This window comes from Carassius carassius, chromosome 22 (genome assembly GCF_963082965.1).
Source record: "Carassius carassius chromosome 22, fCarCar2.1, whole genome shotgun sequence".
In the NCBI taxonomy this organism is placed as follows: domain Eukaryota; kingdom Metazoa; phylum Chordata; class Actinopteri; order Cypriniformes; family Cyprinidae; genus Carassius; species Carassius carassius.
The window spans coordinates 4,454,774-4,576,134 of NC_081776.1; the positions used below are offsets into that span (position 1 = coordinate 4,454,774).

At 37.2% G+C, this 121,361-nt stretch overlaps 5 protein-coding genes across 5 annotated transcripts; 3 read left to right on the top strand and 2 right to left on the bottom strand.

Annotated features, from left to right (window-relative positions):
- Positions 1-2,395: 2,395 nt before the first annotated feature.
- LOC132098743 (leukotriene A-4 hydrolase-like) lies at positions 2,396-15,212 on the bottom strand. The gene is made up of 19 exons (XM_059504899.1): positions 15,025-15,212; positions 14,101-14,231; positions 13,118-13,238; positions 11,928-11,996; positions 11,692-11,796; positions 11,548-11,600; positions 10,744-10,816; positions 10,434-10,574; positions 9,661-9,684; positions 9,458-9,528; positions 9,243-9,354; positions 8,098-8,242; positions 6,206-6,309; positions 5,883-5,953; positions 5,748-5,802; positions 5,557-5,652; positions 3,122-3,204; positions 2,933-3,037; positions 2,396-2,701 (listed from the first exon to the last, which is right to left on the bottom strand). The coding sequence occupies exons 1-19, from the start codon at positions 15,196-15,198 to the stop codon at positions 2,581-2,583; spliced, it is 1,854 nt and encodes a 617-aa protein (XP_059360882.1). The 5' UTR covers positions 15,199-15,212; the 3' UTR covers positions 2,396-2,580.
- Positions 15,213-16,658: 1,446 nt separating this feature from the next.
- LOC132098753 (ETS domain-containing protein Elk-3-like) lies at positions 16,659-31,780 on the top strand. Its single transcript, XM_059504918.1, has 5 exons — positions 16,659-17,031; positions 24,939-25,147; positions 25,393-26,163; positions 28,444-28,566; positions 30,722-31,780. Exons 2-5 carry the CDS (start codon positions 24,941-24,943, stop codon positions 30,833-30,835), a joined length of 1,215 nt encoding a protein of 404 aa, XP_059360901.1. The 5' UTR covers positions 16,659-17,031; positions 24,939-24,940; the 3' UTR covers positions 30,836-31,780.
- Positions 31,781-31,867: 87 nt separating this feature from the next.
- Positions 31,868-97,693, bottom strand: LOC132098749 (cyclin-dependent kinase 17-like). The gene is made up of 17 exons (XM_059504911.1): positions 97,370-97,693; positions 64,738-64,886; positions 53,863-54,027; positions 46,343-46,476; positions 44,008-44,133; positions 41,857-41,913; positions 40,907-41,021; positions 40,696-40,790; positions 40,561-40,623; positions 40,308-40,431; positions 36,062-36,182; positions 35,885-35,982; positions 35,173-35,278; positions 34,810-34,852; positions 34,537-34,627; positions 34,372-34,449; positions 31,868-33,478 (listed from the first exon to the last, which is right to left on the bottom strand). Exons 2-17 carry the CDS (start codon positions 64,862-64,864, stop codon positions 33,441-33,443), a joined length of 1,581 nt encoding a protein of 526 aa, XP_059360894.1. The 5' UTR covers positions 64,865-64,886; positions 97,370-97,693; the 3' UTR covers positions 31,868-33,440.
- An 11,711-nt stretch (positions 97,694-109,404) lies between these two features.
- Positions 109,405-110,709, top strand: LOC132098337 (uncharacterized). The gene is made up of 3 exons (XM_059504479.1): positions 109,405-109,561; positions 109,721-110,015; positions 110,092-110,709. The coding sequence occupies exons 1-3, from the start codon at positions 109,518-109,520 to the stop codon at positions 110,413-110,415; spliced, it is 663 nt and encodes a 220-aa protein (XP_059360462.1). The 5' UTR covers positions 109,405-109,517; the 3' UTR covers positions 110,416-110,709.
- A 4,098-nt stretch (positions 110,710-114,807) lies between these two features.
- Positions 114,808-116,927, top strand: LOC132098338 (uncharacterized). Its single transcript, XM_059504480.1, has 3 exons — positions 114,808-115,007; positions 115,275-115,602; positions 116,495-116,927. Exons 1-3 carry the CDS (start codon positions 114,964-114,966, stop codon positions 116,816-116,818), a joined length of 696 nt encoding a protein of 231 aa, XP_059360463.1. The 5' UTR covers positions 114,808-114,963; the 3' UTR covers positions 116,819-116,927.
- Positions 116,928-121,361: the final 4,434 nt, after the last annotated feature.

The following is a 121,361-nucleotide window of genomic DNA, read 5'->3' on the forward strand; positions in this document are numbered from 1 at the left end:
TTCTCATGATCTCGAAATAACGAGTTGTTTTCTCGTTAAAACGACTTAATTTTCTCGTTATCTTGAGATAACAGTTGTTTTATCGTTATAACGACTTAATTTTCACGTTATCTAGACATAATGAAAGGTTTTTTTAATACAATGATTGTTTGATCTACTGTTGCTATAGTAACGAACTCAACTTTGACACACATCAGATTGACAACCGGCGCTCTTACTGTAGCCTATATCTTTTGCTTCGCCTAGTCATACGTCTACAATGCAGAAATAAAGGCTGATCAATCACTGTTGATATTTCCAGAGACAGTACACTAAACTTTTTGTTTATTTAATTAACATGTTTAAATGGTCAAAGCAACACCGCAAACACAGGCTTGGGGCACCTTCAGAAGGATGCAGAACTATTAGAGCTGCTTGGATTAAACTCACTTTTACTTTTCCCTTTATTTGAAATAAAATTATATACAATTTGTTATATACTCTTACAGATATCGTGCATTACAAGCGTTTTCGTTTTGAAAATTAAATGTCTGTGTCTGTCTTGATATGTAAAGTGTATAGGCTAATTTTATTCAGTTTTGATATAGTGTTGTAATCTTTTTTCTACACACACATACACTACATGAATGCTCTTTTCAGACAGAAGCTTGTAACGCACATGATATCTGTCACAGCATATAGTGACTACTAAAAATGACAAAATAAATATTATTTTATTTCACATAAAGGGAAAATTAAAAGTTTAATCCAAGCAGCTCTAAAAGATCTGCATCCTTCTGAAGGTGCTTTATCTGTGTTTGCGGTGTTGCTTTGAGCATTTAAACATGTTAATTACAAAAACAAAGTTTGTACTATCTCTGGAAATATCAACAGTGATTGATCAGCCTTTATTTATGTATTGTAGACGTTATTAACTTGGCGAAGCAAAATTTGCTGAACTATAGGCTACAGTACCAGCCCCTGGTTGTCCATCAGATGCCTGTCAAGGTTGAGTTCTTTACTATAGCAATAGTAAAACTGTCATTAAGTTGTGATAATGAGAAAACAACTTTTGTGATGTCGAGATAACGACAAAATTAAGTCGTTATAACGAGAAAACAACTTTTGTTATGTCAAGATAACGAGAAAACAACTTTCGTTATGTTGAGATAACGAGATTATTAAGTCGTTATAACGAGATAACAACTCTGGTTATGTCGAGATAACGAGTAAAATAAGTCGTTATAATGAGAAAACAACTCGTTATGTCGAGATAACGAGAAAAGTCGTTATAACGAGAAAACAAGAAGAAAAATTAATAAAATAATGCATGGCCGCTCAAATAGTTCCATGAAGTTCGTAGCGCATTGAGTTAGAGCGACAGAACTGCAGACAATAAAATCATTTACTTACATCATTTATAAAATAATGTATACATATGTAGTTGTATTGTATCAGTGTTGTTTTTAAAAGATTAAATCCGCTAATATTTGAGGATTAAAGTGGTCAGCTTTCCTTATCTGCCTTGTTAAAAGGGGTCATGCTTTTTTAAAGATCATTATTTTGTGTATTTGGTGTAATAGAATATGTTGTCATGCTTTAATGTTCTAAAAAACACATTATTTTTCAAATATTGTACATTATTATAGGTCCTCAAACTGGCCCTGTGCATTGTGATTGGCCGACCACTGGAAGCATTTGTTGGAAATGTAATGCCCCTTTTATAATCGTGAGCTTAATCTTTCAAAATAAATGTAAAGACAGTTAATAATGTCCTTAGTTTTACCATCAGTTCAAGCCTGAAAGGGAAACTGAGTGGTGTGACATACGAGCTTCATCACTGTGTCTGTGTTTGCAGTACACAAGCCACAGACAGTTAAGACAACTGACTGTTTGACCGTCTGTCTCCCTCTCTCTCTCTCTCTCTCTCTCTCTCTCTCTCTCTCTCTCTCACACACACACACGCATATCACTTTTACTATATTTACTGTGCACTGTATCAGTGCATAATATTTTACCAGTTTTACTGGATCCATAAATGCTTACCCAACGATGGTATTATTAGTGTTTAAAGATGTATTATTTAGATTTTTTTCGTATCGCACGAACGGCTCAAAGCAGCCAATGAGGCATCTAGGTATTAATGTCTGATTAAAAAGGCATGAATATGATGAAGTGTCAGTGTTGTCAAGGATCAATATGTGAGCGTGAGGATAACTGCACTTTATTTCTTTACTAATTTTTTTTCTTTTTCCAGATGAAATGCTTCAAGTTGGGCCACTTTAAAAAATATGAAAATTACATTTAATGCATATGTTTATGTGCTATCCAACTTTATTGTGTATCATGTTACATTTGGTTTTGCAATAAAAGAGTAGAAACCTCTTGCACAGATGAGTTTATAAAGAACATCAGACCTTCATTCAAAAGCTAATTTGACTGAAAATGTTTATTATTTGTTCTAAGCCAGGAGACTGAGACATTAAAAAAGCAAGCTTTGGCCAATGAAGAAAAAACATCTGTTCAAGGTGTGATATGCAGTTTTGTATAGCTGAAGCATAAAAACACTGCTTGTGTATAGGAAGGACAAAAAGCAGCAATTTAACCATTGATTTTCAGATCTTTGGCCACCAGCATGGCTGTGACGGGGTGCAGCAATCCACGGTTCTCTTTAAAAGTCTTTAGTGCCTCCTCGCTGTACTTGGAGAAGTTGTACACTTCCCTAAAAGAGAAAAAAGGAGGGAAAAGGAAGTCAGCAAATGCAGTTTGAAAGGGCCTTGATGAGCTTTGGATGCTTGAAAACAGAAGTGTGTACGGTTGCTCGCTGTAGCAAGGAAATTGCAAAACTCTTTGTAACATCCTGTTCCTTGTGGTCCATTTTTAACATGTCACCCCATTTTTGTTGTTGTTTTGTTCAAACTATGGACTTCTCAAAACAAATGAATGAATTTACTTGAAGAGGGGGCGAGTGAATTTCATTCTGCCCTGTTCAGTAGCCATCTTCAGTGCCAGGGGAACGGCTTCCTCCCAATGTGCCCTCACACAGATGCGCAACCACCTGCATAAACAAACAGTGTGACACCATCAAATACTGAAATATGTAATGATCAGACAACTCAAAAAAAAAAAAAAGGGTGCTTACCTGAAGCGGACCTCTGCGTTTTTAACACTGTTTAGCTGGTAGACCTCCTGCATCTTCTTCACATGAGACAGAGGAAGGGGTTCCTGCTACAAGCCAGTGTGCGAAGGAAACAGACAATAATATTTCAAGACTACTTCGGCTTTCAGTTCCTCTGTCTTTTGATCTGCACTGCTAAATGTGTTTGACTTAAATAGCTTTGCAACAACATACTGAGGTATTACAGACCAAACTAGATTTCTACATGAAATAGAAAATGTTAAATATAAAAATGTGATAGAATAATTACAACCCGAATTCCGGAAAAGTTGGGACGTTTTTTAAATTTTAATAAAATGAAAACTAAAATATTGGCTCATGTGATTTGAAAGTCTTTTATTCACAATAGAACATAGATAACATAGCAAATGTTTAAACTGAGAAAGTTTACAATTGTATGCACAAAATGAGCTCATTTCAATTTTGATTTCTGCTACAGGTCTCAAAATAGTTGGGACGGGGCATGTTTACCATGGTGTAGCATCTCCTTTTCTTTTCAAAACAGTTTGAAGACGTCTGGGCATTGAAGCTATGAGATGCTGGAGTTTTGCTGTTGGAATTTGGTCCCATTCTTGCCTTATACAGATTTCCAGCTGCTGAAGAGTTCGTGGTCGTCTTTGACGTATTTTTCGTTTAATGATGCGCCAAATGTTCTCTAAAGGTGAAAGATCTGGACTGCAGGCAGGCCAGGTTAGCACCCGGACTCTTCTACGACGAAGCTAGCTGTTGTTATAGCTGCAGTATGTGGTTTTGCATTGTCCTGCTGAAATAAACAAGGCCTTCCCTGAAATAGACGTTGTTTGGAGGGAAGCATATGTTGCTCTAAAACCTTTATATACCTTTCAGCATTCACAGAGCCTTCCAAAACATGCAAGCTGCCCATACCGTATGCACTTATGCACCCCCATACCATCAGAGATGCTGGCTTTTGAACTGAACGCTGATAACATGCTGGAAGGTCTCCCTCCTCTTTAGCACAGAGGACACGGCGTCCGTGATTTCCAACAAGAATGTCAAATTTGGACTCGTCTGACCATAAAACACTATTCCACTTTGAAATAGTCCATTTTAAATGAGCCTTGGCCCACAGGACACGACGGCGCTTCTGGACCATGTTCACATATGGCTTCCTTTTTGCATGATAGAGCTTTAGTTGGCATCTGCTGATGGCACGGCGGATTGTGTTTACCGACAGTGGTTTCTGAAAGTATTCCTGGGCCCATTTAGTAATGTCATTGACACAATCATGCCGATGAGTGATGCAGTGTCGTCTGAGAGCCCGAAGACCACGGGCATCCAATAAAGGTCTCCGGCCTTGTCCCTTACGCACAGAGATTTCTCCAGTTTCTCTGAATCTTTTGATGATGTTATGCACTGTAGATGATGAGATTTGCAAAGCCTTTGCAATTTGACGTTGAGGAACATAGTTTTTAAAGTTTTCCACAATTTTTTTTATGCAGTTTTTCACAGATTGGAGAGCCTCTGCCCATCTTTACTTCTGAGAGACTCTGCTTCTCTAAGACAAAGCTTTTATAGCTAATCATGTTACAGACCTGATATCAATTAACTTAATTAATCACTAGATGTTCTCCCAGCTGAATCTTTTCAAAACTGCTTGCTTTTTTAGCCATTTGTTGCCCCTGTGCCAACTTTTTTGAGACCTGTAGCAGGCATTACATTTTAAATGAGCTAATTAAGTGGATAAAAGTGTAAAATTTCTCAGTTTAAAGATTTGCTACGTTATCTATGTTCTATTGTGAATAAAATATTGGCTCATGTGATTTGAAATTCCTTTTTTCCCGTTTTCATTTTATTAAAATTTAAAAAACGTCCCAACTTTTCCGGAATTCGGGTTGTAAAAATACATGATGTTTAAAAATAAAAATCACATTTACATTAAACATTTTTGACAAGTGCTATGCAGTCTGTTTAATTATAAAAATAGAAAAATATTAGATATTTAAATAAAATATCACATTTATTTAAAAAAAATGTACCGTAAACAGTTCATGCATAAGTGCTATGCGCTGAAAGAATTTTACAATAAAAAAATATAAATATACAAAATAAGAAATGTAATTATAAAAATTTTTTGAATATTTAAATAAAATATAAATTAAAATATTTGTAAAAATACCACATTTATATAAAAATGTGTACCGTTCTCGCTAATGCAAAATTAGATATCAATAAAAAAATACATATATCATACTTACAATACAAAATGTGAACAGTTCTTGCTTTACTCAATAAGTGCTATGAAATGACTAGGTCATTGCTAGGATGTCCATGGTGGTTGCTTACAGACCGCAAGACAAAACCCAAACAAGATATTTCGGTGTCTAGACATGACTTCGGTCTCTCCTTCAATTTTTCACCTGTTTTAACTTATTTAGTACCTCTTGGAGCAATAAGGCCATGAACTCAATGAGCTGAGGAGACTTGAGTTTCTTCACGTCTGCCTCAGTGAAACTTGCAAGGTCCTCTTCTTTTGCCTTAATACAAAAAAAGGAAGCTTAAACGTATATTATTTCGAAAATCTTTAAAACTGTGAAAGGCTTTGTTGAGGTTTAACAGGAAGAAGACGCACTTTCACCCATCTTTGGCACAGAGCAGTGCAGGCGTCTGCCATTGTGGTGTCATACCTGTGCACAAAGAGGACAAGTTCAAATCAAATCACACAAACACACACACAAAAAATCCAAATGCGTGCTCCAGTGCTCACTTTGGTTTGACCGGGGCCATTCCAGGAGTGTGCATCCATGCGTTCCAGTCCACTTTATTCAAGATGTCCACCTGAGAAATACACAAACAGGGACAATAAGAAAGTAAATAGAATAGAATTGTCTTTAGAGTTCTATCAGGATATTTCTTTGATCCCATCATGAATGGTTCCAAATCATGAGACACATTCCACTAGCATCCTTTTTTTTTTGGCGACAAAAGCCTGAGCTATGTGTATTCCTATATTACTGGGCTTTATTTGGCATTTTGCATCCAAAAATGATTCATGTATATATACAAAGTACATAGTGCATTAGTTCTCACCTTGTCTTTGAAGTAAGAGAACAGATAGTTCTTCCATTCCTCCGTGGTTACAGTGCCATAGGCAAACAGCTGAATGTAAGACTTCACGAATCCCATGAAGACCTCTATAATTAAAGGCAGAGAAACACACTTTTTCCTTTTATTGGTTTAGATATTTGTTCTATAATTGTTTTTATTTATTTAATTATGATATTTTAATGATAATAATACTATTATTAACATACAGTCATGGCCAAAAATATCGGCACCCTTGGTAAATATAATTAAAGGCGGCTGTGAAAATTCATCTGCATTGTTAATCCTTTCGATCTTTTATTTTAAAAATTCACAAAAATGTATCCTTTCATTGGATAATAAGAATTTTAAATGGGGAGAAATATCATTATGAAATAAAGGTTTTTCTCTAATACACATTGGCAACCATTAACGGCACCCTTTTTATCAATACTTTTTGAAACCTCCATTTGCCAGTTTAACAGCTCTAAATGTTCTCCTATAATGCCTGATGAGGTTAGAGAACACCTGACAAGAGATCAGAGACCATTCCTTCATCCAGAATCACTCCAGACCCTTTAGATTCCCAGCTCCAGTTCCATGATGCCATGTGTCTAAACAAGATGTCCAGGACCTCCAGCAGAAATATAGGCCCACAACATCAAAAATAGAGCTGTATATTTCATTGTACACATGGGGTACTTTTTATCCCGGTTTTCACCAAACCCATCTTGAGTGTTTGCTGCTAAAAAGCTCATTTTTAGTTTCATCTGACCATAGAAGCCAGTCCCATTTGAAGTTCCAGTCATGTATGTTAAATGAATATGCTTTAGTTTGCTTTTTTTTTTGGATGAGCTAGGAGACATTTTCTTGAAACCCTCCCAAACAACATGTGGTGATGTAGGTTCTGTTTGACCATTTTTTAAAAGGTTTTCTGAACCCGAGACTCAACTATTTTCTGCAATTCTCCAGCTGTGACCCTTGAGAGCAACTCAAACTCTCCTTCTCACCGTGCATTAGGACGATATAGACACACGGCCTCTTCCAGGCAGTTTTGTAACATTTTCTGTTGATTGGAAATTCTTAATTATTGTCCTGATGCTGGAAATGGGAATTTTCACTGCTCAATTATGTGCTCAATTGTGAAGCTCAATTATCTTTTGCTGCACATCAGAAATATTTTTTTTTTTCATTGTGATGGATGATTAAGGGAATTTGGGCTTTGTTTTCCATCCTCTATATTTCTGTGAAACAGGAAGCCATGGCTGGACAATTTCATGTTTATAATCACGCTGGAGTGCTCAAAATTGTGAATATGCATGGGAATATACTTTTAATTTTTTTACTTTTAATATATTTTACTCATAAGAATTTCTAGGGGTGCCAATAATTGTGCCCAATGAGTTTTTGAGAAAAACCTTTATTTCATAATGATAATTCCCCCCATTTTAAATTCTTACTATCCAATGAAAGCATAATTTTAGTAATTTTTTTAAATAAAAGATCAAAAGGCTTAACAATGCAGATTAATTTTCACAGCCTTCTTTGATCATACTAAGGGTGCTGATATTTTTGGCCATGACTGTATATACGCTATTTTGTGCATAATTTATTGTTGTTAATATTGTATATTTATATTGTGTCATTCGAATTCTGTCATCATAGAAAAAATTCTATGACAGTCAATGGGTACTGTTCATTGTTTGGTTACCCACTTTCTTCTAATAATCTTCTTTTGTGCTTAACAGAAGAAAGAAACTGGTTTGGAGGTTTGGAATGTCATGAGGGTGAGTAAATGATGACAACATTTTCATTTTTCACTATAAATCTTGACCTTTTACCTCAAGATCTACTTTTAGCAGTTTAAACTGGGAGAGGAGAAAGTATTTTGTGTGTACCTGGACCTCCCAACAGTTCCTCCAGATGATACAGAAGAGCAAATCCTTTCTCATAGGGCACAGAGGAGAATGCTTCATCCGTGTTCACCTCGTGCAGATTTGGGACCAGGTTTGTGAGCACATTATTCGCTCCAAACTGATTCACCTACAAAACAATACAATAGTGACTTGTTTTACCAGTAAATTGTATCAGGAAAAACAAAAAATAGTTTGCATGATTTATCTGATTTTCAGAATAATCTGTTGTAATCATGCCCAGAGCCAGCTATGAGGTCACCAAGGTTCGGGCCTGGGAACATTATATGAGAAGCTCCTCATATGAGTGTCTGCATGTATAATTAAGCTTAGACAGCTTGCAAGAATGTGGTATGAAAATGAACACCGCGAGACACTGACGGAGTGAACGAGGGCTGAGGAAGAAGTGAGTGAGGGCACAGGTGCAGTCGTGTTGCCAGATCTACTTATTATAAGTATTTTCTACTTAATTTGACACTTTAGGAAGTTAATATAGCGGGAAGTTGCAGTTTAGGGTTAACGATATCTTAATCTTATTTTAAATTCAAAAGTTTTTTTAATTAAATTTTCGGTTTTTATTTGTTTTGATTTTCTTTGCAATTTTACAATATCTGGCAACATTGCAAAACCTTAAAATGATAATCAAAAGGACACATAGACAAGCTGACAGGATACCACATTTGGTAAGGCAAACGAAAAAAAAACACAAATCGTGATGATATCTGTCTGAAACGCTGTCAAACTAGTAGCATAACACTAATGCAGAGATCTTTAAAACAAGTATGTTACACAAAGTCATGCCAACAACATTCATAAGGGCACTAGACAAAGTTATCACCTATATACCAATGGTTATTACTGAAAACTATAACAGTAATAGGGCTATGTATTGTTGAATGAATAATAAATAATTGATAAAATTATATAACCCTAACCTAGATTAATGGTGCAATGTGATATAATTTAACTATGCTCATTCATATCATCTACATGTCTGTCTCTTTTAAAGTGTTTAGTGTATATGATAAGTTGTATGTGGGGTTATTATAGCACAATTCCTGACAATTTTTTAAACCCGGCCATGGTTGTAGTTTCCTGTGAGAATCAGATAACAGTTATGTGTGACTTACAGACTCTTGAAGTTCTTTCCACCCTCCGATGCCTTTAAACTGCCTGAGCTGTTCGCTCTCCATACACCTGGCAATCATTCTCTCAATGTACACCGTATGACCCTCATTCAACCTGCACTTGATAAAAAAATCATGTCATAGAAAACAACCAAAAGATGCCTCTTTTGCATATTTAGATCGGCATATTCATGAATGATTGGCATATTCGGACTGACCAGAAATGCTCCCAGGTCCTATTGGTCACCAGGTTCCCCGTCCAGCTGTGGGAGATTTCATGAGCAATGACCTGCAGCAAAACCAACAGCACAGAGAGCATTCACATTAGCAGAAGATATGCATGTGATTTACAACAAATTAACCTCTTAATCTATAAATGAACCACATTATACTAAAATGTTTCAATGCACAGATGACTTACGCCAGCGAGTGATTTGTCTCCAGCCTGAAAAAAATGACGAAAGAAAATGAGCGTCAACAAACAGAAGTTATCACTTTTATTTCGTTTTAATTACATTATTTATCTCTGCTTTTTTTACACTCTAGTTCCATGTGGTTGTGGTATGTTTCTGTTTATTATATAACAATAAAGAAAAAACAAGTATATTTCATCAACACTGACAAAAAAGAGAAATATTTAGCCAATGAAATATTTTATAATATACTGTACAATATATTGTATAATATAATATAAATGCTCACCAAAGTTGCTTTTTTTTTTTTTAAATGCAGTAAAAATTTTAATATTGTAAAATATATTTAACAAAAATCATTCAATCAGTCTTCAGTGTCACATGAAATTATTTAAATTTGCTGCTCAAGAAACATTTCTTATTATTATAAATGTTGAAAACACCCTTTCATACATTTGTGGAAACCATGCTACATTTTTTCAGAACAGTGAATAGAAAGTTTAAATGAGCATCATTTATTACTTATCATTTCTTAAAGCATCACTGTCACTTTTGATCAATTTTGATCAAAGCACTCATTTATTTAAAAATAATTACTACATTTAAGTAATAGTGTATATAATGTTTTATCACATGTATCTATGTTTGTGCAGAACCTTCAAAGACAGCGATTGAAAACTTGTTACTTTCAGTCTGTAAATCTGACTTTGCTTGTCTGTGTGAATGCATCTACTAGTTGCAAAAGTCTGCATATATATCTATGAAGAGGAATTATACGGACCAGTACAGTGGGAGTGACAAATGTAAGGCAGGGGTTCTCCATGCCCGCGTAAGGAAACGACGGAGGCAGCACCAGGAGATCATATTGGCCCCACACATACGGCCCTGCCAGACTCTCAGCAGTCTTCAACATGGTCTCAGTCTGATGAAAAGATAGAAGAAAACGGTTATCTGTCAGTCATATCAGATGACTAACAAATTCAAGTAAAGTGAGGTTACTGGTGTAAGACGTGATATTTATCACGCACTATCTCTAACATTCACAAGTGCTAAAAAAAACACAGCTGATTGCAAAAAAAACGATGACTAACCTCTGAAAACTCAAACGCTGCCTCATCTACAACCTCTTTCTCAGACCAAACTCTGGTTCGGGGGCTGATTTCCCTGTAAACCACAAACAATGATTATTCACACTTCATCTGGGAGGCATGCACATAAATCTCTAATGTTTGGAATTATTAAGATTACTTTCTTATGCTCATCTAAGCTGCATTTATTTAATTAAACGTGCAGTGAAAATAGTAATATTGTCACATGATTGCCTATATGATGTTCAGTAATCATTTCCTATTATTATAAATGCCGAAAACAGTTGAGCTGCTTAATATTTTAGTTATTTTCGCTGTTTCATATAAAGTGATACACTACAATACTAAGTTCTGTGCAAGATTTTTTTTTTGAGAAATTAATACTTTAAGCAAGGACACATTAACTTGATCAAAAGCTTGACTTCCTTAAAAACATTACAAGTCTTACTGAACCCAAACTTTTGACTGGTCGTGTATATAAAATAATAATAATAATTAAACATTAATAATAACTTGACTCTAACGCTAGCTCTATCCAATCTATTTCTGTTCTATCTACTTTTTATCTATTAACAAAAAAAAGGAAAGAAGCATCTGCTAAATTATTAAATCTAAATGCTTCAATAAAAATCTTCTATATTTCAAACTTTTGACCAGCAGTGTACAATACCACTTTCCACACTTTTAGGCCCTTTGAATTAGAACAAGCTACCGTATGTTAGCTATGTACCTTTCTATTTATAAAGACCTCTTATGATTGGCTAACCTTTATGAATGTGTAATAAAGACAAGAGAAAGAAAACTCACTTGCTTTCCAAAGCACCAACAACAATAGCAATGAGGTAAGATGGTATTGGGACCTGCAAGAAAGAAAAATTATTTCTTTCAATTTTGATATACATTTTCATTTTGAAACCAACTCTCTATTAAAGAAGAGGATGTGACACGGACCGGCTGTCTGAAGCGATAGATGACTCGGCTGCTGTCGCTCGGATCTTGCTCCTGACCATCATGCAATGCACTCATTAATGCCACCAGCTCTCTGGGGACAGACACCTGAGACACAGAAAATGTGGAATTTAATTAGTAATATTTTTCTATCCGTTTAGATAGTTTATCTTGGCATGCACTTTACTGCTGCTTTGTTGAGTATATAATTAGTGCTTTGAGCTGCTCGTGCATGTCACCTGCGCGTAGTAAGTGTGCTTCACTGATGGACTGTCCTGGCAAGGAATCATGGTCCTACAGTGAGTGGCCTGTTGTAAGCAGAAACAGTCAGAGTAAATGAAAAAAATTAAAAAAACATACAATAGTTTTAAATGCAATTTTATTTTCTCATAAATTGAAAACCACTAATGTAAAAACCCAGGCTGGAAAGTTTTCAGCCACAAGCTGGTGTGATGTTCTTTCTAACAAGTCAAACGTGAGAAGCATTTGTTTGCCAACATTTCAAATGCATAAAAGATACCTCACGCTTTTCCTCTTGTTATGCAAGTCAAGGTTTATTACACCAAAACATGTCAGTTTTCCAATAGTAATGCTGTTTTACTACTGTACCTTAAATACTTCTATATGTAACCACTTATGATTGGCTAACCTCTTTGGACGGGACCAAAATGCACATTTAAGATCAAAATGCCATAGGAAAGGGTGGAAAGTTTTAGTACTAAAAACTTGCAACATTCAAGCTCTAAATGATCTCTCCGTGGTAAACAAGGGAAGCATAAGGACTTTGAAACACTGTGGTTAGTAATGCAAGACATCACAAATGATAAAATTTCAAGGAAACTGCACTCTAACCATGCGTCTTCACATGCATGCATGCTGTGTGGTTGTAGAAAGATGAGAAATGGAGACAAGCAGAGGTTGGGGATAAACTTATACACAATAAGCTGATAAGAAGTTGAGGTCTTGTATGATTGTGATCTTGTAGTGTCGTCACAAACGTTTAGAATTTGCATTTATTTTTAAGCCTTGAGGTTTAAAACCATGGGATTTTAAAAAATAAAATTTCTCTTCTTGCACTTGAAAAATCAAATGCATAAATTTTTGTGTCAAAATGCCATCTTGGTGGGTATTCACATAAACAAAGTTGGTTATGTCTTTGGTGATCAAACAGCTGGAAGAAAATCTGATGTGTGTCAGTATAAATATCCAAAATCAAACATCCAAAAGACAAATAAAAGCACACGCTGTTCTTAATTGAATCACTTGTGTAACTTTAAAAAGCATACATTTTTATACCTCTGTTTGTTTGTTTTTTTTCTTTGTTTTTTTTTACATTTGATGCTTTATTCAATTTGCGTACTATTTCTTATTTGTGAAATATACAATAAAATTGTAATATAAGATTTTGTTCATATCACCCATAATGTACCTGGCACTGGCTGAAAAGGAATGGATGTTTTTTCCCAACAGTCTGTGTGGGGGTCAACCACTGCAGCGCTGTAGCACTAGGAGACGTTTCGTATTCAATCTCCACAATCACATGCTGCCCACTAAAACTCACACAGACAAATGCAATACAAGTAGCCAAAGATTAAAAACTTTGCATTGAAATTAAAGGCTGTCAGAGTTGATAAGAGATTATTTATATACGTTTAAGTCGATTACAAAGCTGCAGCAGGGTTTCTGCTGACAATTTGCAAAAAATAAAAAATTATAATAAAATTATATGTACGTGTGTGTTATTTTATTTTGATTGAAGGGGAATTAAATTAAGTTTAATAAAAAGAAAGCATTTTAGACAGAAACAGCAGGTCTGAAGTTAGAAACAGCTTGATGATGGATTAGTTTTTTAACAAACACACATCTTTTCACTTCATAAGGCATTAATTGATGGACGGGAGTGGTGTGGATTATTGTGATGTTTTTATCAGCTGTTTGAACTCTGATTCTGACGGCACCCATTCACTGCAGAGGGTTCATTTGTGAACAAGTGATGTAATGCTAAATTTCTCCAAATTAGTTCTAATGAAGAAACAAACTCTTTTACATCTTGGATGTTCTGAGGGTGAGTACATTTTCAGCTAATTTAAAATTTTGTGTGAACTATCCCTTTAAATCGAATGCATTTAATTATTGCATGTTTGTATCAGTATGATATGATTTACATAATGAAGATTTAAATATTAATTCTTAATTTAATAAAAAAATTAATTAAACAACTTTTTCCTTTGAGAACTTTTGTCAGATTTGGCTCACTACTGATAACTTTGCTTGCAAAACATAGCATAGCAACATTTGTATGCATGTTGCAAGATGCAATTATCTTGGCAGCGAATTACATACCATAAATAATGGTGTTGGAAGCAAAAAAAAACTGCTATATATTAGCACAGAAAAAGTTTGTGGCAGTACCGTTTGAGTTCAAAAGGCAGGGTGATCTCCAGAGGAGAGCCCATAAATTTATGCTTAGTCCCCAATACAAACTGCGCAGCCTGGCCATTTGCAGAAACCTTAAAGATCGTCAAGTTACTTGAGTCCAGAGTCTAGAAAAAATGGATCGAGAGAAAGAGAGAAGGTCACATCACACCGTTCATATCACATCTTGTTAAAACTTTCCATTGAAGTTTTTGGCATATTTGTTTTCACTGCACACCTCTGAAATGCTAAATCTATTGCAGTTATGCACATTTAGATTTATCTGCAGTCTTCTGACAAGCTCAGATATATATAAGTATGATCTGGCAGCTCTTGAAATCAAAGTCAAGTGCAGTAAAACAAGTACACAGTATGTGACTAATGAACCTCATTAATGATGAGATACATTTCAAATAATCCACAATATGACAAGAAAAGCATATGCAAATACATTTGCAAAAAGATGATTACTGAATAAATGCATCAAATTTATATGTAACACACTTTGAAATTAATGCACTTACACTCACCAGGTTCCGTTGCGGATATAATTACTGTATCAAGTTCAAGTAAATATGTAACCAAGTCCTACTGAAACTACTGTTTCTGTACAGTTTGACAAGCCTATTTTACAAGTATCGCTAAAAAACTAATATCTATATTTAAATTATTAGTACTAGCTATTAATTCAGTAGAGATTTTTTCTATAAACAATCTATTAGAATATAGCACTTAATTAAAATGAATTAAAGCAATAATAGCAAAGGGAAAGCATACAGCACACTGCATCTTACTCACACATAGGTGTGTGTGTGTCTGTGTGTGTGTGTGTGTGTGTGTGTGTGTGTGTGTGTGTGTGTGAGGTGAAGTGAAGTCAAGCAAACACAATGACAGCTTTGATGAAGCAGATGAAAACTGTACCAGAGAAGAGAATTTATCCTCCAGAACTTCCAAAGTCAGGCCGACTTTCCCTTTGAGCACGCGCTTCTCAAAGTCAACGTGGTAAATGAGATTTAAGTGCTTGGTAGCGCACTTGGAGATAGAAGAGAAAGAGCAGGGGTCGGACGCAGGAGTCATGATTGAGGCAGAGTACATTCCGCTCGCGCTGCGAATGCAATTTAAACAACACTTAGTCACGTGACACCGGCATTGTGAACGGCATCATGGGAGTTGTAGTTTTTCTTTCTTCTCTGTGCGAACGATGAATTACTGTCCTCTAGTTGCTTAGGGTGTTCGTACAACCTAATAAAGGGAGAAAAAATTCATACCTGTCTTCAGCTGGGCCGTTCCCGTTGAATACAAGTATGGTTTATAAATTACGGAAAGTAAATATTTTTAATCGTTAAATAAGACATGAAAATACATACAATTAAGCTAAGAAAAAAAATTAAGAAACAAAACATTGAGAGTTTGCATTGTGGCATTGTTGTTATGCACATATTCTCATAATTGAAATGTAATACAGTAATGCTAAAATTAAATCATATAATATTTAAACTGCAACGCATTTATACGATTGTGATTTTTTTTTCTAGGCTTTATTTTAACGCTGAATTAATTTGATTTAATTTAATTTTAAATTATATTTTAGAAAGAAATGGAAAAGAAAGAAAAGAAAAAATTTTTACATTTTCAACAAAAAGGTATTACTGCAATATTATATTAATGTCACAATGAAAAAAATCTTACAACAAGTTTAAACTTTATAATGAAAAATATTATTTCTATAATCATAATCCAATTCTATAATGAATTATTATTATTATTTCAAGATCAATTTTAACTGTTAAAGAGTCACGGGCGCATGTTGCAATGTCTTCTTTATCCACTAGATGGCAGAGAATGAACAGACATGTTAAAAACAGGGTCATTCCTGAGATCATGATTTTTGTAAAAAAGTTTTCTGCGAGGGGTAGGTTTAGATGTAGGGCGATAGAAAATACAGTTTGTACAGTATAAAAACCATTACACCTAAGGGGAGCCCTACAAGGATCCAGACTCTGTGTGTGTGTGTGTGTGTGTTTGAAGGATCCAGCTTCCTGTCAGTGCATATCCCTCCAGGAAATCGGAAGATGGTTCCACCCCCTGTGGAACCCCATGGCACTCATTTACTAAAATATAGATTTATTTGTAGTACAGATATATATAAATATACTTTTTGTTTTATATATATATATATATATATATAAAGCACTTTGAACAAGGCAGGCAAAAGTTAGGGAGTTAATTTAGCTTGCAATTTCACAACTTTTTTACACATTACAGCAGTATTTGTCTATCAGACTATTTAAAATCTTTTAAAATGCAAAAAAAAAAATCACAATTTCAAATGGAGAAACCGCCCATTTCACAGAATGGCCTATTTATTCTCTTTAAGATTTTTTTTCCACTTTAGTAAACTTATGAGGGCATTTTCAAGCAACCTAATCTCCAAACGTCGGAATCAGACACACACACACACACACACACACACACACACACACGAAATGTGTGTAGAGGAAGAAACACGGACTCCTCCCGGCGGGTCCCGGGCAGGAAGAGGGTGACGTCAGTGTGCAGCACTCACAGCAGATTCAGGTTTCAGTATAGTGCGTGCGCGCGCGTGTGTGCCAGTGTTCTTGATGGTCGGATGGTGGCTGGAGGAGGAAAAGCGTGTTTACACAGACGGGCCGAGCACCTGGGGAATAGAGCACGGCGAGAGGAAGTGAGCCGGCTCGCTGTCTGCCTGCACCAACTTCCTGCTCAGAGAGAGAGAGCGAGAGTGAAAGAGAGAGAGAGAGAGAGAGAGAGAGAAAACAGTCGGGATCCCATTACAGTCCGACTGAGAGCTGCCGAGACGGCCGACAGCATGGAAAAACAGCGCATTATACGGAATTCCTTTTAATAACGTGAAAAGGGACCCCAAAAAGCCTGACCATTACGCACAAGGTATGTGAATAATCCATCCGTACTATCTGAACGCTTTATACATGGTTTTAAATGTGTAATTACTTCATAATAACATAAAAAGGAAGAAACCTTCCAAAGTACACGACTGAAACTTGATATCCCCCCAAAAAGAATGAACCTATCCAAACGAAGGAGCTGTTTGAAATGTTCAGAAGTGATGTTTGAGACTTAAATGTATACCTTTATAAAGTAATTAATGTATATATATATATATATATAAAACGAATAGATCTCTTTTAGCAATAACAGACACAGAAGACACTTCAAGTGTTCACAGTCCCCCGTTACTTACGCGCAATTTACGCACTGTGTACGCACGGCGGAGGAAAGTTTGAATACCTGTTGAGCTCATGATTTCGTGATGTGTATTTCAAAGATTTTGTTGGTCGTACATTTGAAAGCAGGGCTGCTAGAAAAGGCTGAAATTTGGCTCCTGGCGCTTTAAACGCACTAGTAGAGTTTCTGGTTTGTCTGGAAACAGCAGCAGACTAATTGCCATGCGCTTCCGGATTGAAACTGGCAGCAGACAGTATCTTGAAAATGAGTCATTGGGGCAAACAAAGAAACTTCAGTTCAGCCCTTGGAGCTGATGTTACCCCTGCATCTGGATATGCTGAGGATTATTTGTCATGATTGGAAAAGATCGATGTTTGTGAGCCCAAAATATTTTGGGAGACTTACTGTAAGTCACACATGTATTGACTTCAGATAACAGATGATGCTAGAGTCTACTCAGATCCAACCCAACATGTCCCTAAATTCACCACAGATGTCCTAGCATAGTAACCAGGTGCAGTTTGTCAAGTTCATGTTCAACTATGACAACCAGAAAGTGTCCACATACTGTTGGTCTTCCTTTTAAACTATTGTATTATCATTTGAAATGAGATGTTTTGGTATAAATGTGCGCTTGTGTTTTAAATCTAATGCCACTTTGGATGCAGTTTCCTTCTGTTTTGGAGTTTTGGACACACTGTGCGTAAAGTCTACAGTCACGTTGCTCCTATCTACTTCCTGTATGGTTAGAAAGGTTGGATAGATTTGCAATTAGGCAGGTTTTGGCATCTTACATAGACATTATTTCAAACACAAGGCATTTAAAACAAATATTCAATCAAAGGTGATTAGTAGGATTATTATACTGCTATTTCAGTTTTTTTTTGCCTTAATGTGACAGTATATTCTGATAAATGGTTTAAAAGAGGAAACTATTATTTTGATCAAACAGCCAGCTAGATCCAACAGTTTAATGCAGAAGTAAATTGCCATAAAATCTAGTTTAATGTAATCAAGGAATGCTTTCCAAACCCTTTTTCACTATTATATCATGCATTTCAACATTTTTTACCATAATATTTCTGTACTTGCCCAGAATTTTTTTTTTTTAAAGAGAAACCATAATTTCTATCAAATAGCCAATTAGATTAAAAAAAGTTTAACGCAAGCAGTCCAAAATCTAGTTTAAAGTACAGTATAAGGAGTGTTTTCTAAACTCATTTGCTATTAAAAGCAATGACATTCTGAAGTGTCCGCACTCTTTCTGAATCCACTATTTGGACACAGACACACAGTCAGATGTTCTTGGATCTGTCTGCGTAATTTCAAAAGCTGCAGCTCTCTCTGGAGAAATGTGGTCGTGGAGAGAAGTCCTTCACGGCTCTTTTTCCCCCTCTCTTAAGCAGGAGCTCCCTGAATTTTCCACTGCTGTCTGTGTGCGCAGGAAGAGCGCACATTTAGTCATGGCGAAGTAATGTCTGCGCACACCAACTAATCTCATTACGAGTTTCCGCTGGTGCTACAGTGCAGGGGTTTGTGAGCACGACGGCAAGTTTGGTGTTTAAAAGCTGTCTAGGGGCCATTCAAAAGACTGGGCTTGGTTTTTTTTTAGGGTCCAAACAGTCCCCAGGTGTCTGTTGTGGGATTCTTGAAGGGTGTGAGCGTGTCACTTTTCGCTGGAGAGAGCCTAGAGTGCATCTTCTCACCTGAAAGATCTTCCTCTTTCCCTTTTTAAACACACACATACACCGGCAATGTGTGGAGCTTTAAAAAACAGCCTCGTCTGACAGTATAATTTGCCTGTTAAGCCACTGACAGACTGAGCTGTTGTCTCTTTCTGTGTCTACAGACATGTTCCTCCGGTCTACTTCCTGTATGGTTAAATGGGTTGGATAGATTTGATGGTGTGCAGGTTTTCTTGGTGTTTTCCATTGGCATTTTTTGAAAAGCAGTTCTAATACAGTTTCAAGTGTTCTGGAACTTCAGTGCTGCAAAAAGTAAATGATCTGTGGCGTTTGAAAAAGAAGACTGCTTGATGCATTCCTCACCTTTGGTGATCTGAGAAAAATAAGGTTTGAATGTATAAAATTAAGTAAAATCTACTCTGCAAAAAAATATTAAAATTCAAGTATATTGGCAGCTTGCAATTGTAGTTGTATTTAAAATAATAAAACTAAATAACATTTACATTAATAACGAATATACATGCACACTGAACAGTTTTTGAAACCTCAATCTTTGGTACTCAAAACACAATTATAGTGGATAATTTTTGAGCAGTAAAAAAAACTAAAATGAATTCAAAACGCAAAACAAGTTACTGAACTTCAATACAACAATAAAATTAACAAAACTGCAAATAAAACTGCAAAAACACGACCTTAATTATTTATCACCCAATGCATTATGGGAACAGTGCATTGCAAATGTAGATCGATTTAATTAAATGTTAAATGTCTTTTTGAAACCTGCAATTTTTCTACTTTGAAATGAATATGAGACACTGTTATAAACGAATCAAGGAAATAAGTATTCGAGTAGATTTTAAAGTTCATGTAATTTACTGAATGAAAAAAAAATACATATTTTCTGCTGCATTTACTTCAAAACAAAATCTTTTTTGTGTGTATTTTCTACAATAATGTCAGAAACCAAGAGTTTTTCTGTGGCAAATAAGCACTTTGCTTAAAGTTTTCTTACTGATGCTTTGGCTTTGATGGTATCTGTGGACTTTTTTCACATTTTCTCCACTATTTGAAAAAACATGGTTAAACAGACCTAAAAATACTATTCTTACTGACAAGCAGATGTTGAGAGACAGAATCCCTGTGGACTTACTGATGCCACATCAACTAACTGTAAAAACTATGGATGATTCATTTATTTCATCCTAAATTCCACGCAGTGGGTTAAAACATCTTTAAACCCAATGACCATGAAGCTGATGCATGCCAGACAACAGCACAACAACAGAGCCAATGCAGCAAGGGTGTCTTTTTGTTTAGCGCACACTGTCTATTATTTATTTGTGTCTTAGAAAATCCTGGCTAAGGATTTAGACTTGGCTTCTGCACTGTATATGTCATTGCTTATATTGAATGATAAAAGAAGAGACTTTGCATGTGCAGTTTTTTTTTTTTTTCAATTTTCCCTTCTTGCGATAATCTAACAATGACTTTTACAGCCATGTTCCATGCAGAAACCTCTCCATACGGCCAAGAGCTTTTGAAATTAGCTCCCTCTGTTTATTCCTTTTGATTAGGGCAGTAAATCTGGGAATCAGTGAGTCCGTTGATCATGGTGTCACATACAACATGCCTGTCTTTATGGGCGAGAGGTTTGTGCCAGCATGAAAAGAGAAGAGGAAACCTCCCGTTTGTGCCTTGTGTCTGTGTTGTTCTTGCGTTCCCATGTTTGCTCCCCGCAGCAGGAATTCCTACCTTTCAGTTCGGGATCGGCATTCCCAAGAAGACGCCCTTCAAAGGAGAATTGGAGGAAGTCCTGATATAGACAGTTTTACGGTCGTTTAACGCAGATGCTCCGCTCAGAGGATGCTGGAGCAGGAAATGGTTTTATTTCACTTCACTGGGGGTTTGGAAAAATATAACTGGGTATGTGATGTACAGTGAGTTTTTATGTTCTGCCCATGAGTTAAGTATGAGATTTAAGTGTAAATTGCTATATGAGTATGTATAATGAGATCTGTGTCACATGTAGAAGAGTAATGAATGAATGAGTGTGTGTGTGTGTGTGTGTTTGTGGGTGTGTGAGAAAATGCACTACTTCCTGATAAATATCTGTAGCCTGTATTGGCAGCATTTTCCAAGGACTTCCTCCTTTGTCACCACATGTCTGGCCGAATCATCTGGGTGATATTCCAACCAAAGACATCTGAAAAGACAAAAATAAAAGTCTTGCACATTTACTTTCGTGATACATGTAGTAGTTTTTCAGGAATTATACACTGCTTGTTGTTCCAGTGTGAAAAAAATAAGCATAAACTTATCACAATGTAATAAAAGTTACTTGTTAAAATGTTTCCAACCATTTTTTGCAATTCAGTTGATTTCTGATGGATAAAATGAAGCGTTTTATATGGAAATGTCACATTACTACATTAAAATGTAATCAAATTTTATTTTTACCTTTTAAATAAAATGTACTTATTTTGCCAAAAATTTTATCAATCCAGTTGCTAAAAGCATTTTATTCAAAAACGTCACACTCTACATTAAATTGAAATAAAACTTTATTTTCTCATTTAGTTATTTTTTTTATATTTACAAATTTTTCAACCATTTTTCACAATCCAGTTGATTACCAACTAATAAAACTGATTTAAAAAAGTGTTTTATTAAAAAATACACCACATTTCAAAATGTAATGACTTTATGTTTCTTCTTCTACATATATATATAAATATATATATATATATGAAAAATGGGTAAATACATAAATAATTATATATATATATATATATATATATATATATATATATATATATATATATATATATATATATATATATATATATATATATATATAATCTGTATATATAATTTTTTTTATATATATTTACCCTTTTTCCAGCCAATTTTCATAATCCTACTGATTCCCAATGACATTTTTCGGAAAAATACATCACATTACAGAAGCACAGTGGGTCGCGAACAGCATTTCATTTTGACGAGTGTTTTTGATTTCAGCCTGTCCTGCTGCACTTTGAGGTCGTTTGCTTCTTTAGGCTCATTATTCAATCAATCCCTCGATGACTTCCAGAGCCGGCTGTTTGATGAGCGAAAACCAGGGTGAAAGTTTAAGCTTGTGTGTCTTTGTCAAAGTTATGTCTGCAACCAGGGAGTTCCTCTCAGCCAATAAAACATGCTCCGTGTCAGAGCTATCCACACTAGTGTGTCAGCCAGCCTCGTTTCTCCATCTACCACTCTCAGTCTCGTTCTTTCCCTCCATCCATCTCGGGGGAGCATTGGCTCAGGCAGCAGTAAACGCCAGCCAGTCCGCCCTGTTTGACTGACTTACAGTTACCAGAGGGCATGATGTAATGCTAGTTAAAACTGAATAGTGTGTTCAAACACACACACACACATATGAAAGCTTTGAATTCGAGTCAAACTGGTTTCCTCGTGTCTACTGAACACCTCTCAGACCTCAACCTGAGGTCCATTACATTCCTCCACCTAGGTCTTTCTGCTGTCCTAAAAATGAAGTTTGTGGTCATTCACCATCATGACATTCCAAACCCGCTTGATTTACTCTTTACTGAGAAACACAAAATGAGAAATTTCGAACAATGTTCACGCTGCTCTTTTTCTCACAGTGAAAACATGCACATATTGAAATGTGTGCTTTTATGTGATCTTAGAAGAACTGATCATATTTGATTACTTTTATATTACTTTATTTATTTTTTAAGCAAATAGACAATTTGTATTTATTTATTTATTAGTTTGTTACCATGTTATAATCTTAGGTGATTTTCATAAAGAACATGGTAATTAAAAAATAAATAAATAGATAATTACGTTTTTAAACATATATAAAAAAAAAATTTATTACATATACATTTTTTATAAGATTGTTTTTTTATGTTCTGCTTAAACGCCACACTTGAGACAACATTATACATATTTAATAGTAAGTGTACTAAAACTACTTATTTCTAATTTTATATATAAAATTATATTTATTTATTTAGCTTATTTCAGTAATTTTTTCTTTGTTATTCTTTTTCATTTTATCTTCAACTTTCATTTCAACTTGTAACAGGTTAACTTGCCTGTTGTTTGAATACAGTAAAACGTTAGTCTTGTCACCATAAAAAAGCTCAGTAAAATGTCGCATCCCAAGGTCAAAGTGTACAGGTTTTGTAATGGATTTATCATTTTTTATATCTCCTAAATATTCCAGGGATGCAGAGGAAGAGGTTATGAGAGTACACTAAGGGCAAGCGTGTGGCAAAAAAGGCCATGATGACAGCGGTCACAGGAAGTTGCCCAAGAAAGATTTAAACTTCCTGTACTTTTGGGCTTTTAACATTGAACCACTGCGCCTTCCTGTTGGAGTGAATCACAGACCACATGCATGAAGGAGTCTTGTTAACTACAAAATCCTTATCTTACACCCAATGGATCCATACTGACTGACTTTGTTGTCGAAGTGTGTCGGAAAAAAAATCTTTCTTTCTTTTTTAACTATCAAGGTTCTGAGATGTCTTGTGCAGAAATTGAACATCACGCAAATCAAGTATATATATATATATATATATATGTTACAACAAAAGGCTCTGCTGTGCTGCTTATTTTGAGGAACCCATTCTTTAATGAACAGAAATCTCAAAAGAATAGCATTTAATGGATCCTTGCTGAATAAAATCATTAATTTCTTACGAAAACTATTACTGACCCAAAACATCTGAATGGTAGTTTGAATGACAGAACTGAATTTTCATTTTTGGGTGACCTATTCATTTAAGAATGTAATTTCCCCCTTAACCCACTTATCTCTGGTCAGTCTAATCTATGTTCCTAAACAGGGTCTTGTGGATAAACTCCATGTTTACCCTGTTATTAATCTCTGTTCACCAGAGGGTGTATTTGCCTGCCTTTGAGCGGACACCTTCGTCCCAGAGAGGACAGCGGCACAGTTGATATTGGAACATGTTGCTTATTTGCGATTCATTCCCATGTCAGTCTTTCTGGCTTATAGCTCTTTGTTGTTTATGGGTCTGTGCGTTAATGTACAACAGAACAGGAAATGCTTGCAGAGTTTGTGGGAGGGCACCCAGGAATGACGTTTTTCGATCATGCGAGAGAGGGAAAAGGGGAAATTAAAGAGAGAGAGGATGAATTCAGGAGCATGAACGCAGCGTTCTTTAATGTGGCCGAGTTTGTACGACTGTTGCTCTGGCCTCTCCCTCTAAACCACTTCCTGTTTGGAACCTGCATGGATATTTTACAAATGCAGTCACGCTGGGAAGGATGTCTGATTATCAGATCAATTGAAACAAGCTGTCGGTCCGAGCTAATCCACAGACACGTACTAAATTTGGCTTTGTGGTACCATAGCATCCTCCTTCAGATCTTTAAACCTTGTTAGGGTCATTAAATGTGTCCTCAAGCCTCCTTTTGTTGCCCGATAAACACACAGTGCACAGAGAGTGTAAATTTGGCTAATTTAAATTAGATTGAAACTCTTATGCCACACTGTCACCTTGTTTACAACGATATCAGTATGAGATGCAACACTTTTGTTACAAAACAGCAACACATGTTCTTTATTGGCAAACTATAGGAAACTTTTCTTAAAGGTTCTTAAAAAGAACCACTTTTTTTCTTATTGTAAAGTACAATTAACAAAAGATGTTAAAGGTTCTTCCTGGATCCATTGATGCCAACAAAGAACCTTTATTAGACTTTATTATCAAACTTACAATTTGAATTGGTTTAATGACTGTACACTCCATTTCTGGTTCCAAAAAGAACCTTTCAGTGAACAGTTCTTAAAAGAACCATTTAACTAGGTTCTGTGAAAAAAAAATCAGCCTGATTATGATTATTAAATTGTAAATATACTGTTGATGTTTTCTCTGACAGATATGGAGAGTGCAATCACACTGTGGCAGTTTCTGCTGCAGCTACTGCTGGACCAGAGCCATAAGCACCTGATTTGCTGGACGTCCAACGACGGCGAGTTCAAGCTGCTCAAATCGGAAGAAGTTGCCAAACTCTGGGGCCTACGCAAGAACAAGACCAACATGAACTACGACAAACTTAGCCGAGCACTACGCTACTACTATGACAAGGTTACACAAGCTCATATTTAATAATCATTCTCAACAGAAAACGCAACAATTTTTGTACGGAAACAATTTTTTTTTTACAATTTTTATAATAAAATGTAAGTGTGAAGTTTCACTCCTAAACCTTATCATCAGAGGGGCATAAGCAGATCGTAGTAATCCACATACCTGAGATTGTTCGTCTAAATATCAAGTAGTTACGAATTGCCGTTAGAGGTATAATAATAATCATTCTCTTTCTTTTGCAGAACATCATAAAGAAGGTGATTGGCCAGAAGTTTGTATACAAGTTTGTTTCATTCCCTGATATACTGAAGATGGATCCCCAAGCGGTGGAGTTCGGTCGGGATGGGGGTCACGTTACAGGGGGCGTCATGTTACAGGAGGTGGAGTCAGATTGCGGTGAGGGGGAGGAGTCTCCAAAGCTGTCACTGTCATCGCTGAGAAGCCCCGCCTGCAGGAACGAGTATCTCCACTCTGGTCTATACTCATCCTTCACAGTCAGTTCCCTCCAAAGCCCGCCTCCACTTCTGCGTCCGATCAAAGTCGAGAATCAGCGAGGGGGTGAACGAGGGGAAGAAGGACAAACGGTGATTCGCTTTGTCACTAATCGATCAGAAAAAGTCGTTCCCCTGGCTTCCTCGCCACCACCTGTGTCCACAGAGGTTTTCTTTGCTTCAAAAACCTCCCCTTGCTCGTCCCGTAGCCCCTCCCCCTCTTATAGCCCGGTCTATACGCTGCGGCAAGAGCGGAGTCCGGGGGCTCGCATAGACGAATCAGAGCAGAGCGCTCAGCCTCTAAATTTATCATCCGGCCACAGGGAGCGAGCGCAGAATCAGGCCACACCCCCTGAGAGGAGGACTGGTAGCAACAGACTGCCTCCCAAAGCTCGGAAACCCAAAGGGCTGGAAATCTCCGCCCCTTCCATACTGCTTTCAGGAAGTGACTTGGGCTCCATCGCCCTCAACAGCCCAGCACTGCCCTCAGGGTCACTTACACCAGCCTTTTTCACTGCACAGGTACCAGACTATGTCATATGTACATTTATTTTTATGTCACATATACACGTAAGCATAGGCACACGCTAAAATAATTGTAAAAAACACTAACATTTAACTTCATATCAAACATTATTGTTCAGTAATGCTCAAATGTAACTAAAAATGACACTTTAGACAATGGTTTAATGCTGTGTTCATTAGAATATTGTGTCTTATGGGTTCTAATATATTCTATTGGATTCAGTTGAGAACTCAAGCTAAGCAGTAGATAGCAAGGGAGCTGTGCTTTTAGCAAATGGGTAATATTGGCCTGATTTTGTTAGGCTAATTTTATCATCTTGTACATTAGAAGTGTACTTATATTTACCAGTAGTATCAACAGTTTTGTTTAAGTATAAGATAACAAAAAGTGAAAAAATAGAAGGGAAAAGACAGACAGAATGGCAAAAGCAAGAGAAGAGAGACCTGTAAGTAAAGCCATATGTCTGTAATCTTGGACACTACAGCATAGTGACACAGGACCGAGAAAAACTGAGCGAGAATGAGAAATTGATTTCACATGCTGCCCTATAGCCACAACCTGGTGATCCAAAGTCCATGACCCATGGGAAGCTACATGCTTGTGTAGATTTCTCTGCCGCTTTCTCTCTTAAAGGGATAGATCACCCAAAAATTTTATTTAACAATGTTTACTTGCGCTCATATGCATACTCTGTTTGATTGATTGCATGACGTTTAGACTTAGACGTTTCATCCGAGCGCCAACCTCCCGCCAACCATCCCATTGACTCCCCATGTTAAAATGGGCAAACTTACAGCAGAAAAAAAACTTTTACAGCCTGGTGCAAAAAAAATTTTTGGTCTAAATAGCTAATTTTGCCATTCATGACAACTGTGAGGGGGGTGAATTTTTCCTCATCACATTAAACTCATCCGTTTAATCTATATTAAGACTTAAAGTTCTGCATAATTAAGGGTGTGGCCACTTAATTGGATTGGTGGCCATTTGACCATTTTTGATTGTCCGGGAGAGTCGCGCGGTAACGCGCTGCCAAGATGGCGACGGCCTGCTCTGCACACTTTAGGCTTCAAAAACACACTTCAGGAGTCTACGGTGACGTCACGGACACTACGTCCATTTTTTTTATACAGTCTATGGTTTCATCCTTGTCCAGGATGTGCGCTGTTTCTCTCAGAACATTATACACATTTAAACTAGTGTTGCCAATATCTGTTAACCCTTTCAAATGCATTCGCATCCCAGGTGTCTATTGTTGTTGCCATCACCACTACTTTGTTATAGTTGTTGTTACATTTGCTTCTTTTTTGACTGTAAACAACAGGTTGGGAAGTGTTGCCATCTTGTGGACAAACTAATTACTGCAAAATTAATTCAAGTCACATAAGTGTGTATAGAAAAATCTGGAATGAGTCAGGGTAGCACAATATTAAATTTTTGACAGAAAGGTATAGAAGTACAGTGTGTTCAATGGGTTGTATTGTTATTCAACAACATAATGAATGTCCAGTTGATGAAACGTCCTTTTGAAAAAAAACCTTTCAGTAGACAAAAACTCCATAAAACAGTTTTGAAATCTAGGACCTTCATACACTGTGTGTCATTGTAAAGACTGTAATTCTATCTATCACAGCCTATTTAAATTTAGTATGGCTCTAACCAGAGTAAGTTCCATCGAACGACATCAGAAAGCTTGAAATATAGTGCACAAGCCATATGGATACATTTTATGGTGCCTTTTTGGAGTTCAACAGGCCCTAGTCACCATTGAAAATTTTAAATTTGGACAATTGTAAACAAAAGACAAACAGATTTTACATGACATGACATGAATGAAGTTTAACTGTTGCTTTAAATATACAGAAACATCCGCAAAAGACAGCTATTTCATAATGCCAGATTGAGCAAAATGCTTGAACAGATAAAACAAGTGCCAACTATGTCCAGGACAGTTGTCCTATGGCTTAAAGGAATTGCAATTGTGCTATAAATCCTTAATGCTCCCAATTTGTACTGCTCAGGTGGATAAATCTGGGAAATTTCTTTTAAAGGGTTTCTCAGAGTATTTGTGCATGACAGGCTTCACATGCTATTGATTGCTAACTGACGCAAAGACGTGTCTGGACATGCAGAGACTTCCATTCATCTTTCCAAAGTTTCAAAAAGACATTGGGATTTCATGATCTCTGACTTCAGTGACTAATACAAATAAAATCTCATGTTCCTGTTCCCCACTTTCACAATACCTCCTCTACTCCTCTCTCTCGCTGTCTCTGCAGACTCCCTCTGGTTTGCTGTTGACGCCCAGTCCTCTCCTGTCCTCCATTCATTTCTGGAGCAGCCTGAGCCCCGTGGCCCCTCTCAGCCCCGCCAGGCTACAGGGCCACGGGTCACTCTTTCAGGTACGCACAAAACATTCTCAAACCTGTGAAAAGAGGAATCTGAAAATGAGGATATGTTTTATTTTGTTTAGCGCTGACGTGCAAGTGTGTTTTAGAAAGTGTTTCGCTCGTCTGTTTTGCGAGCGTGTTTGTGTTTGGTGTCGAATTTCAGCCTTCATGTGAGCAAGAGGGGAAATCCTGTGGATACTTCCTGTTCTGGCCCGGGGGAGAGCGAGTGTGTAGGGAGGTGTGTGTGTGTGTGTGTGTGAGTGAAAAAGACAGAAAGCAAACTGTTTATTTATGCTCATCTTGTATTTTGAGGGGAGGGTCCAGTCTTTACTGTAAACATTGCTAGCCAGCAGGAAACCATTAAGGTAACCACTGCGACTGCTTGGCTCAGCCTTTACAGGAATAGTGACAGTTTGTGATGTGCACATTTACTACTACTACACACACACTCACACACAGACAGATGTACACTCACTCCCCCACTCTCACTTCCTCCCTGGGCAGCCATAGTGGGAGTTTTCTGGTTGGTCACATGATTGTCGTTCCTGCTGTTATTGGCTGCATTGGAAAACTTTTGTGGGACGTCTGGCTTTTTTTCTTTCACAGTGCAATTCTTCTTGGGGACTTTTTGTGTTAATTGTCTATACCTGTAAAACGTATAACAGGAAAAAAAAGATGCTTTTGAGTGAATCCGGGAAATGGATTTACTGGGGTATGAGTGTTAGTGTATTAGGGTTTGAAAATAAGCTACAGATGTTTCCTCTGCATTGGATATGGGTGAAAAACAGCTTCCTGTTAAAAAAGGGAGGGGGTGATAACTGAAAAAGACTCTGTGTCTGTGCGTATAGTCAGCTTTCACATAACAGGAAGTTTCTCTCCTAGCGCTACCGTGATGGGCTACGAGCATGTTTGTTTTGTGAACCAAAGACAGGTTTTGTTTTTGTTTTGATTTTCCTCACTGAGGTGTATTCGGAAGATATTTACAGAAACTTTGAAGAAATGCCCAGGGTTTTTTGTTGTTGTTGTAAGTATACTTTATGGTGGTACTGTATTAAGGGTATTTTAAAAAATAAGGTAAATAATTATTGTATTTTGGGAGTAAGATTTTTAGGGGGAAATGTCATTAAGCCTTACAGGCTTCATTTTTTTTTTTAATTAATTTTAGGTTTAAATAAAATACGCTTTATAAAGAAACATTTACACATAATAATTAAAATGACAATTAAAATTTTAAAAATACTACTAATACATATAAAGACATGTCAATCTAACATTTATAAATAAATTAATACTATTACTACTAGTAATAATAATAATAATGAAATGCAGGTAGTATTTAATTTCAAAATAAAAATGAAAGCAATAAAAATGTAAAGTATTATTATCATTATCAATAATAATAATAATAAATGTTGCATATTAGGAAACATATAATAATATATAAGGAAACATGTCCAGGTAGTATTCAACCTCACAATAATAATAATAATAATAATAATAAATCCCATTAAATAATAACTGGCTATTTCTTGATAAGATTTAACCATTAAGGTGTGAACTATTATTTGGCTGGTCATCCTACTATTACTGTTAGACAATGTTTCCTGATACAATCATTTAAATGTGTCTATTTTTTTAAACACCACAGAGCTCTTGCTGTGTAGTTTTTCATATATACATATATATATACACATATATATATATGTATACATACATATATGTATACATACATATATGTATACATACATATATGTATACATACATATATGTATACATACATATATATACACATACATATATATACACATACATATATATATACATACATATATATATACATACATATATACACATATATATATATATACATATATATATATATATATATACACATACATATATACATATATATATATATATATACACATACATATATATATATATACACATACATATATATATATACACATACATATATATATATATATATATACACATACATATATATATATATACATATACACATACATATATATATATATATACATATACACATACATATATATATATATATATATATATATATATATATAAAACATATGAAGATATTGTGATTCAGCATGTGTAGCATTACCTAAATGTTGTGTTTGCTCTCTGACTCTCACAGTTCCCCAACCTGCTGAACGGGCCGCTCCCGGTACCCCTCCCCAACCTGGATTCCTCTTCATCCTCCTCCTCCTCCTCCTCACTCCTCCTGTCCTCCAGCGCCCAGAAATCCTGATTTCTGAACACTTCACATATCCCCTCCCCAGAATTATACCTTTGCTCTTACACTAAGAAGGAATTATGGACCTTCATGTCTTTTTGAGCCAGACTGCACTTCACCCCCTTGTGGCCACCTTCACATACAGCACCCTTCAGTTCTGTTCAATTTTGGACCAGCAAACTGTGTGTTTTCTTCTGTAACTCAGGCTGCAATCCAAACAGCTCACCAAAATTCCTCTGCAAGCTCTTAAAACAGGGAATTATGATGAGGTAATGCCAAAGAACATGAAGTGTCCTTTTGAGAAGATGGTGAGTCATTGGAAACCGAGCCTAGAGAATCTGTATCCTGGAGAACATGTTCAAGACCTGCCTTTTTTGGCAAGCTGTTTGTCAGAATCTCAATTTCAGATGGAGACAAACGATGCTGGACTACGTAAAACACGTTCAAAACAGCGTAGATTTTCTGTACCTCCTCTGAAGGAAAACTTCAGCGTTCCCCTCCTGTTCTCCATTCCTAAGGTGCTTCAACTGGAAAGATCTCCCGTGTTGTTGACCAGTTCAGAAAGAGGAAACGTTTAAACCATATTAAAGGAATCTCATTAGCATTTAAGTTTATTTTTGATCTTTCCTAGGCTGTGAACCGGGTTTCTGTTCGTTTGTTGTTTGTCTGGTATTGTATAAATTGCGTTGTATGCACTGTGCTTCAAATGTACTACCGGCTGTGCCTTTTTTGTGCGTGTAAGAATTGTGTATTTGTATTATTTTCCTGCTTAAATACGTTTTTGTAACAGACGAAATTCCATTTCAATATTGGAAAGAAGAGCTTTGTAATAGCTTAGGGTTTTTTTCATTAATGAATTGATTTAAAAAAATGTATTCTCGTATTAATATTCTATTTTTTGCTTTTCAAGAGTCAAGAAAATGTGCCTTGTGTTTCTAAAATAAAAAGCATTGAATGCGACGCAAAGTTTTCGCACCTGAAAAAACACCTTGCATTCAGGAAGAAATGAACACAGACACAAAAACAAAATAAACAGACGACAGAGAGTTCGCTGTATGAAACAGACCATGTTTACTTCACTGATTAAGAGAAATAAATATCTGCAGTACAAAGAGTTAAACCGTCAATTCAGCCGACAGACGGGACTGTGAGCGTCTGTTTCACGGAGGTGGAGCTTACAGAACAACACGCACTCCATGCGTCACGTATGCACACGCAATCACGCACACACCCACGCACTCATCTCCAGAAACAATCGACTCAGATTTTACAATATTAATTAACATCTGTCAGTAAAAAAAAGAAAGTAATCTCAAATCTGATATCTTCTGGGTTCTTCATGTTTATAAATGCTGGAAAAACGAAACATTGGTCCAACGCTGCTGTTAAAAACTCTTTCGTTATTACATTTTTTTGCCTTTTTATACACTATGTTTTACTTTTGAATAAAATCGAGCACAAATGTGGGACAGTCGGACTCCAACATGCCACATTAAGATACCATTATTCACAGAAGGGTCAATATGTAACATAAAAAAAAATCTCTTAATACTGTTAATGAAACTAGCTCTTCATAGCCATCGCTTGCTTGGAGCAAAGGGTTCTGTATAGTTACAGATCTCCATTTTCACACACATATAACCTCACTTTCTCGCTCTTTTACAAGCGCTGCACGCACTCAGAAACTACAGAGGAGCTCTATTAATAGAAGAAACTGGTTTTGATGATGCCTCAGGAGCTCTAACGATAAAAGAAAAATTAAAAACACATCTGGCATACAAGCACTTCAGTTCCAACAGGAAGTTATCACTCTGAATGAATGCAAAAGAGGGAGAAAGTTGAGGAAAGATGGTTCTCAGTTCAGAACGGTGAGGTCACAAAGTTCCTGCTGGTCCAGTGTTTTTTTCCACCCTCTTTCTGAAGCCCACCTGGTCGAGATGGTCCCCGGTTCACGTGACGTGGCCTTAGAGGAACAAATCCGCATATTTCTTGAAATGATAAGTTAAAATTTGAGGTTGTGGAATGAATATTTTGAGTGTCGCTCAGTCTGAAGTGCCAGGAATCATGCCAGGAAAACCAAAAGCAAATTCAAAACACTCGTATAGGCATTCCACCTCTGTAAAACCAACACAACAACATTTTTCAACAGAATTATAATTGATCTTTTTAAACAAAACATAACAAAACCGTGAGACTGATGTGTCCGCAACAACTGGGAGGGTCGCCCAAGAGTGAGGAAGTTACATAGAGACAGTAGTCAATTAGCAGCAAAACAACCCCTCAGTCAATAAATATATACACGCTCACACACCCGTAGCGTCACACGGGGGAAAGGGAAGGGGCCATCCAGATGAGGCCGATGGGCGTTCTGGCTCAAGGCTGCATGCTGGATGGCAGGACACTGAGGGTGGGGGGGAGGGGGTACAGCGGGTTCAGCTTATCCCCTTCACCACGAATGCACACACGACAATCACCCTCTCTCTGTGAGCTAGGGGGGGACTAAATCTGTTAGTCTATACAACACAGTCACGGAATAATCGCTGTAGAACTGATCCGTCAAGTGTGTGTGTGCTTGTGAGAGTGTGTGAGAGTGATGGGCAAGAGCATGAGGAAACGCAGTTTAAAACAGCATGCTCTGCCGTCTGTTCTTGCTGTTGCCTGTGAGGAGAGAGACAGAAGGATGAGAGTGAAAAGGAGGAGAGAACAAGGTGTACAAGGTTACAAAATAATTAAAATATATATTTTATAAAGAACAGTTTTAAATATTCAGTTAAGAAATATATTAGCTTTATATAGAAATGTACAAGTTGACAAAGTAATGCAATTTTTTATTTATAGTATAAAATGTTATTTATATATATTTAAAACAATATTTTGTATTTTGTATAACATATTTTTCATAACTTATAATATTTTTAAAATATATAATATATATTAATTACAAAATATATTTAACTATTAAATATTAAATTAATAGATAACAGAACAAGGGGTAAGCAAAAAATATTTACTTTTATAATGTGTAAAATATATTTAAGGACATATACATATATTTAATTTCAAATATATATATATTTAGTTATATTATAAGAAGGGAGAAACAGGTGCATGTTGTCTATATTATCATTTATATATATATATATATATATATATATATATATTTAAAAATGTTATGTATATTCTTGGATAATATATATTTGTTATAAATGTAAATAATAAATGCAATAACATTTATTCATAAATATATCCATTATATACAATTTATATATAAATAGTATATGTAAATATTAAAAAAACATTTTTTAAATGTAAATAATTTTTAAAGCACATAAGGGCTTATTTTTATCATATTTATTTATTATAAAAATAGATACTTTTCTAAATACTTTCACAGTAATCAACAGCTATTGGTCTGTATGAACATTGTCCCCTAGTGTCTGTTCCAAGAACTACTGACACAACTGACACTGACCCAATACTGACTGACTACTATAAGAAAAAGCATCTGAATATGAATATGAATACAGATCACGTATCAAACATACACATACCTGTCTCTGGGTACGAGGAGTTCCGGTAACCAGGGTCCCTCTGAAGCTGCACTTCCTTCAGTGTAAATATGGATATGTCTGCAGAAGCACAGCAAATCATGATAATGAGGATATATGAACGATTATTTGATATATGTGTGTGCGCATGTGTATAAAGACACTCACTCTCTGGCAGTGTGTGCACACGCATGCCCAGACTTTTGAAGTAGGAGTGTTTCATTGATTCATCTGCAGAGATCCTCTTCTTGGATTCATACTATGGAGAAAAAAAATTAAATAAAGGATGAAAGCTTTGTTAGATTAATAAAGGGTACTTTAATTTATCATGATGGTTTTAAAGGCTTAATGGAAAATAAGAGTGTTCAAGATAAAATAATGGAAAAACTTATAATTGTTTGTATGTCTTTAATACAATCCATTGTTCTGGAACATTCTTACCCTTAGAAAGGACAATAACAGCTCTATTCCTTCAGTATCCAACCTGTAGATGGGAAGGGAGGGAGAGAGATGTGACCATCGGCAGGTTGACTGGCAAACGTAAGGAAGCAAGCAAACAGCCTCAGAAATTCCACAGGATATCCTGCTTTAGCACGTACATGGATTTCTAACACACACACAGCAGCATCTGCGCACACACACACACACACTCACAGGCTTTGAGGTCATGGTCATTTGTTCTGTGTGGCAAGACAAACACAAGGAAGCCACCGCAAAATCACTGAGCACACAAACTCATCACAAACACACTGTATGAAACAGTGAATCAGCACCTGTACAGACACACAGATAGAGTGCAGGTACCTGGGCGCATGATTGATGAAGGGCTGAGGCTTGTATTTGGGGAAGTTGTAGGATTTGAACTCTTCGATGGACAAGATGCCGGGCCAGTTGTCCTCTGTGGGTGTACCTGTTTCACACAAAGCCAAAACATCTTTAGAGCCTGTCTTCATTTAGCACATAGCGAACACTTTCTAATAAGAGCTGATGTTAATGCATGTTAATGCTATGAACTGATATTGTGTCCAATTTTATAAATACAAAATGTTTTTGTAAAAGTATCCACAATATCGATTAGTATTTTAGTTCATTAAAACTAATTTAATAATAATGCTAAAATAGTTTAAAACCTCCTTTCCAGGTCTTTTTTGCATCCTCACTCCAGGAAGCATAGTTTAATACATCAGGTGAGTGTCAGGCAGACAGGATTTCAGCTGAACTGTAGTAACCTACTGTACCATGTGATCTCAGTTTCCATGCAAAAGCGTGTGTGTGTGTGCGTGTGTGTGTGTGGACAGCAAGCATGGCAGCTCAGATGGTTGCAGTTTGTTTTTAAAGCAGGTGAGAAGCACTTCTGAGTCGGAACACCATGACACGTCTGGTGTGAGCGTGAGCGTGTGTGTGTGTTTAATGTCGTAATGTCTGGAGATGAAGTGTGTGTTTCATCATGCAGGCTCTGAATTGAATCATTTAGTTGGAGAGCTGGGTGTGAGTGTGTGTGTGTGTGTTTGCTCACCCAGTAATCTGAAGATTAGATGCAGCTCATCTTCAACGGTGGATCCCGGGAACAGCGGCCGACCTGCAGCCATTTCATAAAATATACATCCAACACCCCTGTGACAGAGAGAGGATAAGACAAGAGCATACAGTACAGGAGAGGACTGGATGTAAATAAATCGACAGACACACTCACCACATATCAATCTGTGTGGAGTACTCCGAGGATCCCAGTAGTACATCAGGAGGTCTGTACCATAAGGTCACCACCTCATTAGAGTAAGTCTTCGTGGGAACAGACTTGGCTCGTGCCAGACCTGCAAACACACACAAAAATATGTTTCTTTTATTATATTAAAAAAAGTAATTATATAAATCTTTATGTTCAACAAAAAATAAATGCATAGCATATTTTTAATGAAAAATAAATGACAAAATAAAAATGTTATGTATATTTTGAATATAAAAAATTATAATATTAAGATAAAGTATATAAATGTATATTCAAATTTGTATGCATTTGACATATTACACTTACTGTTTATATGTAGAATTAAAGAAATTAATACATTTGTAAATTCATAATATAATGTACTTGTATAAAAAATTAATTACACAATATATCAAAAAAGTATATAATTATTTATATATGATTAAAATATAAATTTAATATGTATTTTTAAAATACATGTAATATAAAAATCACATACATTTGAAGTTTATAAGTTAATATATACTTTTCTAATTGATGAACATTTATGAATTACATATGAACTAATGAAACAGTACTTTTATCCATCTACACTAATAATAAACCTAAATCAACAATCTGGAGACTCAATTCAAGTATATTAAATGATCCTAAAATTAAAGAACAACTAAGAACTGAAATTGATTTATATTTTAAGGAAAATGACAATGGAGAAGTTACTCCATCCATTCTGTGGGATGCATATAAAGCAGTAATAAGGGGGAAGATAATTGCCTACTCCACCTTGTTAAAAAAACAAAGAAAAGAGAAACTTGAAAAATTACAAACCAATCTTAAGGAGTTACAAAGGCAGCACAAAAGCTCATCAGACAATAATACAAAATTGGAAATAAAAAGATTACAAAACGAAATTGACATAATTTATACTGAAGAAACTCAGAAAAAGTTGTTATATATAAAGCAAGGATATTATGAGATAGGGGGTAGATCTACAAAATGGCTGGCATATAAATTAAGAAAACAACAAGCTGATAGCGCAGTTTATAAGATTAAACATCCAAAAACCGGATTAATACACCATGATGTGGAAAAAATACAACAGAGCTTTGAAACTTATTATAAAGACCTATACTCCCAGCCAAAGTTGGATAATGACAATTTGGTGGGAAAATTCTTAGACTCACTGAACCTACCAAAAGTGACTGAACAGGAAAATAGCAATTTATTAAAGGAAATTACAGATAGTGAAATTAACGCAGCAATAAGTAGGCTAAAAGCTCATAAGAGCCCAGGCACGGACGGCTTTACATCCGAATATTATAAGACGTTTAGAGAACAACTAACTCCAAGGCTACGAGCGGTCTGTGACTGGGCCCTCAAAGGGGGAGAGACCCCCCCCTCATGGAAAGAAGCAACAATTACGGTCATACCAAAAGAAGGCAAAGACAAAACAGATTGTGGTCAATACAGACCGATCTCTGTCCTAAATTTAGACTACAAAATGTACACTTCAATAATAGCTAAACGACTCGGCAACATTATGCCCAATCTTATAAAAACAGACCAGACAGGGTTTATTCGACAGAGGCAGACCCAGGACAGTATTAGACGGACTCTGCATGTCATACAACACATCCAAAATAATAACATAGAAGCAATGTTGATAGGATTGGACGCAGAGAAAGCTTTTGACTCCGTGAGGTGGTCATTTCTTTATCAAGTTTTAGCTAAGTTTGGTTTTCATGAAACCATTATAAAGGCAACCCAATCAATTTACAATAAACCAACAGCTAGGATTAAAATAAATGGCAGCTTGTCAAAGCCATTTACATTAGAAAGATCCTGCAGACAGGGGTGTCCTCTCTCCCCAACCTTATTTGCTCTGTTTATAGAACCTCTCGCCCAGTGTATAAGACAAGATGATCTAATTAAAGGAATAAATATGCAAGGAGGGGACCAAAAACTATCTTTATTTGCAGATGATATCTTGATTTATTTAGGCCAGCCAAAGGAATCGATACAGAGGCTGATGTCAACACTTGAAGAATTTGGGCTATTCTCAGGATATAAATTAAATATTCAAAAAACTCAGGTTTTGACCTTCAACTTTGAACCTCCTAGAGAATTGCAAAACAAATATAATCTTAAATGGGGCCAGAATTCTATTAAATATCTTGGGGTAATTTTATGTAGAGACACTACAACACTATTCAAACTTAACTATGAACCATTAAATTCAAAAATTAAGTCAGATCTATCAAGATGGAGTCTTATCCCTTCTCTAGGGCTAACAAACAGAATTGAATCAGTAAAGATTGGCATTTTGCCACGTCTCTTGTACCTTTTCCAAACCCTCCCTATTGAAGTTACTAAACAACAATTTGCTGAATGGGATAAAATAATATCTCGCTTTATATGGCAGGGGAAAAAAGTTAAGTTAAGACCCCTTGTATGCCTATGTAACCCAACTTTTACAGCAAGGTGGAAAGACATAGAGGAGGCTACCACAAATGGCCCCCCAATACAAGCCATGGTAGCAGATAAGAGATTACTCCCTCACCTGACAAATAAAGATAATCCATGGATAAAACTAACTTTTAATATCTGGCATCAAGTTTGTAAAAATAATAAACTAACCAAGGGAGTTGCGATGTTAAGATGGTGTGCCTATGACACAGATTTTACACCCAATAAACATGATAAAAGATTCAGAGAATGGACAGAGAAAGGCCTCACCTCTTACTTCACATTTACACATAAAGGACAACTAATAGACTTTCAAACTCTCAAGGGAAAACATGGCCTAGTAAATCGGGACTTCTATCGGTATTTGCAAATGAGAAATAGATATGAGGAAATTACAAGGAGAATCACAGACAGAAGGGACAACATCATTCTGAATATATTTCGGTTAGCTTATAATGTGAATACCATTACAAAAATCATATCAAGGCTGTACCAAGGTCTCCAAGCAAGCAAACCAATAAACACGCAATACGTCAAAAGGAAATGGGAAAAGGAAATTGGCACAGCAATAGATGAGAATGACTGGGAAGTAATGTGTAAAATACAGTGGCAGACAACTTGTTCGTTAACTTGGAGAGAATTTGGATGGAAAAACATAATGAGATTTTTTATTACCCCCGCCCAGAAATCTCACCAAAACATAGGAACAGGATGCTGGAGACTGTGTGGTGTCAATGACACTAATCATTATCATATATTCTGGGCCTGCCCAAAGGCTGTACCCTTTTGGCAAGAGGTACATAGATGCTTGGAGAATATTTTTCAAATTAATATTCCTTTTGATTTCTTACATATGTACCTAGGTATGGAAACCCCAAATCTGACTTTGGCAGCAGATAAGTACCTGCTTAGGATTCTTTTACTGTCAGCCAGGAAGGCAGTGACAAGAAAATGGCTTCAACCAGACCTACCAGGTTCTGATGAATGGTACAACATTATAAACCAAATATATATAATGGAGAGACTCACTATGACCTTAAGATTAGAAAAGGAGAAATTTATAGGTTTATGGTCTAAGTGGATTGCATATATAAGTGCAATAAGACTGGATCTTGTCTGAGGTCTGAGCAGCGAGGGCAGACGACACAGGGTTGGGAAGGGGGTGGTCAACAGGAGAGAGAGGATTGAAATAAACTGTAGTTCTGTTAGGTAGTCTGTTTGTAGTTTTGTGTAAATGAAACAAAACCTTATCCACTTGCACCTTTTGTATATAGTTTTTTTTTTTTACGTTTTGGTTTACATGTAATCACAAAAAGGTCAATATATATATATGTGAGGCAATTATAATCTTTTGTTTTCGAACCAAATGTCTCATTTGGAAAAGTGCATAACTAATAATATAAGTATAATTCACCTTTTTTTTTTTTGCCTCCAATGTAAACTGTGAAATGTGAAAGATCCTTATAATAAAAAGAAAGTAAAAAAAAAAAAAGAACTAATGAAACAAATTACATTATATATACACATTTATAAATACAAATGCATAATATAATAATATATTTTTAATTAAAACTTAGTTAAATATATTAAATTAAATAAAAAATATATACAATTATATAAATGTAATATAAAAATATTTATAACCCATTTTCTAAAGTGCAGTTAGTATTAGTGATAGTAGTGATGAAAAATGAAGTACATACTATATAAAATATATTACAGTACATGTTTTATCATTTATTTGACGGCATAGTGTTACACATACCAAAGTCGGCCAGTTTGAGTTCACCCCTTTCATTGATGAGCAGGTTCTGTGGTTTCAGGTCCCGGTGCAGAACCTTGCGTCTGTGGCAGTACGCCAGTCCTCTCAAGATCTGGAACAGGAAAATCTACAACCACACATGGAGTGCAGGTTAGAAGACCAGAAACAGAATGTTTCACGTGTTGCACTGCACTGATAACAAACCAACCATTTATGTTTATCCATTTGGTGTAAAATAAACCGATATGGGACAGACCTTAACATTGTGCATGCTCATGATGTTTCCACAATCATCCATGTACTGCTTCAGATCCTTATCCTGCAGGAAGACATAGAGTGAGCAAATGAAACAGAATGACACGCAGAGGAGCAGTATGGGACGTTCACTCACCAGGTACTCAAAAACCAAAGTGAGGGATTTGTCCGTGTGGACAATATCATGAAGCGTGACGATGTTGGCGTGCTTTAAATCCTTCAATAATGACACTGAAAGACAGAAAATGGCAGATCGGTCAGGGCAATATCAACATCGGTATCTTGGCATCCGAAGAGGTTCTGAGGAGAGATGAGGAGAATGAGACACAGAGAAAGAGATTCCTTACCCTCTCTAATAGCTGTGCATGGAGCGCCCTCCTCGTGCTCCAACCGGATCTCTTTCAGAGCTACCAAGTTGTCCGTCAGTTTGCTCCGCCCCTTGAAAACGGTGGCATACGTCCCCTACAATACAGTTATAGTAACGATTCGATTTTAGAATGCAAGTGTTTTGTAAACAGAATTTTGGTTCTCAGAAAATGTTTAAGGTTCATCTAGGCTTTTTGTAGAAGTTATACACTAGGGATGTGGTTAACAGATTAAGTATCAAACAGTGTTATTGGTTTAAAAAATATATTAAAAAATAAAAAGTAAAATGAGTGAATGAATAAATATTACTTCCCAATTGTATAAAAGAAGACAAAGAAGACATATAAAGTATCTTATGTACAGTCATTTCCTGAAATAGGTTAACCAATGCTCTCAGTTAAATAGATAAATAAAAAAATAAAAATAAAAAAAGTACTTATATCTTACGTATAGTCAAGTTTTACACAAGGGATGTATGCAATGGATTTATGAATCACTAAAACAAGTATTAAACAATGTTATTGGTTTAATTAAAAAATATTACATCCCCATTGTACAAAAAACAAATAGTACTTTTTATGTACAATCACACAAGTTTTACAGTAGTAATGTAGTTATCTGATTAATAATTTATTAAAAAAAAAGAATCAACAAATGTTATTGGTTTAAAAAAAAGGGAAGTTAAATAATCATGACTAATTAATTGCACAACTTAGAAAAAGAAACAAATTGTACTAAAAAAAAATTAGCTAAATGCAGTGAAATGATATGAAGACAGACTGTTCCTACAATAGCAGAAGTTTATGAAACTTCTGAGTGATGTTACATCCACTTCATTAGGTGTCCAAAACCACGGTTGTATCATCCACTGAATCATTCATTACTTAGTACACTTTTAGATGCACTTTTCTGACCAGGCAAAATATCGTACCTCTCCCAACTTGTCCAGTTTGATGTAGGTCTCCAGTTTCCCAAAGCCGATTTCTGACTATAAAAAGAGAGAAGGAGAGAGATTGCTTCATTAATGCGATCTGGTTAATGCTGAACAGGCCTGCATGTGTTCAACAGACCTTATCAGTGAGAAACACGTGTCTGGAGTGTTGCTCGCGGTCTCTGATATCTGCAGCCAAAATCATATCCCAGACAAAGCCATTAATCACACACACACAGTATTCAGACTCCCATGGGCACCAGGTGGCACTAGAATGCCAACATAAACCTCCTCTCCTTTACACACATTGAGTGTTGGAGGTGGGGACGACATAGATGGATGACAGCTAAGAACAATGGATGCCAAGAATCTCAGATGCAAAAGCAGGGGGCTTTTCACATGCAAAACCCAGCATGTATGCGTCCAACAAACACATGGTATGTGTCTTTGTGCTCAACTGAGAGCACGACACAATGTTTGTAGCGACACACTGGGTTTCTCGTCCATGGGCTGGATTTATCTGCAGCAGTCCATGTTGTTTTGAAAAGCTTGCTGTGGACTGTGTACTCATTAACTAGAGCAGACGTAATCTTTCACTCTTAAACGGCTCTCCCTAAAAAAGTCCATTAGTCACCCTCATGTCAATCCCAACCCCTTTGACTTTCTTTCATCCACGGAGCACAAAAGCTATTCAGAACCGTCTTTTGCATTCTATAAAGTATGTACCACGAGTTTTGAACCTTCAAAAAAGCACTTTAAAAGTTGTCCATACGGCTTGTGCACTATATTTCTATAAGTCTCATAAAGGCATATGATAGTCTTGTGAGTTATTCTATGTGCTTCTCAAATCTCATTCAATTAGATCACATTTTGTAACCAATCGTGGCCCACAAAGTTATTGAACAGCTTCAGAACACTCATATTATAGTGCAAAAGACATATGGACTTAATAGTTGTCATAAAAAAAAAAAAAAGTCATGACCATTTTTGGAAATATTTGAGAATAGCAATTTTCTTTGTGGAATCTTTTTTTATCTTTTATTGGATACAAACTTTTTCTTCTTCTTTTCATATCTTTACATTTTGTGGTGAAACAGGACCTGGATTAGTAATGTATTAGCAACACAGAATTGCACAAATAATTGTGTTTTTTAGGAGTTTGACTGATCCTGGTTGTTGATTTCATTGCATTGATGAAAAGAAACATTGCAAAAAGTGACAATTTATTTAGTACAACGTGAGGTTGATTAAATGCTGACAGAATATTAATTTTCAGATTTACTGTTCCTTTAAATAGATATAAAACACACTATATTGTGCATTTCACAGACAGCACTTGATTTTAAATTATGATTTAAAATGTTTTGGTCATTAATTGTTTTTGAAAGAAGTCTCTTATCCTGACCAAAACTGCATTTAAATGTTCAAAAGTACAGCAAAGCATTTATATTGTGAAATATGGTTAAATGTAAATATTTTCTATTAAAATATATATATTCAAATGTAATTATTTTTCATGTCAGCTGAATTTTCAGCATCATTACTCCAGTCTTCAGTGTCACATGACCTTCAGAAATCCTTCACGTAGGTTGATTTGCTGTTCAGGAAATATTTCTGATAAGTGTTTTCTTTGATGAAAAAAGAACAGCATTTATTCGTAATATAAATCTTTCGTAACATTATAAAAGTCTCTAATGTATGTTTTGCAAATCAAAAGTATTATTATTGACTGTAAACTTTTGAACGATAATATACATTTATCTTTCTCTCAGCGTGACAATGGCTTGCTGTTTGACAGCCGTGTCATAGTTTTAACCCTGCCAGATTAAATAATTGAAATAAACCTTATTGTTTCAACACAATGTGGGATTTATTCATCTTGGACACCATGATCCCACAGCCATTCATGTCAGAAGAGAAACTTAATGTTGAGTCGTGTTGCTATGCAGCATGGTTGCTAGGTAGATATCCCATCATGCTCAAACACAGATACGCACAGTATATTATGAAACGTGATCTATTTGGAGATAAAATGCTACTTCAAGGAGGAGGTGCGTCATGTTTATGTGCTTTACAGAATAGCATTTGTAGTTAAACTATGTTTAATGTGGTTAAACCTTGATGATGAAGGGTTTATTCACGCAAACTCACCAGCGAGGCTCTACGTGACCGCCGGCTGAGGGGTTGGTCGAACGGTGGGCTGCTCAGCTGCAGCTTTTCAAGGTAACCGTCAGGAATCCGGATATCAGCAGGCAAAGACAAGCGTTTATTCAGGTCCTGAGAATCAAATCACACACACATACGCAAACAAGTCAGTCGCAAGGGACAAAATAAGCTCTGTTCTTATCAAAGATTAATAACTGATCCTTGGTGAATATTCATTTGGTGTGCATATCTAGTCTAAGAGAAATGTGTGTGTGCTTGTTTTAAATAAGATTGTGTGACTCCATAAAGCCATTCTCAAACTAAAGCATTAGAACCTTCCATTAATAACCCTCCATCACGCTTTGAGTCTCCTCTATTTACATCTCTCTCTTGCATGGCTTTTTTTCTCCACCCACAGGCTACTTTTAAAGAAGCTTGCAGCATGAATAATCTCATTAGTTCCATACTGTACTTGTGTACAAGTAGAGGTTGAAAGAGGAGTGAATCATTTCACCAAAAAAAAAAAAAAAGATATTTTGCATCATGACATTTCTAATAACATTAACATTAACCCATTTATCTTAAATTAAGCACATCTACAATTCTCATTACTTTAATGCAAAAAAAAAATCACTATTTTAAGAGCTTAGACAAGATGATTTTCATAACTGTTACTTTATGAGAATCAATGAATCTGAGAATAATAAAAATGACAAAATAAAACATCTAGATGCATGACAGAGTATTGAGGAGGAAATAACAATAAAAATGAATAATAATAATAATAATAAGTAGTAGTAAATAATTTAAAAACTGATCCAAAGATCTCACAAAATATGTACGGAAAAAAAAGTTTGTAATGCTTAGTAATAACAGTTAATTATGCATTACAGGAAACTAACCAAGCCTTGGTGATTAAAATATATTTTTAAACCAATGAAACTAAGTACAACAAATTATTTAATGACAAACTTCAAATGGATAAATTTTATTATTTTTTACTATTTATTTATAATGTAACAAATTATATTTATTTTTTATTACTATATATGGATATTATTTATGTTATTACATGTTACAGCAATTAGATTTTGGTGGTAAAACTAGCTTAAATACTCTGAAAATAATGTGATAAATACATAACAGTGAACTATATCCTTAAATTTCTTTGAAATTTCTCTTTTTTTCCCCTCTTAATGTCTAAGGAGTAAAATGTGACCTGACACCACTTTATAAGATTAACCAATATATTGTTAAATGATATCTACATATTCATTGGCTTTAAAACAGTGTACGTAGTTGCAGTGACCTAATTCATACAGCAGGGGGCAAAAGAAGACCGGAGACAGTAAGAGTGATGAACACGTGCCCAAATAACTAGCTTGGACTGAGGTTTGCAATTAAAACCCCAGAATAAGAGCTTTAAATGCTTTATGTGTGACGCGAGTTTCTTGAAGTATTCAGGTTAATAAAAGAAAAAAAAAACGCTTTTCTATTTCAAAATCCTCTAACAATGTTATTCAATCCCTCTTTTTAACAATCTACTGCAGAGAAAATAATAGAAAGTGCAAATGGAAGGAGCAAGAACACATAGATAGAATCCATTCCTTTTTAGATTCTTGCGTGCAGTAGGACAGAAAGCCAGTTATTAATATCAAACAGCAGACCAACCTTGCTAGAAAGACGCAGATAGATGTTAATGATTCGAAAATCACAGTCTGACACTGCGAACCAAATGCAATGCCTGTTTCCAGTGCTTTTCCTGAAAATGCCACATGATGCATCATAATAACGGCTAATCAGAACATATTTGAAGTTCATTACGTAGTTATGAAGAGTAGGATTTTGAAACAATGAGATTTCACAGTGGGCAGGACTATGTAATCTATTAGCCTAGACATAGAACTATTTTGACAAAAAAGAAACCGGTTTGATTTACAAAATGTTATTTGTTGTGGTTGTGACTGGATAAGACAAAAACTAGGTAACTGAAATTTAAAACCCAAGAGCTCTTGAACTGCAGAAGCTCCTCTTATATAACATCTACACTTGCAACAAAACCTTCAGATTTCTTAAGAATCGGCGTGGAGGAAGGGAAAGAGAAAAGCCGACAAACAGGAGGTGGGAGAAAATAGGAGAGGATGAGGGAGAAAACACACCAGGAGGAATCCCTCCACCTACCCAAGGCCAAAAATAAAGCTCTTAGTAGTGACACATCCCCCAGTCTGAAGCTCTCAAGGTAACGCACACATGCACGCTTTCTGCTTCCTCTTGTGAATAAATGAGCGTGTGGCAGGTATGTGCAGCTGATTAATTCATGGCCACACGCGGTCTGTCTTACCTCCATGGATATGCGCCGGTGACTTCTGGTGCGGAGACACACGCCGGTGGGCGATTGCACTTCGTCCGAGGACGTCCCTGAGGCCTGATCGCTCTCTCCATCTGAGCCCATCTTCAGATTCTCATGAACAATGTCTGGGCGAGAGGAATAGGGGGTTAGGAAATGAAAATGTGTTATTTATGTGGTGTGAGGTGCTGCTGCTCTAATGGAGGAGTGAAGGAAAGAGTTTCTGGGAGCTTTTATTAGTGTATACACATGTACATGGCTGAATCTCAATACTTGCAATAGTTCCCATTTACTTACACTATAAAGGAATGCATGTTTTATTATAGTTAGGCAATTCCATGCGATTAATTTGTTTTTAGTAGCACAAGCCATTCAGTCACAAACTTAAGGATTTACAAGTAAATTTTTATGCTGTTTTTATCTATTATGAAAAAAAGGATTTATTTCAATTTATTTTGATACCCGTCCTCTATTTGACTTTTCAATTTGTAATGAGTAAATTAATAAAATAAAATAAAATTTATATTGAATAAAAAAAGTTGAAAGTGTTATAGAATTTTTTTTGTTATTTAAATATTAACTTAATTATATTTAATTTCACAACTTGACCAATAAATAAAAATATTAAATATTTTAAAAGCATATGTTAATGGATATATGTAATATGTAAAATAATTTAATTTTAAGTTTGAAGTTTGAAATTAATTTATTACTTTTAAAAATAGTAACTTATAATAAGGTATTTACCATTTGCTTTCTTAATCCAAATGAAAGTCATCAAACAGTTGATCACAACTGTCTTTTGAATTAATTTTAAGACCAGCCTCTTTGACACAAAAGGTAAATGTTCACTGATTTAAGGCCTAAGATGCACATGACTGTTACATTATTTTGTGGTTAATATCAACTTAAAAAATCAGAAATACTATTATTATCATATTATAGTAAACTGACTAAACACAATAAACTAACTATTTAGGATAGAGAGAGAGAGAGAGTGAGAGTGTGTGTGTGTGTGTGTGTGTGTGTGTGTGTGTGTTGGAAAAGCAACATGTGATTCCTTCATTTCAGTGTAATTCCCTTTAAAAACACACACATTCATACCAGTGTACATAAAATGACATATACACAGCATATCAGGCTGAACGTCTGTTAATAATTTTCCCGCAGTTCTTGATATTCATGAAAACCAGTCAAACATGACACAGACACACATGCTCTATTCACATTCACCTATGCCACGATTCCTGAGAAAGACACGGATTACACCGAAAACAAGAGCGTTGTGAAGGGATATGCACTGTCCCATGTGCTTTTTGTTTATACAGCACTATGTCCTCAACTCTTCTCTATTACATAAAAGTATGATCCGGCTTATCGGAACTGGCCTATGGGCCAAATCATGATGTAATCAGGGTTGAAAAACCACATGCACATTTTCAAATTGAAAACCAGCAGCCATGAATTAAGAGTCCCGTCCAGTCAACATGTGTTCATGTGAATGTATGTGCAGCCTTTTAGTACTTGGAAAAGGGGTGGCTTAAAGTCAACAGAAAATAAAGATGTTCCGGAAGAAGAGAGATTACTGGGAACTGGAAAATGTGTAAAAGTGTGGTCGTGGCTCTGTAGTTTTATGACAGGCTGTTTGCTGCTGTGCGGCCCCCTCCTTCCTCACCTCATAAGGAGTCCCCCCCCAAGGGTGACATATCAGCCCGCTCTTTTATTTGGCCGAGGCAGTTAAAAGTACCTAACCTGAGGGCCATCCATTATAGCACATCTGTCTACTGTCTGTCCACTCTGATGTCTTGAGACCAGAGGTGGAGAGGTGAATCTTGCAGAAACTGTCCGAGCCATATTTACACCAAAACCACAGAGTAAACCATAAATGTATTTTGTATAACGAATGAAGCAATGACAATATAGCACATTATACCCATTAATTATTATTAATGAGATCAATTGTTAGCATTGTTGGTATACATCAAGGTAGCATTTAATATACTGCATTTATTGTATTCTGAAAATAATATAAAGTAAAAATAACATAAGCACAAAGGCAGTAGCCCAATAAAATTTGTCTAATATCTTTGTCTTTTTAAGACAAGGTACAAGTCCTCAAGTCCGGCTTTTTAATTGACAATGAGAAAATGAAATAAAAAATAAATAAAATGTGGGAAAATACGATTAATTTTATTAAAAAAACGTCAGTGTAAAAAAATCTTAATGCTATGATTTGGCTTAATTCAAATTAGGCTTCATTGTTTATGTTTTTATTATTTTACTTTTTTTAATCTTTTGACTTTGGGGTGAAACATGACCAGGACATTTCTTCTTCGAGAGATGAGGAGAGATCAAGTTTCATGACTGGTAACCGCTGTGGCCTCATTTCTGCATCCCGTTACAAAAATGAAGTCTTTGAAACAGCGAGACGGTGTGTGTGGTGTGATTTGGCTCTGCCAAATCACGCCATTTCCCTCCGTTCACTCTCCCTTTCCTGCCTTTCATCTTCTTCCACCTCCTCCTCTTAACATCAGAAGCGCTGTGCTCTTTCATTCAGTCAAGCCTGAGACAGCCTCACTTGTAATTCTGTCTGTCTCACCCCATTGCTCCGTCTTCTGCTCTCCTCCGCTCTTCTTTTACACACTAAAGCTGTGAAAGTCTAGAATGTGCAGTGTTCTACTTTTCCAAAAAAGAAAAAAAGAAAAAGTGTGGCACGGAAAACTCCTGCAAGAACGAAAGTGGGTCAAACTCTAATAAACTCCAGACTGTCTTTGAAATCACTTTGACTTGAAATGCATCCTATTTGAGGAAACTCAAGATGATAATTTATTATTTATGAATGCATTTACGTCACAGCTTACAAATTCCAAGTTCACAATCAATGCCAAAAAAAACAAACAGGGGCTCTGACATCACTGTTAACAGGTAAGAATGTGGGAATGGGGGCTGGACGCGTCTGGACTTGTGTCTGAGATGCTGGTAAACAATAACCTCATGTATAGGAAACTCCACACATGAACACACACTCACTCTGAGAGCAGCCTGACGGAACCCTTCAAATGTGAAACACTTCTTTTTCGATCGCCTCCCACTAACCTTCTTCTGACTCACTTCCTGTCAGTGTGTGTGTGTGTGTGTGTGTGTGTGTGTGTGTGTGTGACTGAGTGAGTGATCGCCCACATATGCAGTTGCACGCATGCACACCGGAGTAAGACATGACTGCTCCCATGACGTCAGGGAGTTATGGTTGAGCGACCCACGTTAATCACATACCAAGATTCTGCAGAACTATGACTGTTTAATATAACTGTAAACATTTTTAGAGAGAAGACTTCCTTGCTGGCAGTCAAAAACACATTCAATAAAGTGAAAGTGGGCGTGGTTTTAGCAAATTTGGGTGGTAGGTGAGGATGATCCAAGTCATTCACATCAATGTATGTTCTATCCACACAACTCCCCAAAAATATCAATCATTAACCGACACAAAAGTCCAGTGTTGGGAACGTTACTTTAAAGAAGTAATTAGTTATAGTTACTCACTACTTGTTCCAAAAAGTAACTGAGTTAGTAACTGAATTACTCTATAATAAAAGTAACTCGTTACCAGGGAAAGTAACTATTTGCGTTACTGTAAAAAAAAAAGTTGCTATATGTCAAAGTATTTTTTTTTTTTTTTTTAGCAGTTTTCACAAGTCAGTTGAAATAAGTAGAACAGACAGGTGTTCGTACATAACTTTTGAGATTTATTGCACGTCAACAGACAGCAAGAGTTTTATCCTGCACTCTTTGGCTACGTTCACACTGCAGGCTGAAACAACCCAATTCCGATTTTTTTGCCCCTATGCGACCTGTATCTGATCTTTTCATGACAGTCTGAACGAAACCGATCCGATCTTTTCAAATGTGACTCAGGCCACTTGGGTATGTGGTCCTGAATCCGATACGTATCCGATCTTTTGAAATGCGACCTCCGTCTGAACGGCCAGGCCACATGTATCCGACCCGTACGTCATTGATACGCTACAAACGTCATACGTCTGCGTTGAAGTAGGCGGGAACGAGAAGATAGACTGATGAATTCTGTATTAGTGAAGCCACTCACATCAGTATCCCACTACTCCTGGCTGCGACTCCACACCCACACGTTTCTCTGTACCGACGTTGCTAACACTGCTCCACAAAACGCCATGGCCAAAAACCTTGCTCTCCTCCTTTTTAATTTTCTTCTTAAAATGAGAAGATTGTAATTGTGCTGGCTCCGTTGGGAAAATAACTAATATTGCAAAAAGAGCTCCGCTGTTGACTACACTGTTGTTGACATCCATGTTTAACGTTAGCTACTTCCGCAAACAACGAGTGACGTCGTTGAGCGTTGAGTACTCTTCTGCGCATGCGGGTCACTTCTGGGTCATTTCACGTTCACACAGGAGATTACAAAAGACTGCATTTAATTGGAAATGTGAACGGCCTTGCAAAAAAATCTAATTTTTTCAAAAAATCGGAATTGAGCTTCAAGCCCTGCAGTGTGAACGTAGCCTTTGTAAGAAAAGTGTTTTTGGCCACTAGCTTTGTAGATGCGTGTCACACATTACATGCACATTCTTGCCTTTGACTACAATGAATTTGAAGTAGTGCTTATATCTTGAAAATGCCAACTTTTCATCGGATTGCTCCTGACTCGCCATTTCTCCTGCTGCTGCGAATCTCTGTGTAGCTGTTGCGTGTGTGTGACTGTGTGTGTTTGGCGCCGCCGGCGCGTGTGTGTAAAAACACTGGCTCTGATTGGCTACCATGAAACACATGACTCTGCCTTAGCCAATCATAATCGCTTATCTCGTTATTAACCCACCTGCTCACTCGCTGTGTGAGCCAGGGGTGCATTCGGATTGCATATTAAATCAGTGCATAGTAACGCACCGCATTTAACGTTCAGTAACGTTAACGGCGTTGTAACGACGGGAAAAGTAATTAGTTAGATTAACCTGTTACTGAAAAAATAACGTCGTTACCTAACGCCGTTCTTTTAAATGCCGTTATTCCAAACACTGCAAAAGACTGAGCCAAATATTTAGAACATTAATACTAATACATCATCAGAATGACAATTTAAAAAAAAAAAGTGTGTTAGAATGCTTTTCATCGACTTCAGCTCAGCATTCAACTCAATAATCCCACAACAGCTCATCAACAAACTAAACCTGCTGGGCCTTAACAGTTCCCTCTGTAATTGGGTCCTGGACTTTTTAACTGGAAGACCTCAGTCAGTCTGTGCTGGCCACAACACCTCGAGCACTACCACACTGAGCACAGGTGCCCCACAAGCTTGTGTGCTCAGCCCACTTCTCTTCACACTGCTGACCCATGACTGCAATGCCAAGTTTAGCTCAAACCACATCATCAAGTTTGCGGATGAAACAACCATGGTAGGTCTCATCAGCAACAACGATGGGGATGCACATCACAAAGGATCTCACCTAGACCACCAACACCATGTCATTCTCCAAGAAGGCACAACAGCACCTACACTTTCTCCGCCGGCACTGTTCCCCAGCCAGCTGCTTGACTTACGATTTTTCTCTTTGCACATGTACAGTATTATGTGAAGCATTTGTCTAGTCTATATATTTTATGTCTTTTTCAGTCCATGTATAGGTAAACATTTATATATAGTATATTCATATTCAAAATATGTCAGTAGGTTAGTTGTGTATAGGTTTATACTGTTTTACTAAATTGTTGTATGTCTATATTAATGTAGCACCGTGGTCCTGTGAGGCACGACATTTCATTCCACTTTATGTCCACAGCTTGAACTTGACTAAGTACATTCTAATTTTTACCACCGCGGTGGTCATGGACCAACAACCGCCGGTGGCGCGGTGTTGATAAAAACAAAAACAAAATAATAATAATAATATTATAAATAAATAAATAAATATAAATATAAATATATATATATATATGTATGAGTGTCAAAAGTTGCTCGTTAACGAAGGCGATAATTTTTTTCAGTTTAACGTATACAAATATTTAACGTATAGGGGCGGGGATGGCCACCCACTCACAACTGCTGCTTCTGTCACTTTTTCTCATAAGAAGTGAATTTATTCAGTCGCAGAATAACTGAACAGGAGACGTTTCAGACACGCGCTCCACTCACTTTATTATCAGGTGCAAGGTAAGCGAGCGCGGACGGTCCTGTGCTCAAAGTCGCCGGTGCACGCTTCCTTTGTGCGTATCCTTTCATTTCAAACTGCGAAATAAACTATGTGCAAGCAGTGTCGTGGTCAGTTGATTCATGGAATTACCAAAAAAAAAGGTGATTAAAGCTGACTTAAACTATGCATGCATGTAATATATTTTATATATATTATATACAGGATATATTTATATGTATGCACATGTCTATGAAATCAGCCCAGCACTCAGTCTCACTCATCTAACACATCCTATTTAACTCGTTAGTTCGTGTATATTTGAGCACTTCTGTCAGTGAACGCCGCCAGCAAAACACTAAAATAAATATCAAAGAAATAATGCAATTAAACAAGAAAGTATAGCCTAAATAAGAAAGTTAAATACACCCTGTCTAACGGACGCGAGCGATGAAGCGTGAGAAAATACTCATTATAATCAGTGATGCTACACTGGATGTAGCACAACACGACATAAATCCCCCGTCCGGTCTGTGAGGTACTGACACTGAGTTCAAATGTCCTGTATAGACACTAGACAGACTAAACCGGTCACAACGCGGTTGTGTTGCGTCTGGTTTACTTTTCCGCTACCAAGCGAGCTCGTTAACTCCTCATCTGAATGCGCTCTCTTTGAAATAGGAATCGTTGCCATACTTCTTGTTACCATCTTTTATTTATCGCTGTCTTGTTTGTATTTGTCCAGTTTGGAGAAAGCCTCTCCAAACCTGACCAGCCAGCGTTTCAATCACGAGAACTTGTGCAAACGCTGATGGGTGACATGAATGCAGATGACTCCAGATCGGTGATGTGGTATTTGCTTTCCCAACAAGATCCATCGCCCAACACTAAATTAATTTGCTGAATGCATAAACTGTATTTTCCCGCGCTCAAATCTGCCAATCTAAAGGAAACTCTGTGTTTGAGGTAATTTGTTAATTACCATAGATTTAGAATTTGCAACTATTACAGTTATTACACTTATATACAAAACTTTGTATTATGCTTGCTATAGAGTTTGTGACTTCATGTGCACTACCGCCGGTGGCAGTAGACAATCGTGGTAGCAACCGACCACCGCGGTGACGCGGTTGTCACGGCAACTGTCACAGCCCTACAATTCATATCCAGTTTTTGTTGTTTTGTCAAGTCTAATGTAATGGATTATTGTTGCACATTATATTGAACAGGCAGAATGTTAAGGGAGGTTTTTTTTTTTTTTTTTAAAAAAACATGTTTCATGCTGAATCCTTCTGAATAGGTCTTTAAATGGTGACTCTTGAAAACAGCCTGTAATGTGTGTTATGATTAGTCACTCACCGAGTCGGCTGCCGTTTCGAGGCATGGCCATGAAGGACCCCAGACTGCCCCCAATGACACTGTGCGGTCGGCGCAGGGGAGGCTTCTTAAAGGAGCCCGTGTACTGGTGCAAAAACGAATGCATGCTGTGGGACGAGGGTGGCCGGCCGTTCCTTACAATGGGCTCTGAAAAAACAACGAGACCTCCATCAGTACACACATAAAACATCTGTGTAATTGCATGAATAGATTTATATCCTCACAGGTGTGAAGCAGTCAATATTTCATTAAAATCATTACTTTTCTACATGAGGTTACACTGAGGTCAAAGGGAAGCTACAGCAATAAAGGGAAACTGGCGTCTTTCTAGAAACTGGAGATGTCTTGACATAATCACCCATATCTTTCACTTTCTATCAAGCTGAGTGATGCTGGGAAGGCTACACCTGCTGTGTTTTTCACTTTTAATGGAAAGGCTAGCCAGTCATTGCAATGGTGTTGCTATAGCAACATTTAAACCAATAGGAAAGCAGCTGTTTATACTGGAGCCATTTGAGCCAATCAACACAGGGCATGATAAAGCATCAATCAAACTCAGACAATCGATACTCAAGTTTTAATCAAAAGGCAAGTTAATCATTAAATAGCTGTTCATATGACAACACACGTGCCCTATCAGATCAAATATAAACTGCACAACTTTAATCAATGACTGTAGAGGTTATATAACCTGTGCACTGTGTGTGTGTGTGTGTGTGTGTGTGTGTGTGTGTGTGTGTGTGTGTGTGTGTGTGTGTGTGCACCTGTGTCCCTCCCACCTGTTCCTGCTCACACCACCTGTACAGTCAACCAACCCCTCCTCGGGCTCACGCTCACACACACACACGAAAAAAAAAAAAACGGTACACACAGCACCACAGTGGTACTCTATTACATAAGGAGATAAAGAGCTGCTCTCTGGGACGTCGTAATCTAAAACTCATTCTAGCCAAGCACACTCAGACATACAAACTAAAAAGTCTTAGATAATCTTAGATATATAACCATTTTGGGACAATGTTGATTAATAGATTTACAAACAATTTAAAATTGCATCACAACGTCCAGACAGAAAAAAAAAATACTTTTGTGATTTTATGAGAAAACTCCCTGAACATTTGCTTGTATCCATATTTTTTTTGCCAATGTCAAAATTAAGTTTGGTGTATTTTATACTAAAAACAAAAACAAAAGAAGGGACAAAAAGTAAAAAATGCAACTGCAGTCCAAAACCATTTTAACTTATAACATGACTGAAACAAAAGAAAATGCAAAAACAAACCAATCCAAACCTAACCAAAAAACTAAACTGTTAGGCTTGATTTTATTCTTTGGGGTTTGACGACATGCTAAAAACTGGTCTCTTTATAAAGTTTGGAGGGGAATAGGAGGGTGTCAGCAAAAATGGAGTCATTTCATAGGCAGAGCAAGTTATTATACTGTGATGAAAGATTCTGAAGGCAATCTAAGTTGTTTGCAGACTTTGTTTTGATGCCTGAGCATGAAATGCTGATGGTGTCGTATCTTCATTTATTCAAAGAGCACTCTCTTTTTTTGCTGTGGTCGCTCTCTGTCTCTCATATCTTCCCACACCACAGCTGTCTCTCATTACAACAGGCCTTTCAACCTGCTTACTAAGAACTATCCAACAAAACACCAGCCTCACAGACACACACACGGCTCGGTGTGGCGCAGGTCTGATCCATCCGAGCCCATGTGGTAAAGTTCCATTAACGGCCAGCTGCGCACAGGGACATTAATTCCATACAAGCATCATGGAAACTCTGGAATGTTCCACGGCCAACGCCATGGTAACGCTCAACAGGTCCGGCTGTGACGATATGTCATGCTGTCAGATGCAGGAACGTCCCGCCGACAGCATCGGTGGGGTGTGCGGTTACGACAAAATAATGGAATTTGGTCAGACATGAGCTATTTTCACACTACTGAGAAAATATCATGATGGTGCGTAAGTATATAAAATGTAAACTCTATGCCTATCCTGTCTTGTTGCTAAGCAACAGCACTCCTGAGGAAATATTTCATGTCAGCAGAAGCTCTTGGGCCCAAAGCGAGGTTTGGGTCTACGGTTGCTGTGTCGACAGTCTCCAGTGACAGGCTCTTAGGGGTCTTTGTGCAGCACCCTGACATCTATTGCTGGTACCAAAATGAACACAGCCGGACATAAATTCACTGTCTTTCTTCCTTCTTGAGAAGGAGCATGTCTTCAGAGAGTGTTTCAAATGGAGGGGAACTTACGACGCACAAATAAACACAAAACCACACGCATGACTAAATAATAAGTTTAGCAAGGCAGATGGGGCACATGACTGTCCTGTTCTGACACAACCAGACCACAAACATCAGAAAAACAAAAAAACAAAAACTGGGTGAAATTTGAGGAAGCAGTACAGAAAAACAACTGTCCATCTATACTCTTTTTTCATATAGTATCCACGTCTTTGTGATATTTAGTGATTAAAAAAAATTTAGTATTAACAAATTAAAGCAATTATTTACAGTAATAAGAACAATAGCCGCTTTTCCACTGTCGGGCCAGTGTGAGCCAGTGCTTTAAACGGGCCGGATGGGGCTAATAGCCTTTAGCACGAGGCCAAAATAGCACTGCGTTTCTACCGTCAGACCAGAAGCTCCGCTGCTTCACTAAAACACCCCCTTTACATGCCTCTCAGGAACAACAATTTCACCAACAAAGAGAAGTTATCAGAAAACTAATAAGAAATAAGTCTCTGGAACTAGCGCAATCACAAAATGAACATGATAAAAGCGGCCGTTTGTTTGCATGCTTTGTTAAATATTTAAATCCAAAAACATTGATGTTTTGCTTTAATAAGGGATACATTTATCATAATGAATTTATCAGGAATTAATATTAGTCACACAAAAATAAAGCTTCATGAACATAGCCTCCTATTCAGTCGAGTCTGTTTCTGCTTAATTGTAGTCACAGTAGCTTATACATCACATTTAGAAAGAATTATCATTTCTATATTTTTATAAAAAGCTCCTGAACACAAAAACAAAGGCTACATAGAGCTTAACTCTCAAGACGAGACTTATGACAGATAAAATATGTTACTAAAGAAATACACGATTGTGATAGAGAATAAGAAGCTGATGTCGGATTTCTTCAAGTGGTAGTATTTACCATGTTTACTTTGGTAACATTAGAGTGCACTAATTATTTCTGCCTTGTATGGTGATTAATCAACATTGAATCAAGTTATTTCAAACACTCACTGCTGACTGAAATTGATATTTGAGCTCAACTTATTTTAAAAAGTGTTTAATGCTGGTGTTACAGCTGTTATCTTTCTGAAATGATCCGCAGCGCAGACGCTCTCCAGACACGGAGAAACTCCGTTCTCTGTTCATTCTGTTCATAACCACTCCTCTAGCCCCAGCTGGCCCGCTTTGGCCCAAGGTTTTCGTCTGGCCAAAAAACCCCCGACGATATATTAAACAAAAAAAATCTAACATATATATACCTGTATATATATATATATATATATATATATATATATATATATATATATATATATATATATATATATATATATATATATATACACAGGTCCTTCTCAAAAAATTAGCATATTGTGATAAAGTTCATTATTTTCCATAATGTAATGATAAAAATTAAACTTTCATATATTTTAGATTCATTGCACACCAACTGAAATATTTCAGGTCTTTTATTGTTTTAATACTGATCATTTTGGCATATAGCTCATGAAAACCCAAAATTCCTGTCTCAAAAAATTAGCATATCATGAAAAGGTTCTCTAAACAAGCTATTAACCTAATCATCTGAATCAACTAATTAACTCTAAACACCTGCAAAAGATTCCTGAGGCTTTTAAAAACTCCCAGCCTGGTTCATTACTCAAAACCGCAATCATGGGTAAGACTGCTGACCAGAAGGCCATCATTGACACCCTCAAGCGAGAGGGTAAGACACAGAAAGAAATTTCTGAACGAACAGGCTGTTCCCAGAGTGCTATATCAAGGCACCTCAGTGGGAAGTCTGTGGGAAGGAAAAAGTGTGGCAAAAAACACTGCACAACGAGAAGAGGTGACCGGACACTGAGGAAGATTGTGGAGAAGGACCGATTCCAGACCTTGGGGGACCTGAGTCTGGAGTAGAAACATCCAGAGCCACCGTGCACAGACGTGTGCAGGAAATGGGCTACAGGTAACACATTCCCCAGGTCAAGCCACTTTTGAACCAGAAACAGCGGCAGAAGCGCCTGACCTGGGCTACAGAGAAGCAGCACTGGACTTTTGGACAAATTTTGCATGTCATTTGGAAATCAAGGTGCCAGAGTCTGGAGGAAGACTGGGCAGAAGGAAATGCCAAAATACCTGAAGTCCAGTGTCAAGTACCTACAGTCAGTGATGGTCTGGGGTGCCATGTCAGCTGGTGGTGTTGGTCCACTGTGTTTTATCAAGGGCAGGGTCAATGCAGCTAGCTATCAGGAGATTTTGGAGCCTTTCATGCTTCAATCTGCTGAAAAGCTTTATGGAGATGAAGATTTCATTTTTTCAGCACGACCTGGCACCTGCTCACAGTGTCAAAACCACTGGTAAATGGTTTATTGACCATGGTATTACTGTGCTCAATTGGCCTGCCAACTTTCCTGACCTGAACCCCATAGAGAATCTGTGGGATATTGTGAAGAGAAAGTTGAGAGACGCAAGACCCAACACTCTGGATGAGCTTAAGGCCGCTATCGAAGCATCCTGGGCCTCCATAACACCTCAGCAGTGCCACAGGCTGATTGCCTCCATGCCACGCCGCATTGAAGCAGTCATTTCTGCAAAAGGATTCCCGACCAAGTATTGAGTGCATAACTGAACATTTGAAGGTTGACTTTTTGTATTTTGTAATGAATCTAAAATATATGAAAGTTTAATTTTTATCATTACATTATGGAAAATAATGAACTATCACAATATGCAAATTTTTTGAGAAGGACCTTTATATATATAAAGGCCTGGGGAAAATGTGTGCAGCAGAGCCAGATAACGAATGTACACGCCCACTGCCGAGCGTTTCTCGTTCTCGAGTCAAGAACCGTTTGCATCGGTTTTCGGATCACCAGTACACTGAAACGAGAACCGTTTCTGTCGGACGCGTCCGATTCGAGAACCGAGGATCTGATGATACTGCGAATGCGTGATTCAGCGTGAAGCAGACTGACACAGAGCGCGTCTGAACCGAACTGATTCTTTTGGTGATTGATTCTGAACTGATTCTGTGCGAATGTTATTATCTCTGTACACTGGAACGCTATCGCTTTTAATTTAAAACGGGTTATTTAAAGCAATTATTATCAAACAGATGGAATTAGAAATAAAGGCCTGCCTCTAATAAAAGCCTGCTTCAAATAAAGGCCTGTTACCTTCTGCAGTTCAGGTAAATAAAGGCCCCAGCTTTTATTTGAGGAATTACAGTACACACACACACACACACACACACACATTTAGAAAAATATTAATTCATATATAGAATGAATGAATTAATAAAAATGTGCTATGTTGCACACATGCACCAAAAAAAAGATTTGGATTCTTCTATGCTAAACAGTGCCTCCTGCATTTGGCATGTTGCTGACTGCATCTATGACTGCACATCTAAAAGCAGGGTGTAATTTTCTTCCGAACAGTTTCCAACATTAATGAGACAGAAATGTCCATTTGTCTGGTCTCGTTTCCATATTACATCCACATCTTTCCTGAGGGTAAAGTGAGACTATAAATCAAATAGCTAATTTACTCTATAATTAAAACAAAACTTTTCAATCTCCAAATAATGATTCTTTCAGGTGTCCCAACAGACCTATGAAAAATAAATCTCAAACACAAGTTTATTTATTTTAAAATAATGATTATTTAAAATTATTAATAAAAAATAAAAAGTCATCAGCAGAACTATAACTGCCATCGCGGTACAAAATATTCTTCTGAATGCTATTCCAGATGAGCTGCAGTGACTGAGGATTAATCTTGACCAGGATGAAGGCAGCAGAAGTTAGAAACTCTTGCTAAATGTGCAGATTTAAAGGAAAGAGAAGAGAGCGGCATAAGATCCTTACATAATGGCCGGGTCTTCATAAAACATTCATTAGTCTGCCTTGAATAAAAACGGCTGGGTCAACACCACTGCCATTCCCCACATTCAACACACAGACCTAAAAACAACCACAATGTCAGTGTGAGTATGCATGAGTGGGCATGTTTAGACTGCTGTGTACATAGTGTTAAGTGTACTGGTGAAAGAGTGCAACATTCATGTAAAAAAAACAAACAAAAAAAACGGCTAAAAACCTTTTCTGAATGCTAGTGTTGACCTGAGGACGTTTTTAGTGACTTAGTGAGAGTTTTTACAGCTGTCAGACCAATGAGGACATCAGGAGATGAAGATTAAGGCCAGGCTCATCCAGATATAAAGTATACACATAGGTTCTGTGCCAATCCGTATAAGCTGTCTCGCAGTCTACATAGACAGCTACCTTCTAAGGCAAGAATCTGATAGTTGCTGTCAACACATGTTAATAGGGCCTTTTGCACCGCTTTAGTTTCAGAACTAAGAGTACAGTACTAAAGTGCTGGGAATATTTTTCGCGAACTATTTCCCAGTACCATTTAAAGCGTTCCATTCGCACTGACAATGTACACTATAAAGTGACATAAGCCGATCGACAGCGACATCATTTGTGCACGGTGTTCCAACATGAAAAACTAATACCTCAAAATGTACATCAGTATGCAGTTTTCCCTATTACTCGCGTGCCACTGTCCGACCCCTGGTTTATAGTATGTTTACACAGTGTTTTAAATCATGGCGAGTGAGGCTGTTTTCGTACACGTTTGGCCAATCAATTTATACTTGCGTCACAGGTAGAACCAGTTGTGCTTTTGGTGAATTTATCCCTGAGTAGGAGCTAATTTGGTTCTCGAAAAAGGCAGTCCGGTACTAAAATCACACCCAGTTCCGGCGGTGCGAAAATTTGCATAAACAGGGCCTCTCAAATGAAAAACAGAAAAAAACAGCTAATATTCAGAGTTGATTTTGATCATGGTTGACTGACATATAAAATGAATATTTGCCATTTATTAAGAAAATAAAATAAATAAAAATCAGTTTATTTAATAGATTTATTTCCATTTAAGTTCAAATTGTATTTTCCATGATTCAGTTTCAAATAATTGAATTCTAATTTACTAAATATTATGTAAAATAAATGTACATTTAATTTCAGCTATGTTAATGCATGTATTTAAATTTAATAGTGTGGTAACATGTAAATCAGCCTGCTCTTTAAGATGCTGCCATTGGCCAGTAAAAAAATAAATAATTAAATCATTATTGGTTGACCATTAATCTATGCTAAATATGCTACAATACTATACAAAACAAAAAAAAGAGCACACTTAAATATTAGTCTCATAAGTGTCATTAGTTTCATTGCACAGTCTGAATCAGTCTGTTTGATTCCAGTCTACCCGTCAGATTGGCCCGAAGGCAATGGTGCTAATTTAGCCAGTCTCTCACAAGCTGTCACATGCTCCCTTCCTCTCATTCTCCTCACAGGGGTGTCATTGCTGTTACGTAATTACTAGCTAGCTGAACATACAAGAGCGAGGAGAAGAAAAAGCACTTCGAGGAAGAGTGTTTTGCGGTTTCTTTTCAACTGAAATTGCATTGCTTTAGGCATTCGGACTGACTGGAAGCATGACCGCAGATTCATTCACATCAGTCCTGGCTCAGCACTGTGTACGGTCACAAAAATGGCACAGGCTTCAGTTATGACAGATCAGAATGACAGGTTTTAAACACTGCTTCAAATGGTTGTGTCAGGGTGACTAATGCGAGCTAACGTGGTCAATACAGGTGACCCACAGAAAATAAAATATCTGGGTGTCAATACTGAGCAAAGAGAGAGGCAAGGATTATTTCGGCGGCAAACTCAAGTTAAGCTCAGCATTTGTGGCATGGTGTTACCAAAATAAATGAAAAAAAATCTGTTTACAGTAGGACAATAGACTTTAATAGGGCCAATGCAATAGTACCAGTCTTATTTTAGTATTATTGAGATGCTATTATAATTTTTTAATATTTAGAATTAGATTTTATTTTTATATTATCAGTTTTCAAGCTAATTTTAGTTACAGCTTTAGTATATTGTGTGTGTGTTTGTCAAATGTATTAGTTTTTTTGCTGTTTTTAATATGCTTATAACAATTTGTTTTATTTAAGTTTTAGTTTTAGTCATTTCAGTCCATTAAAAAATAGAAATGTTGCCTTGGAAAGTAGCTGAAATTACATTTTGGACCTTTTTTTTTTTTGACAAGACAAGACAATGTTGACATGATTAAAAAAAACATGACAGCAATGTTAAACACCCTAAAATGACTGTAAAATGAGTGTAAATATCAATTTAAACAGCTTTACGGAACAAATGAAATGTTATCTTTCAAAAATGATCCCAATTAACTTCCATTGCCAATTCCCCCCCCCCCAAAATTATTTCCAAAATTAATTTTTGTGTTGATAATCACTGTGCAAACTCCATTGATTGAGCTTAACTTGTTTTCCTACAATATATATATATTAAAGAGAGAGAATTAAAGGTACAGGTTGTAGGACCTGCCATGAGAGGGCGCACTACCAAAACAATAACAATTGTGTGGTTTGATGACGCTAAGGAGGAGCGTGGAATGATGGGATTTGTTGTCTTCTACCCAACCGCTGACAGCCATCAATCAGACGGAAAGATAAATCAAGGATTTAACGGATGAGGTAAAAGTTTTATAAAAGTTGTGTTTGATGTCATAATTTTTAAACACGAGTTCAACGATTTGCGAGTAGATTACATACAAAGTCAATGCAAAGACGCGATCAGACTATGGATCAGACAAGTCCTCGCTAGGCTTGTTGCGATAGTCGGTGTTACCGGTGATACACGGTGTTTAACCCACCTACCGGTCATAGCACTTGACCACCGGCACCGTCCCCATCGTGTTGAAGTTTTAGCCTATAGCGATAAAGCACTTAATTCAGTTAGTGACTACGTGCCTTCGTAATTTAGCGTAAGCGGAACGAGCGCCGCAGTAAAGCAGCAGGTGTTTGATTTCATTTATCAGTTGAGGAGAGTGAGGCGAGCTAACTGGCAAAGGATGGCAGAAGATCTGGTTTCAAAGCGAACTGTTGCAATTTAAAATGAAGGTTTTTCATTTATTGTTTCTCATTTAGCCTATTTATAATTTTTTTTTGTACGGTGTATGCAGTTAATAGGCCTACCTCTTTTTTTTAACAGCTTAACGTGAGTTTAATTTTTATATGAGTTTTTTTTTTGCACTTAAGTGTCCAGTGATAATTCGGGTAGGCTACCTTATTTAACGAAGTTTTTGATGTTCGTTCGTTTCATATTCGATGGTTGTGCGGTGTTTTTTTTTTTTGCTGAAAAAGGCAGGCACTTTATTTAACGAATATTTATAATTATTTAACGAGTCTTGTTTGATACTTGCAGTGTGTGCAAGTACACCTGTGCAGTGGTTCGTTTTGTTAATAAATGCACTTTAAAGGTGTTTCATAAGTGCTTTCGTTTAGTTTTTGCATGGTGTGTTAAGTTATTATTCATTTTGCAATAAAGATGTGTGTAATACAAGCGAGTGTCTTATTGTTTTGTGTATTTTTATGAAGAATAAAATAAATTAACCCATGATTAATTCAAACAAATGCTACTGAATTGCCGCTAATTAAAGTGAAAGTAAATTGAGACGTGTGCACGTCTGCACGACCGCATTTTCGGCCTCCCGAAATCCCCGACACGCAACCCCGGTGACACCGGGATTACCCGTTTTTTTACACGTCGATTAACCGGTGGAAAAAATCCGTCACCGCAACATCCCTAGTCCTCGCGCGGGTCAAGAGACCTGATGCCCCGCGTTTGGCGTGTATGCCCCATAATACTAATCTTGTTAGTCGTTAAAATATCATACGTTTTCTGTAAAGATACAAATCAAAACAACTCACCTGTCGAGTAAAACAAGCAAGATCAGCATCTCTTTCTAGTTAAAGTTTGTCATGAAGCTCTCTAGATCTAGAAAATGCAACACCGATATTAATCTCGCTCTAAATGTAAATGTATTAAAATATAACAGTTCGTAAAAATACAAGTCTGACATTTTGACTTGACAGGTCTTATAAGTCTATATAAGTAACTTATATAGTACCTGAAGTTTTTATGAAATAACTATGCATTCATTCAAAGTTATTTTAAGGAATTAAATTAAATACCCCAGATTTATTCCTATACATTTGGAAAGAAATACAAGGGTCCACTCACTACCCGAGAGAAAATCTCAGAGGTCAGACCAAAGCAAACATAAAGGCATCTTCACATATCTGCAGGAATGCAGAATATTTGTGGTTTCAAATATAAGTGTAGATACACAGTATGTTGACATAGCAATATATAAGTGAAATAAAGATGAAATTGTGGGAAAAAGTTGCAACATGCATGTTAAATGCAAGCAAAATGGGTTTTCTACAGCGTTACATCAAATAATAGATTTTATAATGTAGTATTTTTTTTTTCACAATTAGTTTTGTAATCAAATCTAATAATCAGTTTATAGAGCCCCTGCGTCCCGAGTTGTAACACCACTCCTGTGGACCTTTTCCAGGTTTCCAGAATTCTTGTTCCAGGAGCTAATCAAAGAGCTAATAAATCAGCCTTTAATCTGAACTACTTAACATTAACAGTGACCCTGCACACACAATACAGACACAGCAAACAATATGAAAGGTACAGCGTACACACTCACCACTGTCCATGCTGCTGTTCTCCTCGATGGTCATCTGTTCCGCCAGCTCTGACAGCGATTCATCGATCGTCTGGCTACCACGCAGGGTGAGTGACAAACGTCTCTTAAACCTCTTCATCCTCTCCATGGGCCCCTGAGGCAGGGGGGGCCTGTGGGACACACAAACACAGCGTTAATCATCAGCAGCCTGCAAATATCTGCGGGTCATGCAGTGTGTAAAGAATCCTTTTCATTAAAAACTTAATTTATTACTTTATTATTAAGTCCAGTGGCATTGTGGGTTGAGCGAACCCCATAATGTGTGTATTTCTGACTCCATTTTTGAGAACAAAGTCACCGACAAAACCAAAAAAAAGGAAAAATGTGTCATAAATCATGCCTTGGCTTGTACACATGCAAACATTTTCAGAATATTTTGTATTTGAATTTTAAATGTTTAAGAATTGGTCTAGGCTATGGCATGGAAATTATAATGATCTTAAGTTCAATTGAAATTAGAGTTTTGTGGCTTTCAGTGCATGTCAATAAAAAAAAAAATTACTGTACTTCTCTTCCAGGAAAACGGATTAAAATACTGATGACTCAACTAGTACGCACAGGCATATACTAATAAAATGTTCACTAGAAAGAGAACATCCCATCCCCCTAATGCTCATCTCTGACTAGCAGAAGAAAGAAAGAAATTATGGCTTGCTGATGCATTTTGAGCAGTGATAAACCTCATAGTTTATTTACTTTCCCAGCCAAAAACTGCTAGAAAGAATCAATTCTGAATGAGTCTTTATTGATTTCAGTGTGGTTTTAAATTAAGAGTCCTTCACTATTTTCCACCCCAACTTCCCGTTTCACAAGAAAGAAAAAATGCTCGTCAAACCATTTCATGGCGTCTTAAATATCTACTGACTAATAGGAAGGCCTCATTTAGGGGTGTGTGTGAGTTAGTTTTTAAACTACACAGCAGGCCTTTAAGACTCACACGTGACAAGAAAAAATAAATGAAAAAAAAAAACTCATTAATAATCCAAAGGCTTTTAATTAAATATTCATGAGACAGTATTTTGTTTTTATGGGCACTTCAACACATGGTTGTGAATTTTTAAAACACACACTCCCACATGCACCACAACTCCTTTTACAACCAAAGCATTTTCTAAATATATGATTACTGCAATACGAGACACCGGGTTCATATATTAAAAGTCAACACAGAATGAATATATATATACAGTACAGACCAAAAGTTTGGACACACCTTCTCATTCAAAGAGTTTTCTTTATTTTCATGACTATGAAAATTGTAGAGTCACACTGAAGGCATCAAGGGCTATTTGACCAAGAAGGAGAGTGATGGGGTGCTGCGCCAGATGACCTGGCCTCCACAGTCACCGGACCTGAACCCAATCCAGATAGTTTAGGGGTGAGCTGGACCACAGACAGAAGGCAAAAGGGCCAACAAGTGCTAAGCATCTCTCAGGGAACTCCTTCAAGACTGTTGGAAGACCATTTCAGGTGACTACCTCTTGAAGCTCATCAAGAGAATGCCAAGAGTGTGCAAAGCAGTAATCAAAGCAAAAGGTGGCTACTTTGAACAACCTACAATATGACATATTTTCAGTTGTTTCACACTTTTTTGTGAAAAATACATTTTGTCATGTATATAATTCCATATATAATTCCACATGTGTTAATTCATAGTTGTGATGCCTTCAGTGTGAATCTACAATTTTCATAGTCATGAAAATAAAGAAAACTCTTTGAATGAGAAGGTGTGTCCAAACTTTTGGTCTGTACTGTATATATATATATATATATATAGAGTCTTACATAGCTGTTGCCATTTCATAGAATAAATAAACTACTCCAGGTCATATTTAATGGTGATTTTAGCATGATTACAGGGGTTAATCACATTGTGTCATGCATAACAACCCCTAAACATAAAATCATTCACACCGGGTTTCTCTAAAGGCTTTTAATACAGCTTTAATGTGTGTGTGCTTGTGTATTTCTCTCAATACATGCTTACTTTACACCATTTTAGGCAGGAAACACCTTGCTATGGGAGGCAGCAGTACTCTTTCTGTCCATTGTGTTTCAACCGTCAGACTTCACACACCCAAATTCACACAGGACTTGAAGGTCCGTTTTGTTCATAAAGCGAGGTACAAATTAAACCCTGCAAGGTTTTCCTAGTCTATCCAAATGTACAGCACATACTGATAACATTCGTGCCTATACGAAGAACCGGAACACTGTAAACGTACACTGAGATGCACAAAACTAGACCAGGTTACAGCAAGATGGATTTTCTCAGGTGGTATCTGATTTCAGGACACTGCAAAGAAGGAAAAGTGCATCCAAAAAACACAGATCTGCCCCCATCTACAGGAAATGGCTGGTCAGAGCATCTACGATTGGTTCCTTTCAAATACAAATCACGCATGCACACACACCATCTGTCTATCCGACACAGACTAAATGAGAGGGGGCGACGAGCCCTCATATAAAGAATTAGACTATCACAGGCCAATATAGCACAGACAGACAGGTAAAAGTGCATGCTGATGGAGCACATCTTCTCAAACTGCTGGTATCTCATTCATCTATGCAGGACAGCAGGGTCCGGACACACCCCATGGCCACAAGCGTGTGTGTTCATGGGCTTGTGTTTGAACAGTTGGCATTCCTGCCAGGACGGGGCACAATCAGACCAAACCCACACATCCACACGCTTCAACACTCGCCAAAAATCACCATCCTGTCCATTCAGACATTATTTCCCATCATTCAGTCTCAGACTTTGATGTTTGGTCCTACAGGGACTTTTTACGTCATAAATAATAGATTTCTATATAATAAAAAATTAACTTGCACACACACACATTAAATGAAATAATTTAAATCAATAGTCGTGCATCCCTAATTATTATTCAAATACATTTTGTCATCTTAATCTTATATTGCGGTTGCAATTTTTTAAAAAGCAAAACACTCTAAATGTAAAAGTACACTCATGCATGGCTTTTGGTTTTTCAACTCAATTAAACAACTACAATCAAATCGCAAAAGTGGGTGTACAGGCAGTTTTTCTTTTCTTGGTTTGTCCACTTCTCTTTTGGCGTAGGGCACTGACACTGTTGTTACAGTGATACGATGCATTCATTGCAAATGAGCGAATGGCATTGGGACAGTGCTGTCTATTGTCACCCTGCCCCCTCCCCCTCCAGCTCCCATCATTACCCCCCCCCCCCCCCCCGTCCTGGTGCAATACCCGTCCCTTGACAGCAGCTCTCCAGGGATCACGCTGATAAGAAAGTGGACTGCTGGAGAGGAAAAAGCAGGCCGCATTGAAACTGATACTGAAAAATATGCAAAAATAACAATGTAATAAATTCCTGTAAGGCAAAGCGGAATTTTCAGCATCACTGCACCAGTCTTGTGTCACATGATCCATCAGAAATCAGTCTAATCTGCTCATTTGCTGCTCAAGAAACATTTATTATTGTTATCAGTGTCGAAAACGGCTGTGCTGCTTAATAATTTGTGGAAACTGTGAGTTTTAGGATTCTCTGATTACACCCTTTGCAACATTATAAAATGTCTTTACTGTCACTTTTGAGCGATTTAATGTGTCCTTGTTGAATATTGTGTGAATGTGTAAAAAAAAAAAGAAAAGAAAAGCCAACTCCCAAGTACTCTACATATAAGTTCACATGAACTTTAAAAGTTTAATTTCCATCAGACTTAAGCAATAATTTCTCTTTTAAAATGCAAATTCTTTAGTCCAAATTAAATTGCACCAGTCTAAAGTCAAAATAACAGAAAAGCTATGAACTAGACATATCAAAAAAGATGCTGTTCAATTTACTAACACCAAGTATGAGCAATAATAATAGCAATGTTTAACTTATCATGCATATTAATCATATCAATAAATATCAAGTTCAAACAGAGAAACCTAAAGATCTGTTCTGCTTGATCTTTCTATTTGTCTCCACGAGTAGTTTTACAGTCGTCCAATCATACAAGAGCACAGCAATCAAACGCCAGGAGAGAATGTTTCCATCCCCCGGGCCGGGATTAGCCCACCTCGCCTGGACGCACTCCTCTTGAGAGATAAGGCGTCTTTGTGTGGGATTGAGAGAGCGTATAACCCACACCAGAACAAAACCCTCATGCGTCTTCTGCGGGCTGGGGGTGACAAAGGAGCGGATAATACATCCCAAACTTACATCGGCTCCCCGAAAACAAACGCATACACTTTTGCACAATTTGCACACTGCAGAGCTTGTAAACGGATCCTTTATACCCAATAACTCGCTCACACATACAAACAAACCACCAGAACTGGCGCTGATGAATTATGGGACGACCCCTGCAGCCGGGTGGCACCACAGGCTAGGGCTGGACGATTATGGCCTAAAATCAAAACCTCGATTAATTGAACATTTTACCTCGATTACGATTAATGAACGATTATTTTGTGTCTGTTTTGTTTTTTTGCCCTCATAGTTCACTGACAAGGTTTGTACTGTAAGCAGGGCCATAGCTGGGGTTAGCAGTGAAAGTGTTTGAAAGTGTTTAATTTGTATGTTCGTTCTGTTTATTTGTTTGTGCTATTTACACCGTGTTAAAGTTTTTTCAAGTTTGTTAGTGTCCAGGTACAGAAACCGAATAATTAAATGTAAAATAGCACTGTAAAAATTAAACATACAGTCAAACCTAAATTTATTCAGACACCTTCAACATTTCTCACATTATCAGTTTATTTGCTATAGTTTAGAAAATGGTAATACAATATGACAAGAACTCAGAGATAAACTGTCAGAACAAATTCATCTTGATAATTTCAGATAACTTTGATAGAAAGATATGTAATGGATTACAATCAAACAAAACTTCATACAACAGTCAATACTTTGTTGGCCAATTACCAAGCAATGATTAATTGTGTTCAGCCTGTGGTGTGAAAAGGTTGCATTAGCAATTCCACAAAGGAGAGCTCAGTTCAGTGTTACTGTCTCTGTCAGACGCGGCTCTCTCTCCGCTCAGTTTAGCTTTTCCGTGTCTTGTGTTTGAATGCTTTAAAGTTTTTCTAATGGTTCAGCAGTTATTTTATCTATGTTCGTAACATTTCTTATAGATTATAGCTCGGTGTAAGAGATAAATAAAGATCAGATAAATATACATTGGCACAAGTACCAGTACGAGTGATTGCGTGTGTGAATTAGTCATACCGTCTCTTTATTATTGTGAAGCTGTGGGTTGTAAATAGCCTTCAAAAGTAGAAAAATATGCTATAATAAGTTTTGAGATTCTAAGATACTTTAGTGATAAATCACAGGACAGCGCTGACAACTGCGTTCCTCTGTGCGTGCGATCTTCACAGCTATGCGTTTTCGTGCCACAATGCAGCTGCGCGAACGGGAGCTCGAAATAATAATACACATCCGATCGTCTAATCGCTTGAACGTCCAAACCATAAAACAAATACAACTGACAAAGTTTAGTGAAGACGCAAGGCTCACTGCTCGCGCGCCTTCACTATGTGTTGAACTGGCGTTCACCTCTGTGTTTTGCTTTTATGCCACTGACTGGACGGGACAGAGTCGTGAGGCTACACACGCTTTTAAGGGGGAAGTATTAACAGGATTAAAAAAAAACAAAATAACCGACATGGGAAAATTAAGTCGGTTAGAGGTTCTGAATTTCGGTTTCGATTACTTTTCGATTAATCATCCAGCCCTACCACAGGCTGAGGGTAATTAGAGCAGGAAGGCCTGACATCAAACATCACACCAGACACCAGCCAGAGGCATCAAACAGTAGGCTAATTAACCACAACCTGGAGACACAGAAACTGGGTTACGCCAGTTAAACAGACACGCTCACTAAGATCCCTTTAGCATTAAACCTTCGGGACAGTTTGTGGTGCAGACACTTTGAATCATTTGGTTTATTGAAGAGGTGTACAATTACTTCCTTTCCATACGATAAAAAAAAATAGTAGTAGCAGTACAACTGCTTTGACCATAGATAATTCTGAAGGATGATGTGACACTGAAGACTACAGTAATGATGCAGGAATAAATTACATTTAAAATGTATAATATCTTCACATTATAAGATTTTTGTACCCTTATTGCGGACACTGGATAAAAAAAGTTTCACTATTCAAACTATTACACTATTCAAAATTCACTATAAAAGTCCATCTTCATATACAACCCGAATTCCGGAAAAGTTGGGACGTTTTTTTAAATTTTAATAAAATGAAAACTAAAGGAATTTCAAATCACATGAGCCAATATTTTATTCACAATAGAACATAAATAACGTAGCAAATGTTTAAACTGAGAAATTTTACACTTTTATCCACTTAATTAGCTCATTTAAAATTTAATGCCTGCTACACGTCTCAAAAAAGTTGGCACGGGGGCAACAAATGGCTAAAAAAGCAAGCAGTTTTGAAAAGATTCAGCTGGGAGAACATCTAGTTAATTGATATCAGGTCTGTAACATGATTAGCTATAAAAGCTTTGTCTTAGAGAAGCAGAGTCTCTCAGAAGTAAAGATGGGCAGAGGCTCTCCAATCTGTGAAAGACTGCGTAAAAAAATTGTGGAAAACTTTAAAAACAATGTTCCTCAACGTCAAATTGCAAAGGCTTTGCAAATCTCATCATCTACAGTGCATAACATCATCAAAAGATTCAGAGAAACTTGAGAAATCTCTGTGCGTAAGGGACAAGGCCGGAGACCTTTATTGGATGCCCGTGGTCTTCGGGCTCTCAGACGACACTGCATCACTCATCGGCATGATTGTGTCAATGACATTACTAAATGGGCCCAGGAATACTTTCAGAAACCACTGTCAGTAAACACAATCCGCCGTGCCATCAGCAGATGCCAACTAAAGCTCTATCATGCAAAAAGGAAGCCATATGTGAACATGGTCCAGAAGTGCCGTCGTGTCCTGTGGGCCTAGGCTAATTTAAAATGGACTATTTCAAAGTGGAATAGTGTTTTATGGTCAGACGAGTCCACATTTGACATTCTTGTTGGAAATCACGGACGCCGTGTCCTCCGGGCTAAAGAGGAGGGAGACCTTCCAGCATGTTATCAGCGTTCAGTTCAAAAGCCAGCATCTCTGATGGTATGGGGGTGCATAAGTGCATACGGTATGGGTAGCTTGCATGTTTTGGAAGGCTCTGTGAATGCTGAAAGGTATATAAAGGTTTTAGAGCAACATATGCTTCCCTCCAAACAACGTCTATTTCAGGGAAGGCCTTGTTTATTTCAGCAGGACAATGCAAAACCACATACTGCAGCTATAACAACAGCATGGCTTCGTCGTAGAAGAGTCCGGGTGCTAACCTGGCCTGCCTGCAGTCCAGATCTTTCACCTATAGAGTACATTTGGCGCATCATTAAACGAAAAATATGTCAAAGACGACCACAAACTCTTCAGTAGCTGGAAATCTATATAAGGCAAGAATGGGACCAAATTCCAACAACAAAACTCCAGCAACTCATAGCCTCAATGCCCAGACGTCTTCAAACTGTTTTGAAAAGAAAAGGAGATGCTACACCATGGTAAACATGCCCCGTCCCAACTATTTTGAGACCTGTAGCAGAAATCAAAATTGAAATGAGCTCATTTTGTGCATAAAATTGTAAACTTTTTCAGTTTAAACATTTGCTATGTTATCTATGTTCTATTGTGAATAAAATATTGGCTCATGTTATTTGAAAGTCTTTTAGTTTTCATTTTATTAAAATTTAAAAAACGTCCCAACTTTTCCGGAATTCGGGTTGTAGTACACGCTCTAAAATCTACCAAAATTGTATGTCACTCATGTAATAGAAATGGAAGTCTAAAAAACACATCTCGAATCTTCTAATTAATATTGGAGGAATCTATCTCTTCCCACAAACAAACAAAAAGTCCATTCCCATCGCTATGGCAACAGCTCTTTCCTGGGACTTCTCAGCATCTTCTTTCTCACAGATCAGAATCTGTAATTTACCCCTCCGTATGTCCGGAGAGACAGAGAGAGAGAGAGAGAGAGAGATAGAGAGAGAGAGAGAGAGAGAGAGAGAGAGAGAGAGAGAGAGATGAAGCGGGTGACTGAGTGGGTGAGCGAGCACAAAACAGAGGAGAGTGAACGAGAGAGAGAGAGAGAGAGAGACACACACAGAAGAAGCAGAATGATGTCTTTGTGTTTGACTACAAAGCATGAAATCTCCACAGCAACTCTGCTCGTCTGCGCCAAACTGCAGGCAAGTGAGACTAAAATGACAAAAAAGGGCAAACAGAGAGACAGCTAGCGAGCTTAACAGCGAATGAAATTAGGCACATCACACGCATGACTGTACAAGCTGCTTTCATATTTATCAGTTTCAAACAAGCAGGCCTATAATACCTGGTGAAAACATCTACTTGCTAACATTCAAAACAAACTTCACCGTTGAAACCCAAGCTCCAGAGATCAGATACTGACGTCATAAAGGTATCAAGGCGTGTTGACGTGTTTGCTTTGGGCTGTTAGTGTCCATTAGCACATCTGCCGTCCACCCAACACAGGACACCAAAGATACATCATCACCGGCGTTTACATATCATAACGTAATTAGAGCGCAGGAAGAAGAGCGCAAAAGGGAGATCTGGCAGTTCTGAGGTGCTTTCATCTGTCCGTCCACTCGACGATGCTTAAAGCACTTCAGCGTGTCATTAGCACACTCTTCAAAGTCCCCCTTGCCCCCAGCTGTACACAAAAAGCAACGTTCATGCGATGACTGATGGAAGACGGACGGAATAAAAGCATTCATACAGACGACTGCCTGGAGGTCACAGGATGGCTGATGTCAAGCACAATGACATTTCATTTTCATTTCATCTTGCATGTAATGCTTGATAAGGCAGCATTTGTGAGCTCAGAGTGCAAGGCTGTGGGAAACACTGAGAGATATAGATATATATATATATATATATTCATTAAAAATTATGTTTAAACTATGATAATATAATATGGTAATCTAATGATAATTTAAGCAAAGAGTGAAATAATTGACTGCAATAGTATAAAAAAAAAAAAAAATGACTGTACCACAATGGCGCAATTTTGACCATTTCCCCCCCTCCTTTTCTCAAAAGTTAATGTTAGAAAACTGTATGGAAATGTATATATATATTCAGATTAGTTTTTGACAGATATTCATACTTTATTCAGCAAGAATGCATTGAGCAAGAATGATAGTAAAGACATTTTTAAAGTGAAAAAAAAATCCTGAAAAGGCAGTTTGATTCAATACAAAAGTATTAAATTAATCAGTACTGTTTTCAATATTGATAATAATAAAAAAAAATTATTGAGAAACTGATTTCTGAAGTATCGTGTGACACTGAAGACTGGAGAAATGATGCTGAAAATTCACATTTTTATCACATGAATAAATTATATTTTATAAAATATTACAATATAATTTTTTAATAATATTTCATTACTTTTATGGCATTTTATTGTGCCATTTTTGATGAAAACTGCAGTCTGTAACTTTTTTTGCTTAAAAATGATCTAAAATCATTACTAGTCCGTTTCTGCAGAAAATACGAGCTTGCTGGCTTTGGCTTTGCGTCATTATGTCACGTCTATATACATGAAGGATGAGTCCCGGCTAGTAGGCTATAGCACATGTGAGAGAACCAGTTCCAAGGAACATTCATTTGCTTTTTGGGTTAAAAGAACAATTTCTTCATATGAAATTTGAATGGTACAACAATTACGGAAATTTAAATCTACATGTAATGCTTATACACACCAAATACACAGTCACGCAATGCTGATGCTGTTAACTAACAATTTGAGAACAAAGTATAACTATAATAATAATTTGCACGGTTTGATGTGATACAAGCTAAACGATCATTAGATTTGTAACGCAATTTATTGTAATACTTTTTTTCCCCCTCAGTTTGTTTAGAACAAAAGTGAAAATCTATTTATCATTTCAAAACTTTGATAATCCAGCTATGCACAATACATCGGTATAATCATTTTGCTTATTTACAACACTTGAGGAGTTATTCCTGAATTTTTCCCACAAAGTCCCTGAACGTGTTAATATTCGGAGTCAAAGTTTATCAAACAAAACACTCACACAAACACTCAAGCGCATTAGTCAGCTTAGAACATCAGCCACAACAGATCTTATATGAACTCACTGGTATCAACACAAACACTGATATTCAGCTGGAAAAGCTAGCCATCCATCGAAATACAGACACAAAACAAGATGAGCCTAATTCATTATGAAGATGCTTAAAGATTATGAACTGGCTCTGGCTCTCTCAAAAATCTCAAAGACCTTCTTGAATTTGAATGTCATAATTAAGAAGATATTTATCATGCAACTTAATTACTCTCAAGTCACAAACCAGAATAAAAACTCAAACACACAATCATTAGGAGTCACAACAGCATCCCTGTGAAGCAAAAATCCTCTATTTCTGGAGTCTCTTTCTTACACAAACACAAATCCTTGAGATAGGAATGTGGTGATACACAGATAATGCCGTCTGTCAGCCTAAAGTAAACAAACACAAACACCTCTAAAATCAAAACATCTCCACTGCAGGACCCAACCAGAAAAGACTCGGAGGTCAAAGGCAGGCAAAAAACGATGCTTAATGACAAACGACCATCTTTGTTCTTTTGTCAGCAAATTCTTGAACAGAAATAATCAACCACATATAAGAAAAGAAAGAAAGGAACAAAACTATGAAGCAGCACAACTATTTTCAGCATTGATAATAATAAGAAATGTTTTTTGATCATGTGACACTGACGATTTTAGTATTTGCTGAACTTAATCAAATTTTGTCTGTCATTTAAAATCACACTAAATTCAAACTGTCACAACTCTAAATATAATTATTAGATTTAATATATAACATTATTTCATTAAAATATCATTTATTTTCTATAACTCCATCATGGCACCACCACTGAATAACAGTGTGGAAAATATTTAATATTTAAAATGGGGTTTCATTCGCAGATTATTCTCTATTCCAAGAATGAATGAAGTATGATTCTCATCTCAGCAAACCCTCAGGTGTCTGAGACTGTTCTCTGAAGCATCTCAAGGTACACATATCCAGTTAAATACCATTCAGAATAATTATAAGTCTCACACCATGTTCAGAAGACCACCGGCATCAAATGTATTGACCTTTTTTAACTGTATACTAAATTATGACTACTAGGCAAATATAGAAGATTGCATTTGAATGAAAACACACAAAACAGTGTATTCCTATGTTTGTATGGTGCTCACAAGTGTGTGTCTGCGAGAGATTAGAGGATGATCACACACAATCCCCCATGACGAATGAAGCACTAGCAGCACTGACTCCAGCATGAACCTGCCTGTTCTCCATCTCTTTTACACAGATGGAAGGTCAGACTGATATCAGTCTGTGCCCAAATGACCAACAAGGATGAAAGTATGAAAGGAGCATGTACAGATGAGAATAACGAAGATGAATGAATACATTTTCATGCACCAAGGAATTTGCACAGTACTCCAAGATACATGCTCAAAAGCATGGTATAACCACAACTGAAATCCAAACAAAACAAATAAAAAGAAAAACCATAACATAATAAATTAATAAAATCTATATTGAAAAAAATAACAGAACTGTTCAAAAGAAATTAGCATGCAATTAAATAAGTATTAAACACACACACACACACAAAGCTTTGTGTCCAAACGAAGCATTGTAATGAAAGGGTTAGTTCACCCAAAAAATGAAAATTAGCCTGTATTTTCCTCCCCCTCACAGTATGTGACTTTCTTCTTTCTGACGAATCCAATCGGATTCATATGGGGATAAGCGGACTGTGTTGGTTGTCAACAGTTCAGAAGATGTCAAATAAAGTGCGTGCATCTGTAATAAAACGATCCCCCACATAGCTCCGGTGGGTGAAAAAAGGCTACCTGTAGAGAATCGATGCATTTTTGTAAGATAAATATCCATATTTCAAACAAAATAAACACTTTTTTTCTCAATCCCGCTGACTGTGGTACGCGGAAGACGTGCAGGCGGATGACGTAAGATGCATACGCAGCACGCGCGCATCTGAGAAATGCAGGAGCAATTTTTTTACAAATCCTCATTTTGTGCTTCTAATTCATGACCTGCATTTTGTTTTGTCTCTGCGTTCTTCACTAATCACCTAACGTCGTCGTCTTAAGTCATCCGCTAGAGCGTCTTCCGCTTATGACAGACAGCAGAGTGAGAAGAAAAAAAAGTGTTTATTATGTTTGAAATATGGATATTTAATCTTACAAAAATGCATGGATTCGCTACAGGAGGCCTTTATTCAGCCCCCAGAGCCATGTGACGGATGTTTTACAGATGCGCACACTTTATTTCACGTCTTCTGAACTGTTGATAACCAACACCTGCTTACCCCCATTGAAAGGCTTGGAGGGGCCAGGACAAATTTTTAATATAACTTTGATTGGATTTGTCTGAAAGTAAAAAGTCGAATACACTTAGGATGCTTTGAGGGAGAGTAAATCACTAATTTTCATTTCTGGGTGAACTAACCCTTGAAAGATGTGTCGATACAATTCTAAACCAATATACAGCTATTGATTTGTTTCTCATGATATTGCATCAATATTGATCCTTGTATACATATTTATAAATATTTATTTGGGTATTTTGTGTCATATGCAACCGCTCAAATCATACAGAAAAAGGTCCTCTAAATAAGCACCAACTGTAAAAGGCGGGTGATCAAAAACCCATATAATCTTTTTGTTTATTGTATTGTGTCGTAATTGGCACTTCTAGTTATTAACTGTAAGGCGAGCGATGAAGAGAAGAGCTTTAAGAGGGTGAGTACCAACAGGTCAGTGAATAAGAACACACGTTCCTCCCTGTGTCCCAGAAGCATGTGCAACATCCCACATTCGTCTCTCTCTGCCGAGAGATGCTCCATTACTCCACTTAGCCTTATATTTTTAGCCTGTAGGCCAGCTTCCCTCCATCACCCAGATATGTCCCTCCAGCACTCCATCAGCCTCCCACCACAAACCTTTCAGCAAAAATGCTGAAAGACAGAGGTCAAATCAACAATCGCTGCAACAGGAAGTGCACATTTTGCAGTCGGACAGAGCTCTCAGCTGATACTGAATGTCTCCAGATATCAGGCGGGTGACAGTTCATCTGACCGTCCTGACACCCAACTGGCTGCATCAGGTTCCTAATCCTACAATTCTCTTTTACGACAAGCAGCCATGAAGACGCAAACTTCCTGTCATTGTCCCTACAGCTGGTGAGTAACATTCCAGAGCAGAATTACAAACAAATACCACAACAGAGACAACAAAAGCATGCTAAGCCCTCTGGGTAATGGGCCAAAATGATTTCCCTGCATCCTTGGACCTAAGGTTCTGAAAAAAAAAAAAAAAAAAAAACACCTACACATATTGGTTTGATGCTATAAATATATTAAAAGGAACTGGGAAAAATCTGTGCATATGGGAAACTAGGTCGGTTTATGTGAAATGATGCATGGCACTGCAGTGCTCAAGCTGCTTTTAGGAGGTGATGTAATCTAACCAAACTTTGGACAGGGAGTTGAACGCCCGTTCTCAAAGTTAATCATTCCCTAATTTCTCCTAGATCGAGAGAGAGCGTATGCGTGTTTTTCCACACAAACTCTCAACAATAAACAGGTTTAGTTAGCAAAGATCTGAAATAAAAAAAAAAAAAAAAAATCACATTTTTAAATCAATAGAGCAATAAACTTTCAACGTGCCCAATTTATCATAAAATTATTTTTAAAAAAGCTGACCTTAATTTCCAATAACTGTTTAGTAGTGTTATTTTAGTATTATTTATGTACGATTATATAGATTTTATCATCTGTTCAAGGACATCTATTTACAGTTTGAGTAATTTTGTTATGTGCTTTTATCATGTTCATTAGTTATTTGTACATATAGCTTTAATATTTATTTCAGGTTTAGCTATTTTGGTGCTTGGCTATTTTTTACAACTTGGACTTATTTCAGTTACTTTCCAGGTTAACGTTTTTTAAACTAAAAGGTAGGGCTGCACGATAAGTCACATGCGATATTTAATGCGCATCTTGTCAGTAAAGCCATTAAAATATCGCATGCGATTTATCGTGCAACCCTACTAAAATGTATATTTTATGTTAATTAGCAAAAATGACTTTTACAACCCTCTACATCGCAAGTAAATCACTCGCATATGCGACTAAATCTTACTCTGGGCAACTACATGTCTATCGTTAGCCATTGCATAATAAATTCTTAGATTTTACTCGCCAGTGTGTCAGTTGGAGGCTAATTATAAGTTTAGCACAGATATATTTTCATGTACAGTGTACATTATGAATTAATTAATTACAAAATGTTCGTTACCTACATTAGAGTGAATAAAAGACGAAAAACTGATATTCATCAGTCGCCTAGACAGTGACCAACCCCACTGTACATTATGAATTAAGGTTGTAAAGGGAAATTAAGTTGCATTATTACATATTATACAATAACATTTTGTTAATGTATCATTATTTGCTTTGTCATTTTAGAGAGAGTTTGACTGCATTAAGCAGTAGATGAATAGCAAATGATAGTTTTGACAACTTCCGGTATAAAAAAAGGGTATTGACATATTGCACCTCAACTTCCTGTTTCAATAGGAAATGCATTTGTTTCCATTATCAAAAGTCAATCACACTGACCTGCTAATGGGGGAGGGGGTGGTCTTCTACATCTGACCAACTCTTCATCCAGTGCAACAGCCTACTTTACTAACCTGTGCTAACTAAACCATTACCAGCTGACAGAATGTTAATTTTTGGGTGAACTACCCCTTTAAGGACATCTGCAGACATGTGCTCGAATCGTGGGGCCGTCCACCTAGTGTTGCACACTGAGGGTCCTGATGTGAGGCTCTATTTCTGTTTGATTCCGCACAACACAGCAGTGTGCTAAAGCCCCCACGGCCCAGCCTGTTCCCATGACAGATCATGTGCACAGATATTTCCAGAAATCAGCTAAATCACTCAAGACCCGGGCAATAAAACAAGAATGAACTACTGTAATAAATCACATCTGAAGGAAAAGGCGAGGACAGCCCAGGGTAAAAGGAATATGCTTGGAAAGCAGACTTTACACAAAGAGCGAATTATGGGAATGAGATTTTTTTTAAAAATGGAAGGGGGAAATGGATTACATTTCCAGGATCACCACAATATGTCTGTGAGTCTCATAACGGTGAAGACGTCCCATACACACTATAAACAAAGTTACATTTATTTCATATTAAATACCAAAAAATATGTATTAATTATTTTATTGATGGACAGATAGATAGATTTCATTTCATTACAGTTTATTCCAGTTAAACTGATATTATTTCAAGAGACAAACATTTGACATTGACTTTTTATTCTGTAGTAAGTAACTGACACCATGTCAGAAAAGTTACAAAAACTCTGAAACATTCCTTTAACAGAGATTTAGAATATTACCAAAGAGTATAGAAGTAACAAGAGGCGAAACTCAATAGAACGTTCCATAGCAACAAACGCACCCATGCGCAGAGCTGCAGCTCCGCCATCTTGGACTGAACGCAACACAGCTGTCATAGAATTGAATGATACCGGTTCCAATTCAAAAGCGGTTGAGGGAATTAAATAGTAGTTTCTAGTTTTTAATATCTCTATAGCAGACATCCCATGTCTCTAAAATGTGAAACACAACTTGTTCAGATTTTTTGCTTTCATTTTCTTGCAGTTATAGAGTAAAATATATTTTGTAATATATATATATATATATATATATATATATATATATATTTATATTGTTTTTTTTATATAGAATATAAATAATTATATTTTTTATTTTGTACATTTTAATAAACTCAAACTTATATAACTTTTTTCTTTTTCACTTTTCATAATTTATTTCACTTCAACAATAACCTAGCAAATGTCTTCTTTAAAACAAGACCAACCATACAGTAAGTCTATATTCCAAAGCATTCTTGAATTACAATAAAAATTATTTTCTAACTGTTTTTAAATGTTTTAATCATTTTAAAAGTTTCAAAATTGCTTGTTTTATTTTTGTTATTATTTTTCTTCATGATTATTTTACTTTCTTTTATGTAAAGCACTTTGAATTACCATTGTGTACGAAATCTGCTATATAAATAAACTTGCCTTGCAGACATAATGTTAATGCTGCAGTGTATACTGTAGTTCTGCCAACGGTAAAGCCGTTGGTTCAGTCCAAAATGGCGGCAGCGCGATAGCAGCGCCATCTAGCGATAGTTGTCAAAACTGCAACGGAGTTTCGCCTCTTGTTACTTCTATACTCTTTGATATTTAGGGATGGGCGTTTTCCACAAATATCACATTCGAATATTTGAGCTCACAAAAAACGAATATTCGAATATTCGTTTATTTAAATTAAGTTTAATGAGTCAGACGTTATTTTTCAGCAACATTTTTTTTGTCATTTTGAACAAGCTTACAATAAGCTTGAACATTACACATCGTGTTTTGTAGCTGAAAACCTTTAACAATGCTTGCATACAAACAAAAGTACAGATTAAAAGCAAAAAAAAAAGTGAACAAAGAAAAAACGTAAAGCAGCCTGCAGCAATTAGGCTATTGTACAGAATGTAGCTTACACTTAACTTTTAAACTGTCAGCAAATCTTTTTTGCTTTTTTTTCTATTGTTTCAAATGTTCTTGTTAAGAAATACGGGCATGTAAACATGATCGGGGGAAAGTCGGCTCCTTAGTCTGTTAACAATAAGGCCGGCCGCGGAGAAAACGCGCTCTGACGCACAGACGTTGGCGGGACTCACAAATAACGGTTTGCTAAGAGAATAAGTTTTGTGAAGCGCTTCGTGTTTTCGTTTCACCACTGAATGGGATCCTCATCTGGTGGAATACATGGCTCCAGCAAGAAATGTTCCCACTCGTCTCGGCTGGACTCTCTGTAATCATCGCTGGAGAACTGGCTCAGCCTTTTCAGACGAGTGGGCATTGCATCCTCTTCATCGTTGGTGACGCACCACTCGCATCAAGGAAAATGTTCTGATAATGTTCAAAAAAAAAATTTTTTTCTTACTTCTCTCATGTTTTCATCGAGAAACCTGAGATGTTTGTGCCGAGGGTCTAGGGCAGATGCGAGAAGAGGAGTTTTCACTGCATACTCACTGGTGGTGGAGTGGCAGAATTGTCGCTTCCCACGCAGGAGATCCAGGTTCTGTGGGAATTCGTGGCCTAATGGTTAGAGAGTCGGACTCCCAATCGAAAGGTTGTGAGTTCGAGTCCCGGGCCGGCAGGAATTGTGGGTGGGGGGAGTGCATGTACAGTTCTCTCTCCACCTTCAATACCACGACTTAGGTGCCCTTGAGCAAGGCATCGAACCCCCAACTGCTCCCCGGGCGCCGCAGCATAAATGGCTGCCCACTGCTCCGGGTGTGTGCTCACAGTGTGTGTTCACTGCTCTGTGTGTGTGCATTTCGGATGGGTTAAATGCAGAGCACAAATTCTGAGTATGGGTCACCATACTTGGCTGAATGTCACTTCACTTCACTTCACTTCTCCAAGTTAGCGGTGTTTATTCGTTGCTCGAGAGATGCTGCAACAATGTTCTTCAATTCGGTCACTTTAAAACGGTCACATTAAAAACATCTCAACTTTTCAGAATGCCACAAGCGCAACGCAGGTTATGTGACAAGAACTAAACATTCAGCTTCATCCTTTCCTGTAACAATGTTGAAAGCTCAGTCAAGATGAAGAAACAGCTGATCATAGCTGTATATGGATTGCCATTTTGAAATAAATTTAGTAGCAGAGCTACTGAAAGCGATTTTTTTGTGCTGCAAATCCATTTATCCTTTGCTGAAATTTCCGCGTCTTCATGGAGAGAACGCGTCGCCTCAGGAGCGCTTCTGCCCGAGCGCATTGGAAAGGAGAAAGCGGCGCGCATAGCCTTTTCCACGCGTTATTAGGCGCGATATGTGAATGGCCCCTTAATCATTCATTAATTATTTTTTGCTTGCATACACCTTCAAATATGCCGTGGAGAATCACAGAAAGTGACCAAATTAGGTTTTATGGTGAAATTTTTTTTTTTGCGAAATTCGAATATTTTTATTTATCGAATAATTAGAGCAGAACGAATATTCGAATGTTCGACTATCCGTGCACATCCCTATTGATATTACTTTCTTTTTTCATTGTTAATTTATGAGACATATGAGATCATAGACAGTACGCAATAATTCATAAGAGTGAAGATCTCACAAGTGGCAAATACCAAACTCCAGGTAACTTTATCAACCTCTATGCACAAGAACAAAGTGTGCTTTAATGCAGATAAATGAGGGGGAAAAAGATGAGTGCAGAGATCTGTGACACTCTGCTGTTGCTTAAAGATGATGGAATGTAAACACCATGTGACATGTGAGAGACAGTGAGATCACTGTGGACAACACACACACACACACACGTTTGTTTTTGTGAAAAGTGGGGACATCTCATAGGCGTAATGGTTTTTATACTGTACAAACTATATATTCTATGGCCCCACACCAACCCTACACCTAACCCTCACAGGAAACTTTGTGCATTTTTACTTTCTCAGAAAAACTCATTCTGTATGATTTATAAGCGTTTTGAAAAATGGGGACATGGGTTATGTCCTCATAAGTCACCCTCTCCTTGTAATACCTGTGTCATACCCATGTCATTATACAGAGTTGTGTCCTGTCAAAAACATGCCCACACACACACACCTTCAGTAGAACGTGAATGACACCAAAGTGTCTGTTCCCTATCAATGTGACTCGCCATAAATATTTTAAAGCTAGAAGCATGAAAGAAGTCTCAAAGACACACTCTCAGTCTGTAACAGTCACACAAACAGAGTTTTGGGACCGTGTCCTTAGGGGACCGTTCGCACATGATGCGTTCTTGTGCTCCAAAACAGCTAGAATGAAAAACAGCACAGGGGGCATTTTTTCAAAAATAAACTATTTATGAGACAGTGGCTTAAACATGGCACATTTATGAAAATACTGTGAAACATGACCCAACAGCCAAAGACGTCCATAAGAAGAAGCAGTAGCTTACAAATAAAATGGTACTTTACAATTTAATTAAACAATTTTTTTTTCCTGGCACAAAAATGGGAGGGGGGTGCACGATTTGGGTTTAAAATGCAAGTCAAGTAAAAAGTTACTACCAAGAACTATTACAACGATCTGTCCAAAGCCACTGCAAATAGCTTTAGAGCACAAGTGCACATCAATGTATCATTTCACAGGAAGTGGAGAGGCAAATTTTCCCACCAGTCATTGTGCAAGTATTGTCAGAACTGTACAAAGCTTGATACAATAACCACAGTGACAAGTCTGGCATTTTTTTTCAGCTAATTTCACCGCAGCACGAGTATAAAACATATGTGACCTTTACAATGCAATTATCATGTCTGTGAGTCCCATAACAGTGAAGACGACATGTACACACTATAAACAAAGTTACATTTATTTCAAATGAAACACCAAAAAAACATTTTATTGATATCATTTTGTATTTAGATAAATACAACTTATATTTAAATTTTATTTAATTTAAATTATTATTTAAGTTTATTGCCACATCAGTTTCACAGGCTATTTCATGGCAAAGATTATACATCAATTCATAGTAGAACACAAAATACAAATACAATAAACAATTAAGTTAATACAAACAATTATAAAACAAAGTATTACACATACATTTCTATAAAAGTTATTTTAATTTTTTCTGGATCCATCTTATAATACAAGTACTTAAGAGTATGTCCTGATAATAACCTTTATCTCAAGACATTAAATATTGGACAGACTAAAAGCACGTTTCATTCTCAAGTGAGTCCTGCAATATTGACATGTTGGTGCTTCTTCACCAATCAATAAATGTCCATGAGTTAAATCCATTTTGTCCAATACGACACCTTGTACAACTTGGTCATGCCTGGATTTAAAAGAATAAAATATAGCTTGTTCCTACAACACAATTTATTTCAAAAAGGACATTATCCCATTCCACTTGTCATTTCTCCGAAATGATTCTCTGTTGATTACTGGCTTCACATCAAAAGGTAGGATTTGGCCTTCAATTACATTTTCTGTAAGAGCTTGTTTTGCAGCTATGTCAGCTAGTTCGTTCCCAATAATTCCACTATGTCCTGGAATCCAGCAGAAAACTATATCATACACGAGTCTCTGCAACTGATTTGCTTTGATGAATATTATTTAGATAAATAATTATTTACATATTTTTTAATTTTAAATAACTAAGTAATTTTATGCATTTAATCTAAATAATGATTTTATTATATTTATATAAATACAAATAACGTAAAAATATTTTAATTAAAAAAAAAACTATATACACACCTGTTAAGAAAGTAAAGTGAATTATACTTATTTAAGTGTATGATGTTATAAAGGAACAGATTTTCCCCGCTTAGTGAACACTATGTAGGGATCCTGTCAATCTTGTGTCCTGTGTGAACATCTGAATCTGATCCAGAGAGATTATCAGATAATCAGAGCGTAACACACACACACACACACAGATGGACACATGGCACAAATGGTGTCAAAGTGATGATCACAGGGGAAAGTAGGCCACTATATGACACAGAGAGCGAATGCAGCACAGTTGACCCAAATGTGAGCACTGGATGGTACAGTAGGAATTTTGTGTGTGTGTTTGTGGGATGTTGAAGCAGTTCGGCACTATACAAAGAAACCTTTTAGCATGTGGATTGCTGATCCAGGAACATACTTGCATACATACAGAACATACACTCAAATTACATGCTAAATGCACTGCATACATTAACATTCATTTGACAAATGCTTGTATGCAAAACGAATTACAGTGCATTCAATGTATACAGTGAACACATGACCTTGCCATTGTTAGTGCCATGTACTACCATTTGAGTTTCAGGAACTCTGTTATTAGAAGAGGTCAACAAATATTGCTTTAATCATGACCAGTACTGATTTTTGTTTAAATGACCCATGCCAAATACTACTAGTATTAAATACTAGTATTAAAAATAGCATAATATTATATTAATGTAGTATTGTATTATAGTATTACTGTATATATGTAGTATTTTATCACTGCTACTATTGCAACCTTTATTCATTTTATTATAATCAAAACATAAACGTAATAATAATCATAATAATAATACATGTATTATTTTAATTACTTTTATGTAGTAATAATTATTAGTTATTATTATTGATAGTAAAAATAAAATGTATTTTATAATAGCATTGATGCAAGTATAATAATACATGTATAACATATAAATAGTATTATTTGTAGTAAATTATTAAACTATCCTCAAAATATTATTAATCAATTTATAAATATTAAATGTTTAGTACTATAATAGCTTTCATGTAGCCTAATAACTCAATATATAAAAAAAATCTTTTTTTTTAAATTATATTTCTTTCTTTCTTTCTACTTTCATGCAATACATTTTTATAAATTAAACATCTAATATTAACAATTAATTAGTAATCATTAAACTATCATTGAAATTATTACAAAATAAGAATAAGAATATTAATTGTTTTTCATGCAATATTATTTTGTGATGCAAATGATTTCAAGTTTCTTATAAAAAATGATTCATTTCTCACTTGCGAACAAATGGCTGCAAAATGCCAACAATACATAAATAAGTGACACCTTTAAGCATTTTTTCCTACCGAATGCACAGAATTGAAGAGCGTCTTTTATCTGTATTTTTAACAACTAATATAACCAGAGTATGAAAAATATGAGCCATACTGATTATCTCTAGTTAATAGTCTAGTTCAAACCAAACTGGGACTTGAGGGAAATTACAACAACAAGCACTTGCCCACAAATAAACACACACACAAATTCTTTGCATGGTTGAAATATCTCTCATTGTGTAGGGTCCAGGGCCACAGGGTTTAGACAGCTGGGTAATGGTTCTGCCCCCATAACACCCAGATCACACACCAACATTCAGGTCCTGTATATTACACGCCTCTCCTCCTGTGTTTGGTAACCGGTTGTTTTTCCTGAAAGGTTACCACCAATTATTCAAATAGCCAACGGCAGTCTACAGAAATGTGTGGGGACTGAAGTTTCTGCATGACTTGGCAAAAGCGGAATGTCAATCCCAGCACAACATGACAGGATTATGATGTCATTACAGCAACAAGACGGACATGCATGAACCCTCTAATTACATCACTTCCTGTGAGGTTTGCCACTTCCTCTTTGAGGAAGGCAGAAGAGAAGGTTCTGAACAATGTGTGCTCTCCGCCACGATCATTGATGCAGTGACACTGAACAAGTGACAACAATCACAGTCAATACACGCTAAATGTGAAGCCAGCTGATCAGGGTCACATTCTAGAGATTTAGAGACGAGAACCAGAGCGGCAGAATGAGGAAGACAGAAATGGAGCAAGATATTGTTGCCAATAGCAACATGCCCTTTTCAGAAGACGTTTACGTTGCTAACAGGGTCCAAAAAAAGAGTGAACCACTTCAAGAATGTGAACCAAACTATTCAGCATGCAGGAAAAGACATGAGGTGAAAAACAACTCTCATATGTGTATCCCCTACTAGGGCTGTGACGGTGGCTGATTTTTACCACCGCGGTAGTCATGGACGAACAACCGCCGGTGGCGCGGTGTTGAAAAAAAAAAAACAATGTGTGTGTGTGTGTTATTGTGTTAATGTATAAATATATTAGTGTCAAAATTTGCTCGTTAACTAAGGCTATAAAAGTTGTGATGGCCACCCACTCACAACGGCTGCTTCTGTCACTTTTTCTCATGACAAGAAGTGAATGTATTAAGTCGCAGAATAACTGAACAAGAGACGTTTCAGACGCGCTCCACTTCACTTTGTGCGCGCTTCCTTTGTGTGTATCCTTTCATGTCAAACTGCGAAATAAACTATGTGCAAGCAGTGTCGTGGTCAGTTAATTCATGGAATTACCAAAAAAGGTGATTAAAGCTGACTTAAACTGTGCATGCATGTAATATATTTTATATATATATTATATACAGGATATATTTATATGTATGCACATGTCTATAAAATCATCCCAGCATTGTCTCACTCATCTAACACATCCTATTTAACTCGTCAGTTCGTGTATATTTGAGCACTTCTGTCAGTGAACGCCGCCAGCAAAACACTAAAATAAATATCAAAGAAATAATGCAATTAAACAAGAAAGTATAGCCTAAATAAGAAAGTTAAATACACCCTGTCTAACGGACGCGAGCGATGAAGCGTGAGAAAATACTCATTATAATCAGTGATGCTACACTGGATGTAGCACAACACGACATAAATCCCCCGTCCGGTCTGTGAGGTACTGACACTGAGTTCAAATGTCCTGTATAGACACTAGACAGACTAAACCTGTCACAACGCGGTTGTGTTGCGTCTGGTTTACTTTTCCGCTACCAAGCGAGCTCGTTAACTCCTCATCTGAATGCGCTCTCTTTGAAATAGGAATCGTTGCCATATTTCTTGTTACCATCTTTCATGTATCGCTGTCTCGTTTGTATTTGTCCAGTTTGGAGAAAGCCTCACCAAACCTGACCAGCCAGCGTTTGCGATCACGAGAACTTGTGCAAACGCTGATGGGCAGAGATGTATAGTAACGAAGTAGAACTACTTCACTACTGTACTTAAGTACTAAAAGGCGGTATCTGTACTTTACTAGAGTATTATTTTTTTCTCCTACTTCCACTTTTACTTCAGTACATATTTTCGATGAGTTTAATACTTTTACTCCGATATTTTTTTTATGTGCTACATCGTTACTCGTTACAATTATAAAAATGTTACGAATCATTCCATTACAAACAGAACTGTAGATGGCAGGTTTGATGAAGCTGGCACATCATTGAGCGAATCAAGTGATTGAGAAGACTGCGCGTGCTGACTGAACTGCTGTGGAGAGAGAGAGATCACCGAGCCGAGCCAGATAATGACTCGTTCACGAGTCAAGAACCGGTTGCATCGGTTTTCGAATCACCAGTAGTTCTTTCTGACAGTTCGATTCAATAAACCAGTTGAAGAAAACAGTTCACCGGTTCTTTTGCGCTCAACGTAATGGCGTCATTGGCGTTGACTGCAAGCCTTCGGTTTACCTGGTAGAGTTGTGACGTTCGCGAACGAACCGATTCTTTTGAACGGCTCATAAACATGAACGATGGGAGCCGAGTCGCGGCTGGAGGGGAGCCGTTCTTTCTGTCGTTCTTTTTTCCTATGCGTATTTCACACAGATGCACACAAATGAGCTCCTCCGCGAGACAGAACAGTTATAGGGGGAGGGGCGCACCCAGCGCAGGCCAACCCTTTATAGCATGATGATATTAGTTATTAGTTGTGCATGTTCATTGCAGCCCACTTTGTTATTGTTCATTGACTTGAAGGGGCTGATGTCCTATTTGCAAAGTTTACAGTAGTAATAGTATGTAGTATGTAGACATTTCCATTTTATTTATTCTAATTTTATCTACTTTAAATATTTTTTGTTTTCTATCAAAATGTTCTTGTGTGATAACAATGTTCTTGTGTGGAAGTGTTTGTAGTAAAAGCTGTTTTGCACAGAAATTCATTGCAGCCGGCTTTGTTTTTGATGTGTATTTGAGTAGGTATTGTATGAATAACATAAGTCAACGTAGCTTTACACACACATACACTTTGTACTAAAGGTAAATCCAAAATAGTGATGTCACTGTCTAAGCAGAGGGATTTGTGCAACCCTATGGAATATAGTCCACACATGACAAATGAGGTAATAATCAATATTTCAGAATAATTCAAACTCAGATATTGGTGTGTGATATCTGAGTTTTAATTATTTGACTACAAATCTCACCTCATCATTCCTCCCAGTGATTATTTCCAGGATAAACTGAGATGCCCCCAAGCTGGCTTCTTAAAACTGACTAAATATTTAAAAAGAACGGCTCTTTGAAAGGAACGGATCGCGAAGATCCGGATCCCCTCAAAGAGCCATAAATCCCATCTCTATTACCTGGGCTCATAAAATTAGCACAGAATCAGTTCAGAATCAATCACCAAAAGAATCAGTTCGGTTCAGACGCTCTGTGTGTCGGTTTGCTTTCACGCTGAATCACACATGCGCAGTATCATCAGCTAATCGGTTCTCGAATCGGACGCATCTGACAGAAACGGTTCTTGACCACTGATCTATAATATACAGTAAGTTATATATATATAGATCAGTGTTCTTGAATCGTGAACAAGTCAGTCTGTTGTTCGTTATCTGGCTCGGCTCTGTGTTCATCTTCAGTTCTCTCTTCACCGCAGTTCAGTCAGTGTACTGTTTGACTAAATGAATTTCTCCGGGATATTGGTTTGTTTTAACTCAGAGGGAGTGTCAGCCACATTAAAAAAGTTAACAGCTTAAGTCATTTGTGGATTAATGCGTATTGGAGACGCGAACCGTTTAAGACGATTCAGTTTGATTTGGTGAACGGTTTCAAAAAGATCCGGTTACATCGAATGATTCGTTCGCGAACCGGATATCACAAACTGCTTTGTTTTGAACTGTCTTACAACAGACACGGAAGAGAAGACAATGCTGAATAAAGTCGTAGTTTTTGCAATTTTTGGACCAAAATGTATTTTCGATGCTTCAGAATATTCCAACTGACTCTCTGATGTCACATGGACTACTTTGATCATGTTTTTCTTACCTTTCTGGACATGGACAGTATACCGTACACATAGCTTCAATGGAGGGACAGAGCTCTCGGACTAAATCTAAAATATCTTAAACTGTGTTCCAAAAATAAACGGAGGTCTTACGGGTTTGAAACAACATGAGGGTAAGTTATTAATGACATAATTTTGCAAATTGGGCGAACTAACCCTTTAATCTGTTTTTTGTTTACAAAATGTTATAGTCAAAGGAATTGTGATTGTTCTTTAGGTTAATCATTTGAAATAGTAAAAACAATATGTTCAAACTTTTGACTACTTTCTTTAATAACTACATAACACAATACTTGTACTTTTACTTTCAGTACTTGAGTAGTAAATTTTCAAATAGACTACTTGCAATACTTAAGTACCAAAAATGTTGAATACTTTAGTACTTCTACTTAAGTGTGGTGCTTAAAGAGCACTTCAACTTCTACTCAAGTCATTTTTTTGATAGAGCACTTGTACTTTTACTCAAGTCTGGGTCTCTAGTACTTTATACATCTCTGCTGATGGGTGACATGAATGCAGATGACTCCAGATCGGTGATGTGGTATTTGCTTTTCCAACAAGATCCATCGCCCAACACTAAATTAATTTGCTGAATGCATAAACTGTATTTTCCTGCGCTCAAATCTGCCAATCTAAAGGAAACACTGTGTTTGAGGTGGCAGTAGACAACCGCGGTAGCAACCGACCACCGTGGTGACACGGTGGTCACGGCAACCGTCACAGCCCTATCCCCTAAACAAAGAACGATGAAATGAAGACGTGTAGGCAATCTAGGTGTGAGACGGTGATGGTCTCAATGACCCCAATGGTCAGAATATTATAGACAAAAGAATAATGATTAGCATAGGGCTGGACGATTAATCAAAAAGTAATTGAAACCGAAATTCAGAACCTCTAACCGACGTAATTTTCCCATGTCAGTTATTTCGTTTTTTTAATCCTGTTAATACTTCCCCCTTAAAAGCATACTACCGCGTGTGTAGCCACATGACTCTGCCCAGTCCAGTCAGTTGCATAAAAGCAAAAGACAGAGGTGAACGCCGGTTCAACACATAGTGATGGCCTTGCGTCTTCACTAAACTTTGTCAGTTGTATTTGTTTTATGGTTTGGACATTCAAGCAATTAGATGATCGGATGTGTATAATTATATCGACCTACCATGTTAGCGCTAGGGCTGTCAAAAAAAAATATTGAATTTCGAATATTCGTAGAATAAAAAAAAAATCCACATTCGAATGCAAAAATGTTGCATTCGAATTGTAGGTGTCCGTCAAGGAGGCAGCTTTAAGGTCCGCCCCGGGTATGCTTCACATTCCGCGTTCTGTTCCGTCTCACACAGCTTCATCCACATTCAGAAGGCGGACGAGCTGGACGAGCAGTCCCACTTCTGTCATCATTCATCTACATCTTTGAATTAAACTATGCATGCACACATGGTGCTGTTTTGTTTATAGTTCTTTAAGCTAGTTAATAATAATTGGTTTATTAACATTAAATATTATGCACTTTTTTTCACAGTCATATTTTCTTATGCTTTGAATAAACGTGCATTATTAATATTTTGCCCAATGTGCCCTCTTGTGGCCTAAGAAGCCAAAAGCTTTTCTTCACCCTAACTTAAATTATGCATTTTAAATTCTAATATAATTTGAATTTGGATAATATTTAATTGCAAATTTGAATTTCGTTTTTCAGCCATTTTGACAGCCCTAGTTCCCACAGCTGCATTGTGGCACGGACACTCATAATAACAGTAGCTGTGAAGATCGCGGGCACAGAGGAATGCAGAAACTAGTTGTAGAAAGTAGCTAGAATCTCAATTTATTATAGCATATTTTTCTACTTTTGAAAAAAATGTACAACCCACAGCTTCACAATAATATAGAGACAGTATGACTAATCCACACACGCAATCACTCGTACCGGTACTGTGCTAATTTATCTTTATCTGATCTTTATTTATCTCTTACACCGAGCAATAATCTGTAAGAAATGTTACGAACATAGATAAAATAACTGCTGATAGTGAGCTATGATGTCAGATCACTCTTTCAATAGGAAAAAATATCTCACCTTTAATAGTCACCTTAAATAGTTTTTAATAAAAAAAAAAAAAACATGAAACAAAATCGTTCATTAATCAATTGGCTCATGGTCTGAAAACTTGATGTGGGAAAAAAATATTGGAATCAGTTTGTTGCTTTATTTTATTAGTGTCCATTTAAATTAAACTATTAAACTAAATGAAACTAGATAAATTGTTTTGATAAAAACAAAGGTTTATTATTGTATATTCGTTTGGCATTTAATTTATTGTATACCCTTTAAATTCGCGTATTGAAAGAACAACAGCAGCAGTATGGTGTAACATTTATTTGAAACATGTATTTGGTACTTGCTACCTTATATCTTTACTCTTTCCTTTCATTCTTTTCATGGCTTTAGAAAACTTGTCTCGGATGTTTCTCTGCTTTGCTTTTTGCATAACTCCAGGTCATCGACACCAAGCTTCATTGCTATTTCTTACTTGGAATGAAATACTGTCTCTACATCTTTAAAGTCTGTCCGCGAGTGATCGTACAGGTGCGAATATATCAGTGCAGCTTAAGCTATTCGACACTCCAATGTATTCAGGAAATGTTACTCTCCTTAACGACCTACGCAGAATGAGGAACGAACCGAGAAAAAAAATTGCGCATCAAAGAAGGTGAAGTTTCACCTTCAGAAAGTTTGCTTTGGTGAACCATTTCGAACTGCCAAAACGAACTTCTTTTTGGCCTGATTTTGTTCGAAATGACGTCATATCAGTTCATTCTTCAATGTCATTTCAAGTATACCGAGGACTTTAGTAACTACTAGCTATTTGAAACTAAATCTATACATTATTCCGTTGCACCAGTTGTTTGTAAGGTAGGACGTAGTAGTCCGTAAGCTCTCTGTAAAGTAATGTGTAGTCACAGAATATGATGTTTACCTTAATCGATCCAATAGAAGCCTTTAAATGTGCGAGTTCACCTTGTTTAAATGCTGTGAATTTCCATTTATCCTTCATTGTAACTTCTTTTGCCTCATACAACTAACAGTAATAATATGTTTCCATTAAAAACGATACTACTTAATCATAAATAACATATTACTATAAATAACAAATTACTATAGGTAAGCTATTTTTATATGTAAATAACATTCAGAAACTGTAAATGAAATGAATAAGGATCAATAAAATACCAAAATATAATATTTAGGTTATACATAGTTACACTTCAACAAAGTGTAATGGTGCAACAACAAAAAATATTTAGTATTGCGTAATATGTAACATTGTGCCTCTTTCGTCTAGGTTTTTACTTGCATACAGCTGGTGCAGTAGGCCCTTAGGTCTTCCTTTCAACCAATCAGTCAACCAAAAACCATTGAAGATGCACTCAGAAAGACAGTGGAAAATGTTCTGGTTGGCTTACATGAAAAAGACCTAAGTCATCAAAAGAAAAAAGACCAGAGCTGAGACCACCACATGGAACTTTTGCATCAGGTTCGTGTGATAAGGCGTATGTGGTGGGAGGAAGCATGTGGGTGTGCAGTCAGAGGTGCCTGTACTGAAGGGCAGAGCATCAGCTGTTCTTCAACAAATTAACTGTATCCATCATGTCCTTGACTTACTGATGTTACAAGAACCCCACTGCAGAGAGAACAAGATACATTGGTTTTCATATGACAACCCACAGCCTAACTGCTCGCAACTCTGTACAGGTCGAGTTACATTAATGCCTGCAACAATGTTTCCTCTGCCTCTCTCACCTTACCCACAATCACACAAGAAAGCAAGAACAATCACTCTGCAAAAATCCCATGAGACCAAATCAATGCATGACTCATTTTCTCAATTTTACACTTAATTTGTTTCTTTCATTGTTGTGTCTCCTTCCCACAATCTCTTTCACTGTTTATTTCAATGGGAAGAATTAAATAACACTCAACTGGAAATATAGAATTATGCCCCATTCACACTACAAGCGACACACAACGACAAAGCGACCCGATTGCATTCATTCCAATGGAGAGCAGGCGATTTCTGGCGTCACGAGTGACCATGACCGTTGGCGACTGGATGAAGATGTTAGAGCTCATGTGATCGTAGTAAGGCTCCGGTAAGGACAGAAAGATGGCTGTTTTGCATTTTTGCCATAGATAAACATATGCAATGGAAAACAGCAGGCTCTGTTTCTCATTCATTTTTATTTTTAATGTACGAACTAATTAAATTTATATTTACATTATATTTAGTCTTTTGCCTCCAAAATGTTTTTATTTAGGGGCAAGAAAACTGATTCGCTGTCAGCAATGACCACCACTTACAACACTTTAGCAACCATAAAGGAATATCCTGGAAACCAAGCACACCCTAATATCATTGTGAGGGGTTTTGCACAGGCAAGTTTTCACACTGCTCAACATTAGATTTTTCTTTTTCTGACTTGATTTTACCCCACCAACCACATAGCAACATGGATCCAACACATAGACAACCTTAGCAACCACGTAAATACATCCTGGAAACCACCAAGCTCATCCTAACAACATGTTGACAGGTTTTCCATGCTAGCAACATCCAGACACACTAGCAATTTGGTGATTAGTTTTGCACAATTAAAAAAAGTAGAAAACTGGCTCACTAGAGTAGTAGTTTACTAGCAACAGTCTCCAGTTAAAAGGATTACACAACTACAATTCTAGATTTCCTGAGCCTGGATCTCTTTCAACATGTTTTGAAGATTCCAAAACATCCAATTACTGACCAACCAACAAAGCATCTCAACCGTAAAAAAAAGACGTTACACTTCACACTATCAGACAGCACATTAAACAACCACGTACTCTGATAAAGCTAGAGGGGAGATGAATTATGGTTATGAATGCTTTATTAAGACGACAAAAATGCACAAAGTGTGCATGGGTGCGTGTGAGAAGGCAAGAGTGAGAATAAAAAGAGGCTTTTTTTTGTGATGTCTTTTTATGGGCCATGCATAAACAGCATGATCCACCACCACAATAAAGACGGCCAAGTACAAAGGGCTCAGAAGCGACAAAGGCCATGTAACCCTGCTCCTCTCACAACACACTAACACGATGTGAAACTGCATCATGAGCTTCATCAGGGAGAGGCATGGACCCATTGTCCTCATGCTACATTGACTATCATCATCAAACGCTCAACTAGCGCACACGCAGAAACTACAGTGTGCCTATATCTCATACACTCAACATTCGTCCATCACCATGTGGATCACATTACATGCAGCCGTCCAGACTGAGAGCAGCCAAGCCACAGTCCCCGATTTGGGTCATCCATGCAACAGCTGCATGACAGGCTGTGAAACGCACCCTAATTTCCATCTCAAGAGCTCCTGATTGATAAATAGGCATCATGCCTGGGATGGCAAACCCCTAAATTGGCCACCGGCCCATGATCACATCCAAAGAGGGCAAATGCATTCATATCCATGCATACATGGGTGCTCATTTACGGAATTCAGTGCATGCACATTTTTATCCATGCATTTGTTTGACTCGCAAATAGCACAACCATAACGTATTTTAATGCAACCCCCTTTGCTCTGCTAGAGGGCGGAGATACATTTGTCCACGTTCACGATTCATTAAACCCATCAACACATTTCCCAGCATTACGAAGTCACCTGTGGTTTGACTGGAGGATGTGTGGATGAGGTCTGGATCTGTTGTTTTCACAGGGGTTCGTCTATTAACCCATTCAAAAACAGTGATTAATAGGTTTTTTTTTTTAATATTGACGTTTAAAGGTTCAGAAAGTGCACAGACTGTCAACTATAAATGCATACCATCTTCATTTAATGTGAACACTTTCATGTCTTAATATGGATGCAATATTTAAAGGTTTGTTATTCATTATTACGAAATCTCTGTCTCATATAAAACAGGGTCACAAATAAGCATGTCTGTGATCACACTTATTACAATTTTGATTAAGTAACTGATTGATTCGCACTGTAAAACTGATTGTTTTAAGCAGTATTGTTACATTACTGTATATTAAAATGTTTACATTTTGTATTTATTATTTTTGGATGATACATAGATCCATACTCACACACAAATGTGTGTGAATATCGTATAAACATTTTTTGCAGCAAAAAAAATTACTTTAACTATTTGAAACTTTTCCAGGGAATAAAATGCATTTTTAGATGAAAAAAAAAAACGTGATTCAATGGTTTATCATTCTTTGCAGTGCATGGGCATGCATAACAACTGGCTGAACCGAACAGCTTTTTATAAATGTTTATTCAAAACGGCAACTGAATTTCAGCATTACGGACTGAAAAGACAGACCTAAAACACATCGACTAAGCCTGTCAGGATTGTTATTCAACCAGGTGGTGGAATTTGGTAACGTTACTAGCCAAAGCTTAAATAAACACTTCAAAGCAACGGTTTTGCTTTCCTTTTGTAGCTAAACATAAAAAGACAGCTTTTAAACACGACATATAGTTTATGTTGACAAACCAACCGTCGATTAAACAACATTTAATCAGATTACTCGACCCAAACCCTCCTCAAGCAGGCAGTTTTGTTTGCTAAGCATAGCTGACAAACAAACACTAACGTTGCATGAGGGTCGCGTGTAAGTTAACGTAACTTACCTTCTGCTTCAAAGGATCGTTACAAGAAACGCAACGCAAGACTCACCAGAGACGGTAAACGTTGTTCAGACGCGAGTCCCTGCCCTCGCCTGCTTCTCTGAGGCCGGATGCCGTCTTTTCAGTCTTCGCCAACACACACAAACACAAACCGCCTTTTCCGACGAAAATCACGCAGCTTCACCCGACCGGATTCGGTAAAACTTCGCTGGTATCCTCAGTTGAAAGGGTTGGGGGCGCTTCGCGTGCGGTTCACTATGGCGATCGTTTCCCTGGAGCGTTTGGTGACGGTGCTCGGGGCCGGGAGGGGTGCTGCTGTTACCCTGCTACTGACGCCACCGCCTTCACATCGGAGGAAGAGGAAAACCTTCTTGTGCAATTATTTGAACATCGCACTCGACTAAAACTTGCCAAACAGCACCGCCTGCTGTCCAACAGCAGCTATGACTTTGAAACGTCTCTCTGCAGACCACAAGATCAAGGGGGCGTGGTATTATTAATCCATTTATTTTATCAGATTGTCCTGACAGATTTGGTTTTTCTGGGCGGAGCCTATCTGGTGGCAGAAAATGACCGTTTTAACCTAGACATAACATCTCGGTTACGTATGTAACCTTGGTTCCCTGAATAGGGAACGAGATGCTGCGGTGACGTCACCGCTATGGGAACACCTTCGGTGTGACGAATGTCTGAAGCCCTATACCATCCCGCCAATCCTATTGGCCAAATAGCGCGTGGCACCGCCCATGCATGCGTACGCATATATATACCTGGTGTCGCGCGCCATTTCACTCAGGTTTCATGACTGAAGAAGAATGCTATCAAGGTACGGCACGGCCAGAACCGCAGCATCTCGTTCCCTATTCAGGGAACCAAGGTTACATACGTAACGAGATGTTCCCTTTCATAGGTCACTTCAATGCTGCGGTGACGTCACCGCTATGGGAACGCTATACCATCACGCCTGACGTACCTGATAGCTGGGATCCAAGGAAGCATCTGCTCAAATGGAGAGAACCCGGGAGCCAAGAGCCATCCTCACATCCAGACTGTAAGTCTTGATAAAAGTGCTCGGTGAGGACCAGCCTGCCGCAGCAAAGATATCATCCATAGAAGATCCACTGAGAAAGGCTTGAGAAGAAGCCACTGCTCTCGTGGAATGACCTTTTACTCCTAAGGGCGAAGCGAGCCCGCGCGCCTCATAGGCTAAATATATTGCCTCCACCAGCCAATGGGACATGCGTTGTTTGTAACCGCATGGCCTTTATTCCTTTGTCCAAACAGACAACAGCTGGTCAGACTCAACCATGGGGCAGTACGATCCAAATAAGTCTTAAGCTCTCACAGGGCAAGACTTAGATCTCCAGACTTCGCCACAGCAGGGGAAAAAGCCTCCAGGACCACCTGCTGAAAGCGAAAGAGATAGATGCGACCTAGGGACATAATTAGGCCTTGGTCGCAACAACACTTCCACAGAGTCTGTGCTATAAAGTCAGGATTTATCCGGAACAAATTCCAAGGGCTCAAACAGATGCCCTGATAAACCATGCAACACAATGGAAAATCATGAAGGAACTCGCACGGGGCGGAAAAGGCCTCAGCCGTCGCGCACCCTGTTTGAACGAGAAACAGTGGATGACGGCCCACTGAGGCACCATTTATATATTCGTGGTAAGCTGAATGGCTGACACGTAAACCTTAGGGTAGCTGATGTCACTCCATCCGAAAAACGTTCCTGAAGGAACTCCAGTACTGACGCCACTGGGCAATAAACTGGATCCATATTATGAGTTTCACACCAGGCCGTAAACAGTCTCCACTTGAAAGCATATAAGCCTCTCGTAGAAGCTGCTCTAGAATTCAGTATAGTCTCGGTAGTTTCAGCAGAAAGACCGGGACATATGAACTCACTCCGCTCAGAGGCCACGCCCACAGATTCCATAGATCTGGCCTCGGGTGCCAAATCAGTCCCTGTGCTTGTGGTAATAAATCCTGTCTGAGGGGAATCTCCCATGGAGAGCCCGCTAACAGATTGATCAGATCCACAAACCACGGCTGTGTGTGTGCCACCGCGGAGCCACCAGCAGCAGCTGTTCCACCCTGTCCACCCGTATTCTGCATAATACCGCTGAAATCAGACAGATTGGGGGAAAACGCATACAAACTGGTCCTGGGCCAGTTGTGGGCTAATGCATCCAAGTCCAGGGGTGCTGGAGGGCATAGGGAGAACCAAAGCGGGTAATGCGTAGTCGTGTTTGACGCAAACAAAACCACTTCGCTTCCCCGAAAATCTGCCATAGGAGACTATCGTTTTGGGGGTGCAATCCCCACTCCCTTGCTCCAGAGTCTGCCTGGATGGCAAATTCGCTCCAAAGTCCAACGTCCGGGGACATGAACAGCTTGGATCGATAGAATTTAGTTCTGAAAACAAAGAACATGTTTCGCCAGCCTGCACAGGGGGCGAGAGCATAATCCTCTCTGATGATTCAGATATGACAAAACCGCTGTGTTGTCTGATCTGAGCAGCACATGACGGCCGATCAGCAGATTCAAGAAATACTGGAGAGCCAGAAAAACAGCCAGTAATTCCAACCTGTTTATGTGCCAACTCCCTTGACAAACAGCTCCCCAGTCGGTCAAAGACGCATCCGTCGTGACAGTCTCTCGGGAAGCGCAAATCCCCAGCCGGACTCCGGTCAGGAGAATTCGGTTGACATACATAGTTTTAGCGACATCACACATCGCCGTGTCACCGGAATCGTCCGATGCGGAGACAACGGGGTGAAACATTCCATGCGTAAGCCCAGGCAGTTAAATGATTCAGCACAAGATCCCCATGAGAGTGTGCTTGAGTCTGCGATTGCGCTAAACACCAGCCAATCGCCTAAAATAGTTCAAACACGAACGCCCTGGGGCCGCAACGGGGCCAGAGATCCATCCATGCACTTTGAGAAGTACTGATATGATTTGCTCTCTAAAGCGAATCTGAGGAACTTCCTGAGTCTCCTGATGATCATCAAAATCTTGAATTTCCTCAGCCTGAGTGCAAGATTCAGATGGTGTAAATCCAGAATGGGTCGTAATCCGCCGTGTTTTTTTTTTTTTTTTAAATGACGGCTGTAAAAAACACCCCCTCCATCTGAGAGGGGTGTACTTCCTCTATAGCCCCTTTGCTCAGCAGAGTTGACATCTCCTGTCGTAGCACCGCTATTTCCATCAGCTTCGCCGCCGTGGATAGAATTCTGCGGAAAGGAGGCGGGCCTTATTGAAACTGAATGGTGTATCCGTGACAAATCGTGCGTAACACCCATAGAGAAATGTCGGGCAAGCGTTCAAACACGGCCCGAGACCATACTAACGGTCTCAAAATTTCCGCTTCCTACAACGCTGTATACATGTTAAAATGTCCGGGCACGAAAAGCTTGTGGCGTTCGTGCACAGGGGAAGTGTATGTATAAGAGCCGTTGCGTCTCGTTGTGTATAATCCTGAAACGTGTCCATGGTAGGAATTAGGCCAACAGATTGAACATCGGGCTCTGCCGCTAGCGAAAAACGGCGGCTGTGCGAGCCGTCATAAATGGGTCGTCTGTGCAGGACCCTTGAATCGCCCCTCGAATTCTGAAAGCTGGATGGCGCAGAGTGTCTGAGGGAACGCTTGGCATTACAGCTCAATCCAATGCTGCTCGAAGCACCATATGCTGCGAGGCAGACAATGTAGAGTGTGTGGGGACTGCAGTGAGAGGGTTAGATGTGCATAGCAATCCAACAGCACTCTCTGGTGGAGGGCACAGTCCCTGGCAAACATTAAGGAAAACGCATGCGTCAAACTCGCTGCGTTTCGTTGTGTATAATCCTGAAGCGTATCCACGGCAGGATTTAATCCAACAAGATAAACATCGGGCCACGCTGCTAGCGAGAACACGGCAGCTGTGTGAGCCGTCATACACTGGCCATCTTTGCCAGCCTCCGCGCCGTCCCTCAAACTCTGAAGGCTGAATTGTGCAGAGTGTCTGAGGGGGCGCGCGAATGAGAGCTCAGTTCAATGACGCTCGAGGTGCCCTTGCTGCGAGACAGTCAATGTTAGAGAACATGAAGGAAAACGCATGCGTCAAACTCGCTGCGTTTCGTTGTGTATAATCCTGAAGCGTATCCACGGCAGGATTTAATCCAACAAGATAAACATCGGGCCACGCTGCTAGCGAGAACACGGCAGCTGTGTGAGCCGTCATACACTGGCCATCTTTGCCAGCCTCCGCGCCGTCCCTCAAACTCTGAAGGCTGGATTGTGCAGAGTGTCTGAGGGGGCGGGGGAATGAGAGCTCAGTTCAATGACGCTCAAGGTGCCCTTGCTGCGAGACAGTCAATGTTAGAGAACATGAAGGAAAATGCATGCATCAAACTCGCTGCGTTTCGTTGTGTATAATCCTGAAGCGTATCCACGGCAGGATTTAATCCAACAAGATAAATATCGAACCACGCAGCTAGCGAGAACGCGGCGGCTGTGTGAACCGTCATACGCTGGCCATCTTTGCCAGCCTCCGCGCCGTCCCTCAAACTCTGAAGGCTGGATTATGCAGAGTGTCTGAGGGGGCGCGCGAATGATAGCTCAGTTCAATGATGCTCGAGGTGTCTTTGCTGCGAGACAGTCAATGTTAGAGAACATGAAGGATTGCATGCATCAAACTCGCTGCGTTTCGTTGTGTATAATCCTGAAGCGTATCCACGGCAGGATTTAATCCAACAAGATAAACATCGGGCCACGCCGCCAGCGAGAACGCGGCGGCCGTGTGAACCGTCATCCGCTGGCCATCTTTGCCAGCCTCCGCGCCGTCCCTCAAACTCTGAAGGCTGGATTGTGCAGAGTGTCTGAGGGGGCGCTCAAATGATAGCTCAGTTAAATGACGCTCGAGGTGCCCTTGCTGCGAGACAGTCAAAGTTAGAGTATGGGGACTGCAGTGAGAGGGAAGATGTGCATTAGCAGTCTAACAGCACTCTCAGTGAAGGGCATAGTCCCTGGTATATTAACATGAAGAAAAGCGTGTGCGTCAAACTCGCTGCGTTTCGTTGTATATAATCCTGAAGCGTATCCACGGCAGGATTCAATCCAACAAGATAACATCGGGCCAAACCGCTAGCGAAAACGCGGCGGCTGTGTGAGCCGTAATCCACCATTTGAAGAGCAAAAACTGTTGATTAACGCGCTCGAGTGGGGGAGAGCGAGCAGATGGAACTCCAGTGCATCACTGTATTCATAGTCAAGCCGCACATATTGCCCCTAACCAACACCTCGTGCGGGGCCTCGGCGACCGCAGAAGTGAAACTGTGGGGGTTAGACGCGAGGCGACTTAAGAAATACACTCCAGAGCGCGGATACTTCCTATTGGCGTAGTGCACAGGGGAAGTGTATGCATATTTTACTGTAGCCATAGGCTATCAAGGAGAGAACCTGTAGAGAGGCTGCAACGAACCTCTCATAAGTGCCTCCTCGTGATAACCCATCATACGGCTCCTACCTTTCGTTGACTCATCGCGTCCGCGGAGAGGAGTATACTGAATGAAATCTGAGTGAAATGGCGCGCGGCACCAGGTATATATATGCGTACGCATGCATGGGCGGTGCCACGCGCTATTTGGCCAATAGGATTGGCGGGATGGTATAGGGCTTCAGACATTCGTCACACCGAAGGTGTTCCCATAGCGGTGACGTCACCGCAGCATTGAAGTGACCTATGAAAGGGAACCTAGACTTGTGTTTTTAACCACAGTCTCCCACAGTCAGCAGTTTTAACGTAGCAGTGTATTCAAGACATGGAATAAAATAATACAAAAATAAATTTGAGTTTATATTTCACAAATCTGATTTTTTTCTTGCGATTCCGAGATTATATCTCACAATTCGTTTTAAAAAGTTGTTTATTTAGTTAGTTAATTTTAAGAAAGTCCGAACTAAGAGATATAAACTTGCATTTGCGAGAAAAAAAGTCAGAATTGTGAGATAAAATATGTAAATGTTATGTAAAATGTTATAGGCTAGGTTTAAATAATAGTTCATGCATGTATTTCAACTTTAGGGCTAATACAATATGTCCCCTATATGAATGTTATATAGACATATTGTTTAAATAAAAATTATGCTTTAAGGGTGCTCTAAGTGATGTCACACATTTTTTAGGCCAAAAAATTTTTTTGTCACACCCAGCAAACATCTCCTCACTATCCGCTAGCTGCTTGTCCCCTGAACACACTATAAAAAACGGGGTCTCTCTAGACACCACAGGCTCCACAAACAACAAGAAAAACAAACTGGGCTCACCCGCACCACAAAACATAACAAACTGTTCCAGCCAATAACCGACAAGAAAGATTTGGGGGTGGGGTTAGGGGGGTTAGTAGTGAACGGATGAGGAGGAGGGAGGGTCTAGCTAGCCTCCGTTTTGTTTGACAACAATTTGAACGTCAACAAGAAGTTACGACTCCCGGCATCACTTAGAGCACCTTTAAAATAGGGTAATCACAAAGACAGCAGGTTTCATACATAGTCTGACTGTTTAAACATTTGCGTTTAGCTTCAAATGGCGTCTTTGACGACAGTATTTTATAAAAATGATCTGCATTCCGATTCTTACATCCAAACGCAAAACACTTTTTTTTCTCTCTCTTATTTCATTGTTTTTACCCGTTCCCAGTGTTTCTCTGCCACCACTATGCGTGCGCAGCTGCAAGTGACGTCTGGAAATAGCTTTCAGTTCATTATTATTATAGGATTATTAAATTGTCACACCATTTACCCTCAGTACATTACATTTTTACACCTGTAAATTCATAAATACAGCTAATAGTTTCTATTATTGTAAAAAAAATCTAGCATTATGACACATGATTTGCATATGAGGAAAGTTTGGAAATAGAGGATTTTGTTCAATGGTGTAATTCAACTTCTTACTCATACCATCTAGTTGTGAAAACTTGTCCTGGTCTTACCTAAAGTGCTTAACAGGTTATTTCATAATCACTCCAGTTGTTGTTATGACACTATGATTCATATGCAGTTTATAGGAAACAAACTTACCACAAGGCCTAGGCCTATATCTTATATATATATATTATATAACCATATTAATATTATATTATTATTAATATTAAGTAATATATATATATATATAAAATTTTTTTACTGTATTTTGTACAAATATTTTGTAATAAAATGCACTTCCATTTAAAGTGATAGCAAAGACTTACATTGTTATAAGATTTCTATTTTGAATTAATCCTGTTCTTTTAAGTGTTTTATTCATCAAAAAATCTTGGAAAAAAAAATTTAAGGTTCCTAAATAAATAAATAAATAACACAACTGTTTCCAACACTGATGATAAATGAGCATAATATGATTTCTGAAAGAGCATGTGACACTGAAGATTTTAAATAAATGCTATTCTTTGAAACTTTTTATTCATCAAAAAATATTGAGAAGAAAATACATAGCAGGTTCCAAAAAAATAAATAAAATGAATAAGTTGCACAACTGCATAACTGTTTCCAACACAGATAATAAATCATCATGATTTCTGAATGACCATGTGTCACGATGATTGGAGTAATGGCTGATGAAAATTCAGCTTTGCTTTGCCACCACAGGAATAAATTATATTTTAAAGTATATCAAAATATATATTTTTTATTTTAAAATTGTAATAATATTTCACAATATTGCTGTTTTAAATACATTTTTGTTTAAATAAATGCAGCCTTGAACAGAGGAGACTTATTTTAAAAAACATAAAAAATCTAAATAAAAAGCTGTTTTTGTATATATATTTTGTAATATATATTGACTCATGTACATCAAATAGGCTATATATAAGATTATTACACGGCTCTGTGGAATACTTGATTCTGATTGCTCAGTTGCGACATTCTGAGATATGTTATCCCTCCATAACAGCTGGTAAAAGCTAATAACACATGCTCATCTGGGTAACAGCAGTCAGAACTGCTTGAACTATTTTTTCTTGGTGGAAGCTTTGCGTTTGTTTAGCTAATAAAATATTAAAACTCAAATAATCAAAAATTTATGCCATCCTGGTATTGCGGATAAATGCAGTGAAAAGTTAACTTTTTAACTGATTTATTATTATTTTATTATTGACATTGTACAAAAAACATATTCACAATTATACTGATACCACGGATTGAGAAAAAGCTTTTTTTTTTATGTACTAAGCAATACAAATAACGGAAATCAAATAACAAGAACACATTTTGTAATGTCTTACAAAAGCTGATTACCACAAATACATTTGTGTATAAGGAACTGGTGATTGTGAGGTCACTTTCACATTCAGTTTATGCCAGAAACCCACAAATCACTAAAAAAGGATGTGTTGTTTTAACCCAACTTTGGGTCAAATATGGACCAACCCAACATTTGGGTTAAAAATTAAATTAAAAAAATTTTACCCAAAAAGTTTAATGTTTAAAGTTTAATGTGAGGGAAAACATAAATTACAAACATCACAGACATTTAAACAAGTTAAATGAAAAAATTGTCTTAAATAAGAATGAAAAAATATTTAGTATTTAAAATTGTATAGTTTTAAGATAATTGATAAATATTGACCATTCTTCATTAAAACATTAAACATTAAATCTTAAAAGAAAGCAGGAACATTTATAATGTACACTCACCGGCCACTATTCAAGTGCTTGGTAACACAAATTGCTAATCAGCCAATCACATGGAAGCAACTCAATGCATTTAAAAGGGTTACTCCACCGCAAAATGAACATTTTGTCATTAATCACTTACCCCCATGTCATTCCAAACCCGTAAAAGCTTTGTTCATCTTCGGAACACAATTTAAGATATTTTGGATGAAAACCGGTAGGCTTGTGACTGTCCCCATAGACTGCCAAGTAAGTTACACTGTCAAGGTCCAGGAAAGTATGAAAAGCATCTTCAGAATAGTCCATCTGCCATCAGTGGTTCAAGCGTAACGTTATGAAGCGACGAGAATACTTTTTATACACAAAGAAAACAAAAATAATGACTTTATTCAACAATTCCTCTTCTCTTTGTCTTTCAAACCAAATCGTAAATACAAGTAAAAAATATATCCTTGTGGCGCGGCTGATACAGAAGAGTGTACGCCACCTGCGTACTACTCAGATTTACCAAAATGGCGCTACGCTGATTTGAAGAGACACATTGAATAATTAAGGCAAAAGGGGTCCAACCCGGTACTAGCAAGCTGTACCTAATAAAAGTGGCCAGTATATTTTTTATTTAAACCTCTTGAAATAATGAAATAAATTAAAAGTATAAAATATTATTTATCACTGTAAAATGTAACTGATGATCTTACTAATAGAAATAAGTGAAATTAACTTGTTTTGAATAAGTTTGTGGACCTTACTAACCAAGTAAAATCAATGTTTTAGCACAGAAATGTATTAAACTAAATGGATTCAAATAAGCTGTACTTAAAATAATGAGTATATTTAAAAGGGGTCATATGATGCGATTAAAAATTTTCCTTTCTTTTTGGAGTGTCAAGCTCTTGTTGCATAAAGAAGATCTGTAAAGTTGCAAAGACTAGAGTCTCAAATCCAAAGAGGTAATCTTTCTAAAAGTTAAGACTCGTCCATACCCCCAAAAAATGGCTCGTTCTTACACGCCCCCACATCTCTACATCACTATGTGGGAAGATTTGCATAATGCCGCCCAGATGTTCACGCAAAGAAAGAAGGCATACCTTTTATTCTCAATGTAGTATTGTTGCCGCCACCATCATGTCGTATAGACGCTGTGTGTTCGACTGTGAAAGCAAAACTACTTTGTTTGGCCTTTCAAGAGAGGACGATATCCGCTTCGTCATGCCTGGAGCTGATCCGTGCTGGTCGCTGAGGAAATACATCAACTCTGCACTGTGGATCGCCAAATCGGCTTTCACCCTGGACTAAGCTAAGTCCAGCCGACACATGTGATTGCCGCAAGGCCAAAGGATGCTCCTTCTCGCCGTTCTCAAGATGACCGCCTCCGCTCACCCAAGGCCGCGGTGTGTGACTCTGTTTCATTGAGAAAGCGAACTACTTTTTTTGGCCTTCCAAAAGAGGACACAACTAGAAATCATGTATTAAGGGGCGTAACATTTCCGTCACATGCTTGAGGCATTCAGCCAATCACAACGCGTTGGATAGCTGGCCAGCTATGGTTGTACATAGAGCATAAGATAATGTTCCAAATTCTTTTAAGTTACATGTACATTTGTGAGATTATTTTAAATGTAACATGAATTGTAATTTTGCTGTTGTTTTTAAAGTACTGTGAATGTGACATACTCCAGATTTCCATCGGATTCTGACTGTGTTGGCAGAAGACAGCCAGGAATCTCCATTTGGATGGTTTTTACATCTCAAGTACAACTTTGATTTTATTCTTCAACTTTGAGTCTTTCTTTCCATTGAACATAAATCTCTGAAACCAAAACTACAGTGACAAAAAATCTGCTGATGATGAAAGTCAAGGCTGTTTGAGATTTAGAAAACTCAAAAATGTCATTCCAAACCCATAAGACTTTGGTTTGGTTTGACACTTTGGTCTTTGAAACCCAAATCAAGTATTTTTTAATTAAATCTGAGAGGCTTCTGGTTTTGTTGACAGTCCAGGTAACCAAAACTTAAAACATATTAAAAAGGTCATTAAGGTGTATTTAAGCAAATCATATACACTCAATTAAAATCTTTTGGTTACCCGGACATTCAGTGAAGGAACAGAAGTCTCTAAGGTTTCCTAAAAAGAACTCTTTGAAAGACAAAGACTAATCTTGTGGGTTTGGAATGACACGAGGGAGAAGAACATTTTCAGTTTTGGGTGAAATATCTCACAAAAGCTTGTGTTTGCACAAACATTTTAAAATTATTTGAATTGAAGTTATACATTGTTAAACCTTAGTTGAAAATGTTTTTCTACTATTAGAACAATGTTATATTGTGTAACCTTTTAAAAAAGTCACAGGGAAGTCGTGGCCTAGTGGTTAGAGAGTTTGCTTCCTAACCCTAAGGTTGTGGGTTTGAGTCTTGGGCCGGCAATACCACGACTTAGGTGCCCTCGAGTGTGTTCACTGCTGTGTGTGTGCACTTTGGATGGGTTAAATGAAGAACACGAATTCTGAGTATAGGTCACCATACTTGGCTGTATGTCACATCACACAAAAAAAGTAATTTAATAAAAATTTCCAATAAACTGATGTTGATTGTTAGTTCTAGCTCAAAGACTGTCAAACAGTCAGGATCCTTGACAGTTTATTTTATATAGTTGCACTTGCATTTTAGATGTTTGGTGCTTTTTGCGCATCAAAAAGTATTAGTCCTTTGTAAAAATAAAAAAATAAAAAAATAAAAATAATAATAATAATATAAATATTTAAAATTTAGCGGTGCTTGAATGACATTGTTTTGAAACACTGTAATACCTGTAGACAATAACATTTTTTACAACCGTTCGGTTGTTGCTTTTTGTCTTTACTTAATGTTTTTTGTTCAGCTTACTTGTTAATTTTAAGGCAATCAGTTTCCTAATATTTTCCAAGTAATGTGAACATTAATAAAAAGTTAACACAATGAATTATTTTAAGTCAACAGTACTTAAGTATACTTTATTAACAAGTTTTCTGTACAAACTGTTTTATGTTATGCAAACTTAAAATTAACACACTACTTAGAAATTTTAAGGCAATCGGTTTCCTCACTTTTTCTAAGTAAAGTCAACATTAAATTTTACAGTGAGATAGATAGATAGATAGATAGATAGATAGATAGGTAGATAGATAGATAGATAGATAGATAGATAGATAGATAGATAGATAGATAGATAGATAGATAGATAGATAGATAGATAGATAGATAGATAGATAGATAGATAGATAGATAGATAGATAGATAGATAGATAGATAGATAGGAACAGGAACTCAACAGAGATGCAATCTTGCAAGATTCAGAATGAGCTAAAAAGTATTTCACAAATGGGGAATTGATGTGCAGACAGATACTAAATCCGGAGATGTTACCATTATCATCCATTTCCACAATTGTGCATTAGCTAATAAACTGCCACTATAAAAGACTGTCTCACTGAAGATAGCAGTCAGGATTTACAGATAAGAGCTGAAGACGAGTTCACTACAAGATCCAAGAAACATGAAGACCTCGACCCTCCTGTGTCTCTGCTTCTTAGGATTCAGGTGAGTCCTGATGATCCATTTTCATACCACAAGTTTTTCAACATTTTACGAGTTATAAATATGTGCAAAGTTGTAATGAACAGTTGTTCTGCTTCTCTTCAGTGATTTGTGCATATCTGAGATATGGTTGTATTATAATTCACATGTTTTCTGTTGTAGTTCCAGTCTGGCAGTGGATGATGTGTATGAACATCTGTGGGAAAAGAATAAAGACATCGCCAATAAGACTATCGGGTTGGACTTCCTGAGACAAATGGAGAACGGCAGCCTGCAGGCAGAGCGATATGTCAACTTCACCATCCAGGACATCAGCTATCTACTGAAAGTCACCAAGATGTTGAAGAGAATGAGTGCCAAAGTAGCTCAGCCCAATGACATCAGGGACTTCATGAAAGGCAGATACTCGAGCTACAAAAGTTTTGCAAACTTAATTCTCAAACAATATTTTTTCAAGGTAAGAATAGAAAAACAAAGACTTTAAAAATTTCAAGTTGCTTCTGAAATCACTGAAAATGCTTTATACTCCACAGGGTGAGCCTCCCATTGAGCAAACTCCAGCTATGAAGAAGTATCTGGCATTCTACAGAAACCTGATGGACAATGAAGAGCCGCTGTACTTTGCCGTGGGTCTTCTGCCCTGCGCTAGACTCTGGGTTTGGCTGGCTAAAAATCTCAACACTCCTCCAACCAATGCCTACTACACTTGGAAGGTGGATAATATGGGCGGCCATCCTGAGAAACACTACAGAGCTCTGCTGAATAAGTATCTCAACACAACTCAGAAAGTGGAGAAGGCTAATGCTATATTCCGTGCACAGATGCAGAACGAGCACGATTTCTTCTTCTCGTCTTGACTGGTTGTTACAGAGAAGTGTTGCAAATAGTCTGCTGACTGAGCAACTCGACATTCCCAATTATTTCAAGTATTTTTAAAATATTGTTGGATATATTTGTTTAAATATTTTATGGTTAGTATGCAATAAAAATATTTAATTATTTAAAAATAATGTAATATTTTATCTAATGTTAAGTCTAATGTTAAGTTTTTAATCATAAACAATTGTATGTCCACAGTGCATTTAAACAGAAATATAATTCTGGTCTATTCAATGTGTGTAACATCAACAATAAAAATCTCTTCTATTATGTATTTTTAAGGATACAAATTTTCAATGTAATAATTAAAAACATATAACATTAAGATAATGCAACAGTAATTTAACAGCATATGAAAAAATATAAATAGAAAAATATTAACAGAATAAACTAAGAAACAATTCTGGGAATGATTTTTGTACCAAAAATTAGATCTTTAACAGATATTCACTGTATATATATTAATTAAAAGTTTTTTTACAGTAGAATTTTTGCAGTCTTTTACAGCTGAAATTACAATCACTTTTACGGTGTATTTTATTTTTCCATATTTTCCTTAATACAATATCTAAAACGCTATGTGCACTTTTCGAGGAAACTGTCATTTTTAACATGGAAAAATTCCAACCAGTGCAAGGAGCATCAGTTTTTACCAGTTTTTTACAGTCTATGGTTTTACATGCACAAGAGAATCTGTGCAATATATTGTTCTGATAAACTGCACAAGCTTGTGTGAGGAAATAGTTTGCCATATTTAAAAATATAAACATTTTACCAAAGATTTTACAAAACACCAAAATGTTTTTCTCTGGCATCTCTGGTGTATTAAAACTGTTACTTGGATCTAACTCAATAAAATTAAGACAACATTTTCCAACTACTTTTTGCAAGTTTAGTGAACTGATATTTTGAGTAAGGACAACTTAATAATATGCATTTCAATGTATGCGAAAATATTAAGTAGCATTTTCAGAAAAAGCCAATAAATTGAGTACAATCAATGTAAAAAATATCAGTATATTACACACATTAGACTTAATTAAAATAGGTAACATTTAAATGAAAAAATACTGGTTAATGTCTTCTGATTTATTAATTTTAACCAATTTGCCCTTTCTTGTTTTGGAAGTGTAAACTGCTTCAAATAATTAATTGCTTAGCTACTGTGTCAATTTCCAACATTTATTAATTGCCATATACAAACAGCAGCAATGAGCTGTACAGTGTAAACAACCAATAACATATGTATCAGCTTATAAAGTGCAGGTTAGTAGAACACCTTCACAGTATAGTTTTTTACTTTGTACATACATAATATTAAAACATTTTAATATCAAGTTAACAGGCACTTTTGTCACAAGCCATATACAAACAGCAGCAATGAGCTGTACAGTGTAAACAACCAATAACATCTGCATCAGCTTATAAAGTGCAGGTTAGTAAAACACCTTCACAGTACAGTGTGTACATAACATTGAAACATTTAACACTAACATTACAGGTCACAAGCATGAGCATCTGACCTCAACTTAAAAAGTGCAGCTTAGCATAATACCTTCACAGCGTGTGTGAATATTTTGAAACCTCTTTAGTTAAACATCTCACTGATCCCACTAACTGACCAGTTTTTAAAGTGCAGCTTCACAGCAGGGCTATTTTGTGTGTATAAAATATAAACTTTTTCACACCAGAAAGTATGACCTGCAGCATAGTATAACACATGACAAGAACAAACCATTAGAACATCCTGAAAAATTCAACATTATGTCCAGTGTATAATGATGTTGAACAGACAAAGAAAACAGCTGTTCACAAGTGCAGAGTGACAGTCATGTCTGAGTGCCTAGGCAAGGAGCTTGTTTTTCAGAGTCATGAACTTGGGGCTTGGTTTTGGGCGCAGTGTGTCAAGTCCCACAAAAAGTCTTTGAAACACCCAAATGTTTTGGAAACCTTGGATGGATACCCAAGATTAAGTGCATATGTCAACCCAAGCAGCAAGCAGCATGCTTTGGCCAGATTTCCAAGATTGGTAAGGACTGGTATTCCCTCAATGATGATTCCTACTGCATCTGGCTCACGGCAGACATAGATGCTCATATTCTTCATTTTCAGGTCCTCATGAACAGTGGTCTCTGCAGCCCCCTTTGAGATAAAAAATAAAGTATTTAAGACAAACAATCTCATTTCTTGATGAAAAACAAATACTCCACCACTACCTGCCAAATGCTGGTTCAGTCAGTTCACATTAACAGTCAGCACAATTTAAACTTGTTCACCAGACTGACCCAAACCTGCTTTGAAACAATACTTACAAAGTAATCAGAGATGAGCTCTTGTCCACTCTCTCCCATATACTCAAAGAGGCATCTCAGAGTGGCATCTCTCTTCTTCACTGCAGTGGCACTTGGGTCCTAGTTAATAGAACAATAATGAATAAATTATTTTTTGTTGGTAAATTCACTCCAACCATGTAATGCCATCATTACCCTAGGTCTGTAATAGTTTTTCTTTTTTATTTATTATAATATATTAATAGTAATAACACTTGAGACAGTTTTTCTTCTAATTAGTCTAATTAACAAACAAAAAAGCAAGATAACTGTATATTAGTGCTACTGCCTTCATGATTAGCATCATTTTGGACATCATCCTCTACAGAGGCTTCAAAATCAAGTGCTTCCTCTGGTAACCCACAGATAATCCCTGGTTGAAATCTTGTGATGTATGTGGAGTATGTTTCCTGTGTTTGTGTGTTGCAAACGTCCCATACACATTTGTTTGGTGATCACATCCTATGAAAACACACTTAACGGTCCCGTTATTCTTGAGATGATGACCTGTGTGTTCAAAAAAATCCTTTTCATTGTGACATCCAGGGTTTTGACACAAAGGGCAGGTAAATGAAAGACTTACTTGTGGTGAATTAAGGGATTTAGCTTCTGGGTGGTATCTTGAGAGGTGAGAGGTGAGATGGCTGTGTCCAAAGGTCCCATGATGCAGTCTATAATGCTTTAAAATGTCACTCTTTCCTGGTACCACGGTGCTGCACAATTTAAAGGGCCATCCCATCTGTCAATGGGGAGAGAAAAAAAAATTAAGTTAGTTAGCCTTTTGAATACAAGTGTGATGAAAGCCCTTTAAAAAAAAATACACTTAAAATACAAGTGATGATTACCCTGCTTAACAAAACAAGAATGATTAACATTAGTTCATCGCAGAACTTATTTTAGAAAATAATCAGAAACCTTGTGTAAAAACCCCACTGAATTTTTGTAATATCATCATCACACAGCACCTACAAGCAGTTAGCCAATTACAATATTGGGAGGAGGGATGTTAATACAAATAAATTAGTCAAAAAATCTAATCACTTAAACAAATGGTTTTAAAATGCATCAGCAAAATTCATATAAATATATCAAGAGAAAGGGGTTAGACATCTGCACCCAATAACTACAGAGCAATACAAATATGAAATTTGGGTTATGAGTTAACGTTAGGCGTATGCATAGAGTAACATATTACATTATTAACATACATGTTACATACAACATTGTTACATTGTGAGTGTACACTTTTGTGAAAGATGAACTATGCCAGATATTTGCCTTAACTATGCTTTACCATAATTAAACAGCTTTGGACTAACTGATAATCAATCAGCTAACGTTAGCTGTGGCTTCGTGTGTAGTGAGTCAGCGTCCACTACAAAACTCAATATGTTATGTCGAAGCCACGACAATGTTTTTGAAGTTACAAACACCTGTAGATTTTTACAGTATGTGGCTCAAGTTAAGAGCTGTTTGAGATAAGAGCACATTCGAATTTGGCGGTCGCAGATGTTTGTAGGAAACAGAGCAGTGCTTTTGGAGATTGCACAACACAAACACGTTAATTAGAGTAAAATCAAACTTTTAAAAATACAAAGAATTACTTACATGGGGTACGTGAAGTATAAATGATCCGGCTCCGTGGAAAACCTTGTTCAATTAAACTCATGGAACAGACGAGCGTGAAGGACTTGCCCGGGCTTGTTCTTCCGTTGCTGCAGGTGGGCGGGTCGTGTCTTTTTACGTCTGGTATAAACTTTTAAAATGAGTTTTGTAAAATCAATTTATGTTGTAGTCCAATGAAATTAATTTTATTATAGAAAATATTAGGTTACGAAAATATTCACACTTTTTACTTATTGATAACTCAAAAAAACAAAGAAAGAAAAATAAATTATTTATTGGAATAAATATAGTTTTTAAAATGAAGTCATATGGACAATAGCACTGAACGACTTTTTACTTCTGGTTCCATCCACTCTTCCGTTTCTGTAGAAGTTCCCTAAATCCTGACCTCTGAACTTAGTCTGCTTTTTTCACTTTCAAATATGAAAGTAAAAAGCTGGCTTGATTCATTATTACGCAATAAACACGGATACTGTAGATAAAACGTTCTCTTTGTGAAAGCTGTTGTACTTGGATTGGGTTGGGGAAGTTGAAGAATTGAAGAGAAAAGCACATCAAGACACAAGAAACATGAAGACCGCGGCCTTTCTATGTTTTTCTTTCACATATTTTAGGTAAGGTCTTAATGTTAAATTTTTTATTACACAGCAACTTTGGCGTGATTACTAGATGTTGTTTTTAGATTCATAAACAGGACACAACAATATATAAAATAGTTTCATTTGTAATCTAAATGAGGATCCTAATATAATGGCTCTTTGTTGATTTCCCCAGGCCAGTTTATTTTTAGAAATGCATGATAGGTTGTACTGAACAGTCTCATCTAACACCAATTCTCTAGTCTAAGAATTCAGATTAAAAATGGTTTGTGTGTATAACAGGTACACAATCTGTAACTGTCCTAGTAACAGTTTGGAAATGAAATCTGTGGAGGATGTTTATGAGTTTATCTGGGAGAACAATATAGACATCGCCTATAAGACGATCCGAGGGGACTTCCTGATACAAATGCAGAACGGCAGCTTGCAGGCAGAGAGATATATCAGCTTCACCATCCAAGATCTTAACTATGTACTGAAAGTGGCTGGTATGTTGAAGAAAATGAGCGCAAATGTAACTCAGTTTAATGACCTCGAGGACTTCTTTAATGGTAGATACTCAAGTTACAAACGTTTTGGCAATTTGATGCTCAAACAATATTTTTTCGAGGTAAGAATAAGATCAACGAACAGTTTCAAGCTTTCAAGTTGGTTCCTAATTCCTTGAAGATGGTTTATAATCTTATTTTATGGAGATAAATCAGTAGCTAAACTCGAGAGGTTGAAGATCTGATTGTGAGAACTTGTCATATTAATATTTGTATTTGTTAGTTAAAATTTACACTCATGGCTCTGATGTGAAGAGTTGAATCTTTCAATTTGCACACACAGACAATGATCAAAACACCCGTGTTTTGAATTGGAAGTTGTAGATTAATAGTTACAAATGTGTAGAATGACATTCACACAAAGAAAATGACATACACACATGTTTACGACATATTTACTTTTGCACTTTACTTCAGTTTCGCTGCACAACGTCAAGTCGGCACTTACAACCTCTCAGATCTGGAAGTACTAGTTCAAATCCTAGCGCTCTGACTTTCGCTACTCTTTTTGCGGTATTCTGTTGCAAAACTCACTTGTGCACTTGTATATGCAGATGTGAGAGAGCAGAGCTGGGGGCGGGGCTTTGGTGCGAATGAGAACATTTTATTGGTCGATGCCCGACCAATGAACAACGCCAATTGTTTTCACTGAATATCCTTAGCTTTGACAGGATTTTAAGACACTGCATTCATTTTGCCATTCAAAGAATGTCATTTTCTTTGTGTGAATGTAATTCTACACATTTGTAACTATTAATCTACAACTTCCAATTCAAAACACGGGTGTTTTGATCATTGTCTGTGTGTGCAAATTGAAAGATTCAACTCTTCACATCAGAGCTGTGAGTGTAAATTTTAACTTACAAATACAAATATTAATATGACAAGTTCTCACATTCAGATCTTCAACCTCTCGAGTTTTGCTACTGATTTACCTTTATATTATTTCCACAGGGTGAGCCTCCCATTGAGCAAACTCCAGCTATGAAGAAGTATCTGGCGTTCTACAGAAACCTGATGGACAATGAAGAGCCGCTGTACTTTGCCGTGGGTCTTCTGCCCTGCGCTAGACTCTGGGTTTGGCTGGCTAAAAATCTCAACACTCCTTCAACCAATGCCTACTACACTTGGAAGGTGGATAATATGGGCGGCCATCCTGAGAAACACTACAGAGCTCTGCTGAATAAGTATCTCAACACAACTCAGAAAGTGGAGAAGGCTAATGCTATATTCCGTGCACAGATGCAGAACGAGCACGATTTCTTCTTCTCGTCTTGACTGGTTGTTAAATGCAAACACCGTCTGAGCAATTCAATATTTCATAAAAATAAAAAAAGTTTGCAATGATAATCCAAATATTGCTTGATGTATTTGATGGCGTATTTTAAGATTTTAAATAATCATTTAAAAAGAATTGTATATTCTACCAAATATATTCAGATCAGTTTAAAACATCAAAACCTATTTGCAACCACATTGTTTGGAATTTACAAACAATAATACAATTATTTTACATTCAGTGTTCAGCAGTTCATTATTTTGTTAAATACAAAACTCTCAAAAAAAATATATTTCACATTTTATGGTTATAGGCACTGTATTTCCTTTCTGTAACCTCTTTTTCGTTCGTTTTACTATTTTACTATGTTTTAATACATTTACATTTTTTATTTTCTATCTTAAATGCTTTAAATCACATTGAATTCCCTTTGTGTATGAAATGTGCTATATAAATAAACTTGCCTTGCCTACTGTATGTGGTTGCATTTGAAAGTTTTTCATTAAATATAGTTTAAAATTATATATTTAGATTTTACAATGAACTAACTGCAACAAACAAAAGATAAGAATATTAAGCATAATATCTGGATTAACTGTGCATTTTTAATGTAGCATTTGCAGTATATAGTCATCAAATGGTTTATTTAAATAGCATTACTTACAGAGATGCAGATGAGTTTGTTTCTTCATCAGAACAGATTTGGAGAAATGTCGCATCACATCACTTGCTCACCAATAGATCCTCTGCAGTGAATGGGTGCCGTCAGAATGAGAGTCCAAACAGCTGATAAAAAAAAAAATCACAAGGTTACACACCACTCCAGTCCTTCAGTTAATGTCTTGTGAAGTGAAAGGTTGCAAAAATCCATCAAGAAAAAAATCCATCTTGTAAAATCCATCAAGACGTTTTTAACTTTAAACCACTGCATTTCTCCAAATCTGCTCCAAAGAAGACACAAACACAAGTATATCTCGGATGGACTGAGTGAGAGTAAATTTTTAGGTAATTTAAAATTTTGAATGAATTACTCCTCATTAACTCTATCATACATACTGTATCTTACTGATGCAAGATGTTGAGTTTTAAAACAGCTGTAAAATAAAACCAAAGGCTGATTGAAAACTCGGAAAAATTATCATTTAGATGCACAAGAGTAAAAATACATACATTTTTATTGCTGTCAACAACCAGCTTAGTAAGTGTATGACGGTACAAAGTCAGAGATTACTAGATTTAAATTTGTTTGCATTTATTTCAGGCCATTTCCTGTCACTATGCAAGCTCTGACTGCTAATGTAGTGGCTCAAGTGGTAGAGCATTAAATTAGGAGCGCAAGGTTGGGGGTTCGATTCCCAGGAAGCACATGTTAGGTAAAAAAGGTTAGCCTGAAAGCACTGTACGTTGCTTTGGATAAAAGCATCTGCAAAATGCATAAAATTAACTTGCAGCTAAGAGGTATGAAGTTGATGATACAGTCACATTTCAGGTGTGTTCAGTCAAATGCAGTGTTACCTTCATGCACACGTGTGTGTGGTTTATCGCTGCAGTTGGGTTCGATGTATATGTGTTTGTTCTGTGTGCAGGACACCTGGGCTTTGCTGGGACATTTTGTTCAAGGATACAGAACATCAATGTGATTGCCGGTGCTTATCTGTCTGCTTAGAGAGAGAATGGCTTCACAACTGGAACATCTGTTTGTTAATTACTAAACAATTGCCTTAAAAACTAAAAATTAAATATGCTTTCACCAAAAGTACAAACCTTGGCCATCAGGTGGCACTGTAGGAAAGAAATCATGGATCACGCCATCTGTGCCTGGGAAAAGCAGGTTTGATACCTATCTAATATTAATGAAAGCCAGACACTGTAACATTAGCATCAATGGACTTTGGCGTGGAATTTTCTTTAAACAATGTAAGAACATTGGGAATTAATCGTCTTGGATTGATACTTCAGGTGTTCGTGAGAGTGATTCCTGCAAGTAATTATTAAGGTTATTGCTTATGTTGAAGTACTTGGATCAGAATTCGAGTTCAGAGCAGACACTGGGAAATATATAACTGGTACAGCAGAGAATTTAATCAGCCTCCATTATTTGACATATCTAAGATCCAACTTTTTGATGATGGAAATGATGGTTTTGAAAGAATAGGAGGCAATTAATTAATTCTGCAATATTAAATAGATTTACATGTTTGATCAACATCAGATCAGGTCTAAACATGCCTATTAAACTTTATGACACTACAGTAATAGTAACTTTGCCTTGACAATAACAGTGCTTTTGAATTTATAATCTAATTAATAAAATTCAAAGTTTCTACCACATTATTTTGCTTAATGTAAATAAACACACACATATTTAAATAAAATTATCACTGATAAAGTTTAATATGTGAACGCCAATGTTTTACCACAAATGTAATGGGAATTTTGTGTGTAGCCTAGTATGTTGTGTGATATAAAGCAAGAGTGGTTTTCCAACCTCGATTTAACAGATGTGAGCAAAATACACAATCTATTTATATATTTACCAGCTAACTGCAATCCAATTCCTTGATCGTGCTGATTAAAAGCAGAATAAATGGGCATTTTAAAAGCAGCCAAGAATGCTTGTTTGCTTCTCTCTCGGCATACGCACATATAATAAATACCATATGTGCCCAGACTGCGATCTCCATTGAAAGCAAATTGCTTTTAGTAAAAAAAGGTACAGTAAGTGCACTGATTAAGTGGTTATTTAGTCTATTTAAAATGGTCCATGGTACAAACTCCCTCAGACCAATTCAAACCACACCCTATCAACAACTTCCACAGAAATAAACAGTAAGATGAAGTGGTGAGAAATTGCCCTGGATAATTCACTAGATTGAGCTTAAAGTGATAGTTCACCCAAAACATTAAATTCTGTTAACATTTATTGACCCTGTCATGTCATTACAAACCTGTATGAAGATGTTTAGCAGAATGTTCATGCTGCTCTGTTCCATACATTGAAAGGAAATGGGCTCTCAAGCTCCGAAAGTGAGTAATAATAGTACAACATTAGTATATCATGTGGCCCAAAACAAACCACTTTTGAATATACACAAGAGCAAATGAGATCTGAGTTAAGTGTTACTCCATCCTCATATAGAGGATAATAAGTATGGATCTGGAACAACATGAGGGTTAGTAAAAGGTTTTGTGAGCAATTCTCAAAAAAAAAAAAAAAGTGGAGAGGCTGTTTTTAAAGAAAGTACCTTTGTAAAAAAAAAATCATCTTATGCCTGGAATAGTATTTCACATGCTGTCTGTGTGTGTGTGTTGTGGAGAATGGCTGGGATCACTATTTCCTGGGGTAGCTGCCTTATGGAGATTTGGAACCGAATAAAATAACTGGGTGGTATCCAGACATCCAGGAATCCATTTACACAGCATGGAAAAATGTCTCATGAATGCACATGCACACCGTATAGCCAAACCAACCCAGAAAGGGCAAATAATATGCACGATTTCCTCACAGACACTGATATACTTTGATAAGCGTTGAGAAATGAAGACAGAAGCCAATCTAAGGAGTGACATATAGCTTTTAACTTCACTCTCTCTCTCAGAATGTCTGTTTCTCATTACCTGACATTGTTTTTATTTCTCTTCTTGTCCGTTTCACTTGAGATACAGACTAGCTGAAGACTAACTGAACATACTTGTGTATAATAATATAAATATCCAAGCCTGACTCCAGGTGGGCCTCTCAGTTGATGTTAAAGCATGTTCTTAAGGTTGTGAAGTATAAATAATATATGACAGTCACCTTTGACCCGGATGTATTTTGTCAGATAAAAAATTAATAATAATCACTTGGGTATTAAGTACAATTTGACAAAAAAAGGAACAACTTTTCTTTATTTGGTGGCCTCTGCACCCTCGGCCTCATGGGATAGTAAACTTTCCAATGATTCCACATCTCTGCAGATGCAGTGATGTTGTTTGCATTCTATTTAGAAGTGAAGTATGCATATTTGGACACAGGATTTGACTCTCAAACAGAACTCTCACTGGCCTCGGAGCAGGAAAATAATTTCTGAAACTCTTGGTAACCAATGCCATGTGTGGCACACACAGTCACACATAAAACAGTGATCCAGTTTTTATTACACATTCTGCGGAATTATTCTAATGCTGTAAAGTTTTGAACATATTTTCACACAAAAATTGTCAGTTTATAGATATATTATTGTTGAACAGAGATGATATTTACAGATTATTAGACAGATAGATAGACAGACAGATAAATCTACACAGACTGATAGAACTAAAGACAGATAGATCTACAGACAGACAGAAAGATCTACAGACAGAACTACAGACAGACAGATAGACAGGCAAATATAGATAGAACTACAGATAAATAGATAGACAGACGGACCGACCTGCAGACAGACATTTCTACAGACACACAGACATTTTTACAGACAGACAAATAGACAGCTACAGATAGATCTAGTCAGACAGAAAGATCTACAAACACACAGACAGACATACAGATCTACAGAC

Coding starts and splice junctions, on each gene's coding strand:
- LOC132098743 (XM_059504899.1), bottom strand. CDS start 15,198: ATGTACTCTGCCTCAATCATGACTCCTGCGTCCGACCCCTGCTCTTTC. Junction 13,239..14,100: donor CTGCCTTTTGAACTCAAACG/GTACTGCCACAA, acceptor TGTGAGTTTTAG/TGGGCAGCATGTGATTGTGG. Junction 5,954..6,205: donor TCTCTTACTTCAAAGACAAG/GTGAGAACTAAT, acceptor TGTATTTCTCAG/GTGGACATCTTGAATAAAGT.
- LOC132098753 (XM_059504918.1), top strand. CDS start 24,941: ATGGAGAGTGCAATCACACTGTGGCAGTTTCTGCTGCAGCTACTGCTG. Junction 25,148..25,392: donor TACGCTACTACTATGACAAG/GTTACACAAGCT, acceptor TTTCTTTTGCAG/AACATCATAAAGAAGGTGAT. Junction 26,164..28,443: donor CAGCCTTTTTCACTGCACAG/GTACCAGACTAT, acceptor CTGTCTCTGCAG/ACTCCCTCTGGTTTGCTGTT.
- LOC132098749 (XM_059504911.1), bottom strand. CDS start 64,864: ATGGAGAGGATGAAGAGGTTTAAGAGACGTTTGTCACTCACCCTGCGT. Junction 40,624..40,695: donor CTTTGGTTTTTGAGTACCTG/GTGAGTGAACGT, acceptor GTCTTCCTGCAG/GATAAGGATCTGAAGCAGTA. Junction 34,853..35,172: donor TTCATCAATCATGCGCCCAG/GTACCTGCACTC, acceptor TCCCATCTACAG/GTTGGATACTGAAGGAATAG.
- LOC132098337 (XM_059504479.1), top strand. CDS start 109,518: ATGAAGACCTCGACCCTCCTGTGTCTCTGCTTCTTAGGATTCAG. Junction 109,562..109,720: donor CTCTGCTTCTTAGGATTCAG/GTGAGTCCTGAT, acceptor TTTCTGTTGTAG/TTCCAGTCTGGCAGTGGATG. Junction 110,016..110,091: donor TCAAACAATATTTTTTCAAG/GTAAGAATAGAA, acceptor TATACTCCACAG/GGTGAGCCTCCCATTGAGCA.
- LOC132098338 (XM_059504480.1), top strand. CDS start 114,964: ATGAAGACCGCGGCCTTTCTATGTTTTTCTTTCACATATTTTAG. Junction 115,008..115,274: donor TTTTCTTTCACATATTTTAG/GTAAGGTCTTAA, acceptor TGTGTATAACAG/GTACACAATCTGTAACTGTC. Junction 115,603..116,494: donor TCAAACAATATTTTTTCGAG/GTAAGAATAAGA, acceptor TTATTTCCACAG/GGTGAGCCTCCCATTGAGCA.